This window comes from Macaca thibetana, chromosome 15 (assembly GCF_024542745.1).
Source record: "Macaca thibetana thibetana isolate TM-01 chromosome 15, ASM2454274v1, whole genome shotgun sequence".
NCBI classification, from domain to species: domain Eukaryota; kingdom Metazoa; phylum Chordata; class Mammalia; order Primates; family Cercopithecidae; genus Macaca; species Macaca thibetana.
Genome location: NC_065592.1, coordinates 41,082,979 through 41,204,718, shown reverse-complemented (window position 1 = coordinate 41,204,718; position 121,740 = coordinate 41,082,979). Strand labels below are relative to the sequence as shown.

The window sequence follows — 121,740 nt, the reverse complement described above, 5'->3', positions numbered from 1 at the left end:
AAGTGCGGTGCCAGGCAGGAGAGCCGAGGACAATGAACTGGGCTTTGTGCTCGAGCTCACTACCTGTGATTCTGTGTGGATTTCCCTTCTGTCATTCCCAAGCTTTGGCAACAAATGTTATTTTTGGGACTGGATTCTCCGCTGGGGGGCTGAAATTAAGGCAGGGACTAAATCCACTCAGGCTACATGTTAAGGAGGAGCAGAGCGCCCTGAGGCCAGAGGATCCACCTCACTCAGGGAGATTCCTTCTGCAGGCCAGGCCTGCAAAATTTGGTATCAGCTTTATTAGGGAAAATATCAGGTCTCTTTACACGTTGAACAGGAACTGCTGGTTAACAAGACACGATTAACTTGCTAGGAATGGACAAGGACAGCGACAGGAGAGTGCTTCACAGCACCTGCTGCTGATGGCACCTTCATTCTGGCTGCAGAATTCTCCCAGGAAGGGTCCCGGGCTCTTCAGGAGGCATTTACTTGGAAGCACAGCTCAGAGTATCTGTCCAAAGTTGTCCAGCCTCCAGCCTGGCCCATGTCTTCAGGCAGCTCCGAGGCAAGAGCAAAAGAGACGGGTTCCCTGCCCCCTTTTTACCCGCTGGATCAGCTTCTACGACTTGGCCAAACTACCTTTCTGTCTGCTGTGCTGGGAATCCCACTAGCAAGACCCAGAGTCAGGCACATTTGGGGGACAGGTCCATCGGCCACTCCTCACTTCTGTGGGCTCCGATGCCAGCAGAGCCACGTCAGCAGCTGCTACCTCTTGCCGGAGGGAGTTTCTTCTGGCCTCACCCACCCAGCCATGGCTACGTCAGGGCAGAAGGGAGAGAAGAAAGAAGAGAGATGAGATGAAAGGATTTAAAATGTGCAACCATCTTTGAGGTTTCCCACATCTGCACTGCTCCACAGTGTGAAAAGGGCTTTCACTTTTACCTGATCCGTGGGGGCTGCTATCCCCTTGTAACCAAAAGGGAAACTGAGACTCAAAGGGAGTAAGAAACATGCTCAACATCACGCAGCGCTAGGTCTGACTATGTCCAGAGCTCTTTCCAGGGTAACAGGTTGCTTCTACTCATTTCAAAGGACCAAAACCAGAAAAACACGCACCCAACTGACGCCTCCTCCCTGACAATCTAGAACTTACACATTACGTGCTGCCTTTGCACATGCCCCGGTTGGGATGCCCTTTCTCTTTCCTGCCTAAACCTGCCCTTCGAGGCCCCACTCCAGCTCTCTCCTCTGGGGTCTGCCCAGGCAGAGTCTGAGCCATCATCGATGACTTTCCCTGAGCCATATACCCAACACGCTTCATCACCACACCATCTCACAGACGTGCTTGTCTCCTCTAAGATACTATGGGGTTCCCTTGAGGGCAGAGAAGTCCTTTTTCATCTTTGGAGGCAAAGCATACGAGTGGGGCTGGTACAGGGTAGATGCTCAGTAAATGTTTGGTAACCAAAAGAATTAAAAAGTAAACATTCTCCTCACAAAACCAGCTGGCCTCCATACAATTTTGCGGCGCTGAACTAGAGGCAGGAGCCCTCTGTGGCCAGCGGGAACTTGGACATCCAGTACCCAGGACACGCCAGCAAGACACTGCCTGGGTGCTGGGAAACAATGCCCTCCACCCTACAGGAGAGCTCAGGGTGGAGCCTGAGCTCAATGCCCTCAAGGCTGGAGAGCTTTTGGAACAGGGACCCTGCCATCTCAAAGCAGGCCCCGTCCCGACATCCCACTGCCAAGCAGACCACCTCTGCAGAGAGCTGCTGGGGACAAAAAGGTGACCACCAACGGCCCTGACCCACTCCCAGGGATGCGAGGCCTCTTGCCTGCCACTGTTCCAGTCAAAGCGGGGCTTCCCCAATGGTGTCCAAGGAATTCCAGTCTTGCAAAAGCACCTTGGAGAAGTGATGAGAGTAATGTGGGAGACGCTACGAGCTTCTTGGTCCTGTGAAGAGGCCTGACATGTGTGGGCATGCTGAAGGTTATGAGAGGCCTGCAGCAAAGATGATCACGTAGCTCGCTTTAACTTGGTGTCTGCCAAACCTACTTGACAGGGAACCTCACCCCACTTTCACATACGCACCCTACTTTTCTTTATGGAAAACCTATTAACATCCTGTGGAACTAGGGTTCCAAGGAGCACACTTTTGGGAAATGCTGGTGAAGGTCACCGAGCAAGGGAGGTGCTTCTTGTTGGGGGGGGGGGCGCAGCCTCCTGGAGGCAGGCTGGGGACACATGTGGGAAGGGAAGGGGGTGATCAAGGACCAAAAATCACAAAAATAAGCACCCAAACGACCCCTCCTCCCTGACGATCTATAACCTGCACGCTCTGTGCTGCCTGTGCACATGTCCCCACTGGGGTGCCCTTTCTCTTCCCTATCATCCGCATCCAAACATGCCCAGAAAGGGTGCCAGGGACCTCTTGTGAACCAGCACACAAACTTCCTAGGAGGAAAAGCCTTGGACACCTGAGTCCAGTGAAAAAGAAAAGAGAAGCATTGTCTGGAGCCTCTGCTGTCCTGTCTGCAAAACGGGAATAGCCCCGCTCCATCCAGGGTCATCCACTGAGTTCATGGAGGTCTACATTTGTGGGAAGGTGACCCCCCGGCACAGCTGTGTATCATTGGTGTTCAATCAGACTTACTGAGTGGAAGCTATACCAGTATATGGTTATGAAAAAAACAGCACCACAGCAAAAAGCAGGCACAAAACCTCAAAGTACATAACGTCAGGGGCCATGAATTTCAGAAGCAAACAATTCTAGGCCTACTGTTAACCCCTGAAGCCATCAGTAAATTAAAACAAGAATCTGAAGTGCTTCTAGCTCCGAGAGTCTATAGGAGTTAGTGGAAAAGGCACAGGCTTGCAAGCCCACCAGGTCCAGTTCTGAGCCCAGATCTGCTCCTTCTGGGCTGTTTAACTGGCAAGCAGCTTCCCTCTCCCTAAGCATCCAGTTCCCAATGTGCGAGATGAGGTTACACGATGCCCCCTCCAGGGTGGCCATGAGGATGGAATGACAAAGATAAAGCTGCAGCACACAGTAGGGGACGAATGAGTTGTCTCCTTAAAAAGGCTGGAACATGAGACACCTTTGTATAGGTGTCTGTCAGTAACAGCTAAATGAAATACTTTGTCTTCAGTCCTGTGGAAAGTTGGCTTCTGTGGGTGGAAGGCTGAGAGGATTTAGAGGAAAAACACCCACTATCAGGGCAGGGGAAGAAAACGATGAGGCTCTGGGCAGTAAGATAACGGCATCCTCTGAAAGCCAGCATAGGGGAGTGGGCTTTCATGGCTGGGGGAGAGACAGATGAGAGATGGCACCTCCCAAGGAGACCAACTTGTGGCTCAGCACTGCTCAGAGTAGAGATTAGAATTCTGTGCAGACCCAGCACTTTGGGCACACTGGTTCTAAGCTCCAAATAAGAGGCCATTGAGCTGCATCTGAACTTTGAACCTGAGTCCAGAGCACAAGGTCTGCCCACTCTACCATGCTGCTTCTCAATGTCGGGACCATCTATTTACAGGTGTTCTCTTGCCCGTCGAGAGCCTGAAGGCTCTGGATGGTGTCTGCACACTCGGCACCTGGTATCTAACATAAATGCAACAAGCACTGGCTGAATTAGTCACTCACTGGAAAATATTTCAGAAAGCCACCAGGTTTTAAAAGTCAGGGCCCCTCTAATTTAGTATAATATGATATGGTAGGAAACAACACAAGACAATTCCCTTTTGAGGAACACAGCATTGACAGGATGTAGAAAAAATTCCAAATTTTCACTTCTTTGCCTAGAACCTTTGAGCACCAGAGGACTTTCACGATATGACCCATTAGTCTTCTGCTTCCACTTTCAGTGCAGAAAGCCCTGCAGTGATACGGGTGAGCACTGTGGAGTACCAGAGCATCATCTGGTCTGACCCTCCACTTTGCAGATAAGGAAACTGAAAGTTAGGAAGAAGAAGGGATCCACACAGCAGGCCTCCACTTCTTTCCTTCTATAATAGACTGTCTTTGCAATAAAGAAAAACGCGTTTGACATACACATCTTGAACGCATGCTGTAAGCTGTACGCAGCAGGGGCAGTGGAATGCTAGAGCAGTCACACACATAGCACTGAGGGACCCAGCGGCTGAAAGGGGGTCAAAAAAGACTCTATCTGACAGGTGACTTGGACCAGGAGGGACAAGTTAGAAGTTTTAAGGGACGATGTGGCAAGAGGCCTAACCTCTCACCATAATACATACCCCCCATCTAAGTCAAAAGTTGTTGCTGGGAAGCCACTATGTGGAGACTGCACATCCCGGCCTCCTCTGCATCCAGGTGGGGTCACATGACTAACAGCAGCCAAGGGGACGTGAGCAGGAGTGATGTGTGTCGGTTAAGAGCAAAGCAGGTAAGAAGCAGCCATGCCTTCTCCATCGTCCCTTTCCCTTGCTGCCAGCCAGAAGCAAACTCTGAGGCTCCCAGGGAGGGCGGAGCACAGGATGAAAGGAGTTGAGTGCCTGCATCACTGAGTGAACCAACCTGCCAACCAGAAGCACCCCCACTGGACTGCTACATGGGAATCTGTCTCTGTGTGTTGAAGTTCGTTGCAGCAACAAGTACTACCAACGAATGCAGTGGATGTGGAGCAGGCATCCCGAACAAAGGGAACAACGTGACTAAGGAACAGCAGTGTGACGGGGGCAGGGCTGGGGCCATGGCCATGTGAAGGGGTCCCGGGATTCAGAGAGCTCACGCTGGTGGCTGCGGGAAGGAAGATCACGCACAGGGGCTGTTGCCAGGGGCCCTGGTGTTGCTGGCGCTGCTCTCAAAGGAAGAGTGAAAGTTGTGAATGGTTTCCTGTAAAATTTGTCTCTCGCGTCCCTGCGGAGGAAATTGAAAACAGACACAGAAAGTCTTATTAAACCTTTTAACCATTAATTCAATTGACACAGTGTTGTTAATGTTCAACTCATACTTGAAAAACCCATGGGCGTCTCGGGGAAAATAAATTACCTAATTGAAAGAGTACCGAGTTCAATAAAAACATACTGAGTCAGAATCTCCCCAGCACCCAACATCATAGCCTGTCAATGCTGCAGAGGCCCTGGGATGCAGGACCCCAAACCCCTGGACAGAGCGGGAGGCTGAGCCCGAGGCAGGACTGACTCTTCCCGAGTCGCATGGTCCAGATTCGAGGTCTCCTTTCCTGCGCCTCTGTGCATCTTTCCTGTCCTCAGATTTTCAGAAAATTCAACGGGAGCCCAGTTTCCTTCTGCTACAGGATAAGAGTTTAAACTGCCTTTGCTTCCCTTTGCCCAAAAGCTGCCAGATTTGTCTTCACAGAGATTCACTTCTCACTCTATTCCTACAACGCCCCCTGCCCCCTATACACACATTTTCAGATGAGAAAAGAGGGTGGATGTGAATGTTCCGTTAAGCCCAGAAAACATCATCACTGCATACCAGGCTCAGAGGCATCAATACTCAGAGATTAAGAACAGAGACTGGGTCCTAGCCAGAGCAACCAGACAGGAAGTCAAACTGTCGCTGTTTGCTGATGACATGATTGTTTACCTAGAAAACCCTAAAGACAGCTCCAGAAAGCTCCTAGAACTGATAAAAGAATTCAGCAAAGTTTCCGGACACAAAATTAATATACACAAATCAGTAGCTCCTCTATACAACACCGACCAAGCTGAGAATCGAATCAAGAACTCAACCCCTTTTAGAATAGCTGCAAATAAATAAATAAATAAATAAATAAAATACTTAGGAATATACCTAACCAAGGAGGTGAAAAACCTCTACAAGGAAAACTAGAAAACACTGCTGCAATAAATCATAGATGACACAAACAAGTGGAAACACATCCCATGCTCATGGATGGAAAGAATCAATACTGTGAAAATGCCCATACTGCCAAAAGCAATCTACAAATTCAATGCAATTCCCATCAAAATATCACCATCATTCTTCACAAAATTAGAAAAAACAATTCTAAAATTCATATGGAACTGAAAAAGAGCCCACATAGCCAAAGCAAGACTAAGCAAAAAGAACAAATCTGGAGGCATCACATTACCTGATTTCAAACTATACTATAAGGCCACAGTCACCAAAACAGCATGGTACTGGTATAAAAACAGGCACGTAGACCAAAAGAACAGAATAGAGAACCCAGAAATAAACCCAAATACTTACAGCCAACTGACGTTTGACAAAGAAAACAAAAACATGAAGTGGGGAAAGGACACCCTTTTCAACCAATGGTGCTAGGATAACTTGGCTAGCCACATGTAGGAGAATGAAACTAGATACTCAGCTCTCACCTTATTCAAAAATCAACTCAAGATGGATTAAGGATTTAAATCTAAGACCTGAAACTATAAAAATTCTAGAAGGTAACATTGGAAAAACCCTTCTACATGAAACCCTTAGGCAAGGATTTCATGACCAAGAACCCAAAAGCAAATGCAATAAAAACAAAGGTAAATTGCTGGGACTTAAACTAAAGAGCTTTTGCATGGCAAAAGGAACAGTCAGCAGAGTAAACAGAAAACCCACAGAGTGGGAAAAAAATCTTCACAATCTATACATCTGACAAAGGACTAATATCCGTAATCTACAATGAACTCAACCAAATCAACAAGAAAAAAACAAACAATCCCATCAAAAAGTGGGCTAAGGATATGAATAGACAATTTTCAAAAGAAGATATGCAAATGGCCAACAAACATGAAAAAATGCTCAACATCATTAATGATCAGGGAAATGTAAATCAGAACCACAATGTGATACCACCTTACTTCTGCAAGAATGGCCATAACAAAAAAAATTAAAAAACAGTAGATGCTGGAGGTGGTGAAAAGGGAACACTTTTACATTGCTGGTGGGAATATAAACTAGTACCACCACTATGGAAAACAGTATGGAGATTCCTTATAGAACTAAAAGTAGAACTACCATTTAATCCAGCAATCCCACCACTGGGTATCTACCCAGAGGAAAAGAAGCCATTATATGAAAAAGATACTTGCATACACATGTCTATAGCAGCACAATTCACAATTGCAAAATCATGGAACCAACCCAAATGCCCATCAATCATTGAGTGGATAAAGAAACTGTGGGGGGGGTGTGTGTGTGTGTGTGTGTGTGTGTGTGTATACATATATATATATATATATATATATATGGTGGAATACTACGCAGCCATAAAAAGGGATTAATTAATGGCATTTGCAGTGACCTGGATGAGACTGGAGACTATTATTCTAAGTGAAGTAACTCAGGACTGAAGTAAACAAACATCGTATGTTCTCACGTGTAAGTAGGAGCTAAGCTAGGAGAACGCAAAGGCATTAAGAATGATACAATGGACTTTGGGGGATAGAGGGGGAAAGGATGGGAAGGGGGTGAGGGATAAAACACTACATATAGGGTGCAGTGTACACTGCTTGGGTGATGGGTGCACCAAAATCTCACAAACCACCACTAAAGAACTTACTCATGTAACTAAACACCATCTGTTCCCCAATAATCTATGGAAATAAAAAATTAAAAACAACAACAACAACAAAGAACAGAGACTGGGCTGGGCATGGTGGCATGCACCTGTAGTCCCAGCTACTTGGAGACTGAGGTGGGAGGATTGCTTGAGCCCAGGAGGTCAAGGCCAGCCTGGGCAATAGAGCGAGACCCTGTCACAGTCTAGGTTTAGAGCCCATTTCTCCCATTTGCTAGCAGGGTCACCCTGAGCAAGATACTTAATCTCCCTGGGCCTTGGTTTCCTCATCTACAAAACAGGGATGATAACAGTCCCTCAGGTGATGGCTACGGGATTGTCAGAAGGCCTCAGACACAAAGCTGTCCATTGCAGCACCATTTATACAAAGTTTGAAAATCTGTATAAGCAACAGGTAGGAAATTTTTAAAAATTAATTTTAGCACATTTCCCCATCAGACCTTGTGTGGGTAGCTGGAGGCAGACAGGTCCTATCCTCAGAGGGCAGCAGCAGATTAAACATATTTTTAAAAATTAATAAATATGGTCAAAATGTAAATTAAATTAAAAATGTATCATCTCTGGCAGACTGTTCTCTACTAAGAGTGAAAAGGGGGGAAAATCCACTGAATGAGCCCAGACTTCAAACTTTCTTTCATTTCATGGGCTCCCTATAGGCCAGAGGGGCCCCTCTCCAGACCCCCACACAGACACGTCTTGTGCTGATGAGGCCTCCTAGACTCAAGAGGACAGTAAGATTCTCCCTTCATCCCAACCCATCCAAACAATTTTAAATAAGCTGGAAAAATGCCCTCCAGATTCCATCAACACAATCCAAAGGCTGGAGGGTATGACAGAGCATTGGATGCCAGGTCAGAGCATCTGGAATCCCTACTCTATCACTGATTAGCGCCAGCATCCCAGGCCCGCCCCTTTTCCGCTAAGTATCTGTAAAATGGGGATAATGTGACCTGCCAGGGCTGCACTGAAGCTCACCCTGAGATAATGAATGGGGTGGCACTGTGCAAACTGCAGAGGGCTAAAGTGTAAATGGAAGGGTTGACAACAATTTTATTATTAAACACCACCTTAGCCTTAATTGCCTGAGAAATGAGGTCAGGGCAAGACAGGGTTCCGGCCCTCGCTGCCTGCTAACCTTAGGAGGGAGCTGCAGATGATTAAAACCGTAATTGTTTCCTGCATCTACAACTGATTGAAGATGATAATGATAATTGCCTTTAAAAACTCCCGAGTTTCAAAGGACCTGCCTGATAACTCTCAAAAGGGAAAAAAAACCAGCCATTAAATGTAGAAAAAAGGTTCACCTATCTAGTATTTCAAAAAACGCAAATTAAAACAAGGTACCTTTTTTTGCCTATCAAATTAATAAAGATTAAAAAACAAACTGATGTAATACTGGCAAAGCTGCAGTGAAACGAACAACAAACTCTCACACACTCACAGCCAGTGGAACTGTTCACTGGCTCTTTCCAGAAAGTTATTCAGATGTACATATACCTTGATTCCGCCTCTTTGATTCAGTAATTCCACTTTCAGACATCTACTGTGAGGAGATGATTAGAAGGCCTTAGACACAAAGCTGTCCATTGCAGCACCATTTATACAAAGTTTGAAAATCTACATAACAGGTAGGAATTTTTTAAAAATTAATTTTAGCACATCTATGCAAATTTATATGAAAAAGAGTTCTTAATGACATGAGTAGCTGCATATATTTCATATTAAAGAAAGCAGGAGATAAAATTACAGACCCAAATTTATCTCAGTCATATTTTTAAAAAAATTTAAGGGTGTGGTGATGCGTGCTCATAATCCAAGCTACTGAAGAGACTGAGGTGGGATGATCCTTTGAGGCCAGGAGTTTGAGGCCAGCCTGGGCAACACAGGAAGACCCCATCTCTTTAAAAAAGAAAAAACAAAGAAAAAGGACACAAAACACTACAGAGTAATCTGCCCAAAGGTGAACAGTGTTGGCCTCTGAGTGATTGGATTGTGATTTCTTAAAGAAATTCTTTTCACCATTTTGGTACTGTGTAAATTTAATAAAATCATATGCACTGCACTGACAACCACAAAAAAGGGGCAACAGAAAGAAACAATGACTTAGAACCAACTAACTCCTCATTTCTGGTAAACCTCCAATATGTAACTCGTCCAAAACTAACAAACTAATGAGCAGACTCGAGCACACATTACAATTCCAGTACTGGGGTGGGTTCATCTGGAAGTGATATGGCTTGCAGGCTGGGAGTCCACAAGCTTTGCTAATATTACTATGCCTAATAAGACTTGCTGATGTTATTATATTATGAGCCAGGTGTTTGGTTAATACTCACTTAAAAAATTTTAGGCCAAAATGCTCAATCTTATTGATTATGTAAAAAATGCATTTTATATCACACCCTGTTTTCATGTAAACATATATAACTGAAACATTTTGTCCTTTCTATCTGCAAAAGCATGTTGCTATTTTCTATTCTATTTCCTAAAATGTGCTGCTCATGCCCCATTAAATGGATTCTAAAACCCATCAGTGTGCTGTGGGCCACAGCTAGAAAGACACTGCAGGGAAGGAAAGCTGGGTCTCCCCATCTCATGTGTCCTGGTCTAGGCTCTCCAATGTGTACAGAGCACGAGAGCCATAATGGGTACTCTCTCTTGGTTGGCCAAGCTTGCACTGCAAAAGAAAAAGTATGAATGTTACAAAGGGAAGTTCATGCCCTATAGCAAAACCAAAGAGGCAGGAACCCTTGATGTCAGGGTCAGGCAAGTCCAGTCTAGAAGAGCCAAGGCCCAGAGCATCTGAAGGCTGTAAGCGCAGTGAACTGGCTCTTGGAAGCCACCTTTGGCCTGAGGAGCTCTTTGCACATCTGAGAACCAGCACACAGTTGCAGTGCTAACTTAGAATAATGCAGCAGAAGTTAAATTTGCTTTTGTACTATTACATTTCTCCTAAACACGCCTTTTCTCAATGACTCATGATGATACACGGTCCTCACTTTCAGAGGACTTTATCTGGTACTATATTTACTCTTGAATAACAGGGTCTTTCTCCAGGGAGGTGGTTCAGATCGGCTCCTTCTCCTTGTACCTATTACTGTGTGGAACTGCCTGACTGCAGGGTGGATGCTGCCTGCTGGAGGGACATGGGTGGGATTGAGTGGTGCTCTTGGCCTGGCATGTCACAGGCACCTGGGCCTCTTGGTTGGGAGCTGGTGAGCTGGGCCCCTAAGTAGGACCACTAACAGCTGTCCCTTCTGCTTCTCCTGATGGGGCCTGTTTAGTATAGGATGCAGACTGTCATAGAATAGGGAATGAGGGGAAGGGGGGATGAATTTGAGAGGAAACTGAAAAAAGGCTCTAGTCTGTATAAACTTTAAGAACAATGTCCTCTATCAGGATGGGCTCAAGATGTCACATCATTCACTCTGATGATGTCAGTTAAGTTTCCTAAGGTTTGCAAACTAGCCCAGTCTGTCTGCTTTTTGTGATCCTGGGCCAAGGAGGACACAGTCACAGAGGGCAGAGGGGAGGTTCTGGAAGCATTAGCAGTTGCTATCTGGTGGCTCAGCTCCCGGCCTGTCCTCTCACTGGCCCTGCCTCCAGAGCCTTTTCTGTCCTTCTTCCTTAACTGGCTTAAGCTTGGATTTTCCCCACTCCATTCTTTCCTTGGTTCACACATCTGCCCTCTGGAGGCCAGGAGGAGAAAGGTTCCTCTAACGCCTGGGCCACAGCCCTTCACCGCCCCACCATCCCTCAGCCACCTCTCCTCCCCAAAGGCCTTTCCCTTACTTGATGGCGTCATCCTTTACCACCTTGGGTGCCTTGCTCTGTCCCTTGGGCTTCCCCACATCTCATGTCTCTTGTTCTGTGCTCCAGTCATTCCTTTATTCTTCAAACACACTGTACACCTCACCACAGGGCCTTTGCACGTGTGCCTACCTCTGCCTGCTCTGCACTTTTCTACTGGTTTCCACTCTTGCTTCAGGTCTCAGCTGCCTTGCCACTCCCTCAGGGGTATCTTCTCAGCCCTGACTCCAAGCCAGGAGCTCTCACAGCACCACCTGCCTCTCCTTTATGTGCTGTGGGTTAGTTACACCGAGGCAGCTGGAGTCCTTGGGTGAGTTCCTCAACTTCTCTGAGCCTTGGTTTCCTCATCTATAAACTGAAACTGACTTCAGCAGCTTTCATAAGGATTAAATGAATGACTATAATGTATGACATGCTCAGAGCACAACGCGAGGCACAGAGTGATTCTGAATGGTCAATACCCACACGGTGCCTGAGACATAAAGGCTCTTTTTCATGACTAAATCGATGCCCCAGTCTTTAGAGATTGTTCTGGTTGATTCGCCTTCTGTGAGCCACCCTCAGGCTTCAGTTTCTTGGATGATGCCCTTCCTAACAGCCGAGATCTGCCTGCCTCTGACAACCTCCATACCTGCCTTACCCCTCTGCCCTCCCCGCTGACATCTAACAGCAGAGCAGAAGCGGTGCTGGTCCGGAAGTCAGGCATCACTGCCCAACTCTGAGCCTGGGCTTCCCTATATGTAAAGTGAGGTGGTCCAGGCCCATGCAACAACCAAGAAATGTTTAGAATCCGGCCATTTACAGAGGAGAAGTAACTAGTAAAGACTGGAGGAAAACTACTTGGCCTTGGGATGCCCAAAGCAATGCTAAGGGCATCCCTTTGAAGGATCACCTCGTAGCCTTCAGGCAGGAAATAGGAATGACGACAGTGACAACAAAAACCACCGCCTCCAATCCTGGCAGGGCTGAGAGGAGCCGCCTCTGCACAGCACAGTGCTGCAGAGAGGTGAAGAGAAAGAGGCCAGGAAGCCTGGGTTTAGAGTCTCCCTCCACTGCCCACCACCGTGTGACCTGGGCACCATGCTCCCCTCCCTAGACTGTGCACCCTTGCCAGCCAGACAAAGTAAGTGTAAGGACACCAGCCTCCTTGGGCTGTCTCCAGGACTGATGAGGAAACATATGTAGTGATTTGTAGATGATAAAGTACCATGTAAATATTTATTTGCTGCTGGTGCTATGTGTCTGTTCAATATTTCTGTGCATAGTCCAGCAACATAAAGAACCATAAAAGTGGCCATGCTCTCTGGTATCTCTGCATACTGTGGAACACAGAGGGAGGGAGGGAGGGAGGGAGGGAGGGAGGGAGGAAGGAAGGAAGGAAGGAAGGAAGGAAGGAAGGAAGGAAGGAAAGGTAAAAAGGCAAAGATGTCCATTATGGCAATATTCATAATAACAAAATTCCAGGCATGAGACTATTGTCCAGCAAGTGGAAAGCTGTTAGGCAAAGTGTGAAAAAGCAGCAGGTAAACAGCTACTGCACATTGTTGCTGGAAAAAAAAAAAAGCCACCCTATATTAAGAAAAAAAGCAGACAGCAAAGGAGTTCCAAAAACCCAACAGCAATTACAATGAAGCTTGCAAAGTGAGTGGTGATTTGTCTTTTTTATTTTTGTGGTTCTTTTTGTTTTTGGTGTGTGTGTGGCTCTGGGTGGGCGCAGGGTGGGAGCATTGATATTTTTAGCTTTAAAGCTGATGAGAAATTTAACATGAGACAAAAATGTGGGAAGCCGACAATAGTGACTGACGGCTGTCTGTGTGCCAGGAGCTCTGCTGAGCATTTTAGTCCTTGACACAACACCATCATCCCCACCCTACAGATGGGGACAGCGAGGCTCAGAGAGGTGTTCGCCTCACCCCACACAGTGAATAAGTGAAGGAGCTGGGATTCAAACCCAGGCCAGCCTGACCCCAGGGCCTGTCTGTGTCAAAGGCTCGAAGGCTCTGCTTTCACAGCGCTCCCGAGGGCCACACCTAGCCCTGTGCATTGAATTAGCTAAATGAAGATTTCAGCTCAATCTGGGGAGAAACTTTATGGGGGAAGAGGCCATGCTGGGAGGCAGTGAGTGCTTGCTCACTGTCAGATATGACAGAGGAGAGGAAGTAAGACCTTCTCCAGATCCCAGGACCCTGGTGAAGCTCTCAGATGTCTGAAACATGGAAATACAAGAAACGGAGAACAGTACCTTGCCTGCATTCAGTTCAGAAATCGCTGCCAGAATCTGCTGCCTGGACCCATCTGTCTTAATTCCCAGCTCCTTCAAGTCACCGTCAGTCAGTGTGAGGAACGCTTCCATGTCCACCTGGGGAGAGAGAGGGGATTTGCCACCATCTGCTGGATGCCACAGATTCTTCCCAGCCACAACAGCAATCTCATGATTATGAGCTATGAGTGCTTATTAGTAGTAAACTGATGATGATTTACTACTTCTAAGTCCTGACTTTATCTTTAAAGCATTGTTGAAAACATTTAAAAAAAAAAACGAACTCTCCTCAGATCTGGCTCTTGGATTTTCTGAACAGATGCATTTTAGGAAGACCCTTAAAATGAGCCAAGTAAGGAAAGTCTCTGAGATAGTCATCTGGGTGGCTAGAACAGGAGAAATCCAAGACCTGCTATTAGAAAAGTTAACTGCAATGTTGCTGTACTTTTAACAACGTCGGATACTGTGCAAACGTATGGCAGTACTCACCTCGTCTCCCCCACCATGCACGAGACAGAGACAGACTGTGGAAAGACAGAGTGAAGAAATAAGCAGAAGCAATAAAGGAGAGAGGGCCATGGAGAATGAGAGCAGAGCTCAGAATAAGGGCATCTCAAAACTGCAAGCCTTGGTTTCTATGGGTGAGATCCTGATAGCTCTGTCAGCCCTGCCTGGCCCCTGGACAGGAAATCAAGCCCTCTGCTCCACTGGCTTCTGTTCCTCTACGGCAAGGTGGAGGGAAGGTCGGAAGGGGCTCCAATGAAGCAAGCACATCCATCACCCTGCATGTCGGACAACAACGGCCTCTGGCATAGGGGTCCACACCTGGCAGGATCCAATCCAGGTCCACTGGGAAGCCAGTCTCAGTGTTAGACCAGAGGAGGGCAGTGAGCACTATGTGTGCAAAGCACCTTCTGAGGATTTCAGATAGACTGAGTCATTTAACCCTCATGACATCAGCGGGGTAGATCACTATCCCCATTTTGGAGACAGGGAAACTGACACACAGAGTTTTTTTTTTTTTAGCATTCAATGTAACATGGCCAGTAAGTGGCAGGGCCTGGCTTTGAACCCTGGCAGAGGGCTCCAGCATCTTCGCCCTTCTCCACAATGCCACATCATTCAGCCGCAGATTCCCTGGCCTCCCTCATGGGCTTTTCCTGAGGGCAGTAGCCCTCTTGCTAACATGACTTCACTTCCCTAAGCATTAAGGCATCGGGTCCCCGGTCTGGGCCCCTCCCCCTGGGGAGATGCTGTTGCAGACAATGCTACAGCTTCACAAATCAGACTCCAACAACAGCGCTCATCTGGGAGACGGGACAGAGAACTGGCTGCCCACACCCACGTCTTCAGCCAGAGCTAAGCAGAAGGAGGCTGTGTTGCCCTGGAGACAGATAGGGTGCCAATTCCCACTCACTGCCGGGGGACCTGGGCAGGTGCCTTACCTCAGTTTCCCCACCGAAAAATTATAGTCCCACCATATAAATTACAGGGTGGATGCAAGATCTACAAAGAGTTTACAAACAGCTTTATGATCTACATTTACAAACTACAAGATACTATCACACTTTAGAGATATGCTAGTGCCATTTAAAATGAAACTTGCATAACTTCTTGAAAATCCTCAGTCTTTCACTTTATAAGCAGGTTTTATTTTACATTCCCTCATACCTAACAAGATTAAAATTTTTTTTCTTTAAAACATTTGATTTATGTAGGGATAGAGATTTTCTTTCTGAAATTTTCCCTGCTCCCCATCTTTCCTTTTCTCTGTTAACAGTCATTTTACTTTTCTGGATTAAAAACAAACAAAAACCTCGAACCAGGTTTGAGTCACTGGGGAAGAATCTGCTCCTTTAACCCATCCTTAGCCCTCCCTGAGATGCAGGCACCCCCACCCCTCTGGCAACAGTAAGCTCCTGGCATCTCTTGGGTGTTTTATAGCTCACGGAGTGCTAAGGGGCTGAATGGATGGGTGATGCCATTTTAATGGAAACCACCTGCCCCAGTCCTGCTGGACACGAGTCTCTCCCCACAATCCCAACCCCTAGCAGGGACCCCACATCCAGCCTGGCACCATGGCCAGTCCTCAGCGATTCTGACGTCCTCAGCACCTGCCCTCTTGGTGAGGGGCCCTCCACCTCCTAACTGGTCTTTCCCTCCCAGTTATTCTTCCCCTTCTGCCCTTCCAACCCCTGTCCACCTCCATACCAGAGGCTACAGACCTGTCCAGCCTGCATCTACCTCAAGCCCGTGGTGTACAGAAGCAAGTCCACGCTGTCCAGGCCCTGCCTGGTCAAGCTCCATTCCCTCCTCCTGATGGGCTGGCCTTGGCCCAGCCCCAGCCAAGCCAGAGTACCACAGGCCCCCTCAATGAATCCTGCTCCCTCTTCCCAGATGCCCTTCCAGGTCCGTTCCCCCTCTTTCTCCAAAGTTCAGCTTAGTTCTCAACCCAGGTCTTCTCTGGCCCTCATTTCATAGACCCCTTCTCTGGGTTCCAGAGTATTCTGGGCACCTGCATTTCCCAGCACCCGGCTCTGGCAGAGGGTCTGGCAGGGGCAGGGTCTCAAGTACTTAGTGTGTGTTTGTTGACTGAATGAATGAATGACTGCATCAATCAATCAATCTTCTGCCTCTCCATCTGCACTGACCTTCCCAATTCTGACCTCCGTCAACCCTGGGAGATGCCAAACTCTCAGGGCTTATTCTAGGTGGAGAGCACCAAAGACGGAATTCCTCTCCTATGACTACTTGTGAAGGGGTAGCAGGAATGAGGCAGAAATATCCCAGTATCCTTTCAATATTCATGCCCTATTTTTTAAGCAACAGAATCCCAATTTTTAGCTGGGCATATTTCCACACAGTTAAAACATATTTCTGAGTTTCTTTTGCAGATCAGTATTGTCAGGTGATAAACTTCTGGTAAATGAGATATAATAAAGACTGTGTGGGACTTTGGGGAAGTCTCTTTAAAAAGGAGGGAATGCGTCCTTTTTCAGTCTCCTTCCATCCTGCTGCCTGGAATGTGGATGTGATAGCTGGAGCTCCAGTAGCTATATTGGACTTTGAGGATACAAGCCACATATACTAGTGGGGGTGGAGCAGAGAGCTAAAAGGGGCCAGATGACTCATCTCCAGACTTTCTGTGGGAAAAATCACCTTATTTTTTGTTTAAGGTACCACTATTTTGGTATTTTTCAATACACATAGTCAAATCCACCTTAATACAGGTAGAAAGATGAAAATTATTAGTCTGTCTTTAGCTTCAATGTGGTAAGATAAGAACATGAATTAACTTCATTCCTCTTCCAAATTCTCACTGATTGACTGTAAAGTGCATATTAATGGAGAGAATTGTTTACTGTTGGAAACTAGGGGAAAGTGCTATCTACATGCCAGATACTTCCAGGAGTTTCTGCAAGGGACTGAGAAGTACCCATGAAGCTGTGGTGATTGGGTCTGGTGGCAATCAGCAGGGTTAAAACCTCAGTCCTACTAAAGCCTCCAAGGAAAACACTGGGTTGTGGGTCCATATAGAGAGTGCACCCCTACAGTATAACCAGCTCATATGTTGCCAGAGAGAAACTAAGTAAAATGAAGAGACACTGAGCTTGGCCCCCAGCAAGCACAGGCACCTGTGTCAAATAGAGATGAGGGCACTGCCTCAGCTAACCTCACATGAACCTACCACACACAGAGGTCCTCAGCCAGTGGCTGCCAGCCCTCCCCATGGCACCGCCTCAGGCCTCAGCTCCCTCCCTGACCCCAGAGGCTGCAGAAACTTCTAGGTGAGTGAGTTATTAAAATCAGAGCGGTGCGGTGGCTCACGCCTGTAATCCCAGCACTCTGGGAGGCCGAGGTGGGCGGATCACGAGGTCAGGAGATCGAGACTATCCTGGCTAACACAGTGAAACCCCATCTCTACTAAAAAATACAAAAAATTAGCCAGGCATAGTGGTGGGCGCCAGTCCCAGCTATTCAGGAGGCTGAGGCAGGAGAATGGCATGAACTCGGGAGACGGAGCTTGCAGTGAGCCGAGATCGTGCCACTGCACTCCAGCCTGGGCGACAGAGCAAGACTCTGTCTCAAAAAAAAAAAAAAAAAAAAAAAATCAGAGCAAATCTGCACAGCCTGCCTTCCTCTCCCCGTGAACATTCTCGAAGCTCTGTACGTCAGCTGAAACACCCCCGTTCCCTACGCTGGACAACCACAACAACCTCTGAATGAAGGAGAGGTGAACTCGCAGACATGCCAGGTCAGAAAAAGGGGTAAGGCCAAGAAATCAGAACAAATGTCACCCTGTGAGCCAGAGACACGATACCTCAGGAAGCAGAAGTGTACTTTAAGATGTGTTCTCCTTATATTCCAAGAAGGCATAAACATATCAGCAAAAGCAGGCAGCGATCAGCAATAGGGAAAGATTTCTTGGAGAAAGTCATTGCTAAGGTTTAAAACACCAGGGAGGCAGGAATGGTAGACTGCATATGGCAGAAAAGCAAATAGGAGGAGAAAAGCTACTGTACCCTCTGTTTGTTTCTTGAACTAAAATACAAGCTCCTCAACTGCATCTCAAGTCTGGTGGGGACAATGAGTGATTCTCATGATTGCTCTGCAATTGTGACAGTTTTCACCTACTAAGCGGCTCACTAGAATGTTCTAAACCAGTGACTATACCCTGGTGGCTGGTGGGCCTGTGGAGGAGTTTTACTTGGCTAAAACAGTAAATTTTTTAACAGCTTACTGAGATATAGTCCATCCACCATACAATTCACCTATTTATACAATTCAATGATTTTTAGTATATTCACAGAGTTGTGTAACCATCACCACACACTCAGTTTTAGAACATTTTCATCACCCCCAAAAGAAACCGTGTATCCATTCCAGTCACTCCCCCTACTCTGCCCATTCCACCCGCCCACCCCTCCACCCAACTCTCTGGCAACCACGAATCTACTTTTCGTGTCTATAGATTTGCCTAGTCTGGACATTTCATATAAAAGGCACACCCTATGTGCCTTTTGTGACTGGTTTCTTCCACTTAGCAAGATGTGTTCTGGTTCATCCATGTTGTAGCATGTGCCAGTATTTCACTCTTTTCAAGGCCAAATGATATTCCACGGCACAGGCATATTTTATTTATCCATTCATTAGTCAATGGACATTCGGGTTGTATCCACAGTTCGGCTTTCATGAATAATGCTGCTACAAGCATTTGTGTACAAGTTTCTGTGTGGACGTATGTCTTCATTTCTCATATACCTGGGGGTAGGACTGCTGGGTCATGTGGTAACTCAATGTTTAATATTTTGAGGAAGTGCCAAACTCCAGAACAGTATTTTTTAATGTGAATCTGAATGCTTTTAAACACATAGCAACTCTCTCAGACCACCACAGACCCTAGATCCAGACACATAACACAGGTTCCTCAGGGTTTACTATCAGCCCACTTTTAAGCCTATAAGTCTGCCAGTCAATCACACACAACAAAAAAATGTTTTCAGGACAGAAATAAACTTTTCTAGAGAAAGTAGTGCTCAAAATTACAAAATTCTATCATAACAAAGCTAGCCATAAGTCCTCAGGATTTCACAGTAACAAACTGAACTAAACCCGCTGAGCATGAATTCTATTTCCTCAGCTGTCTCAGTGCAAGAGATCAATTTAGGCTTGCAAAATGAAAACCTACACATTTAGACAAAGTTTTCTTTTACAGTAAGATTTAAATTGACATTCAAAAAGAGCATTCTTACCTCTTGTTCCTCAAAAATGGGCTGATATTTCTCAAGTGATAATTTCTTAAGGATTCCGGTCAGTTCATCTTCAAGAGGGAAAGGTGAAAAAAAAAAATTTTAGAATTTGGTAAAATGTTATCAAAAAAGTGGTCTTCAAACTTCTATAAAGTAGCGGTAATCTTATTTCAAATGAAATTCTATAAGAAACACCAACACAGAAAGCTGATCTCAGCTGGGCTCCTGCAGATGAGGCTGGAGGTGGGTCCTGAGCCACCTGCACCCTCTTCCCCTCAAGGTAGGTCCTCAGCAATTGACAAAACCCCACGTCAGGCTGCAAAGACACAGAGAGTCTGGGCCAGGACTGACTGATTCCCTCCAGAATGCGACCCTCAAGTTCTGGGAGTTGCAGCTGCCAGAACTAAAACTCTGCCTTCTGTGCGAGAAGGCACCGTAAATGCCAATGCCTGCAGTAAATGCCAATGCCAGCAAGTCCTCAGCTAGTGTGAGGAAGAACTTAAGAAAGAAGGTGGTGGGCTTCAGAGCAGAGCCAGGGTTTGGCTCAAGTGTGCAGAGGCTGTGGCCTTCCTGAAGGAAAAAGGCATCTATGTGGAACAGCAGAGCCAGAAGGGCAAAAGAGGATGATTTGGGGTGTCAGAACAGGGAGAATAAAGAAAAGGAGACAAAACCAGCACCTGAGGGGCTTGGAGAAATAATTCACTCACACATTCAAACGTGATTTGCCAAACTAGGCACTGGGGACTCAACAGATACCAAAACAGACAATAAGAAGGCTGATAGGGGCCGGGCAGGTGGTGCGTGCCTGTAATCCCAGGGCTTTGGGAGGCCGAGGGTGAAGGATCACTTGAGCTCAGAAGTTCAGAACCAGGCCTGGCACTACAATGAGATTTCATCTCTACAAAAAATTTAAAAGTCATTAGCTGGGTGGTGTGATGTGTGTGCCTGTAGTCCCAGTGACTCAGGAGGCTGAAGCAGGAGGATCACTTGTGCCCAGGACTTTGAGGCCACAGTGAGCCTCAATTATGCCACTATGCCATTGCACTCTAGCCTGGGCTACGAAGCAAGACCCTGTCTCAAATAAACAAACAAAGGCTGATAGGCAAGACAGCAAGGAAGAAGAGAGCAGCATTAAGGTAGATGACAGCATTTCCAGTTTTACAAACGCTGTTTTACAGAGGATGGTCACAGAAAGACTCTCTTATAAGGTGACCTATGAGCAGTAAATGAAGGAGTGAGTTATGCAGATATCTGGAGTAAGAGCATTAGGCAGCATCCAGACAGGGAAGAGCAGGTGCAAAGGTCCTGAGGCAGTGGATGCAGCTTAAATAAGTGATCAGGAGGCTTGGGTTCCTTCTTTTCTTAACTCACCCTCCCTCCCTCCCCTCCTCCCCTACTTCCTCCCTCCCTCCATCCCTCCCTCCCTCCCTCCCCTACTTCCCTTCCTTCCTTCCAGCAGTGACTACCACTGTGCCCAATGGACACTGGGTAGCAAGGATGGAGAGGTCCCTGTTGTGAAGCTCAGTGTGGCTGGGAGGATAGGATGAGGAGGGTGAAAGCTAATACACAGTGCTATCAGTCAGCCTGTACATGGATGAACCACTTGCTCTTTACAACACCAATGAGGTAGATCCTATTACTGTCCCCATTCACAGATGAGGAACTGAGGCACAGAAAGGCTCGATACCACATCTTGGGTGAGGTCATCTTGCTAGACTGTGGCAGAGCAGGGAATCAAGCCCAGTGGTCTAGCTACTAGGCCTGTGCTACGCACCTGCTCTCCACTTTTCTCATGGGTGGTGCATGCTACGGTGAAGAGCAAGAATAGGGTGAGGTGGGGACAGAGAGGACAGCTGACCCAGCCCAAGGGACTAGGGAAAGCTTCACAGTAGAAAGGCTACTAAGCGAGGACGTATGAGACAAATCAAATCTCAATCCACACATAATCTGTTGTATTTCATGACACCAAACCTTTGCTCTTGCCGTTCCCTACACATGCAGCCTTGGTCCACAGTGGTGTGCTGGTAAATGCTTAACAACTGGTTCTCGGGGGGAAGATGTATGCATGTATACAGGCACATAAATCTATTGCAGATTTACTAATATAAATGATTTATGGCACACGATTTACAAATAATAAAACACATAATATTCTTTCTTATAAATTCCATATGGCCAATTGATTCTCACCAAATGCTTTCATTTGTTTTTGCCCTACTCTTGTACCCACAGCCAAGGAATATGGCTGGCTGAGAGTTTTGTTTACATGAACAAGAAAGATAAAAAGAAAGAAACAACAAAGACTTAACGTTGGAACTTCAGGTGAGCAACTTGGCTGAATCAGATAACGATTTTCAAATACTGGAAGAATATTTTCTCAATTTTTTGTGCGATTCACAAGATGACAGTTACAGACACAACATACTTTTAAGTTTAACCCTCACTGTTAACATTTTTCCATCACTGCCTAGATTACAAGTAGACAATATCTATAAGACAACAAACCAAGCCCTGGATTGCTTGCGACCAGGGAGGTTGAGGCTGCAGTCAGCTGTGATCGTGCCACTGTACCCCAGCCTGGGTGACAGAGTAAGACCCTGTCGCAAAAAAAAAAGCAAGCCCTGATTGATGGCATTTGCCAATTTCCATGGTGTGAATACCCCCATCATAGCCAATTTCAACCTACCAATCTAATATCCCTGAGAGTGAAGCTGAGCAGAGATGCGCAGTAGGAACACATCATTATGGGGTATTCACATTGCAGATATGAGATATACACAACCTCAAGAGCACAGATAATAAAATATACAAAAATGAGTAAAAAATACATTTTAAGTACAATATACTGTTATATTTCTATAATTTAGTTAATTCTAAGTTCATGTGATTTGTAAATAATGGTTGTGTTTAACAACTAGCTTGGGCATTTCCTACAAACTGAACAGTCAGCTCTGGCACCCCACTGCCTGTCTCTTCCCAGCGTCGTGGTCCAGCTGGAGTGCCCGTTTGCCAGGGGAGCCTTCCACGGCACATGGTGCTGATAGCAGGTATGACCTCACCTTGTGTTATACTCTAATGTCATTATGTTGAATGTGTCTGTCTCCCTGTGAGTTCCCCTGGGTGCACAGGTTAGGGCACCCAGGGGACTGCCCAATAAAACCTCCTGGAACTAATGTGAGGCTGAGAAGGTGATGCTGTCACAAGCCTTGCTGCTTCTAACAGGTGGAGTCCAGAGAGGAGGAATGCAGATGGAGAGATGAGGTGGGGCAAAGCTCACATGTGTCCTCGACTGGGACCACATATTTCCCAGAATATCATAAAAACAGAGGATGGATTGCAGCCCCTGGCCTATAACAATCATATACCACAGGACAAACAGCTTGTGGCCTCAAGACCCAGGAACTCTCAATGGGAAAACTAAGCTTTCTGAACCAGAGAAATTATTCTACAAGTAAAGTGCTATTGGCCCTCTTCTTTCTTCATCCCAATTAGAACTTTGCAAACCATTTTTAATAATGAACAAGAGGGAAAGAGAGTGGGTATGGGCAGTCCATACAGACATCCACTGTCTCCACTGTTTTTGGAAAACAATGGGGCATAAATACCTAACTGAATCTCCAGGGGCTTCAATTCCTGAAAACCTCAGAGGTGGGAGAATTCACGAGTGTGGAACTCAAGACTCCACATAGAAAATACAGTTGGGGAGGAATGAGTTTGCTGGTGAACCTCTGAGGCCTTGATAAATGATCACACTGGATATCACAAAACAATAAAAGTAGCCCCCAAATAAGTAGGATACCAGTGGCAGCACGCATTTATCAACTTAGTACAGACTAGAGCCTGTGCAGGTGATTCCAACTTATCTTGCTCAGCAGAACCTGCTCAGCACCCTCCTCCTCAGCAGCTGCAGTGAGCTGCCCACAAATGCATTTGTGAGGGCCACATACACAATCAGATTTTCCTCCCTGCTGATTTATATTCCTCGATTTGCACCTGCCTGGGCCCCAGGTGTCACCAAAGCTCCCTTCCTCTTTCCCCTCTCCCAGCTCCTAGGGGCCACTAGACAGCAGTTTAAAAGGATGAGATTCCTTTCTTCATCTGCCTTTATCTTTCCTGGGGCCTGACTGCAAAGCCTCTGCTCCTGCCCTACCACCCACTCCATCTTCCCTCATCATCCTGCATGGGGGCTGCAGAGGCTGTAATTCACAAGGCAGGTTCCGAGGCTCTCCTGGCTGCAGCAGACATCAACTGCTTTTGCTTGCCCTCACCCATCCCCCTCCTCCTGGAAACAGTATTTCCAAATTTTCCTTTGAGGAACTCTTTCTCTCCCACTTCCAATACACAAATGTCAGCAGGCTGGACCCCAACTCCGCTCCAAAGCAGACAACTGACCCAAGGGGCATGGCCAATCAACATGTTCCACCCCTGTGGACACAGAGATAGTCAAGGATGGGCAACTGACCCAGGTCATTATAAATACAGCCAAGCCAATGGCCTTACTTGGGATTTTGCTGGACCTACTGAGAAAGTAGCACTCTTTCTGCTGGGGTTGAAAAATTAGTACGAAGACAAAACTATGCCTGAAGCTGCTTGCCACCACTTGGAGAGAGCCTACATGAGACCTGGAAACATTCCCAAAGCACCTGGATTCACGCACGGCTGAAGCACACCCTAGACACTCCCATCATATGAGCCAATGAAATGTCAGGTTTCATTTTTTTTCCTTGAACCAGTGTGAATGGAGTTTCTCTCACTTGCAACTGAAAGAATCCTGACTGGTACAGGGTCCAGGGAAAGTAAGTTCATGTTGGAGAAGCATTTCCACGGGTGTATGTTTGTGCATATAAACAAAACTCACCTATACTCAAAAACTCTGAGGGAGCGTACCATACCTTTGCACAGCGAAGACAAAAATACAAGGCAGAATCAGAGAAAAGGAGGGACACGTTTGTTGTAAATTTTCTTAAAACCTGACCTAGGATGGTTATAACAATTAAGGTCACCTTGTAGTTCCTTGCTGCCAGGTCATCATGGTGAGGACTAGGTGGGGTTTCAAGCCCTCAGGGGACTCACCCTCATCTGTGATGGTGCCACTGCTGGAGCCCCCACTGCTCTTGGACTGCCGATGGGATGAGGAGGAAGACACTGAGGACTCTGCAGTGTGCCCTTTGGGTGAGGGGGAGGGCGTGAGGGTTGGAGAGGTGCTCTTGGAGGTAGTGGAAGTTCCAGATGGAGGCCTTTTGCTGGTCTCCAATTTCTGCTGAACAGAGTAAGACAAATCCATAAGCCATCGCCTGTAGGGTAGAAATGATGAAAACAGACACCCACAACAGGGAACATGGGCGGTATCTGACTCAACACAATGTTTAACCGGGGCTATGAAATCTACTTTTAAAAACATGCAAAGCAGAAACAGTATTATCAGAACAATTAAGAGGAAAATCCAACCCTGGAGCAGAGACAGGATGAGATCAAATAGCTGCACGTTATAAGTCAGGAAACCCCGTCCCAGTCCTGCCCTCCGGCTACTTGCATTGTGTCTTTGGCCAAGTCCTCCAAGCTCTCTGAGCCTCAGTTAACCAGTTGTAAAATCAAAGTGTGGTTTACGGAGGCATAAAGTCTCTTTCTGTTCTTGATGCTCCTTCATCTACACCAGTCACTTCCAAGCTTTTCACCAAAGAACACGTATTCTTCCCTTTTTCTCATTGGTTAGCTTTACAACAAAGGCTTTTTACATTAAAATAATTCTAGACATATAGAAGAGCTGCACAGATAGAATAGAGTTCCCATATACCCCTCACACAGCTTCCTGATATTAACATGTACATCATCACAGTATAATGATCAAAACTAAGCAGCTGACATTGACACAACACTATTAACTAAACTACAGACTTCACTGTGTTTCACTGGCTGTTCTTCTCATGTCCTTATGCTGGTCTGAGATCCGATCCAGGACCCCACGCTGCATGGAGCTGTGCTGTATCTCCGTAGGCTCCTCTGACCTGTGACAGCACTGTCTTTCCTTGTCTTTCATGACCCTGACATTTTTGAAGTCTTGGTCAGGTACTTTGAAGAATGCACATCATTTTGGGATTGTCTTATGTTTTCCCATAATTAGATGTGCTTGTGAATGTAGGGGGCAATGACCACAGAGGTGATACGCCCATTCAGTGCATCGTTATGCAGAGAGGACATAGTATCTGATTACTGGCGATGGTAACCTTCATCACTTACATGAGGGGATGTCTGCCAGATTTCTCCATTATAAAGTCACTGTTTTTCTTTTTAATATTATTTGGGCCGGGCGCGGTGGCTCACGCCTGTAATCCCAGCACTTTGGGAAGCCGAGGCAGGCAGATCACAACATCAGGAGTTCAAGGCCAGCCTAGCCAATATGGTGAAACCCCATCCCTACTAAAAAATACAAAAATTAGACAGGCGTAGTGGTGGGCGCCTGTAGTCCCAGCTACTTGGGAGGCTGAGGCAGGAGAACCACTTGAACCTGGGAGGCAGAGGTTGCAGTGAGCTGAGATCGTACCACTGCACTCCAGCCTGGGTGACAAAGTGAGACTCTGCCTTAAAAAATAAATAAATAAATAAAAATAAAAAATAAAATATTATTTGGGAGAAGATTTTTTGGGTAACTATTTATTAAGGTTCTGTCCATTAATTTTGCATTCATTGGCGAGTCTCACTGAGGCAAGTGTTAGTGGTGTTCCCACGGTGATTTTCTATTGCCCTCGTTCCTTCCACATTTATTATCTGTAATACTTCTATAAGGAAGAGTTGTTCTTTCTCTCCCATTTATTTGCTCAATCATTTATTCCTATCAGTATGGGCTCATGGGTATTTTTTATGCTCTGGGCCATAATCCAATATTACTGTTATTTTGTAGCTCATTATTACAGCTTTGGCCATTGGGAGATCTTTTGGGTTGGCTCCTGTATCCTTCTGACGTGCCATCTTTCTTTCTTTTTAAAAGTATTTCCCTACTTTCTGACACCACAAAATACTTTAAGCTCATCTTATATTTCTGTTGACCCAGTACTAGAATAAACCACTTCTCCAAAGCTTTCCAAGGTCCCTTTTATTAGAGAATGGTATTTAGAAACCAAAATCTGGGCACTAGGTTGCTCACTGGTACTGGGACATCACTGCTTCTAGGTCCTGAAAGTGGACAAAGACACATATACACTAACCCTTGTATACACACATAGCCTATCTACTTTTATATCTACTAACTTTGTGTGTGTGCAACTCTCTGTGTATTTAAAAGCATGCACTCATACTGATTCATACCAATATCTCTGACTTCAATCCAACATCCATAGGTTTTGTTCTAGCATTCCTCCTTTGATTCTGTCTCTGAAAGTAAAAACTTTGCTACTTATTTATTCAATCCTGGTATACATGTTAAGTGTACATGTATGCAAAAAAAATTTTTAGCCCATATCCTGGTAAGGATAGCAGAACTGTTAGCCCATATGCTAGTAAGAAAAAAAATATCAACTAGAGTACAGTACTTGTATACAGTATTTTTTGTCTTTAGCCTAATATCCACTCAACACATGATTTTCTCCTCCACCTCCTACAATGTGGTTAGGTCATTCATTTGTAATACACTTAGACCTTTTGTCATAGTTTGCATTATATCTTTGGTTCCTGGTTGATTTTGTTTTTTTTTTAAATTTGCATACAGTAAAAAAAAATAGCTCTGCTGCATACAATTCCATGGGATCTGACAAACACAGTGTTATGCATCCACCAAGAGAGTACAATACAGAAGAGTTCCATCATCCTCTGAGTGTCCTTAAGCGGTCCTTTTCTAGCTAATCCCTCCTCCTAACCCCAAGCCATAAAAACAAACACTCTATGTTCCATCCTGTGACTAGAGAGGAAAAAAATAAACTATTTTTCCTCTGTTCTTACCCCACAACAATCAACACAGAATGTGTCTGTGACCAAACGTATGGAGCTTTCTTCCCCTACACACCAACCAAGCAATCAGTTCTGCAGTGGATACCAGCTGAGTATCCTCCAATTCAAGTTTGACACGATCTATCCGAATACAGCATCAAATCCCACAGGTTGAGGGCTCAGTCCCAGGAGACTGCCCCCACTTCAGATGCCAACTGCAAGCCCCAGATTGCTTTACCTGTGCTTTTGACTGGCTATAAATAAGAGTTCCCACAACTCCCTCTTTGGGTTTGAATAACTGGCTAGTGGCTCACAGAACTCAGGGCAACACTTACTTACATTTACAGGTTTATATGGAATATTATTCAGCCATGAAAAGGATGAAATCCTGTCATTCAAAGTGCTTTTGACTGGCTATAAATCAGAGTTCCCACAACTCCCTCCTTGGGTTTGACTAAGTGGCTAGTGGCTCACAGAAATCAGGGAAACACTTACTTACATTTACTGGTTTATATGGAATATTAGTCAGCCATAAAAAGGATGAAATCCTGTCATTCAAAGCAACATGGATGGAACTGGAGGACATTATGTTAAGTGAAATAAGCCAAGAATGGAAAGTGAAACACCACATACTCTAACTCATATGTGGAAGCTTAAAAAGATGATCAATGAAAGTAAAAAGTAGAACAGCAGATACTAGAAGGTGGGAAGGGAGGGACAGGAAGAGATTTGTTAAAAGAATACAAAATTATAGCTAGATAGAAGGAATAAGTTCTAGTGCTCTATACCACTGTAGGATGACTACCGTTAACAATAATATACAGTTTCAAAAAGCTAGAAAGAGGATATTGAATGTTCCCAACACAAATAATAAGTGTCTGAGATGATGGATATATAATTACCCAGATCTGATCACTATATATTATATGTATCTAAATATCACTATGCACTCTGTAAATATGTACAATTATTATGTGTCAATGAAAAAAATAAAAATTTAAAGATATTTCCAGGATATAAATAAATAAATGTATAGGGCAAGGCATGGAGGAAAGCACAAGGAGCTCCCACGCTCTTCCTGGGCATACTACCCTCCAGTAGTCTCCAGGTGTTCAGCTGCTTGGCTCTCTGAACCCAGTCCTTTTCAGGTTTTCACGAGAGCCTCATTATGGAGGCACAACTAATTAAATCATTGGCCACTGATTATCAACTAAACCTTCAAACCCTCTCCCTCTCCCCAGAGGTTGTGGGGTAGAGTGAAAGGCTCAACGCTCTAATCCTGCCTTGGTCTTTCCTGTGACTGGTTGCCATCCTGAAGCTACTTAGGGGCTGCCAGCCATCAGTAAATTCATTAGCACACAAAATGACATCACTTTGGAGATTCTAAGGATTCAGGAATTGTATGACAGGAAACTGGATGAAGACCAAATACACATTTCACAGTTATCACACATCCCTACAGTGTTGCTGTTTCCAGAATGTCATATAAATGGAATCACACAATTTGTAGACTTTTGGGTCTGTCTTCTTTCACTCAGCATAATGCCTTTAGGATTCACTCAAGCAATCGCATGTATCAACAGTGTGTCCCTTTGTGATGCTGTGTTGTGTTCTATTGAATGAATATACTACAATGAGTTTATCTATTCACCTGTTGAAGAACATTTGGGACATTTCCAGTTTGGGGTGATTACTTTGTAAAACGAATACAAAGATTCACAGATTTTTGCATGAGGAGAAATTTTTTAAAAATCTACCTAGTAGTCAGCAGTTAGCTGGGTCACATCACAAGTGAATGTTTAGTTTTATAAGAAACTGCCTATCTTTTTCAAGATGGCTGTACCATTCTGCATTCCTATTAGCAATTAATGGGAGTTCCAGTAGTTCCACATTTGTCATCAGCAACTGTACCTTTTTAAATCTTGGCCAGTCTAATAGGTATGTAGTTCTATCTTAATTATGGTTTTAATTTGCATTATCCTAGTAACTAATGATGGTTAAACATCTTTTCATATGCTTATTTTCCATCTTTATATTTTCTTTGATGAAGTATATGTTCAAGTATTTTGCCCATTTTTACATTTATGTTTTATTGTTGAATTGAGGGTTCTTTATTTAGTCTGGAAAAAAAGACTTGTTTGTTTTTTATACAGATAGGGCCTCACTCTGTAGCCCAGGCTGGAATGCAGTGGCAACATCATAGCTCACTGCAGCCTTGAACTCTTGGGCTTAAGTAATATTCCCACCTCCACTTCCTGAGTAGTTGGGACCACAGGCATGAGCCACTGCACCTGGTTCCTGGATAAAAAACTTTTTCCAGATCTATGATTTGAAAATACTCTCTCCTAGTCTGTGGCATGACTTTTCATTTTCTTAATGGTATCTTTTGCAAGGCAAAAGATTTAAGTTCCGATTAAGTCCAAATTTGCCAATTTTTTCTTTTATGTAACATGCTTTTGGCACTGTGAGATCTATACGGAGGTTCGTTTTCTTGCAATATGAACATCCAATTGTTCCAGCACTCTTCGTTGAAAAGACTACCCTTTCTCCACTGAATTGCCTTTGTACCTTTGAAAAAAGAATTTAGTTGGCTTGTCTTGTGTGGGTCTATTTTTGGGTTCTCTCTTTTGTTCCACTGATCTATTTGTCTGCCCTTTCGCTAATGCCACACTGGAGCTTTATGGTAAGTCTTGAAATTAGGTAGTGTGAGCCTGCTAACTTTATTCTTTTTCATACGACTATTATAATTTTTTGTACCTCAATATAAAATTTATAATCAGTTTCTAGATCTCTATAAAAAGAGCTTGCTGGGATTTTGATTGGGATTACATTTAATCTGTAAATCAAATTGCAGAGAATTGGCATCTTCATAATCGCAAGCCTTCCATCTCTTCATTTATTTAAGCTTCTTTGATTTATCAGTATTTTGTAGTTTTTGACCTATTGATTCTATACATATTTTATTAGATTTATACCTAAGTATATTATATTATTACATTCCATATAATACATTTTCACATAACTTCAATTTCATACACGTTAAATGTATTAAAAATATTTTTAAAATTTCAAATTAAAAAAATTCTGAATGTCCTAATGCTAAATGTCTATTACTACTGTAGAGAAACACAGCTGACTTCTGGATATTGACCTGTATTGTATCCTGAGACCTTGCTGGACTCACTTATTCATCCTAAGAGCTTTTGTGTAGATTCTTTGGAGTTTTCTATGTGAACAGTCATGTCATCTAAGAACAGAGATAGTTTTGTTTCTTCCTTTCCCGTCTGTATGCCTTTTATTTTTCTTGCCTTATTGTACTACCAATATTTTTGGTACAAAGTTGACAGTTGGAGGTAAGAGACAACAACCTTGTTCCCAGTCTTAGGGGGAAAATAATATTTTACCATCAAGTATAATCCTGGCTATATGCATTTTATGTCAGATTCAGGAAGTTTCCCTCAATTCCTAGTTTGCTGAGAGTTTTAATGATGAATGGATTTTAAATTTTGTTAAGTGCTTTTTCTGCATATTCTTTTTTAGTCTGTTCATATGGTGAAAGCTAATGATTGATTTTATAATGGTGAACCAGATTTGCCTTCCGGGGATGAACCCCACTTGGTCAGAAGGCATTATAATTTCTATTTAATCATGGGATTAGATTTGCTCATATTTTGTGAAGGATTTTTATATTTATATTCATGAGGGCTATTGGTCTGTCATTTTTCTTTTCATGTTAGTCATAAAAATACATCCTTGTTCCCAATCTTAGGAGAAAAGAAAATCTTAGGGATTTCATATAATAATATAGGGGTCAATTCTCCAAGACATGCAATCTTAAATGTGTACACAGCTCGTGAGGCAAAAACCAACATAACTGAAAGGAGAATAGACCAAACTGCAGTTACAGTTGGACACTTTAAAACTCCTCTCTCAGAGATTAATAGAACAAGTAGACAGAAAATCAGTAAGAATATAGAAGACATGAACAACACTATCAACCAACTAGACTTAATTAGACATTTATGGACATTTATAGAACTCCTCTCCCTCAAACATAACAATAGAATGCACTTTTTTTCCAATTGCCTATGAGAAATTCACCGAAATAGATTACATTCTAGGGCACAAAACAGACCTCAAAACATTTAAAGGGACAGAACTAGAAACAGAACTATAATCAAATTAAACTAAAATCCCCAATAACAGAAAGATTTCTGGAAAACAAATAATTGAAAAATAAACAATATGTTTCTAAATAATCCATGGGCCAAAGAGGAAATCTCAAGAGAAGGGGAAAATATTTTGAACTGAATTACAATTAAAATGTATCAAATTTTGTGGGATGTAGAAAAAGCATCACATAGAGGTAAATTTATAGCATTAAATATCTGTATTAGAAAAAAAGAAAGATCTCTAAACTGTAATCTAAGCTTCCACCATAAGAAACTAGAGAAACAAGATAAAACCCAAAGAAAGTAGAGGGAAAGAAATTATAGATAAGAGCAGAAATCAATGAAATTGAAAACACAAAAATAGAGAAAATCAATAAAACCAAAGTTGGTTCTTTGAAAACATCAATAAAATTGATAAACTTCTAGCCAAACTAATTAAGAAAAAAAGAGAGAAGTCACAAATTACCAATAGCAGGAATGAAAAAGGAGACATTCCTACTGATCCTATGTAATAAAATGGTAATAGATACATACTATTAACAACTCTAGATCCATAAATTCAACAACTTAGATAAAAGGGAATTACTCCTTGAAAGATACAAAGTACAAAAACTTACTCAAATAGAAATAGAACACCTGAATAGTCCTATATCTATCAATGAAATTCATTCTGTAAGTTAAAACCTTCCAAAAGAGAAAATGACAGGCCCAAATGGTTTCCCTGGCAAATTTTATCAAACATCTAAGGAAAAGGTAGTAAGAACTGTACACAGAAAACTGTACTTCTAGAAAACTAGAAAAGGAGATAATACTTCCCAATTCATTTTATGAGCCAACATGACTCTAGTTTTTTCTTTCAGTACTTTAAAGATGTCACAACACTGTCTTTGATTTGCATGATTTCTGACAAAAAGTCTGCTATAATTCCTATTTTTGTTTCTCTTTATGTAATTTCCTTCAAGAAAAGGCTGCCTTCAAGATTTTCTCTTTGGCTTATTTTCAGTAGTTTAAACATAATATGGAGGGGTATATTCTTTTTGATATTTACCCCATTTAGTGTTCTGTGACCTTCCTGGATCTGTGGTTTGGCATCTGTCATCAATTTGAGAAAATTCTCAACCATTATTTGTTTTCATTTTTTAGGCATTATTTCTTTACATATTCCTTCTGCTCCACCTTTCTCTCTTCTTTCAGGGATTCCAATTATCTCTATGCTATGGCATTTGATATCATGCCATGACTTTTGACTACTGTTTGTTTTGTATGTGTTTCTTCTTTCTTCTTTTGTGTTTCAGTTGGGGTAAATTCTACTGATCTAACTTCAAGTTCACTGATTCTTTCCCTGGCTGCCTCAAGTCTACTGAGGTGCCTGTCAAAGGTATTTCTCAACTCCATTACTGTTTTTTTTTATTTCTAACATTTCCATTGGGTTTTTTCTCATAGTTTCCATCTCTCTACTAAAACAGTTACCCAAAGTTACCCATAAGATCTTGCATGTTGTTTATACTTTCTATTAGGACCTTTAACATATTAATCTTAGTTATTTAAAATTTCCTGTCAAATATTCTAACACCTTTGTCAGATCTGATTATCATGATTGCTTCATTTTTAAGGAGTGTGGTTTTTCTTGTCTTTTTGTATGTCTTGTAAATTTTGCTAGAAATTGGACATATTATAGAGTACAGACTGAGATTTCTAAGCATAAATGGATATATCTTTCTTCCTACTAAGACTTTAATGCTCCTTCTAGCTGATTATATGCCTGAGTGGAAAAAGAACACCCTTCCTGAGATTTTGAAAGACTTTACCAAAAAGCTGGCTATACCACTAATATATTCTTCTCTCTTTTCTCTGCTCTTTCCATGAAGACAGACAATCCCAAATAGAATTTCTGATTAAGCAGGAGATAATTAATATATGCCCACAGATCTATCCGAGCCAAAAGCGAGTAACATGATACTCTGGACCATATGGGCAACATACTGGGGAAGAGGTGGGGAAATATAAGATTATTTGGGATTCTGTGAAATATTTGAATTGTTCTCAATATCCCTTGAGTGGTAGGTTGATTCTGTTAAGGACACCATCTCTACCCTTCCCTCTGCACATAGTTCTGTATGCTGTCCTGCCGTAGGCATACCAACTTGCTTAAACAATCCGATTGGTTTTCAACCCATGCCTTTAGCCACTGCCATGAGAACATGTCCAGGCTTGCTGTAGACACATGTGGCTCAGTTGTCCTGGCCACGTCGGCCACCATCCAGGTGAGTGATCCCTGCAGACCAGAGAACTGCCCACATAAGTCCAGATTAAACTGCTGACCCACAAACATACAAGCAGCTAAGTAATGTTTTTGTCTGAAATGACTGAGTTTTAGGGTAGGAATAGAAAGCTGATATATCTAGCAGGCCTTCTGGCCTCCAGAGATCTGGGAAGTATTGGTGCACACTCTAACGACATCTATGCCGTGTCTCCTGGAGCTCATATCACACTGATTCATGGCCCTGCTAGATGCCATGCCCTGTGGATATTCCACCACTACAGGGAGTTATTTTAAGCAAAGTACAAAAACCAGATTCAGGAGGCTCATATTTTGAATACTAATTTCTAATTTTTACTAAGGTAATCTTTGAAAAAGCACTTCATCTCTCTATTTTGCTGCTGGGATAGAAAACCCACTTCTGTGTCCTTTGATTTAAGGCTGTGGTTTCTATGAGTCCTGGACTGGGCTGGCTGCAACAGACGCTCTGGCAGGAAAAGCATTCCCCAGACTCTCTCCTGAGAGTCTCATTCAGGTACGCTGGGGTGGAGCCCAGAAATCTGAATTTTTAGACAGCTCCCCAAGATCATAACATACTATTAACATTATGTTACAAATGTCAGGTGATTGTTGAAATGGATGGTTTCCCCAGTTTACTGCTTCCTGAATGCATCTTTTGATACAATCTCCTTTCATCAGAATATACTTATATATATGATCAATACATCAAAATAATAGTTAATACTTAATATAATAAATAATAGTTAATGTAATTTATAACTTGGAAATGTCTGCTTATTTCCAACAAAAATTAAAGGAAGCTAATATATAACACATCCAAAAAGACCATCAGAAAATAAACAAAATTTTAGACAACAAAGAAACACTGTATCAAAGCCTCAAAACAGTACACTTCATGAGTAGCTGAGTTTCCTAGTAGCAAAGGTAAAGAAAGAAATACAATAATTATAAAAATTCTTACAATCTGATAAAATATATCGAAGTATCAGTAGAGACGTTTTTCCCCACAGCCAAATTATAAAAGGAACTTAATCGTATAGGACTTTTACACAAATTATTTTGAAGATAAAAAAATGGAAAATAAGTGAATGTATACGGAGAAAGAATCTTTTTGGAGCTACACTGTAAAAGGAATCTAATTATATAGGTCCTATTGCATAAGGGATCTTGAATAACAAAAAGAGTTGTGTAACCAACAGTAGCTGGGCAGAAAATGACTATATCTCACACAGTACATGTACGTCCTGGGAGCATAAGTCTCTGGAGGTGATTCTTTGGTGGGCAAAGGTCCATGGATGAGGGAGGCTTTCTGTGTTCAGACTTTTCTCACCGAAGGAAGCTTACGACATCTAAGAACTATGAAGAGTAGGGTTATGCCTGGACATAGAGTCCCCTCAGAGGAGGAAAGGGCTATGCTGCACTAGTAGGGAGCCAGTTGGTGGAGAAGCCAGTTCACACTCACGACTAGGAACCCGCACTCTGGGCTCACACCAGAAATCAACCAAGGCGAAGAGGTTCAGGAGGCAGAGGCACAGTCTGAAGGCACTAAAAAACTTCTCGTTCCAGGAAGGCATCTATGTTTTCTTGTCTACTGCATAATCTGTAGACGCTAACAATGTGGTGACTGTTCTCTGGCTGCATTAATGGAAGCACAATGCCCAGAAGCAGGGAGACAAGGTCCCAGCTCTGTCCTGCTCACGTCCTTCCTTCAGCTCCTCCCTGTAGCCTCTGGAGTGCTACACAAGTTGTTCCCTCACCCCAGAACAGTCGCACCAATACCCCTGGCCCACCCATACCCCTTTCACCTGGCTCCAGCCTCATCCTTCAGATCCCCATCCAGATGGCCCTGATGCCATCAAACCTGGGTAGGGCCCCCCACCTGTGCCCCTACAGCATCCTTGCTGCTCCACAACAACACGTCACACTGAGCTGTGACTGCCTGTGTCCTTAGAGTGGTCACCAAATTTCCCAGTTCACAGTTGGGTCCTCACTGTTAGCTGTGCCAGGCACAGAGCAGATGCTCCCAGGATGTACACAATGGATGAATAAGGTTGAAGGACAACAAAGACCACTAAGAACACTGTCAATAGGAACAGCCAACACGGACCTGGGCTTACCCTGTGCCAGGCCCTGTTTAAATGCTGAGGTGTGGGGCTGAGAGCTGAACCCAGGCAGGTTGCTCCTCAACTCATGCTCTTAAACCATTCATCCTCATCAAGGAACAAAAGTGTGCCATGTGCTGGGTGACCTGTGGGGCTGTAGGAAGTGGGTGTGTACCCTGCCACTGTGCAGCAGCCCAGTGCCCCTCAAACCTGGAGATGTGAGGGGAGGTAAATGCCTGGTGCGGGGGACCGATTCAGCCCTTCTCATGAAGCCCAAGAGTGGCTGGCTGGAAGGGACCTGTCTTTAGTCCTGTCCCACGACTAAGGCACTGCCCATGCTCCCCGGCAAGTGGGCCACGTTAGGACAGAATCTGAGTGTAACAGGAGGAGACGCACAGAACAAGCACCTTGCCAACGGGAACGCTGCCACCTGCAGGGGAGGCTGGAAGCTCAGACGGGCTGGACCCCGGTGCTGGCCCCACAGGGCTTGACCGATGGCTGGGTTTCTGCTCCGATAATCCAGCTGCTTTTTTCCTCTGGGCAGCGATTTGGGACAAGACATTGTCTATGCTGCCACCTGAGGAAACACAAAAGGAGTGAACACCGTGGGAACAGAGGGCTTACTCCAGCACAAGGGTGGTGGACTGTCGTGTGATGACTGGGTTGGAGTCAAGTTTCCCAGACTCCCTTCCCCATGTGGCTCCAGGACAGGGCTGACAACAGGAGAACTCTGCAGGAGAACCGCGAGGTGGAAGTTTAGGCAGCAGGCTCTGTGCTGCAAAGGTGTGACGGTAAGAGGTGGCAAGCAGCGGCACAGGCAAAACCCAGTCCATCCTCGCTTTCCCCCTGCCATGGCCAGCTCATGCCAGCCCCTACCAGGCACAGATGCAACACCCTGCACCCGATACTCATAGCAGTCCCTCTGCAGTGCCAGCCAGAAGCTGCACAAACCATCTTGTCCGGCTGCACCAGGGTTTCAGGAGGGCTAGTGAGTGAGTGGTCCCTCACCCTTTCACTCTCCCTTTATGTGGCCACCCCCAAGACTGGGTCAATACATTCCCAATTCCATAATGCTCAGAGTGGTCTGCTTCCTGACTGAACCCTGACTGCCATCTCCCTCACCCTGCTTCCCCAAATCTACAGGTAACCTCGAACTATTATAAAAGAAATGTGCCGGGTGTGGTGGCTCACGCCTGTAATCCCAGCACTTTGGGAGGCTGAGGTGGGCGGATCACAAGGTCAAGAGATCGAGACCAGCCTGACCAACATGGTGAAACCCCGTCTCTACTAAAAATACAAAAAATTAGCTGGGTGTGGTGGCGGGCGCCTGTAGTCCCAGCTACTCGGGAGGCTGAGGGAGGAGAATCGCTTGAACCCAGGAGGTAGAGGCTGCAGTGAGCAAAGATTGCATCACTGCACTCCAGCCTGGCAACAGAGTGAGACTCTATCTCAAACAAAACAAAAAACAAACAAACAAAGGAAGAAAGTGATAATACTCAGGGCTGGGAGGTACTCAAGGGGGGACGCTAATGACTAACATTTATAGAGGATTTACTATGTGCCAAGCCCTGCTGTAAATATTTCACATGTTTAAAGAGAGCCATTCTGGAGGGCAAAACATCAAAAGCCTCAAAAATAGGCATACTCACAAACTCAGTCACCCTGATTCCAGCAAATCTAAGTAACAGAAATCACTGAACATATTGGTGAATATGGAAGCATGAAGGTATTACGAAGGGAGGTATTACCTACAAAAAGCAAAAATCTAGGAACAGCCTCAGTGTTCAACACAGGGAATTGGTTAAATGAACTGTGATGCCTCATATAAATGGAACACTGTTTGATTATTAAACAAGGTGCTGTAGATATATATGCATCAGCGTAAAAAGGTGCTCACAATCTAGCAATGTGAGGAAAAAGAAAAAAGTAACTTACAGAGCAGTTTATAGTTTAGAAAGGCACGTGGTTCCAAGAACAGGCTCTGAAGTCAGGCTGCCTGGGTTTGGATCCTGGCTCTGCCTACTAATAGCTATGTGACCCCGGACGAGTTATCTAACTGTCCTTAGCCCCAATCCCCCATCTGTAAAACAGAGGTGGTAACTTCATTGGCTGCTGGGGCACTGAAGGAGATTATTCATTCAAAGGGCTTGGCATGCAACTTGACAAATATTAAGTGCTCCATAAATTATTGTGTCTTTTTATAAATATTCACAATCTAGACAAAAACACTTTCCAGATATATATATATATGAAAATGATGATGATGATCTGTAGCGGGTGAGATTATACTTTGTTTCAGTCTCTTGGCTCATCTGGTCTTAAAGCTTTTTCCACTAGAAGCAGGGTGGCTGATATGGTTTGGCTGTGTCCCCACCCAAATCTCATCTTGAATTGCATTTTCCCACAATTCCCACATGTAATGGGAGGGACCTGATCGAGGTAATTGAATCATGGGGGCGGGTCTCTCCTGTGCTGTTCCCATGGTAGTGAATAAGTGTCATGAGATCTGATGGTTTTATAACAAGGAGTTTCCCTGCACAAGCTCTCTCTTGCCCTGCCGCCATGTAAGTTGTGCCTTTCAGCTTCTGCCATGATTGTGAGGCCTCCTCAGCCATGTGGAATTGTGACTCCATTAATCCTTTTTCTTTATAAATTACCCAATCTTGAGTATGTCTTTAATAGCAGCGCAAGAACAGACTAATACAGTGGCCTTCCTGCAAAGCTGGTTTGGTTAATCCTGGATGACCTTAGGGAGGACTAGAAAGTATGCTGCAAGCCCACCATAACTTTGGGGCACTCTGCTTTGAGACCTAATTGCCACCAACTTGCTGTGTGACCCTAAGCAAATCTCTTGCCCATTGTGAGCTTCATTTTCCTCATCTGTTCAATGAAGGGGCAGAATGAGAAGGTCCAAGCTCTAACTTTCAGGGATTTTAAACACTGTGAAAATACCACACATTTCTTTTAATCCAAGAAGAAAAAAAAAAGAGCATTCTGGACTTTATTTTCCTTCATCTCCATCCACCCGCATCCCCAAGAAACTGTATAAAATGTGAATTGTGAATTCACTGAAAAATCTCTTAGCCACATCAAGGAGAAAGTCCCTCTTGTGCGGTCATTTCTGCCACTGTCTGCAGCCTGAATATCCGGGCAGCGCACACCCTCAGTCCCAAGGGATTATCCCACCTCCCTGAGTGGCCCTGCCCAGCTACTCACCTGAGCGGTTAAGCAGCTCCCCACCATGCCGGCTCACACCTCCTACCCCACTGGAGCCGCCCGATGAATGAGGCGAGTGGTTGAAGTTTCCAGAATTGGCAGGAGAGGCTGGGCTTCTGGAGAGGCTTGGAAATTTAACAGGCCTGACGGGTGTCTGCAAGAATAAGGCACGTACAGCACTTAGGGAGGCTGCTCCTCCCTCCAGCCGTGCAGATCAGTGTGAGGGTTCCTGCGCTCAGGTGGTGCACACCCCACCAGAGCTCACTGTGCCCAGCACGGCCCTGCCAGGGCCCATCAGGGGAGTCCCTGAGGGATAGAGCTTGCTTCTATGTGCTGACAACTCACCCATCAGATCAGTGAACCCATGTGATGTCATTTCCCATGAGCCACCTTGCTTTCAGTCTCATTCAACTCCAGGGCCTTCCAAGAAAAAACCTGACCATGTTATTCACTGACAACCCATGGAGGCCTCAGCACATCCAGGACAAAATCTAGCCCCCTCAGCACCACCTGGCACAGTAACCAGCTCCCCACCTCCAAGCCTGCTTCCGTGATGCTGTCCCTATTGGTCCCTCAGCCTGGAATGGGTCTTCTCCTCCCCACATCCTTCATGGTGCCTTTCCTGGCCCCATTGTCTCTGGTGCCAGGGCTCCCGGTCACATCCTCTCCACCCTGAACTCACTCCACCCCCTGCTTCATTTGCTCTGCTCCAGGCACACCAACCTCCTTTCGGTTTCCTGCTGATCCTTTTTGTGCCTTGGGGCCTTTGCCCAGGCAACCTGTTCTACATGGACCTGGCGGCTCCTCCCACAGCGGCTCCTCCCTGTCCTTGGGTCTCAGGTCTCGGAGGCCTTCACTGCCTAAGCGGTGTAATGTGGGCTCTGGTCTAAGATGGGCTCCCGTGTAGGGCTGGCTCCCCGACACATGGCTGTGCTCCCTTCCAGCACCCTCTCTGCTTACACTGTGACTCTTACCACGGCTTGTGAGTGTATGTTTACTGCGGCTGCCTGTGTGTCTGATGCCCCAGTGGACTGTCAGCTCCATGGGGACTTGGTTCTCTGCTGTATGCCTGGTACCCAGCTCTGGCCTCGGCACAAAGGCGGCACTCAGTAGATATGATTAAAGTTGCAGTAGGCTGAATCGCCGCCCCCAAAAAGATACACACTGTCCTAATTCCCAGAACCTTTGACTGTTACCTTATGAGGCACGAGACTGAGGATGAGCTTATATGTGCTTACCTAAGATGTGCTCAAGTCAAGAATTTTGAGAGGAGGAGCTTATCCTGGAATTTCCAGGTGGGCTTTAAATGCAATCACATGTATCTTCATAAGAGAAAAGGCAGAGGGAATTTTGACAAACGAGCAAGCAATGTGACCATGGAGGCTGAGACTGGAGTGACGCAGCCACAAGCCAAGTGAAGCCTAGAGTCAAGAGAAGCTGTCAGAGGAAAGAACGGATCTCCCTGGAGCCTCCGGAGGGAGCGGGGCCCTGCTGACACCTTGAGTTCAGGGTTTCTGCCTCCAGGACCGTGACAGAATACATTTCTGTTGTTTTAAGCCATGCAGTTTGAGGTGACTTGTTACAGCAGCCATAGGACACCAAAACAAAAGTCCTCTTGTAGGTCCTCTGCTGTGGGCACTTCTAAGGGAGAGACAGTGACAGATCCCAGGGCCCTGGCCCCACACTGTGGGCACTCCTAAGGGAAGGACAGTGACAAGATCCCCAGGGCCCAGAATGAGGCCCATCTGCTGAGTAAGCAAAACAGAACACACTTACAAAGGCTATAGCTCATGTTCTCTCTCCCTCTACCTGGGATGCTGCTGCCTGCACTCCACTGGGGAGAAAACTCTTCCACAGCTTGCAAATCCCAGCTCAGCTGTTGCCTCTGCCTGGAGGCCTCCTGAGTGTCCTACCACACACAGTCACCTCTCTGGTGCTCGCACACTCCTCACACTGCTCCCTGCCTCATGTTCTGCGCCTGTGTCTTTGCCACCCAGACCACCGCCTCTTCTAGGGCAGAATGGGGCTGACTGGGCTACATGGCAGAGGGATTCAGTGAATGTTCACTGAGCAAATGAAGCAAGTCAATGTTCTGTCCCTCTAAGGTTAAATTATCAAGGAAACACAGCCATAGAAGAGGTCTCAGGGATGGGTTCTACAACTCCCCCATGTTCCTACCTGATCAAGAATAGGGGACTAAACGCAAACCTGTCCTGCCTGTTTTGAGAGTATCTCCAGGCGCCAGGCTCTTGGTCTCCTGCTGGTGATCTGATACTACCATAGCCCTAGGAGGCAGCAGTGAGTGCTGGGGCCAGCCCCATCTTATAGAGATAGAGGCTGTAAGTTTCTCCAATCACCCAGCACACGGCGACAGGGTCAGTCCTGAATCCCTTCGTCTTGCCTGTTTGCTGCATCTACCATCTAGATACAGGCTATACACAGAGAGACCCTCCACATTGACAGGGCTGTCAATTTCAGAAACAGACCAACAGCCACCAAGTTAGAAACCAATACAGTCAAAAGGACAGAAGTCACACTCTTGGGTACAAGAAAACACCGGTAGCACACACAGTTGCCACTGAGTGTTTGCTCTTGATCGTGGTTTACCAGCACTTGGCTGGTGATCTTCAGCTATTACTCCCACTCCCTGGGTCCCAGTTTCCTCATCTACTAAAAGGAAGGTTGGATTAGATACATCAGGTCTTCAAACTGTGCTCCTTGGAGCTCTAGGGTTCCAGTAAGGGGACAGATGTTCCCTGCTACCTCAACATTTTAATCTATTTTCCATATTGAGTTGCTCTATAGGGCTTCATTAGACAAAAGGATATCATCCACTCAAAAGAAAAAAAAAACGTTGCGATCCTTCTGGATTTGTCGGTTTGAGGTCCCTCTGCCTGGAACACACCATGATTTCAGCGAGCAGTGAGTGATGTGTAAAAGTGTGTCAGAAGACAACTTACGGTGTCTGTGCCCCCGCCACCCACAGGGTGGCCCCTGCTGGCTCTCTGGGGCAGCACGGTCTTCATGGGGTCTACCTTCCCGTTGTGACGCGTCCGGGACCGATCAGAGCTCCACAGCTCAAAATTAGAAGGAGGTAGGAATGGGGGGATGACTGCTTTCAGCTTGTCACTCGGCAGTCTGGTGAGGGGAGCTCCATTTCGAAGCTAAAAAAGACAGGCTGAGGGTTAGACAAGACCCCAGCAGGGCTCCCAACTCTGTGGGAAAGACTCCATGTTTTTCCTGCTTCTTGGGGCATGGCGCCACCATCCGCCCCTCCACCTAAGCCAGGAGCTATGTGGCATCTGCAGCTTTCCTCCCAGTAACCGCACAACACCCATGTCTGCTCTGTGCCAATGCCAGGCTTCTCCTGGATCTCTCCCCACAGCAGCAAGATCAGAATGGGGCAGAGGAGACAGAGCGCCACGGAGAAGCAGATGATGTTGGTGTGCTATGGGGGACGCAGGGGAACTGGGAGAACACAGAGGAAGGGCGCCACTGCTGTGCAGTGAGGGCGCCTTTGTGGGGGGTGAGTTGAGCTTGAATGACAGTTTAAGCTGGGCCAGTGAAGACCAGAAGGGGCATTCCAGACCAAGTGAGGGGCCAGAATACGGAAAGGCCTGGAGCCTAGAGGAGCAGGACATGGATGCAGTGCTGCAAAGAGACCAGCCTGAGCAGCCGTTGGGGCTGAAGGAGGAAAGGGGAGGGGATAAGGGCTAGGGCCCAGCACCAACCACTTTCTTCCCCAGCCCCCCACAAACCAGCCTGCTCCAGCCACGCCTCCTGCTGCTAACATTTAATTCTAATTTAATTTTAAATTTTGAAAATGTGATTTGGGGGTCAATATAAAATCTACACAGTAATGACTGTTAGATCATCAAGGAAAGTGTTCACAGATCACGCTCACCTTAATTAAGAAAAAACAGTGAACTTTTTGCCAGATGGTGCTTTGCAGCAACGGGCATCCCACAGCTAAACCTGCCTCAGAAGCCGAGAAAGGCGGGCATCTCCACACCGACGGCTGCACATGCCCATCAGCGGAGCAGCCAGGCCACCCCACCCATTATGGGTGGGCAGGCACACTGGCGCCCTCTACAGGGCATGAGGGGTCACGGAAGGAGTACACCTCCCGGGTTCCCAGGCTGGCTCTGTCCTGCTTTTCTGACAGTCTGTAAACAAGTGCTGTCCCCTCTTTCCCTCTAGACCACAACAAGCTCATCTAGCAAACAGGGTTGAGTTGGACACTCAGCGACAAACCCACCACCACAAAAGGGTCTTTTCCCTCCCTGGGGTAACAGTCTAAATTGTTGCTATCATTCTGGAAGCCAATGACATTCACAACCTTTGACCCAGGAATTCCATTTCTAGGTATTCATCCTGAGCAAATATCAGGCAAGTGGGGGAAATGAAGGTATAGGGACATGCATCTGAGCTGTTAAAATAACAAAAAACTAGAAATCCCAGAGTCTGACAGTTCAGTCTTAGATAAAGAGACACGTTCCTACGCTGGAATGTTCTAACGTAGCCATTAAATATGATGTGGCTACATGGTGTTTGATGACATGGAAAAGATGGTCACAACATACAAATCACAAATAAATTGGATTCAACACAATATGGGAAAGATACTAACAGTGCCAACCTCACGAATATTAAATGAGCTAATATATGCAAAGTGCGGTGAATAGTAGCTGGTACTTAGTAAGAGCTATGGTATTTGCTATTATTACATATAATATCACATTTATTCATGCTAAAAAACTGCTTACAAAAAATACTCAAAAGACATATACCATAAAAATGCCAACCACGGTTATAGCTGGGTGTGTGATCGGGGCGAATTTATTTTCCTTCTTTATGTTTTACTGCTTCTTCCAAAATTTCTAAAACAGCATTTCTGTCTTCACACCAAAAATAATTATTGCTATTTAATAACATGATCAAATGTAAGGCAGCACAAGCTCCCACAGTCAGTGTTAGAATCATCAATTTACACCTGTTGGGGTGGCAGGGAGCCGCGGGCAGATTGGGTCAGGACTCCTCGCTGGGCTCTGCAGTTCCTGACGCTGCTGAAGCCTTTCTGGGAGCCCCCGCTGCTCCCTTGTCCTCTGCAACACTGCCCTCTGCTGGCTAGTATTAGGGTCTTAACACTAAAGGGACTCAAGTCCAACTTTAACCATTAAGCTCTCATGTCAGAGGAAAGGAATGTGAAACTCAGAGAGGGGAGGTAACACATCCAAGTTCATACCACGGAGCTTATTCTGGGCCAGACCCTAGGCTAAGAACTTCCTGGGAGTGATCTTGTTTAAAAACCATAACCATGAGGAATCCCCAAAGTCAGAGACTACAAACTGTCCCCCAGTATCTATTTTTCACATCTTAGAAATGACACACTTGATGTTTATTTAGATGGGCACAGGACCACTTGGAACAAAGACTTCATTTCCCAGCTTCCCCGCTGTGATTTAAGCAAAGTTGTTTCCAAGAAACCTTTTTTTTTTTTTTTTTTTAAGACAGAATCTTGCTCTGTCACCCAGGCTGGAGTGCAATGGCACGAGCTTGGCTCGCTGCAACCTCTGCTTCCTGGGTTCAACCAATTCTCCTACCTCAGCCTCCCGAGTATCTGGTATTACAGGCGCCTGCAACCACGCCCAGCTAATTTTTGTATTTTTACTAGAGACTAAAAATACACCATGTTGGCCAGGCTGGTCTCAAACTCCTGACCTCAGGTGATCCACCCGCCTCTGCCTCCCAAAGTGCTGGGATTACAGGCGTGAGCCACTGCTCGTGGCCCCAAGAAACTTCTTTAAAGACAGCTGGCATGTGCCCATGGCTACCTCTTTTCCACTCCTCTCTCCTGCTGGCTGGAATGAGGCCGTGATGCCAGAGCTCTGGCAGCCATCTTGAACCAAGAGGTGACCTTAGAAATAGAAACCACACATGGGGGACCAACAGGCAAAAAGGACTCAAGTCCCTAACTCCAAGGAGTCATATACTAGTTCTGAACTTTGTTTACTTGAATGAAGTAGGCTGCTATCTTATTTATACCACTGTTATTTGGGGACTTTTTGTTACTCACAGTTGACCCTAATCCTAATACATCTCTAATTTACAGATGAGGAAACTGAGGCCTCCCCAGCTGGACACATACCCTCCTCTTTGACTCCTCTCTCCCCGGTTCTCCACAGCCCAAATGGTGAGTCTTCATTTCTCATGCTGCCCATCAATTCCTACCCTCAATCCCCTGCCTCCCTGAGAACAGGGCCAGGGCTGACACCCATCGGCTGAGCACCAGCACAGCCCTCTCCAGTTTAGAGCTGGCATCTGTTCTGACTCCTCAGTGCCAGAGCTAAGCCTATTGTTACACATTCTGATCACCAACTCTATCTGTGACCACCACAAAGACAGACAAACGCCCATATCCCTCCTTGTAAATCAATCAACTGATGATTGCCAGAGACCTAAAATGCTTTTAGAAAAGCCCCACGCTCACCATGGTTGTCAATAACGTGTCTTCCTTTTCTCCTCTTGTGCTCCCAGGACCTGAGAGACAAATGGAAATTTCCTGAAATGACCCTTCCACGTGTCCACAGCATGAGGATGAGTGACTGGGGCTGGCTTCATCCTGGAAAACCAACTCTCCTGGGTGCTTAAATATTTAATAATAATTGGTATTCGATATTTTAATAGAAGGCAGGCATTTAAAAGGTATATTGGAGAATGTTTTCAGCTTTTCCATAAACCATTGCCGTGCTGGGTCAGACAGTGGTGCCCCCAGCTCAATAGTCTGTCTCAGACAGTAGTGCCAGAGGAGCTAATCCAGTTATGGGGAATCTGACTGTTGGAAGGGATCTTATCCATGTTCCAGTCAGTATGGGAATCTCCTTCAGCAAACTGACAAAGTTATCCAAGCTGTTGAATACCTCCAGTGATGGGGAGCTCACTACTCACACCCTCCCAGTAACTCATTTTATTTCAAGATGCTTTCAGTGTGATAGACCAATCACATTTCATAGTGGGGAAAACCACCTACCAAAAGCAAGAGAGAGGATGATTCCCTGTCGTCCTTCAGCAGGGAGTGTGGGACAGGAACCTGGGCCTCTTGCCACTGGGCAGCACCTTCTCATTCTATCACACTCCTGGTGGGTGTGTCCCTGCCTAAGTCTCTTTTCTACCAGACCAGCCTCTGTGCTCCAGTGTCACATTCCAACATCACCTCACCCCTGACAGCAGCCCAGGAGGTAGGATGAAGGGCAGAGGGTGCAGGCTCAGACCATTCCAAAAATTCTACTGCATGGGCAGGCTTTTCTCACCATTGTCTTTGGTCACAGGGGCTGCATCAGGCAGTGCAGAGCGGCTTGTCCTGTCCTGGGGGGCAGCCCTCATTGTGGAATCCAGAGCTGGCTCAGGCTCGTCAGAGAAAGGCAAAGGCTGGTTGCTGGACAGCCCGCGGGGCAACGTCTGCATCAGTTTGAGCTTTCGGAACCGATTGGACATTCGGTTCCACCAGGACTGCCAAAGGAACGCAGGGCAGAAGTCATGCTCCAGGAAGGGCAAGGAGAGCAGGCCCAGGACCCACCCAGCCCAGAGACAGTGACTACATTCACAGGTGCCTGCCCTCCCCTCTCCTGGGGCCTGGACAGACATTACTGATCAACAATAGCACCCATTCCCAATAAGCCATGGTTACTCACTAAATCTTTCCTGATCCATACCTTAGGCAGTCATTTCCAATAGCCTGGAGGTGGCAGTGAACCCTATTTGCCATCCCTCATCTAATCAATCTCCTCATTGCACGTGAGAAATGGAGACCCAGACAGGACTGCTGACTTACTTGAGGTCTTACAGTGAAACAGGGACAGATGGACACAGAGGCAGCTCCAGATTCCTAAGCGTCTATCATTGCATAATCTCCCTCCTCCTGCTCTGGTGATAACATGAGAGGCATCAGGATCTCTATATCAGGGCCTGGGCCAGTCGCTCCTACAGCTGATCCTCACCTATAGAGGACAGGCACTACCTCCCGGGAACACTTGTAACCCATGACCACTCAGAGGTTAATGAACAGCCACGAACGGCGTCTGTGAGGGCCTAGCCTATGGAAATGGCAGTAAAAGCAGGAACGAAGGGAGCTATGAGAACACCAGTCAGGAAGGATGCAGAGCTTGAGCCAGCGCCGAGTCTGCAGCCCTCAGAAGGCGCTGCCGCTCCATGCAGAGTGGGGAGGTGGGCAGACAAAACCAGTGTGTTGTTTTATTTTCTCAGGCATAAAGTAAGTTTGACTTCAAACAAGTAGAGCAGGACGTGGAAGATGAGAAATCCAAAGAGGAAGTCTCAGCTTGCAGTTACAAGCAGCCACTAGAGTTTGTTTCTGGTGTTTCCAGGAAGCTGGCAGGGCCTGTGGACTGCAGGGAGACCCTAGAGTGGCACGATCAGCAAATATCCTGCACAGTAAAGCAGAGGCTGCAAATGGATTCCTTGGGAAGAGAAGTGTTTGCTTTGGCCAGCTCAGTACTAAATCATGCAGAATTTTCTAAAATTCCCTATACTTATGCATTAAGATTCCATATCAAAATCTGGATTTCTATTTTTTCCTTAAAAAAAAAAAAAAAGAGATCTAGTAATATGGACCCACAGTCCTTTCTGAGACAAGCTCGTGCGCTGTCGCACAGGCTGGAGTGCAGTGACGTGATCTCGGCTCACTGCAACCACCGCCTCCCAGGCTCAAGCATTTCTCCTGTCTGAGCCTCTGGAGTAGCTGGGATTACAGGCGTGGACCCACATTCTTACAAAGCAGCCACTGTTGCCACAACATGGTCACAGTCACCCCAGTTTTTCCTGGTCCCCCTTGTTTCCTATTGCTCAACACCAGCTCACCTGCCACCCCTGCTGGGACTCCCCAGCAAAAACCAGCCTGGGTGCATAGGAGGCAGCAGGATCCCCGCCAGCCCCCATCTCCCTGGCCCCCTAAGCCCCTTTAAGACAGGAAAAGACAAACCTTCAGCCCACCCTTGTCATCAGGCAGCACTGGGATGCTCCAGGGCTGTCGGACCTTCGAGTGGGGCAGGGGCAGCTGGTGGCTCGGACGGCCTTTGTCTTTATTCACCTGCATGCACACAGATGCCAGCAGTCGAACAAGTTCCGTGTCTATGGACACAAAAGGCAGCATTTTACCTGCAAATATGTCTGTTGGGCCATGAGGAGAAGACTCAAGATGACCCCTATCAGACTTAGAACTCAGTCCTGCAGCTCCAGGGCCTGTGTAATTCCAGAATCAAGGCACCTGCCTCTCCATCTGATCTTCAAAAGGTGGCAAACAAAGCCAGCAGGGCTTAACCTACTTAACCAGAAAGAAAAACCGGAAGTCCTCTCTCATGAGGAACGCAGGGCGGACAGTGTGTTTAAAAGCGCAGGCTTCACAGCCAGGCTGCAGAGGTTCAGATTCTGCCTCTGTCCCTCCCTGGCTATGTAACTGCACGTAAATTACAAAGCCTCTCTGTGCCTCTGTACAAGTCAGCGACATTAATACCCACCACACAAAGGTATCTTGACGATTCATGGGAATTCCTTTAGAGCAATACAAGTGCCTTAAAAATATTAAGTATTATGAAGTTATTATGAACCCAACTCAGTTATATAAAAAAAGCACTGCAAAAAAGATTGAGAAGAAACTACTCCAAATTATTAACAATGCTTTTTCTTGATGACTATTTCTTTTTTTTTTTTTTTTTTTGAGACAAGAGTCTTGCTCTGTCACCCAGGCTGGAGTGCAGTGGCACATTCTTGGCTCACTGAACCTCCACCTCCTAGGTTCAAGCGATTCTTTGCCTCAGCCTCCCATGTAGCTGGGGCTACAGGGCCCGCCACCATGCCTGGCTACTTTTTGTACTTTTAGTAGAGATGGGGTTTCGCCATGTTGGCCAGGCTGGTCTCGAACTCCTGGCCTCAAGTGATCCACCCAACTCAGCCTCCCAAAGTGCTGGGATTATGGGCGTGAGCCATCCACGCAGGGCTATTTCTTTTTTCTCTCCAAGTACTCAATAATAGGCATGAGTTTTTTCAAAAGTTTTGTGTAAACACCTTATTAAAAAACCCACTAGGAAAAATATTCCTAGGAACAGGCTGTTTTATTTGGGAAAGGGAATAAATGGCAGTGGAGGCTAGGGAGAAGAGGAACACTGAAAAGATAAGTTTGTCAGAAAAAGTGTGTATGAGATCCAGCGAGAGTGGCTGGGGACTGATGCCAAATAAACAAGTCTTGGCACGTGAAGAAGGTCTCCAATTAGGTGGAGTAGGATCACTAGACTTGGGGCACAGGACTCCAACTCTCTGGCTGGGACAGATCACTTCCCGAGTCTTGGCGACCTCATCTCTTCAAGAGGATGTGAACCTCTGCTTCCCCTCTCAGACCTCTTCGAGGGTCAAACAGAACCAAGTGTGCATCTGTGAAGTGCAGGGGCCTGCAGCAGGGAAGGGGTGGCAAGGGTGGTGGTGCTGTGATGAGGAAGGGCACACCTGCTGGCTTCCTCTCTAGTTAAGAGGGCCAGCAGGTGACTTGTGACTACAGACGTCAAAGTCTTCTCTCCCCACAGCCAACAGCTAGAATCCCAGCACAGGGTTCAAGCCTAGTAGGTCAGAAGGGCCTCGGAGCTTCTCTCTCTCTGGGTTCAAACTCCAGGGTAATAAGATGACAGATCAGAGACCTTTCCCCTTGAGCTGGCTAACTAGAAGCCCAGGTCCCAAAAGAGGGCCTGTCACAGCAGGGGAGGGTCAAAGAGGAGTAGCAGGTACCAGCTGAGGACCAAGAGGGGTGGAACTAATGGCAACATTCCCAGCACAGGACCCTTGACCCTGCAGCCTCTATCTACACAATTAAGCTGAGGGGGCCATCGCTCTATCTCCCATTCTGCTTATCAAAGGGGCCTTTATGTTTCCACCTGCGTGACTCAGGATTTCTGGCTGTGAAGCACAGATGCCATTCTAGAGTGTGTGTGGACTGCGAAGTCAGACATGTCTTATTTTCCTTCCCTCTCTGGAGACTCCTAGGAGGTTGGTGCTGGAAGAAGCCCCCAGGGCCACCTGGTCCAAGTCCAGTGCTCCACTGGGGAGGGAAGGGACTTGCCTAAGGATCATGTGGTAAGCTCCTGACACTTGAGAATGACTTTCCCCCACGAATAAGCAAGTGCATAAAATACAAGTCACAGAGGAGGTGGTTGTCTTGACTCCCAGCCGGAGAAATGCTGGGTAGATTTACAACCCTTTTCTTGAAATTACCCACCGGGATCATTCAGCAGCATCACCAGGTCAAAGGCTGTGTATCCATTTTTTGCACGAAGAGTGACATCAGCCCCTTGGTTTAGCAGATATTTGACAATTTCCTTATTCCTGGGAAGAAAATGCTAGAGTTACATTCACTGAAAGCAAAAGTATGGCTTTGCTCCTGGGCAACAAAACCAACAACATTAACTACAAGGCTCAGTCTCTGAGCATTTAAGAAGGGCATGGAAGGGCAAACAGTCTCATTCTCTCATTCCCTAGCACGTGGGCAGGTCAAGCGGGAACATGATTTAAATCAAAGTCTAAGTGTTCCTTCCAGGAACAAAATGAAAACCGAGGCTAGATGTGGTGGCTCACACTTGTAATCCCACCACTTTGGGAAGCAAAGGCGGGAGGATGGCTTGAGCCCAGGAGTTTGAGACCAGCCTGGGCAACATGGGGGGCCTTGTCTCTACCAAAAATTTTGTTTAAAAATCAGCTGGGTGTGGTGGTGCAAGCCTGTAGTCCCAGCTACTTGAGAGACTGAGGCAGGAGGATTGCTTGAGTCTGGGAGGTCAAGGCTGTAGTGAGCCATGATCACGCTACTGCACTCCGGCCTGGCAACAAAGTGAGATACTGTCGGAAACAGAAGGGAAGGGGAAGGGAAGGGGAAGGGGAAGGGGAAGGGGAAGGGAAAGGGAAAGGGGAAGGGGAAGAGGACCAAACCAAGGGCTCTGCCCAAAAATCACTGACCCCATGGGAGACCCCACTTCTTCCACCCTAAACCAGGACATCTCCATTGGGTAAGTCTCCTACAGACCAAGGTGTCTGAAATAAAATTTCATCTTGGCATTCAATGCTCATCAAAGAAGAAAACAAACTGCTTTCAGATGACACAGGAAAGTGATCTAATCACCTAAAAGAGGGTAAGGAAAGAACCTCTAATTGGGAATCAGATAACTTAGCAGCTACAAGATGCCCACCCCAAAGAGGAGGCCTCCAGGAGGATGACAGCCCACCCTGCTGGGATGATCACATAAGAAGGGGTTCATAAGCACCCTGTAAACACTGAAGCTTATTCAAAAGGAGAGAGGTAGGACACATCTCACCATCAATCATCACAAGATGACAATGGTATGAATCACCAATGTTTACTTCATACAGGGGCTACTTAAGGAGGTCACTATATCTCAGTGTGAAAACTCCAATGAACCAGTCACTGTGTTCAACTGAAACCAACCTAGAGAACCTTATCTCTCTGCATAAAATGCTTCTGCTGCATGGTTTTTCATGGCCACTGGTGAAATTCTGTGATGGGAGAACAGGAAATCTGGACACAGAAGGGTGGAAATAAAATGAACCTGTGCCGCTTTCATTTTTTTCTTTTTTTTTTTTTTTTTTTTTTTGCATGCCTCAATGTCGTCACAGTCCTGGGGTTTGTATGCAGCATCTCAGGACCAGAAGAGCCCACTGGAAACCCCCATCTCAGGCCAGAACATATGTCTGGCCTTGTTGCTGAGGGCGTGGAGCTGGCACTGACCCATGGTAGGTCGCCTGCATGAGGGCTGTCCAGCCATGCACGCTGTCCTGCTTGTCAACATCCGCGTGCCTCTCCACCAGTAGCTGCACCAGAGCCAGCTGCCCTGTAACAGCTGCTAGCATCAGGGGCGTCGCCCCGTCCCCATTGACCAAGTTCACGTGGCTGGGGTCTTCATCGGCAATCTCTTTGACCAGCTGGAAGTTTCCTACAAACACAAGCAAGAGTCTGGGTGATCTGTGGGCCTGGGACCATAAGCTGATTTATCCTGTGGTTCACGTAACCAACACTTGCTGGCCCTGCCTCTGCAGTGGGCTGCTGGGCACCATAGGGGATACTAAGAGGGGGTCAGAGATCGCGCTGACTCTCAAATGCCTCAGTCTAGGCGGGACAGAGACAAGCACACGAATGGGGAGAAGTGTTACTAAAAGACAGAAGTATTGTTAGTGTCTTCAGAGAACAGATGAAGGACACAGAAGAAGGCAGAAGGAGAATTCAGGTCTTGCTGTGGGGTGAGGATCGGGAAAGGCTTCCTGGAGGAAGGGTCTATATCAAGAGAGAAAATTTTAGGCTAAATGTCTCTTTGTCACAAAGAGACTGGAATGGGTATGCAGAGAGGCATTTCAGAGGCAGGAAGAGCTGGGGCATATAGCTAGCCAGTGTTCGGCTGGAGTGGGGCTGGAGGCCCTCTGGAGTCTATGTGCAGAGCTCCATAATAAATACTGGCCTCCAGGATCTGAACTTCCAAACACCAAACACCAAAATGCCTGTTTCTTTCTCAAATAACCTGGGTGGCCCTGCAAAGGACTACAAATATTAGGTTGGGAGAATGTAGTTCTGTATTCTTAAATATCCAAAAAGATCTTCTAAAGCGCTTACCCATTTTCAATGCATGGAAAATATCAGGTCGCCTTTTCTCTTCATCTGGGTAAACAAAGATTTTAAAAGTTAACCACGGAAAGGTTTAATATAACAGAAAAGTCACAAGGGTGTAACAACACAGCCTGGCTTTAAAAAGCATCTAATTCTCAAAAGCAATCTAATTGGAGACCTACGTAATGGACAAATCCAGCAGCCCTTCTGGAAGGTTTATTACCAAAGAACATCTGAAAACACTTCAGAGACAGATCTTGCCAACAAAACACAAAAGAGCAGCAGATCACGGCCCTGATCTCATGCAAATAAAGCAATCATTTTTAGGCAAAACAAATGTTGGCATATCCTTTCCTAGATATACTGAAAAGTCTTGGGGTCTTGGAAAATCTTGGATTCCTATGGACATTGTTTAAAAAAATTTTTTTTCTTCTAAAAACTAAACATACAATCATAATTCCAAATCTGCTGCTGACATACCGAGCAGCTGAGCTCTACGGAAGTTCACAGACACAGCCAACAGAAGGGCCAATGCTCATGTTTTCTTTCTCTCCCATGTAAGAAGCAATCAGAACATGCTCCCTGCCCCAAACCTGCAGACACAGCTGCCCAAAGGCCACTGCCCAACTGGGCATCTTCATGCTGTACCCTGAAGCCCGGCTGCTAGGTTGGGGCCAGACCCCCATGCCTACCTGCACAGCTGAGCCTTGCTGCAGCTGCCAGATGCTAGCCCCTCTCTCACATGCTCATCCCACACCTTCCTCCAAGCCTGGGCCAGCAGGTACCCTGCTCCTGTCAGAGGAGGCATCCTCATGGCCAGTCTGCTTGCTAGGGGGCTGAAGGCAGGCCTTCTGCAGTCTTTAACTGATCCCAGGGGACGGAGCAGCTGCCAGAGGGAACTTGTGAATCTGGGCTGACTCTGGTCCAGATAAGCCCTCTTGAGCAGCTGGGAGGAAGCTGCAGCCCGGGGCAAGGAGCACTGAGTGTGGAGTCAGTACATAAGAATTTCAGTGCGCATTTTTAGAGTAAGCTGCCTCTTCATCACAAATGTGGGGATAACATCCCTTTCATCTGGCTGTTGCAGGGATCAAATGATAATGTTAAAGCCCCATTCAAAGAACAATTATTTCTTTACTAGCAACCAGCAAGGTGGACCCCAGAATTCTTTTTATGAGATGGAGTCTCACTCTGTTGCCCAGGCTGGAGTGCAGTGGTGTGATCTCGGCTCACTGCAACCTCTGCCTCCTGGGTTCAAGTGATTCTTGTGCCTCAGCCTCCCGAGTAGCTGGGATTACAGGCACATGCCACTATACCTGGCTAATGTTTGTAAGAGACAGTGTTTCGCCATGTTGGCCAGGCTGGTCTTTAACTCCTGACCTTGAGTGATCTGCCCGCCTTGGCCTCCCAAACTGTTGGGATTGCAGGCGTGAGCCACCGCTCCAGGCCAGAACCCCAGAATTCCTTTTTTTTTTTTTTTTTTTTTTTTGAGACAGAGTCTTGCCCTGTCTCCCAGGTTAGAGGGCAGTGGCAAGATCTCGGCTCACTGCAATCTCCACCTCCCGGGTTCAAGCGATTCTCCTGCCTCAGCTTCCAGAGTAGCTGGGATTACAGGCACCTGCCACCACACCTGGCTAATTTTTGCATTTTTAGTAGAGACGGGGTTTCACCATCTAGGGCAGGTTGGTCTCGAACTCCTGACCTCATGATCTACCCATCTCCGCCTCCCAAAGTGCTGGGATTACAGGCATGAGCCACCACACCTGGCCAGAATCCCAGAATTCTTCATGAGAAGTACAGACACTGCCACAGGACACAGTACATCAATTTTGCCTGTGAAATACTATCAAGAAACAATTTTGCACCTGACTTTTAAAAAATATGTCATGTTCCTCCAAGTATTCACGAACCATCTTTGCTGTGGGGGGGGGGTCTTCTCATGCCAAGACCTTTTCACAGAAGAGTGTCACCTGGTCTTAGTGTTTGCTGCTAAGCAACCATCTGACACAAGTTAATCACTGACAGCGGAGCCTGGCCCCAGGAGGCAGGTGCAGTTGTGTCCTGACACCCAGTGACTCTGGGCACGTCTCCTCCTCACTTGGGGCCTCAGTTTTTTCAACTATATCCAAGCAGTCCCAGGGACCCTGTCCCATCCCAAGGAAAAGAAATCTGCTCCAACCTCCACACCACAACCTCAATGGGGAGTCAGGGGCGTCACAATGACGGCTACTGCATCAAAGGTACCCTGTCCTGCTGCTAATGAAAGGCAGAGACCAGGGGACCTCCAAGGCCTTGGTGGGGGCTGGATTTCCAGGCATGGCACAGTAAGAGCTGGGGCTCCTATTATTTATCTCATAATCTGTCATTATCAATAGCACAGCCTGCACCCTACCTGGGGCTCTTCCCAGGGATCCCCCATGGCCAACACACTCCCTCAGGTCCTGCATGTCTGCTGCAGTCCCACCTTCTCAAGGTTGCCTAACCACTCCATTTGACACAGCAGCCTGCATTGTCCCAGCTCTGCCACACCCAACCTCTTTACATTGCCCTCTTTTTTTTTTTATTTTAACCTCATGGCACTTACCACCTACCTTACTATATATTTAATATGCATATTTCCTATTGACTGCCTATCTCCCCTTATCGAGGCCAAGGTCCTCAAGGGCAGAGATTTGAATCTCATTTGTTAACCGATGTATCCAAAGTGCCTAGAAAGGTGTCTGATACATAGCAGGCCTCAGTACATATTTGTGAAGTATCAGAATGAATGTATGATCAATCAAAACATAAGTTTCCATTTATTGGATGTTGTGTATGTGCCAGGGCACTGCGATAAAAATTTTACAGGCATGATCTTACTATTCCTCACAAAAATCTCCCAAGAAAAGTGTCTTTATTGTGACTATTTTATGAAAAAAGACACTGAAGTCCTGCAGGGCTAATTAACATCACCAAGACCACCCAGGTACAGAGTGGGAGAACTGAGCCTCAGGCTGGGTCTGCTTGATGGGAACATGACCCGATCCTGCTGGAAGACCCGAGGTTCGCTCCTGTCAAATACGCCGACAACACTGTGGAGTAACGCCAGTTCTCATGTGCTCCCTCTGGGCCAGGGAGGATCTCACGTGACCCCCACAGCAGTCCTGAGGCGGGTGTCACTCCTACCACCCATTTGTGGAGAAGGAAATGGGAGCTTGGTGAACTCAGGCAACCAGTTCAAGGTCCCTTGGCCAGCAGGGGCATAGCCAGGGTCGAACCAAGTAGACAGTGACCTTGGCCACATCCACCAATGTGTCTCAGCCTCTGCGTCTTGGTGAAACGAGGGCATCACCATCCCATGATGCCAGGACAATCCCTAAAGTGAGGCCTGTGAGAAGCTAAGCCCGAGGGCACTCCATGAAGATTCAAGATGCAGAGGCTGAGGAAACCTGGGAAGGAAAACACACACACAGCAGAAGAGGCACAGCTCGGCACGCACGGGCAGGTGCAAGTTCTGGAGTGTCCACTTCTGAGCCTGAGTTCCCTCCCCTGCAAAATGGGGGAACACCCTCCTCAGAGGGTCCCTGCGAGGGCGAGGGGAGATTCAGCATGGCAGGTGTGCTGGGCACGACAGGGCCTGGGAAAGGCAGATCCTTTCCCCATCCCCGCCACAAACAACCCAAACCTTTAAAGGAGAGCAATGGCCTGTGTCAAAAACAAAAACAAAACAAAACCCTGTCCTAGGAGACTGGGGCCCTAAGTTCTAATTGCAAGCCTTTATGAGTCCCTAACACTCTACTGTGCTGAGTATCTCACACACCAGAGGATAACCTGCCTTCTGCTCACCACCACCCTGTAGTAGTTGTCATTGTGTCCGTTTCACACATGAGGCAAAGGCTCAGAAGAGTCACGCGTTAAACCAGCTTCTAGAGCCCATGCAGAAGGTGCAGGTGGGAGAATCACTTCTAGGTGCTCTTCCCATGGAATCCTCACCTCCTGAGTGCCATTCACTCAGCTTCCAATGGGTGTGTGACCTTTGACCAGCTTTCTTCCCTCTCTGGGCCTCAGTTTCCCACCTGGACAAAGTAAGAGTTCTCTTGGCTTCAGATAGGCCTTCCTAAACTTCACTTCTTTTTCCTTCTCATTTGAGCGTCCTCTTCATTTTTGCCACCTCTCTGTCATTACAGGCTTTTAAAACATGTTTATTTCAGACTTGTTCTGATTGGATGGTATATTTCTTTTTTTTTTTTTTTGGAGAGTATATTTCTAATAAGCATTTACCAAATTTTCAGCATCTCTTAATTGATGGGGCCACTGTATATTCTTTCAATGGTAACAAACTTAACACTTTCAGGTCTTTTTAGCCAACGTGCCTGAAGCTACTTTCTTCAGTTCTTGACCTCTCAGAGCTAGATGCTTATATACACTGCAGCCCACCTACTGTTACTCCCTGGCTGTCAATCCTGCCATCGAAGTCAGGCCTTTTACATAGACAGAGGGTACCAAGGCTGTGTGTCGCGATCTTATTGCAAATGGTGCATTAGAGGTTTTGAAACGTGGTATGTCCTGTGGCAGATTTGCTAAGGATTGTTTAGACAACTCTTTACATGCCAGAGAGATGGCAAGAAGTTAAAAAAAAAAAAAAAAAAAAGACACACTGCTAGATGTTTTTAAAAAAACTAATTTTCACCAATTTTACATGAATTAGGGTTTGAGAAATGATCAGGGCAGAGGAGGTCAGGCACACTATGGTACAGCAGGGGCTAGCAAACTATAGCCCATGGCTCAAATATGCCCCACTGCCTGTTTTCGTAATTGTAATTTATTGGAACCTAGCCACAACTGACTCATTTACATATTATATGCATAGCCACACCCATTCATTTACTCATTACATATGTAAGGCTGCTTTTACTCTAGCAGAAGTGACTACTGTAGTTTTAACAGAGACCGTATGGTCCATACAGTCTATTTGGCCTTTTACAGAAAAAGTTTGCCAAACCTTGTTCTAGAAGGACCCCAGAACCAACTGCATCAGAATGATGTGGCTGGGGAAAGCAGCCTTGTTATGGAGGCTTCTAGACTCTTGCCCAGGGCTACCAAATCAGACTCTGCAGAGAGTGGGCCCAGAACCTGCATGTCACAGGCAACCCCCTGACACTTAAGCACACCACTTCCTCAGTCTCACTGGTCTGCAGGGCTGGACTCTGAGTTCTGTGTGTCCTTCCAGTAGAGCAATCCTCAGCTTAAGCCACATAAACACAATTTGGGGTCCTCTGTGAAGTCACGGAGGGGCATGCAGCCTGACCTGTTTTGGGCCTGACGGTGGTCATCGGGTCCAGGTAGTCTACAAGGTCCCTGTGCTTGCAGTCCAGTGCAACCTCGAAGGCGGTCTTCTCCAGCACGCTGAGGTGGTCAGGGTTGGCGCCCTTCTCCACCAGTTGCTGGGCCACTCCAAGCCGCCCAGTGAGTGCGGCCAGCATCAGTGGGCTCCAGCCCACGGTCCGGGCTGCGCGGTTGGGGTCCGCACCCCACTCCATCAGTAGACGCACCACGGCCTCGTGCCCGTGCTGGATGGCAGCCATCAGGGCCGTGATGTCCAGGGGCTCATCCCTGTTGCCGCCCAACCCCAGTTGCTCGCCCGAAGGGTGGTGATGGTCCACAAAGGCACCGGCTTCCAGGAGCAGCTTCACCACACCCAGGTGGCCGCCCCGAGAAGCCACAGTGAGCACACTGGCCCCTAGCCGGTTCTGGGCATTGACATCAGCCCCGTGATCCAACAGGAGGTGTGCCACACTCACATGCCCAAATCTGCCAGGAAGATGGAGAATTAGTGACACTAAACACACAGCACTCCGGAGACAGCTTTTGTTGTCCTGAATTGTCATGAATTATTAGTCCTGACAGCTAATAATAAGAGTCTTATTCTGGTGCCAAGCACTGTGCCAGTCCCACAGATACGAATGCACCATTATGAAGGTGAGCAGCTGCCCTGCCTGGGTTCAAATCCAGCTCTCCCCACCACCAGCTGCATGACCTTTAGGAAGAACTTTGATTTCTTTGTGCCTTCATTTCCTGATCTGTAAAATGGGGATATAACTGTGCCTACCTCAAGGGTTGTTGCGGATTAAATGAGTTGTATGTAAAGCACCTGGCTCTGTGCCTGGCCACAGGAAGCATTACATCAATGTTAGCAATTGTTAGCTATTACAATTGTTCATGTTACATTACTCAACATGCCAAGGGTTACCCAGCTGGTAAGGGGCGGCATCGGGGTCAGGACAGGTCTGTGTGAATCCCACTGCCCTTGCTTTTTCCCCTACACCATGCTGTCTCTTACATTTCAGACAGTCCATTTTATTCTGTTTTATAGCCTGGGAATCTGTCTCTCTGCCTGTGCTCTAATTTCCACACAGGCAGGGCCCATGTCTGATTCATTTCTACCCACCCCCTCATCCCCAAAAGCACACACCCCATGCCAAGAGGTGTGGCAAGGTTGTGGTCAGCAGATGGGCTAGGCATTGCAGCCTGGAGGCCTGCTGCCACCTGCTGGCAGGAATGTTTGCTGCAGGCGGCTGAGGATCCAGCCTAGGCCAGATGTTCCTCAATGAAGTCACTGCTGGGCCCCTGAAGAGACAAATCTGCACCCACCAACTTCCTAATAAGAGGAGAAGGAAAACAGGTGCCTCTTCCCAGCAATATCTCTTCCTTCTTTTAACACCAGAGGGCAGAAAAGTTATGTTTTTGGTGTCTCTGGTGGGCTCGGAGCTGTGTATCTCCAAGCTAGAAGCAGCCCCGGACTAACGAGAAAACAATGACGAGACGGGGGCTGTCTACTCCAGGTTTTCGAGACCACAAAGCCACTGTCATGTCTGCACCTGTGAGACAGCTTTCTGGGTTTCTCGATGCTCAGCCCTCTTTCCCGGGCGCCAGTTTTGCACCTCATCTAAACCCAGGACCTCCCTCCTCCTGGCAGCTAGCGGCCGGGCCAGGGCTGAACTCTGTCCGAGGCTCCAGCTGAATACCTTCTGGGATGTGAACCTGAACAGCATGAGGCTCCTCAGCCGCGGAGCAAGAGCCTGGTGACACAGCTCCATCAGCTGCAGGGGGCTGGGCCTCTTGACCTCCACTCCCAGAGCAGAAAGGGACAAGGCAAACTAAAACCAACTCAATGCAGAAAGCTGCACCCCAATGTCTCCCCGCCTCCAGTCATGTTCCCTCCTGCCCATCCTCCATGTGACCCCCAAATGATATTCTCCAAACCCAAATCTGTCACTCGCCAGCTTCTGACTGCCGAAGACCTGACTGCTTTGCCAACCTCACTTCCTCCCGCTGCCTCCCCCACACCTTCACCATCAGAGGACTCTCCTGTCCTTATCTACTCAGCACACCCCCAACCGTGTCCTGCTTCAGGAGTCGGCTCAGATCTCACCCACTCCAAGCAGCTTCCAGACCACCCCTCACCAGGCTAGGTCAGTGCCCCTCTTCTAAGCACCTAATTCCACGGGCTTGCCGCTGGCTGCAAGTGAGCCCTCTTTCTCTAATTCTCTCTCTGCACCCACCAACTTCCTAATACAAGTGGCGGGCTCTCCAAGGACAGGACAGGGTTCCAGGCATGTTGTTTCCCCAGCCCCTACCATAGTAGCTGATCCACATCAGGGCTCAGTAAATTTTGTCAAACTAGCTGAGTAAATGAATGCATAAATGGCATAACCACATAGGGGAAGGTCCAGAGGTGAGCAGTGGAAATCACTGAAGAACTGGTGTATCCTCTACTGTAGCAGAGATTTCTAAAAGATTACACTATTTAGTTATCGAACATGAGATAAAATCTAGCATAATCCCTAACAGCAGATTACAAGGTGCTGTCACATTTTTATCTCATTTGATCTTAATAAACCCCGAGATAAACTCACAGATTAGGAAACTGAAGATTACAGTGGAAAGCAATTAATCTAAAGCCTCTCAGTTTGAACGTGATAAAGTCAAAAGTTGAACCTGGACTCAAAATCGAAGCTCCAGTATAACCAATTTTTAAGGAGGAAAAAAGGGCCAAATTAGAGCAGAAATAGTGAAATTTGGAATGTTTTCTGAATTAGTGAGTAGCCCAAGAGAGCACTCAACTATGCGGAAAATAAAAAAGGATTCAAGCAAGGCTGAGATAATGTTGTGGAGGCTAAGTTTCTAATAGGTAACTGCTGGAGATGGGCATGCCAGAGGCTTTCTGAACAGGTGCTGTGATTACTGAAGAATTTCAGCAATTAACACCTGTGTTTAAAGAGCTGGCACACATTTTCCCCTCTCAAAGCACCGGGCTGAGAGTCCAGCTCTGCCCCACTGGCAGGCAGGAAACGAAGGGTAGGGAAGGAACGTAAACACTATGCAACCCTGTCCCTAGGAGAGAAGTCTCGGGCAAATTTGGCAAGCCGCTTCCTCGCCACCAACATCAAGAGGGAAACTATCAGTTACAGGATTCATGGCTGGGAGCACAGGCTCTGGAGCCACCTCCCTAAGTGTGCATCTGTCTGGCGACTTGGTAGCTATGTGACTTAGGCAAGTTATTTAACTTCTCTGTTCCTCAATTCCTCATCTATGAAATGAGGATGACAAGAGTACCTCCTTCCTAAGGTTTTGTATAGATCGAATGAGTTAATTCATTTAAAGCACTTAGCACAGTGCTTGACTGAAAGTAGGTGCTCCATAAAGGTTACTTTTTTTTTTTTTTGAGATGGAGTCTTGCTGTTGCCAGGCTGGAGTGCAGTCACAGGATCTCAGCTCACTGCAACCTCCGCCTCCTGGGTTCAAGCGATTCTCCTGCCTCAGCCTCCCGAGTAGCTGGGACTACAGGCGCATGCCACCATGCCCACGCCACCACGCCCAGCTAATATTTGTATTTTTAGTAGAGACAGGGTTTCACTGTGTTGGCCAGGCTGGTCTTGAGCTCCTGACCTCGTGATCTGCCCGCCTCGGCCTCCCAAAGTGCTGGGATTACAGGCGTGAGACACCGCACCCAGCCAAAGGTTACCTGTTATTTTAAGAACAGGAAAAAACACGGCGGAGCACGGTGACTCACACCTGTAATCGCAGCACTTTGGGAGGCTGAGGCAGGTGGATCACGAAATCAAGAGATCGAGACCAGCCTGGCCAACATGGTGAAACTCTGTCTCTACTAAAAATACAAAAATTAGCTGGGCAGGGTGGCACGGGCGTGGTGGCACGTGCCTCCCAGCTACTTGGGAGGCTGAGGCAGGAGAATCGCTTGAACCCAGGAGGTGGAGGTTGCAGTGAGTCGAGATCGCGCCGCTGTACTCCAGCCTGGTGACAGCGAGACTCTGTCTCAAAAAAAAAAAAAAAAGAAAAAAAGAAAAAACACTAACGTCACCATTTCTAATACTAAAACACCCACAAGAGTCCAAAGGCACAGGGTGTCTGACAGTCTGGCCTGATGCACACAGAGAGCTGGGATGATAAATAGATGCTCGCTTAGACCCAGTGTGGTGGCTGCCAGGGGTGCGGTTTTGAGCAGGATTCTGGGGCATATCCAGATCCAAGGAAGAAGAGCACAAGGCTTGGAAAGTGTCAGCACATGGGCCATGCATTTGCTGACCCTGATATGAGGGACAGACACACTATACATCCTTCTGGAAGTCTTCCATACATACTACTCCTCAACTTGACCTTTTGGTATGAATTACGCAGCAGAAAGCCGGAGCACAACTCAACACAGGCAGAGATGCTACCTGAATATATAGTCGGTGTCACACCAACTGAGGAACAGCACATTTTAAAATACCCAGGCTCAGACTATCCTGCAGAACTTGGTTAAAACTGGTGATCAGGGGTCTCCGAGACACTCCGAGGCACGTTAGTGCTGCAGTCACAAACCTCACTCAGTAAATTCCTCAGCTCCCCCCTCCCCCCATTCCCTGGCAACCGCCTTCTCTCCAGGGGGGACTAGTACATCATTCTACTCATACATAATTCTACTAGTCCTACCAGCTCGTGCACCCAAGCCTTTGCATGGGCCTCCCATCATGCCCTTCCCACATCCCACTTGCTCTGTCCTGGCTAATTCTCAGGCATCCACGTGGAGGTTATCTCCACGTGGATATAAACATCATTTCTACCAGAAACCTTCCCCAACGTCTCCAAAATGGGTCAACTGCCCCCAGAGCTACTCAAACCTTTCCGGTCAAGCTCGTTCCTTTGCCTGGCCTGTCCACCACTGCCCTGGTGGTGACTCTGCCTGGTCTCGGAACATCCTCAACGCCAAGCCAGGAAGGGAAAGCAGGTTCTGAGGAAACCCTTACTGCAATAAGAAATGAATTAAATCAGGCTGGGCGCGGTGGCTCACGCCTGTAATCCCAGCACTTTGGGAGGCTGAGGCAGGCGGATCACAACGTCAGGAGATCAAGACCATCCTGACTAACACGGTGAAACCCCGCCTCTACTAAAATAATAATAATAATAATAAATAGCCGGGCGTGGTGGCGGGCGCCTGTAGTCCCAGCTACTCGGGAGGCTGAGGCAGAAGAATGGCATGGACCCGGGAGGAGGACCTTGTAGTGAGCTGAGATCGCGCCACTGCACTCCAGTCTGGGCGACAGAGCCAGACTCCATCTCAAAAAAAAGAAAAAAAAAGAAATGAATTAAATCTCTAAGGTTCTAAGTCTCTACGATTCTGTTCGTTGTCTCCAGATTCTATTCTGAAAGGCCAAAGTTTCTAAGAATCTGATTTTATGTTAATACAAAAGTATTTCCATTTCTATGCTCAAAGTTTACCAAAGACTACTCAAAGTTTACCATCCCAACTCTAAGGAGTCCTTAACTCTTTACCTCCCGGGACATCTGGCCGCCGGGGAGATCCGGCCGCCCGGGGCCGCGTCCAGGGCCCCCGAGCCCCGCCGCCTCACCTGGCCGCCTGCATGAGCGCGCTCCAGCCGTAGTGGTTGCGGCTGTTGACCGAGGCGCCGCGGCGCAGCAGGAAGCGCACCAGCGGTTCGTGGCCCCCGGCCGCGGCGAACTGCAGTGCGGTGTTGCCCGCCTCGTCCGAGCAGTCCACGGGCACCGGAGCCCCGACTGCCGCCGCTGCTGCGGCCCCGGGCCCGGCCGCCTCGGCCCCCACCGGCTCCGCGCCCGCTTCCGGCTCCGCGCCGCGCTCGGCTGGCTCCGCTGCCCCCGGCTCCAGCAGCCGCCGCGCGGTCTCCGTGTCGCCCTGGTCACACGCGCGCAGCAGCAGCTGGAAGGCCGGGGGCAGCCCGCCCTCGCCCATCGCCGTAGCCACGCGCGGCCCGCGCCCGTCCGCCCTGCCGGCCGCGTCGGCTCCGCCCCCGGATACCGCCCGCCGGCGCCCCCTTCCGGCCGCCCGCCCGCGCCGCGCGCCTACTGTGTGCTGGGAGCTCGCCGGGGCCGGGGCCGCGCGCCTACTGTGTGCCGGGAGCGCGCTGGAGCCGGGGCCGCGCGCCTACTTTGTGCCGGGAGCGCGCCAAGGCCAGGACTGCGCACCTCCAGTGCCCGCACTTGGGAGTCCAGGGAAGCTCAGAGGAGACCCCGCTGCAGGCCCGCGTGTCCCCTTCTGCCTCTTCGGCGCCCGCTCGCTGCCCTGTCCCGGAGCTCCAGAGACTTCCTGCCAGGGCAGAGGTGGGAGCGGCGACCCCATCCCCTCTTCAGGCTGCGGCCAGGGCCCTGGGCCCGAGTCTGAGTCCGCAGCTGCATGGGCCTTGACTTTACTAGCGGGCTCCGCTGACCCCACCCCAGCCTCTGGCACTGAACCTGCGCTTCCAGAATAAGGAAGCGGCTGAATTAAGGAACGAGCGGGTTTATTGTTTCCTCACAGTGTCCTGCAGTGCCCTTAATGCCCCTCCTTCATCTGGGCCGGGCTGCTGGGGCTACAAGCGCCTCCTGTACCTTTTCTCTCTCTTTTATTTCAACTTTTATTATAGATTAAAGGGTACACGTGCAGGTTTGTTACATGGGTACACTGCGCGACGCTGAGGCTTGGAGTCCCAACGATCCCGTCACCCAGGCAGTAAGCATAATACCCACCAAGAGGTTCTTCAGCCTAGAGTTCCCTCTATCCCTCCCTGGTTAGCGATCCCCAGCGTTTATTGTTCCCATCTTTGTGTCCATGTGTACTCAATGTTTAGCTCCCACTTATAAGTGAGAACATGCAGTATTTGGTTTTCTGTTCTTGTTAGGTCGCTTAGGATAATGGCCTCCAGCTCCATCCATGTTGCTGCAAAGGACATGATTTCGTTCATTCTTATGGCTTCATAGTATTCCGTAGTATTCCGTCTTATTCCATCGTGTATATGCACCACATTTCTTTCCTTCCTTCCCTCTCTTACCTCCCTCCCTCCCTACCTATCCCGCTTCCTCCCTATCACCCTTCCTCCCTCCCTCTCTTTCTCTCTCTCTCTGTCTTGCTCTGTCACCCAGGCTGGAGTGCAATCGTGCAATCTCTACTCACTGCAACCTCTGCCTCCAAGGCTTAAGCAATCCTCCCACCTCAGTCTCCCGAGTAGCTAGGACTACAGGCGAGTGCCACCACACCCAGCTAATTTTTTGTATTTTTGGTCGAGACAGGGTTTCACCATGTTGCCCGGCTGGTCTCAAACTCCTGAGCTCAAGTGATTCGCCCGCTGTGGCCTCCCAAAGTGCCAGGATTACAGGTGTGAGCCATTACATATGACTCTGTACCACATGTTCTTTATCCAATCTACTGTTGATGGGCACTTAGGTTGATTCCATATCCCTGCTACTGTAAACCGCACTGCAATGAACATACAGGTGTCTTTTTGATAGAATGAATTATTTTCCTTTCGGTATATACCTGGTAGTAGGAGTGCTGGGTCAAATAGTAGTTCTATTTTAAGTTCTTTGAGAAATCTCCAAACTGCTTTTCACAGTGGCTGAACTAGTTTGCATTCCCACCAACAGTCTGTTTTCTTCACAGCCTTACCAGCACCTATTGTTTTTTGACTTTTAAATAATTGACATTCTGACTGGTGTAGATGATGTCTCATTATGGTTTTGATTTGCATTTCTCTGATGATGACTGATGTTGACTATTTTTTCATACGTTTGTTGGCTGCTTGTATGTCTTCTTTTAAGAAGTGTCTGTTCATGTCCTTTGCAGAGACACAACGAAAAAAGAAAACTTCAGGCCAATATTCCTGATAAACATAGCTGCAAAAATCCTCAATGAAATACTACAAACAGAATCCAGCAGCACATCAAAAAGTCAGTTCACCATGATCAAGGAGGCTTTATTTCTGGGATGCAAGGTTGGCGCAACATGCGCAAATCAATACATGTGATTCACCATATAAACAGAATCAAAAATGAAAACCATATAATCATCTCAATAGATGCAGAAAAGACCTTCAATAAAATCCAACATCCCTTTATAATAAAAACCCTCAAAACAGATTGAAGGAACATACCTCAAAATAATAACAGCCATCTATGACAAACCCATAGCCAACATCATATTAAATAGGCAAAAGCTGGAACCATTCCCCTTGAGAACTGTTAGAAGACTCTCACCACTCCTATTCAACATAGTACTGGACGTCCTAGCCAGACAACCAGGTAAGAGAAAAAAATAAAAGGCATTCAAATAGGAAAAGAAAAAGTCGAACTCTCTCTCTTTGCCAGTAGTATTAATCTATACATAGAAAACCCTAAAGACTTTGCCAAAAGGCTCCTGGAAACGATAAACAAATTCAGTAAAGTTTCAGGACAGAAAATCAATGTATAAAAAGCAATAGCATTTCAATACACCAATAACATTCTAGCTGAGAACAAAATTAAGAACACAACCTCATTTACAATGGTCACAAAATGAAATACCTTCTCTCTCTTTATCAGTGGTCCTTGAAGTGTGTCCCACACAGCAGCAGCACCAGCACCAGCTGCAACACTGTTACAAATGCAGATTTTTCTGGCCCTACCCCAGATCTACTGAATCAGAAATTCTGGGTGTGGGTTCAGCAACCTATATTTTAACAAGCCCTCTGGGTGATTCTGATGCACTCTAAAGCTGGAGACCCACATTTGATCTTCATTGCAGGCCTGCCAGCCACCGGGGAGGGCCCAGATGATCATCCCTAGGTTACAGAGGAGGCAACTGAGGCACAAAGAGGTTGTGTCTTGCTAAAGACTCCACGACTATTCTGCAGGAGAACTGTAAGTAGGACTCCGGTCTTCCATTCTCAACAAATATGTGTTGAGTGCCTGCTATGTCCAGACACTGTTCAAGGTTCTTCTGTAGCTCACAGATCCATGAGAGCCTGAGAACCAGTTCTGGAGGCCCCAAAGCCAGGAACAATGACCCAAATCTCATGCCACAGGTGCACCCTGTAGGAAGATGGGGTTGGTTCAGGCCCTTTTTGGTGTTACTGGCTTCAGATTCAGAGGCTGAGGTGGGAGTGCCTGATTGGCCCAACTTCGGTCATGTGCTCATATAATAGTGGGAAGTAGTTTCTGCCTCAGAAGGTAGGGGACTCCCAAATCTAGGAAGGGGGTTCAGATGCTGGGCAGTCAAAAGGATAACAAATGTCTGCTATGAAATATTCTCTCCGGACACCCTTTTTCTTTTGGGAAGCCTTTCTCCCGTACTCACAGTCTGTGTGCTTCAGTGGTTAGCACATATCCTGATTGACTTCAGCACAGGACTTTTTTTTTTTTTTTGAGATGGAGTCTCACTCTCTCTCCCAGGCTGGGGTTCAGCGGTGCAATCCCCACAAACTGCAACCTCTGTCTCCTGGGTTCAAGTGGTTCTCTGCCTTGGCCTCCCGAGTAGCTGGGATTACAGGCACCTGCCACCATGCTCGGCTATTTTTTGTATTTTTAGTAGAGACGGGGTTTCACCATGTTGTCCAGGCTGGCCTCAAACTCCTGACCTCAAGTGATCTTCCTCCCTCAGCCTCCCAAAGTGCTGGGATTACAGGCATGAGCCACCGTGCCCAGCCCAGCCCAGCCCAGGATTTTTGCTAAAGCAATTGAGAATGAGGCCCTCTCTGCTGAGGTTGCCAGCTATCAGGATGTCAGGATATTGTAAGCCAAACTGGTGCTCACTCCGCCACCACCTGAAGACAGCCTGCCTGAGTGAAGTCACCACAAAAGAAAGCAGAACCAAGTGATAGAAAGAGACTAAGTTAGAAAATCCCTCCCCACATTCTTTCTGGTGAGGTTTATTTTGAGGAGCATTGTAGTCATTTGCATTCCAAGCCTTAACAAATGGATAATTTACTATTTTTGTAAATGAATGGGTTCATACTACGCATGCTATTCTGAATCTTGCTTTTTTTTTTTTTTTCTTTTTTCTTTTTCCATTAACAAATGTCTTGGGCACCTTTCCATGTAGGTAAATACAGACTGCTACATTTTAAAAAAATGGTTGCAGCCCGGTGATGTGGCTCATGCCTGTAACAATCCTAGCACTTTGGGAGGCTGAGGCAGTCAGATTGCCTGAGCTCAGGCGTTCGAAACCAGCCTGGGCAACACGGTGAAACCCTGTCTCTACTAAAAATACAAAAAAAATTAGCCAGGCGTGGTGGCGTGTGCCTATAATCCCAGCTACTCGGGAGCATGAGGCAGAAGAATTGCTTGAACCTGGGAGATGGAGGTTGCAGTGAGCCGAGATTGCATCACTGCACTCCATCCTGAGCAACAGAGTGAGACTCCATCTCCAAAAAAAATTAATAATAAAAATAAAGAAATGATTGCACGAAACACCATTCGGCAGATATACTATATTTAATCATTTTTATTTATTTCTATTTTATTTTTTGAAATGGAGTCTCACTCTGTCATCCAGGTAGGGTGCAGTGGTGTGATCTTGGCTCACTGCAACCTTTGCCTCCTGAGTTCAAGCGATTCTCCTGCCTCAGTCTCCCTAGTAGCTGGGATCACAGACATCCGCCACCACGCCAAGCTAATTTTTGCATTTTTAGTAGAGACGGGGTTTCGCCATGTTGGCCAGGCTGGTCTTGAACTCCTGACCTCAAGTGACCCACCTGCCTCAGCCTCCCAAAGTGCTGGGATTACAGGTGTGAACCAGTGCGCCCAGCCCATTTAATCATTTTAGAATAAGGCACAGTTGAGTCCAGGTGTGGTGGTTCATGCCTGTAATCCCAGCACTTTGGGAGGTTAAGGCAGGTGGACTGCTTGAGGCCAGGAGTTCGAGACCAGCCTGGCCAACATGGCGAAATCCCATCTCTAATACAAAAAAAAAAAGAAAGAAAAAAAACAGCCAGATGTGGTGGCACATGCCTGTAATCCCAGCTACCTAGGTGGCTGAGGCATGAGAATCACTTGAACCTGAGAGGCAGAGGTTATAGTAAGCTGAGATTGTGCCACTGCACTCCAGCCTGAATGACAGAGCAAGACTCTCAAACAAACAAACAAACAGAAACAAGGCACAGTTAGCTTGTTTCCAGTTTTCTGCTCTTATAGAAATACTGCATTGGACAGCGCTTGTAGCAATCAGGGTCCCACCAGGAAACAGATGGCACACTTGGCTGAGGAGCTGGGGAATGCTTACTAAAGGACCATTTACAGAAGTATAGGCAGGATTTACTAAGAGCCATGAGCGATGGTGCAGTACTCCAGGGCTGATAATAGTAGAGAGCTGTTACCACCCCAGGCCTGAAGGGGATAAGGGGAGAGCAGATACTGGAATTCTGCAAGAGAGAAAACTGCAGAGACCTACCTGATAGGAGCTACAGCCTTTGGTAGAGGGACAGAGTCAACCCACAGCAACTCAGTAGGGAGCTGTCTTCAGATGAATAAAAACCTCTGACCTCACTCCGCTCCTGCCCTCTGATCTCCTGCCAGTGCTCCTCATTAGTAAACCCTACTGGAAGCTAGAGGCTTGGAGCCTGCTGATACAGTTCATGCAGTCTGCCTCCCAGGGCACAGAACAGGGTGAAAAGAAACAGCAGGGACCAATGGATGATGTCTGGTACCTTGCTGCTCAATCTGGGGTTCTTGGGCCAGCAGCACTGGTATCACCAGGGAGCTTGTTAGAAATGTGACATCTTGGGCCCACATCAGACCTACTTAACCAGATTTGGCATTTCAACAGGATCCCCAGGTGACTCACCATACCATACATTAACGTTTGTGAAGCACAGATCCAGCACATCTTTCTATGCAAGTATAGCTATAGCCTTATTGTTTATGAATTCTCTTCCAGCCTTTTTAAATTTTTTCATTGGTTCCTGTGTTGGTTTGGATCCTCTAAGAATCAGATGCCTAGATGTTTGTTTGTTTATTTGTTTGTTTCTGGGAAAAATACCTACAAAAGATAAAGAGGTAAAGTGGGTGGATCACTTGAGGTCAGGAGTTCGAGACCAGCCTGGCCAACACGGTGAAACCCCATTTCTACTACAATACAAAAAAAATTAGCCAGGTGTGGTGGTGCGCGCCTGTAATCCCAGCTACTTGGTAGGCTGGGGCATGAGAATCGCTGGAACCTGGGAGGCGGAGGTTGCAGTGAGCAGAGATCATGCTTCTGCACTCCAGCCTGGACGACAGAGTGAGATGCCGTCTCAAAAAGAGGGAAAGGGGAAGGTGGGGGAAAAGGGATGGGGAGCCCTCAAACCATGATGCAGGTCTGATACTTGAGAAAGGAGAGTGGGAAGTGAGGAGGGAAAGTCTCAGCCAGGCAGATGGGGGATTCCCAAGCACGGGTTGTGTCCTATATCATGCAGATGTGGCCACGTTCTGGTACCACACCATGCTCAGTCATTGACTGGGAGTAGCCAGAGGATACCACAAAGGATCCAAAGGCATAGCCACTCGCAGCTCACAGTCAACCATGTTTCCCCTAAAAGGTTCCCCTGAAGGGTGATCTGAGCAATGCACCTCATTGCCAACACAATTCCATTCAACCAATTTTTTTTTTTTTTTGAGACGGTGTCTCGCTCTGTCCCCCAGGCTGGAGTACAGTGGCCAGATCTCAGCTCACTGCAAGCTCCGCCTCCCAGGTTTAAGCCATTCTCCTGCCTCAGCCTCCTGAGTAGCTGGGACTACAGGCGCCCGCCACCTCACCCAGCTAGTTTTTTGTATTTTTTAGTAGAGACGGGGTTTCACCAGGTTAGCCAGGATGGTCTCGATCTCCTGACCTCGTGACCCACCCGTCTCGGCCTCCCAAAGTGCTGGGATTACAGGCTTGAGCCACCGCGCTCGGCCTCAACCAACTTTTTTAAATTAAAATTTTTTCTTAATTTTGAATTGTTTAGATATGATGTCTTGCTTTATTGCCCAGGCTGGAGTGTAGAGGCTATTCACAGACACCATCATAGTGCACTGCAGCTTCAAATTCCTGGGCTCCAGTGATCTTTCTGCCTTAGCTTCCTGAGTAGCTGGGACTATAGGTGTGTGCCACGGTACCAGGCTCAGCCAGCATTTACTAAGTACCTTCTGTGTGCTAGGCATTATGTGTGTTGAATGATAGAAACATGGTCTCATGGCTCCCAGGGTATCCCACATGACTGCAGAACAGTGGGGTCTATGAGTTTTGATATCACAGTTTGGAGGATGCCACTGACAGCTTCATGGGAGAGCTTGGCTACAAGTTGGGCAGAAATGATGGGTGGGGTCTAGGTCGTTGCAGGAAAAAGGAGGAAACATGTTGGAAGGAGAGAGCAGGGGGAAAGGAGGACCAGAGACTGATAGAGTGGATTAGGCAGGAGATAAGAAAGGCTTAGAAGTCAAATAATCTCGAAAGAGTACAATATTTACTCTAAATGTGTTTTTTCCCCTAATAAGGTAATGATTGTTTTAAAGAATTCTGATGTTGTAGAAATATAGAATGTAAACTCCTTGAGATCAATGACTTTGGACATTGTTTACCTCAAATCCCCAGATTCTAGCATACTGGCTCCCAGATGGTAGGTGATCAATAAATATTTGTTGAAAAAAACAAATAAATGGAACAAAAGTAAAAGGACCACAGAATCTCACCCATCAGAAGTAAATATAATATAGTTAATGGTTTGGTAAATATTCCTTTAGATTTTTTCCCCTTTTATATGTTAATATATATTATTTTACAAAAATAGGATCATACTATTCATATAGCTCCATGACTTGCTTCTCTTTTCTTTACAATGCATCTTGAACACATGTGTATGTGAAATGCCTACAACTAACTCATGCTTGTAAATAGCACTGTGGTATATTATGGTATCGTATGGATGTGCAATATTTTATTTTATAATCTCTTGATGGAAATTTGGGTTGTTTCCAACTTTTTGCTTTTGTGTACAATACTGCCATAAGCTTCCTTGTATGCATATCTTTTTAGCACTTATGAGTCTATGTTTGTTGGACAGATTCCTAGATGTGGAATTGCAAAATCAAAAAGATGTTAATATTAACATTTCTAATAAATGTGGCCTAATTGCTTTCCAAAAGATTATATACTAGTTTGCATTCCTACCAACAGTGGATGAGAGTGTGTTTTTTCACATCCTTACCAACACTGGAATTAATAACCTTTTTCATTTTTGCCAGTCTGATAGGTGAAAAAATATTTCAGGGTAGGTTTATTTTGTATGTATTTTAGAGAGATTGAGCATATGTTTATACATGTATAAACCATATATCCTTTTGGGTGGGAACTGTCTATTCAAATCCTTTGCCCGTTCTTATTTCTGTTTGTTCTCTTCATTTCCCTGTTGATTCACATACTGGGTAAAAGGTATCTGCAAATATCTTTTTCTGACTTGCCTTTTGTTCCTGGACTTTCTGTTATACTGGAAGCCTTACAGAATTCAAAAATTTTTTATATAGTCACATTTAGAAATATTTTCCGTTTGGTCTCTGGTTTTTCTCTTTTAATACTTTTATCATTAAATTCCTTTCTTCCTTCTTTCCTTTCTTCCTTCCTTCCTTCCTTCCTTCCCTTTTTTTTCTTATTTACTGTGGCATCTTTAGATCATTTGGAATTTATTTTGATGTAAAGTGTGATGTTGGGACTTGGTTTGAATTTTTTCCAGTGGGACTTCATTTGAATTTTTTCCAAATGGTTATCAAGTTGTCCCAATTATTACTTGAATTAGGCACATGTTCCTCACTAATATTTGAAATACCACATCTACCATAGATCATATTAAACTCTAAAAGGAATGTAATAACTCCTATGAAGAGAGCTAATATGACAAGTTAAAAGTGCCTTCTAGAGAAATCTACTTGTTGATGAGCAGCCGATGACATAACATGGTACAATTAGTGAACAGATAAGCCCCCTGAAAATAGCAACAAACCCAAGGGCTTTACCTCTGTTGAAAAGATGCTAGATTTCCAGCAAGCTCCCAGGTGGTGTTTCTGTTCTAAATATCACGCTTCACGCAGTAAGGTGCTGGACATCTTCCATTTGCCCTGCTGACACTCTCTCCACTCTGTTTTGTGCCCCAGGAGGCTGACTGTGTAGACTGTATCACTCAATCTTCCCAACAACCCTGTTCAGGTGGTGCTATCGTTATATCACCAATTAATACATGAGCAAATTGAGCCGAGATAAGTAAAGTAACTTGCCTGAGGTCACACTGCAATTGGTGATGGGGCCGGGTTGAGCTCTGGCAAGTGGGCTTCAAGGTTGTGTTCCGACCCCCTAAGCTAAGCTGCCTTTGGATCTCATTGCAGCCTGCCCAACAGCGAGTGGTGTGGTGGGAAATCCTCGCCTGGGAGTCAGGAGACCCAGATACAAATCCTCCCTCTGCCGCTTGCATGTTCTGTAACCTTGGGTAAGTCGCTTCCCTTCTCTTGAGCCTAGACGTTTTCTCATCTGTCAACCTTGCAAGGTTGTCATAGGGTGAAATGAGAAAGTACACAAAAAAGAAAGTCCAGCAGTTTACAGCACACAGTGGGTGCTCAGTAAACAACAGCTTTTATCTATTACCTGGGGCTTGAGCCCATGTCTTGTAAGGCCTGATTGCATTGCTCTTTTCTCTGCATCTGAATCTCTATTGAGAAGCATTCCAATAGCGGATCCAAGACATTATGAATTGTAATCCTTGTCTGTTTTCTAATCTGACCGCAGATCTTAAATGTGTTGGGTGTCTGAACAGAGGCCAAAGGGCTCAGGTCCAGGCCAACCTATCACATCCACCTTCTGGCATTAACTAGCAGACTCTATTATGCGTGGGAAGCAGGTGGGGCCCTGAGCACTGTGGGCAGAGCCACTTCCCTCTAGTCTAATATTAGCAGCAGGTTGTCCTGAGTGGGAGTTGCTTTGCAGGGTTCACCCCAAAACCCATCCCCCTCCTGGAACCTGAGGGAGATTTCCTCTGGGGATACCAGTAGCCAGAGGTTGTGTGAAAACAACAGCAAGTTAGATTCTACTTCTACCTAAGCCGCCAAGTTCAAGGTCCTCTCCCCACCCTGTATCTCAGACCCCGCATTTGTCAAATGAGAGAATTGGACCAGATTTGTGCTTTTTAAACTTTCTGGGCTTCTGGTCTCCTTGAGAATATTTGATAAAAAGCTTTGGACCAACTTCCCATGGTAAAACAAACAACAACAAAAGTACAGCTTATACTTTATCCTTCTACAGGTGATGTAGAACAATTCTTTTCCCTGAGCTAGACACCAGCAGAGGAAGTTCCAGATTAATTTAAGATATGATTTGAAATCTCTGCTATCACTTTTGCATTCAGATATCTGTGTAAACACTACTTCATCAGAGAAGCTTTCCAAACCCCCCAAACTAGATCAAGTTCTACTATTCTAAGCCCTTTTACTGCCCTGTAATTCTTCTTCAAAACACTTAACACAGTTCTAATTATCTTTTTAATATTTGTCTACTCCATTAGACTTACTTCGCCCCTGGCAGCTCAAGGTTCCCACAGCAGTGATCTCATGAACAAGGCAGCAGCTTCATGGCCTTTTTTGGTTGTTGTTTAATAGAAACAGGATCTCGCTCTGTCACCCAGGCTGCAGCGCAGGGCGCATAGTTCACGGTAACCTCCAATTCCTGGGCTCACACAATCCTCCTGCTTTAGCCTCCTGAAGTAGCTGGCACTATAGGCACATGCCACCATGCCTGGCTAATTATGAAATTTTTCTGTAGAGATGGGAGTCTTGCTGTGTTGACCAGTCTAGTTTCAAGCTCCTGGCTTCAAGTGATCCTCTTACCTCGGCCTGGGATTACAGGTGTGAACTATCATGTACAGCCTTCATGGCCTTTTGCACCTAGCCTCAGAAGTCACAGAGCTATCACGAGGCGAGCCAGGCGAGGGTTTGCTATTCAGGGACTCCAGAATATGGCAGAAGCTGGGCCTGCAGGAGTCAGTGGGGCAGCGTGGTGTCTATTGATCTCATCGCACCTCCATCTCCTCATTTGTAAAAGGGAGCTCATAATCTTAGTTCATGGTTGTTTTATTGGACTGTGTAAAGATCAGATGAGATAATGGCAGTAGAATTCATAGCACCCTGCAGGGTGCATTCAGCCAACATTTACTGAGCGCCTACAATATGCCAGGCGCTAAGGGTTTTACCACCACTGTCTCCTTAATAATGCACCATAGCCCAAGAAGGAAGATGCAAGTCTCAGCCAGCCCACGTGAGGACCCAGCTGAAATGAGCCACTCCGGGGGCTGCGCTCGGGCTGGCGGGCGCCGGGACGGAAAGGGGGCGGCGCGCAGGTGGGGCGGGCCGGGGGCGGGGCGGCGCGGCGGTTCCGGGATCCGGGTCCCGGCCTCCGCCGCCGCCTTGGGGCGCGCTGAGCGCTGGCCGCTATAGGCGGGCGCATGTCGGGGCGCACGGCGCGGCGGCGCTGCCCGCGGGGACTGCGGCGCGGTCGCGACGCGCTATTGGTGCTGCTGGCGCTGCTGGCATTGGCCGGGCTGGGCTCGGTGCTGCGGGCGCGGCGCGGGGCCAGGGCCAGGGCTGCGGATCCGGGACCCCCGCGCACCCCTCGCCTCGGGCGGCGAGAACCGGTCCTCCCGCGGCCGCCGGTGCCCGCGAACGCGCTGGGCGCGCGGGGCGAGGCGGTGCGGCTGCAGCTGCAGGGCGAGGAGCTGCGGCTGCAGGAGGAGAGCGTGCGGCTGCACCAGATTAACATCTACCTCAGCGACCGCATCTCACTGCACCGCCGCCTGCCCGAGCGCTGGAACCCGCTGTGAGTGCACATCTCGGGGGAGGAAGCCCGCCCTCAGAGCCCCGGGCCTCAGTTTCTCCATCAGAGCATTGGCAGGGCGGGGAGCTGGGGTCTCCAGGATGGCGCGTCTTCCTGAGTCTCTCCGAAGAAGATAGTGTAAGAGCTCATATGGGGGCGGGGAGGCAAGAAAGTAAAAAAGACGAAAGCAGAAAAAAAAAAAAAAATCCCAGAAATTGGCAAGTCTGTTACTAAGTGATCTCTTAGCTCCCTTCTCCTTAAGAAGTTATCATTTCCCTGAAAAGGTGGGGGTCAGGGCTAAGCAGACAGGTTTAAGGCGAGGACCCCCCAGCACCCACACAGGACAACCCCGCTCTACCCGGCTCACAGTGCCTCCGCGAAACTGACAACTCCGGGCGGGGACCGGCTCCATTCATTCATCTGTGTGTCCCAGGGCCTAAGGGACAAACAGGATGCAAGGGAGCCCCGGACAGGTGAGGCGAAAGGTGGCTAGAAGGCCCCTCAGCACTAGAAAGCCTCCTTGCGCTCTCCCTGGGCATTGGCTTTCTGAGCTTTGGGTGGAGGAAGGCGGGAAAGGGCACGGGGTGGGAAGGGCTCCTTCTGGCCATAATCCACCCCAGCTCACTCATGTGGGTGGTGCTGGACTGGAGCCAGCATGGTAAGAGGCCTAGTTCCTGTTGGAGCTACTGGCTGGGCAGGTTGTGCCCCTGCCTAGGTGAGGATCCAGGGCACACGCTGGCAGCAGGAGGAAGGACTGGCGGCTGCTTCCACCTTTGCCCCTGAGCCTCCTGGGCTCTCACTTTTTCTTCGAGGTGTCAGGGATCTTCCAAGTCCTTTTTTGAGCCCCCTCTTTACAGACTTTGAGGAAAAGAGGGCTCAAAGAGGGGGTTCCCATCGGAGCTGGTGGGGGCAGCCTGCTGTGTGCACCAGGCACCTGCCACTCCTCTCCCCTCCAAGACATTCGTGCTTTCAAGTGTGGAAATAGGTTCAGAAAGGATAGGTGACCCACCCAAGGCCCCTCAGTTGGAATGTGGTAGGACTGGTCTGGAGGGACTATGGCCCTCCTGGCCCACTTGGCACCATGCTGATCTCAGGATTTTGGGGGCCTGCTCCATGGTACCTTGGCCAGAGAGACCATGAATGATGGAATGAGGATGCCCCACCTCTGCCCCACTGTTTCCACTGTCCTCCCTGTTTTGGGGATCTCCTCATGCCTAGCCTCATGCTTCTGCCTGAGGCATTTTTCACTGTTAGTCTTTTTGAGTAAAACTTAGGATTGATAGTAGTTCCTGCACTCACCAGCCTAACGCATGCTTAGCTCCTCAAAACCCCAAGGGTGCCCGCTGAGGCAAGGTGGAGGGGAAGCTTTCAGGTTATACCCAGCTTCAGGTTAAATCCAGCCCAGGGGAGATAAAATCCTGGTTCTTTTGCTTGTCACTTCTGTGATCTCCGGCAAGCTACTTAGCCTCTCAGAGCCTTGGTTTCCCCCCATTTGCAAACTAGGAAACTCATAAAAGTGAGTCTCCATGCATTCTACATAAAAGTGAGTGGAAAGAACACAACTTAGGAATTAATAAAGCACCAGTACCTGGGAGCACACTGTGTGCTTAAATCTTAGTTTTTTTCACCTTTCCCTGTTGCCAAGAATGTACTCAGGAGGTTGCTTTTGAGAGTCATTCAGGGATTGGTTGTAGTTTTTCTTTCCCGGATCCAACTTCCTTTATTGTCCCAGGTTGTGAATATCTCTTTGAAACACTGCAGACAACCTGTGGGGCTTATGGTAACCTGTCTCCATGGTGACGCAGCTGCCCTGTGTCCTCCCAGGATTTGCTTGTAGATCCTGCTGTTGCATTGACCCTGGAAGTTAAGCCAAACCCAGCATGATAAGGAGTGTGAATGCCTCCTGCTTCTAATTCCTGCAGCAAGGCCTGTTGGGTTATTCTTACCCGGCCAGAGAGAAAGGTGAGCCTGAGCTGTGTGGGTCTCCGTTGGGCCAGGCTTTGAGAGGTAGTGTAACTTCAGAGTGGTTAGTAGGGTCAGGGTCTTTTGTGGCATCTCACTTTTATTACAGTTCATCCAGGAGCTAATCAGGGTCTTGAGATTTTGCCTGAGAAACCTGAATGACAGATCATGAGTTCACAGTGTGGGTATGGGGTTCCCTGTGAGTCTAATAAACAGAGGGATAATGAAGGTCCCTGAATGTTGCAGGAAGGAGGGCCCTGAGGGAGCATCTAGTCTAACTAGAGAGGAAAAGCCACACACCCAGGTCACACAGAGCCACAGTCCAGATCTTTTACTCATTCCCCCCTTTTTGGGTGGGTACGATTATTTCTATGTTTATTTTAATTATAAAAGCAATGCATATTCACTCTAGAAATGTTGGCATACACAGAGAAACAGAAAAGGAAAAAAATAAAAATCAATAAACCTACCACTCAGGGGGAACCATTGTTAACATTTTGCTGTGCTTCCTAGACTTTTTAATGAAAGTCTTTACTCTGCAGTGCCTTTTACCAAAGGAAAGGAGTGGGGAATGACTAAGGGACCATTTGGTTTGGCTCTTCCTGGTGTCAGAAGGGTGTGGCACTGTGTCTGCCTTCTTGTAGAAGGCCAGACCACTAAAAAGACGTTTCAGAGTGCTGGTCCTAGTTCTGTGAGACCCAGTATAGACCTTGGCCCTCTATGACTCTAATAATTTACATGTCAGTGGATTCGAGTATGGTTTTGTTAGTTACAGCACTGAATTGAGGAGAAAGGAGGCTCATGATGACTAGGAATCCTTCCTTGCATGGTAACATAGTAAGTATTAATATTAATATAAATAAGTATAGTAAGTATAGGTAGTATAGTAAGTAAGCACAGTAGTATAGTATGACTAGCATCTCAGCAAAGAAGGGGAATTTTTACTCTGAGATGATAGCAGATCAAAGTGGGGAGAAGATAGCTGGGTGTGTGGCCCTGGGGAACTTTAAAAAATATATTGATGCCGGGAATCTTCCCCAGAACAATGAAATCAGAATTTCTGTGGCTAGGACCTAGGCTGAATCTGATACGCAACCACAGGCGAAAGCTACTGGCCGAGAGCCTGTGGATTTCTGAGTCAGAAGATTTAGGGTGAGTGCTTTCGAGGGCGTGGAGAATACCAGAACTAGACAAAGTAAGGATTAATAACAGGTCAAATATAGTTCAAGCCAGTGATGACATCATAGTCAGTTGAGTGGTGTGTCACAAGAAAATGGTTGTTAATAATGTACTGAAATTTGCAAAAAGTTTTAGTTTTCATAGAATATGGGGAACTCGAGATGATCACTGTAATATCATTCTCATTTGCATTCTGATATTTAGCAGAAGAGAAAGAGTGGAGTAACAGACAGTGTCCTCAGGGCTGGACATTTCTCCAGGTATATCTATGGGGATACCATACATGTGAACACCAGCCATTCTCTACCAGGGCAGAAGAACTATGAACCATTTGGTCAAGGAAAGCATGGTGTTTGCATTTCTTGACTTGCTCTGATTTTAGACTTGTTAATACTATAATTGCAGATGTGTGTCTGAGTTCAGGGGTCAGAATTTGGGTGCTGGGATGGCAAAGTAATTCTTTTTTTTTTTTTTTTTTTTTTTTTTTGAGTTGGAGTCTTGCTGTGTTGCCCAGGCTGGAGTACAATGGTGCAATCTTGGCTCACTGCAACCTCCCTGTCCTGGGTTCAAGACATTCTCCTGCCTGAGCCTTCTAAGTAGCTGGGATTATAGGCAAGTGCCACCACACCTGGCTAATTTTTGTATTTTTAGTAGAGACGGGATTTCACCATGTTGGCCAGGCTGGTCTCAAACTCCTGACCTCAGGTGATCTGCCCGTGTTGGCCTCCCAAAGTGCTGGGATTACAGGCGTGAGCCACCATGCCCAGCCTCGTAGTGGTTCTAAACAGGTAATTCAGCAAAAGTATGTCTTGGTGGGGTTGCAGGAGGGAGTAGGACATTAGACTGATGTTTCTTTTGTTTCTCCAACAAAGTTGTGGAAATTTTATGGATTCTTATTAGATCGATCTTGAGAACATCAGAGTGGCATTCTTTCTTGAGTCAGTACTTCAGTACTTCAAATCCACAGAACATGTTCAATTTTGGTTAGTATTTTCCTGATACCTTTTTCTTTCACTCATTCTGTGTCCAGATGTTTTTGGTGTGTCTTTGAATAGTATATTGCTCAATTTTGTGTTGTCATTAAAAAAAAATCCAGGCCAGGCGCGGTAGCTCACACCTATAATCTCAGCACTTTGGAAGGCCAAGGTGGGTGGATCACTTGAGGTCAGGAGTTCAAGATTAGCCTGGCCAACATGGTGAAGACCTGTCTGTACTAAAAATACAAAAATTAGCTAGGCATGGTGGTGGGTGTCTGTAATCCCAGCTACTCGGGAGGCTAAGGCAGGAGAATTGCTTGAACCCAGGAGGCTGGAGGTTGCAGTGAGCCAAGATTGTACCACTGTACTCCAGACTGGGCAACAGAAAAAGACTCCATTTAAAAAGAAAAATCCAGACTGACAATCATTGACTTTTAGCTAGATAGTTATATCCACTTACATTTATTGTGCTTACTGATACTTTTAGATTTGATAGTGCCATCTTATTTTATGTTTTCATTTGTTACGCTTTTTTTGGTGTTTTCTTCCTCTTTCTTCCTACTGCTTTTTGAGTTGATAGAGGCTTTCCCCCTCCTTCTCATTCCATTTTTTTCCTCTCTACTAATTTAGCAGTTATATTATCTATTTCTAACCCTAGTGGTAAATTTTAAAGTATGTGTTTAACTCAACAAAGTCTAAAATTAATCATTAACTATGGACCATAGAATGCTTTAGTATTGATCATCTTCTCTCCTAATTTGTATGCCATTTTGCTCCAATATTTTAATTCTGTCTTGCTTTTAAACTGACAAATTAGGATAGCTAAAAATGCAGTATTTATTTGTTCAGATTTATCCACAAGTTTACCATTTTCTTTGCTCACTATTCTTTCCTGAGTCAGAGACCTTTCTGGGATTCTTCTTCTTGAAATACATCATGTATTAACTGCTGTAGAGAGGTCTATTGTGATTCCTCAGTTTTCTTTATCTGAAACTGTTTTTATTTTGCTCTTGTTCGTGAAAGTTTTGCTGGATATATAATTCTGTGTTGGTAGTTTGACATTTGAAGGTATTATTACCTTGTCATCTGGTTTGCACCATTGCTATGAGATGCCTACAGTAACCCAGATCTCTCTGTCATCCTTCTTTCTTTGTCGTTCATTTGAGGCCTTCTTTTATTTAAGCATATTAGGCATACTTATTTTATACTCTATGTCTGGTAATTATGTTATCTAGATTAGTATTTTCTTGTTGTTCCTGCATGATGAAGACTTCTTTTACTTTCCTGTCAGCTAAGCCATGCATTTAAAAGATTTTTTTTCTTTTTTTTTTTTTTTTTTTTTTTTGAGATAGAGTTTTGCTCTTGTTGCCCAGGCTGGAGTGCAATGGTACAATCTCAGCTCACTGCAACCTCCACCTCCTGGGTTCAAGTGATTCTCCTGCCTCAGCCTCCCTAGTAGCTGGGATTACAGGCGCCTGCCACCACGCTCTGCTAATTTTTGTGTTTTTAGTAGAAATGGGGTTTCACCATGTTGGCCAGGCTGGTCTTGAACTCCTGACCTTAGGTGATCTCCCGCCTTGGCCTCTCAAAGTGCTGGGATTACAGGTGTGAGCCACAGCACCTGGCCAAAAGATTTTTTAAAAACTTTTTATCAAGACTTTTTTGGGTGTATACACCAGGAGGGTTTCCCTAGACATCTTAGTCTTCCATGTTGCCGAAAGTAGAAGTCCTATATTCACTTTTTAGAAATAATTATTTTCTATACTAGTCAGGATTCTTTTGGTTGAAAGTGACTGAAAACCCAATGCAAACTGACTTAAATATAAAAGAAAATATATTGGGTTCTATTACAGAAAAGTCTGGGATGACAACTCAGTTCAGGTTATTGTTGGCCCTGGATTTAGGGACTCAAATGATGTCATCAGGAGATTATTAATTGGTCAGGCCTGAGGCATGTAACCTTTCCAGGGTTAGGGGTGTGTGTCTGTTTGTGTATATGCACGTGCTTATGTATGTTCAGCCCTCCACAAACCACATAGACTGACAGTTGGAAAATTGGCTCTTAAAAGAGAAATCAAAGTGCAGAACAGTGAAGAAAGGAGAAAGGATTCTAGGCAGGTAAGACACAAAAATGTATATTATGATCTCCTTGGCCTGTTATACAGAGGATATGAGTTGTTTTTTTTAAAAAGACATTTATGTGATAGCCTTAATATAAAGATAAAAGAAGATCAGGAGGGGCCAGGCACATTTGGTTACACCTGTAATCCCAGAACTTTGGGAGGCCAAGGAGGGCAGATCACTTGAGGTCAGGAGTTCGAGACCAGCCTGGCCAACATGGTGAAAGCCTGTCTCTCCTAAAAATACAAAAATTAGCCTAGCATGATGGTGGGCGCCTGTAATCCCAGCTACTTGGGAGGCTAAGGCAGGAGAATTGCTTGAACCCGGGAGGCAGAGGTGGCAGTGAGCCAAGATCCCCCCACTGCACTCCAGCCTGGGCAAAAAAAATAAATAAATAAAATAAAGTTCAAGAGGCATTAACTGCATCCATTAATTCATTCATATCCATATAATACATAAATAAATATTCTACTAGCAGAGATTGTTGTAGTCCCTACCCAGTAGAGTTGTTATAAAGGCTACATGAAGTAATGTGTGTAAAATGCTTATATGGTGCCTCTCCTGTAGTAAGCACTCAACAAATGGTACTGTTATTACCAGGTAAAGAACAAGGCGTGCTGAAAATACAGAGACAGACACAACTCAGTCTCTACCCTTACAACGCACATGTAATATACCAGAAACGAAGGGAAATGATTGTGTGCTGTGATGTGGCATTAAATCCAGTTCTGAGCTTCCTTTTGTCCTCAAGGCAGAAGTGGAACCCTAAAGTGATCCTTAGCTGTCTTTGTATGATCAAAGGATGCACAGCTTTTATCAGTCAGGAAAAGGAGAAAGTGTTTTTTTCTGGAAGGAAACTTAGAGACATTTCAAAAAGATATACAGACAATCTCCGATTTAAGATGGTTTGACTTAAAATTTTTCAACTCTATCATAGTACCCATGCAACCATTCTGGTTTTCACTTTTGATACATATTTGATAAATTCTATGAGATGTCCAATACTTTATTATACAGTAGGTTTGTGTTAGATGATTTTGCCCAACTGTAGACTAATGGAAGTGTTCTGAGCACATTTAAGATAGGCTAGGCTAAGCTGTGATGTTTAGTAGGTTAGGTGTATTAAATGCATTTTCTACTTGGAATGTTTTCAACTTATGATGAGTTTATTGGGATGTAACCCCACTGTAAGTCAAGGAACATTGGGTATTGAACCTCGTAAAACAGAATGCCTTTAGGAGATGTTTTCAAAAAAGAAACAAACTATACCAGGACAAGAAAATAAGAAAGGGTAGAGTATTAAATTATTGATCAATGAAGGCATTTGCTATGAGGAGCTAAAGAAACATGATCTAATCTTTAATCTTTAAAAAATGATGTTTCTTTGTGATTATGAAAATTGTAGTTGTTCACTTTAGGACAATGTTAGAATGCACAAAAATATAAAAAATTAAATAAGAATCAGTATTAATCTCAATTCTTAGAGATCACCATTGATATCATTTTGGCATATTTCTATTGTTTATTGTTTATGTGTGAACGCACTCACATACACGTGGTTGTTTCTCGAACTGGCTATTTGTAGATTTCTACCCTGCCTTTTTGATTTAACATTATAGTGTGACCATTTTCCTTTATCATTAAATATTCTCTAAAAAAGTTATTTTGTTGTTTTACATGGTGCCTCTCATGTAGTAAGAACTCAACAAAGGGTGCAGTTATTACCAGGTAAAGTACAAGGCGTGCTGAAAATACATGGCCATGATTTCCTCATGCAGCCATACTATACTATATTTTCTTCTTGTTGGACGTTGAAATTGTTTACAACTTTTTGCTATTATAAATAATGTTACAAAGAAAAAGTTTTAGAACAAGCCTCCTTCAGGGTATTCTGATTATTTACTTTGGCAAGAAATGTTTATGTATAGTGATATGAGATCAAATAAAAGAGGAACATTTTAAAGCTCTGAATGTTAATTGAAAAATTGCTACCCAGCCTTCTTGTGATTTAGATGACACAAATAAAGAGCCCACCTAGACATTCCAGAATGGTGGCCGTAGGCCATTGGTTTTAGTGGAAACACATAAAAAACAAAAAACAAAAAAAAAAGCAGGGCTGACATATAGTTCCAACTCTGTTTTGTCAAGCAGAGAAGAAATAAATTTTCATCCAAAATAGTAGGGATGTGATTTCAGACTAAAGGATAGTTCTTTACACTGAATGCACTTCACTTTGAAAACCTCACTTCACCGTCCTTATTGTCACTTATTTCTCTTGAACTTGTGCATATTTGAAACAAAGTTTTAGCAGCATCTTAAGAAAAAAAATCTTTATTTTAGGTTTCACAAAAACACTTTTGTTTTTCATGTAGTGTGAGCAATTAATTTTTCTTTTTGTCTTTTCAGTTTTTTTTTTTTTTGAGACAGGATCTGACTGTGTTGCCCAGGCTGGAGCACAATGGCGCCGTCTCAGCTCACTGCCACCCCGCCTCCCTGGCTCAAACCATCCTTCCACCTCAGCCTCCTGAGTAGCTGGGACTACAGGTGTGTGCCACCATGTCCAGCTAATTTTTGTATTTTTGGTAGAGACCTGTTTTTGACATGTTGCCCAGGCTGATTTCCAACTCCTGGGCTCAAGCTATCCTCCTGCCTTGGCCTCTCAAAATGCTGGGATTACAAGTGTGAGCCACCGTGCCCGGCCTCACAGTTAATTCTTTCTGAGGCTCCTGGTGGGCTACAACTCAACACAATCTAGCTTTTCTATGCATCCTGTCTAGTACTCAGGGGCTTAATAATCAAGACATAGTTATTAATATTTTTATAACACACACATATGTTTACCATTTGCTATAACATGTGTTTGTTGGAGGGAGGATGTTTCTTTTTGTTTTTGTTTTTTGTTTTTTGTTTTGTGTTTTTTTTGAGACGCAGTTTTGCTCTTGTTGCCCAAGCTGGAGTGCAATGGCACAATCTCGGCTCACTGCAACCTCCGCCTCCCAGGTTCAAGCAATTCTCCTGCCTCAGCCTCCCTAGTAGCTGGGACTATAGGCGCCCACCACCACATTTGGCCAATTTTTGTATTTTTAGTAGAGACAGGGTTTCACTATGTTGGCCAGGCTGGTCTTGAACTCCTGACCTCGTGATCCACCCACCTCCGCCTCCCAAAGTGCTGGGATTACAGGCATGAGCCACCGCACCCGGCCCAGAGTGGGGATGTTTTGGTAGATATGAGAAATAATGAGATTGAGGAGGGCATTTGTAAGGGCTACTAAAATTGAGATACATAGCTATAGATCAGAATGGACTTGGTGTTTGGGTGTATCCTTCACAACATTAGACCTTTTTTCCCTCTTTTTATATTTAAGTTTTAATTTGGAAAAATTTAAACCTGGAGAAAATTTATGAGACTAGCATAACAAACTTCTATAAATCCTCCGCCTAGATCCACCCATTATTGTTTTGGCCCATTTACTTACTTTTTCTCTTTCTGTATGTCTACTCTAATATTATACACATTTGAGAGTAAGTTACAGAAATAACAGTTCTTTACCTGTCTCTACTTCAGCATGTATTTTCAAAGAACAAGGACATTCTCTCATGATACCGTGATGTAATATCAAGTTCAGGATATTTATCCAATATTGGATGTCTATAGCTGTCCCAACTTTTTTCTTTTTTTTTTTTTTAAGACGAAGTCTCGCTCTGTTGCCCAGTCTGGAGTGCAATGGAGTGATCTTGGCTCACTGCAACCCTCCTGGGTTCAAGCGATTCTCCTGCCTCAGCCTCCTGAGTAGCTGGGATTACAGGCAGGCACCTCCATGCCCAGCTAATTTTTTTGTACTTTTAGTAGAGATGGGGTTTCACCATGTTGGTCAGGCTTATCTCAAACTCCTGACCTCAGGTGATCCGCCCGCCTTGGCCTCCCAAAGTGCTGGGATTACAGGTGTGAGCCACTGTGCCCGGCCAGCTGTCCCAACTTTTGTAGCAAGATTTTTCCTTCCTAATCCAGTAACCCCATTGGTTTATAAAATGTCTCAGTTTAGGTCTGTCAGATACTTTCCTTGTGATTTATTTTATGGTGTGTATTACCGCAAAATTTAGTGGCTTAAAATAGCAATAAACACTTGTTATTTCACACAGTTTCTATGGACTAGGAATTTAGGAATAGCTTAACTGGGTGGTTCTGGCTTGGAATCTCTCTTGAGATTATAGCCAAGATGTCACTTGGGATTTTGATCCCCTGAAGGCATAATTGGGTGGGGCTGGAGGTTCTGATTCCAAAATGGCTCATTCACGTGGCTGGATAGATTGTACTGGCTGTTGGCAGGAAACCTCGGTTGCTTGCCACATAGACTTCTCCATAGGGCTGCTTGAGTATCCTCACAGCATGGCAGCCGGCTTTCTCCAGAATGGATGATACATTCCATTGAGGAAACAAAGAGGAATCATCAGTGTTTTATGATGTAGTCTTGGAAGTCATACACTGTTTCTCCTGCTTTTCATGTGTGGTAGTTTTAAAATATGTCCACGAATTCTCTGATAGCCTCTGTCCAAGAGATGGAGCCACTTTCTCCTCCCTTTGAATGTGGACCAGACTCTCTTCTCTGGAGCACAAAGCCTTCCACAGGGTCAGTGCTAAGTTAACTACTTGCATGAGTTGAAAGCCTATGGTGTCTGGGGATTCGACTCCTGGCTGGCTAGGTGCTGGTGGGGATGCCCAGTGTCTTCACCACACCACAGCTTTCATGCTTCCAGCCTGGGCTGACCTTTTCTCAAGCACCCAGAGCAGGGCCTCCAGATGCAGCAGGGGTGAGTATATAAAGCTGGCAAGAACAGCCCCAGCCCCTATCAGAGATTCTCAGATAAGCCTGTTCACAGCTGAAGGGAAATCATCCCAGTGACAGCAGAGCAACGCCACTGCCAGGGAGCCTTGGAACTTGCTGTAGAGGCTGTCCTGGCATTAGCAAGAGGGACCTGGAACTCATTCCAGGGAAGAGGACCCTGGACTCTGAGAAGGAGAAGAGAAATTGTCCTTATCTTGGTGGGAGGGAAGGCCAGGTGGGGAGATGTGATACAGGGATCTTTAGATTCAGATGGCCCACCTGAGCCTCCTGTTGGGTAGAAGGAACAAGCCAGAACCCTGCAACAAGGTCCCTCGACACAAAGATCTCAGCCCGGTACACACTAGCATGTGCTCTGTGAACCGACCAAGTCACTCCACCTTTCTTAGCCTTTAACATGGGAACAATAAATGCTAACATAGGAAGTCATTTTGAAGGTAAAATGAAGTACTACATGTCATCAATTCAGAGGCGCATTTTTTCCCACATTTCAACATTTCTAAAATTAGCATGTGTCTTAAAAATCAATGCATCTTACCATTATGCTAGGCAGCACTTGTCTTTTTTCCCCCCACTTTTAAGTTTATAGGTACCTGTGCAGGATGTACAGGTTTGTTACATAGGTAAACGTGTGCCATGGTGGTTTGCTGTACAGACCATCTTATCACCTAGGTATTAAGCCCAGCATGCATTAGCTATTCTTCCTGATGCTCTCCCTCCTCCCACCCCCCACAACAGTTCCCAGTGTGTGTTGTTCCCCTCCATGTATCCATGTGTTCTCATAATTCAGCTCTCACTTTTAAGTGAGAACATGTGGTATTTGGTTTTCTGTTCCTGCATTAGTTTGCTGAGGATGATGGCTTCCAGCTCCATCCATGTCCCTGCAAAAGACATAATCTCATTCCTTTTTATGGCTGTGTAGCATTCCATGGTATATATATACCACATTTTCTTTCATCGATGGGCATTTAGATTGATTCCATGTCTTTGCTATTGTGCATAATACTGCAATGAACGTATGCGTGCATATATCTTTATAGTAGAATGATTTATATTCCACTGGGTGTGTACCCAGTAATGGAATTGCTGGGTCAAATGGCATTCCTGCCTCTAAGTCTTTGAGGAATCGCCACACTCTCTTCCCCAATAGTTGAACTAATTTATACTCCCACCAGCAGTGTAAAAGCTTTCCTCTTTCTCCACAACTTCGCCAGCATCTGTTGTTTTTTGACTTTTTAATAATGGTCATTTTGACGAGTGTGGGGTGGTATCTCTTCTTATTGGTTCATTAAAGAATGTCGTGTCTTCCAACCCAGGGCTGCTCCACTTTGTTGAAATACTGTAGACTGGAGCACAAAAGTAATTTTCTAAGGTATGACAAAGTTACTATGTGTATTTAAAAGGAGTCCTTACCTGTTAGAGACACATATTGAACTATTTTTAGATGCTACAATATGCTGGATTTTCTTTACAAATAATCTGGGGCAGAGGGAGTGGTGTTGACATAGATGAATCGAGAGTACAGTGGCACAATCTTGGCTCACTGCCACCCCCATCTCCTGGGGTTCAAGTGATGCTCATGCCTCAGCTCCCCAAGTAGCTGGGATTACAGGCATGTGCCACCATGCCTGGCTCATTTTTGTATTTTTAGTAGAGATGGGGTTTCGCCATGTTGGTCAGGCTGGTCTCGAACTCCTGGCCTCAAGTGATCTGCTGGCCTCAGGCTCTGAAAGTGCTGGGATTACAGGCGTGAGCCATTGTGCCCGGCCCTGTTCTGCTTTTTTAATGTTGAAATTTCTGGCCAGGCGCAGTGGCTCACGCCTGTAATCCCAGCACTTTGGGAGGCCGAGGTGGGCAGATCACGAAGTCAGGAGATCAAGACCATCCTGGCTAACACAGTGAAACCCCGTCTCTACTAACGATACAAAAACAAAATTAGCCGGGCGTGGTGGTGGGCACTTGTAGTCCCAGCTACTCGGGAGGCTGAGGTGGGATAATAATGTGAACCCGGGAGGCAGAGCTTGCAGTGAGCCGAGATCGTGCCACTGTGCTCCAGCCTGGGCGACAGAGCGAGACTCAGTCTCAAAAACAAACAAAACAAAACAAAATTCTAATAGTTAAGTAAAAGAGGAAAAAACAAATACTTTTGTATGCTAAGGGCTCTTCCTTAACTTTTCATGGGGCTCATCATTCCGGTCTCATCCTAAATGTCACCTCCTCCAAGTGCTGCTCCCAGATTACCTGTCCTATAGTTGCTCTCCTTCCCCCTCTGCACTCCTCTGTTTCTCACTTCCATAGTTTCAAAGTTGTTCTCTTTCATCACTCTCCTTTCCATTTTCCATAGCACTACCACTTTCTGAATTCCTGATTTGTTTGTTTAGTTGATTACTGTCCCCTGAATATGAGCTCCATGGGAGCAGGGGCCTGGCCTATCTGGCACACAGTAGGTGCTCAGGAAGTTTTTGGTGACTGACTGATAAAGGGCCCAGTAACACAATGCTGGCATGTGGTAGACAGCAGATGTCAGTTTCCCTCCTCCTCCTGCCTAGTTTGGCATCTTTGCTCCTGTCCTCTTTGATCTGTCACTTAACTTATCTGGGAAGGCCTTGCCTTAGCAATCCAGGGAGCCTGGCTGGTCTCCAGCATTTCACGCCCTTCTTGAATATCTAACTGATCTCTTGGTCTAACCTTTGGCCAGCCCCTAGCATTCAAACTCTGCCCCTTCTGATATCCCCATGGTGTTGCTCTCCCACCTTGCCATCAGCTACTTCCCACTGATGGTCTCCAGGTACTGCCCCTTAGTCAGTCCCATGACACTGGGAATTTGTCATCAGTCACTCAGGATAGAATTCTGTGTCAACCAGGGAAACTTCAGTTCAAAGTGACAGCAAATTGCTAAACAAAGAGGGAGCTTATTGGTTCTAATCACTGCCAGTCAGGCCCACTGCTGGCGTTGAGTGGGCTCAGCCTCACCCCACCACATGACTACCACATCTTGGGGGGTGGGTGGCAGTGGGGATTTTGGGGAGGTAACCAGTGTCCTCTGCAGAGTCCTTCCTGGAGTGTTCATAGGTCCTAGCCCCAATTCTAGTTTATGCATTTGGGATACTACCTTTGCTAAGCCTAGACAGTATTGGATGCTGGAAGAAGGTAGGGAGTGGTACAGTGGTACATGAGGACTCAGAATACTGCGAGTGGTGCATGCTGAGGTGGAGGTGGGCCGGGTGCTGGAGGAGCATTGAGGAGATAACAACTGCCTGAGATAGGTGGTCCCGGGTAGTTCACAAAGGAGAACAGGCCTGAGCTGGGAGCTTGCCAACTAGAGAAGGGAGGAAGGGGCATTCCAGGCAGAGGGAACAGTCTGAGCAAAGGTCTGGGAGTGAGATTGGGGCAGAGTAGACAGAGAGGAGGGCGATGGGGAAGAAAGAAGTGCCAATTCCCTTCCTTCTGATTCTGCCTGGTTTGTATGTTACTCAAATCCAAAAGTTGCTTGACAGCTTAGAACAATATTCCACAGTAAAAGCTAGGTGGGTATCATGGTTAGGACCTTTCTTGGAGTCTGCTGGGGCCCCTACTGCCAAAAGGGGAGCTCCGGAAGATCTTTCAGCAGATTATGTCCCCTTCCCCAGGGGACCATGAACTGATGTCCCCTTTGTCACTCCATCCCCAGTGCCAGCCTGGGCTAGATCCTCAGTTCCTGAAGTTGCGCTGTATTTGCAGGTGCAAAGAGAAGAAATATGATTATGATAATTTGCCCAGGACATCTGTTATCATAGCATTTTATAATGAAGCCTGGTCAACTCTCCTTCGGACAGTTTACAGTGTCCTTGAGACATCCCCGGATATCCTGCTAGAAGAAGTGATCCTTGTAGATGACTACAGTGATAGAGGTGAGTCCTGGCCAGGGCTCTGGGAAGAGCCTGTTCTTCTGTGGCAGTGTCTGGGAGGTAAGACTGGGATGCAGGAGGGCTAGAGTAGACCCAGTAAGGATGGGCTTCCTGTGTCCCCCGCACCCAAAGAAGACCTCGGGATAGCAGCCCAGAAACAGCAGGCACGGAAACTGGAAGGAGCGGGGCATTCAAGTAGGCCCAGCAAGGATGGGCTTCCTGTGTCCCCCTGCACCCAAAGAAGACATCAGAGATAGTGGCCCAGAGACAGCAGGTGTGGGAAACTGGAAGGAGCAGGGCATTCTCTGGGCAGTTTCTGGGACAACCATTGGCCAGTGGAGGTGATTTAGGAGGTGAGGTTGCAGGATGGGCAGGCCCAGATCTGGTAGGGCCTTGGAGGCCGCCATAAGGGTTGAGGCTTAAGTGTGAGCTTGATGGGGAGCTTTGGGGACAGTAAGGTCTAGGTCCATCTGAGGAGCTCGCTGAGCCAGCTGTGTGGGGAATGGTCGATGGCAGGGGAGGGGCTGGGTGAGGATGGAGGCAAAGAAGGGTGGAGGGGCCTCTGTGGCACCCACATGTAGCAGAGTCTTGGCTTGGCCGGAACTGGCAGTGCCAATGGAGTAGCATCAGCCCGTGAATCCTTGGGCTAGCTGAAGTGAGAGCAGCTAAGCTTAACCAAGGGCAAGTGTCAAGGCTGTAACAGCAGGTAGAGCTGTGGGCTTAGTCTCTACAGCCTGTCTCAAAGGGAAGCAATCCCTGCTGATGGGGCATCTGCTGCCTCAGACACTGCACTTGCTCTGACTTCAAAACTGGCCTCTGTGTGTTCTAATAGGCATGTGCATTGGGCTGTTTTCACAGACTCAATAGTGACTCACACAAGATAAAAATAGACTTCTCACATCACAAATCTGGTGTGCTAGTCTAGAATGGATGTGGTGGCTCCTTGGTGAATGGGGCCTCAGCTGCTTCTGCACCTGTTCCCACCTTCTCTAGGGTGCCCTGCTGCCTTGGTCCTTGTGGACCGGGCTGGCTTTTCACCTCCTGCTCACTCTGTTCAACCAGAAGGCTTAAAGGGGAAGGAGAGCCACACCCTTCCTCCTGAGGGCACTGCTTGGAAGTTCTCCACACATCCCATTGAGCAGAGCGTGGTTGCCTGGCCACGTGTAGCTGCAAGGGAGGCTGGGAGCTGTGACCTTTATCCTGCTGGCTGTGTGCTCAGTTACAGGTCACAGGGAGAATGGGTTTAAGGCACAAGGAGCAGTGTCTGTGACAGTGTGTAAGCCAGGCTGGGGTAAGCCAGGCTGGGGTTTGGTGCTGACTGTAGCCTAGAAGGTGTTAGGTTCTGGGGTTAGGGCACCTGGGTCTGAGGTGAGCTTTCCCGTGATCCAGTTATAGTGCCTTGGGTGAGTTGCTTGTCTTTTCTGAGCCTTGGTTTCTCACCTGTGAATGAGTCTGTCTGCACCTATCTCAAGAGAATTATAGTGGGGAATAAATGGGATCATGTATAGGACAGAACCTCATGTAGCAGCTGGCACATAGTAGGTGCTCATCTACATTTCCTTTTTCCATTTTCCTCCAGGGTTATTTTAAATCTCTCTGTGTAGACACTGGTTCTGGGCCACACTGCATGAGATTGAATCCCCCTCTAACCCCTAGCGACTATACAACTTTGAGCAATGACCCTAACCAGTTTCAAACTTGGCTTCAGCCTCTATAAAATGGGAATAATAATAGCTTCTACCTTGTAGGATCATCACGAGTGTTGAATGAGATGAACAGGGTAATGTGCTGGGTAGGTGCTTGGCATTTAGTGAGCTCTTGTTAGATGATAATTTCTATTTTTATAATGTTTAAAAAGTTGCAAAATAAACAGCATTTCACAAATATATTAATCTAAAAGCAAAGAGCAGATTATTTATTTTATCATAATGGGATTAAATAGCGCCTCAGCAGGCAGGAATACAGTATGAATTCCTCTGACACATCTCAATTCTCTCATAAAAATGTGAGGCAATGTGGACCAAGCTTCCCTTCCTGTCATTGTGGGAACTTGGGACAACAGGCGTGATGTCCCGCTTTAACCTGTAGTGAGTTAGGAGGTCCTGCCCTGCCTCCCCTCCCCACCATTTCTGCAGTGTCAGTGTGAGCTTGATGAAAGGGTGTCAGGCCCTCTCAGATGCAGGGAGACAGTTCAGGCAAACATAAAATTAACACTGACAAGATCCATCATGAGTGCAGGGCAGCCACGCTGCACTCATGGGTTCACTGGGTACTGTAGCTAATTAGCTTTGCTTGCAAAGTTACCTGCCTTATTCCTGCCATCAACTCATTTGTGGTTATAATTTGGATTTTTTTAAAAATTGGCTGTGTGCGGTGGCTCATGCCTGTAATCCCAGCACTTTGGGAGGCCAAGGTGGGAGGATTGCTTGAGCCCAGGAATTTGAGACCAGCCTGGGAAGCATAGGAAGACCCTACCTCTACAAAAAATTTAAAAAGTAGCTAGGTGTGGTGGCGCACGCCTGTAGTCCCAGCTACTTGGGAGGCTGAGGTGGGAAGATCACTTGAGCCCAAGAGGTTGAGGCTGCTGTGTTGAGGTTGAGCTGTGATTGCACCACTGCACTCTAGCCTGGCTGACACAGTGAGACCCTGTCTCAAAAAAAAAAAAAAAAAAAAAATCAACCAATGAATGCTTTTATTTATTTATTTATTTATAGACAGGCTGTCACTCTGGTGGCTGCTCTGGGCAGTAGCGTTAGCTTGTAGAATTTGGAGCCGGGTTGCCCTCATGGCTCTTCAACTTACTTACTCTATGACCTTGGGCAAGTTACTTAGCCTTCCCAGCCTCAGTGCCCTCATCTGTGAAATGGGGATAATACTAGTACCTGCCTCAGAGGATTGTTATGAGGATCAGATGGGTTATCTAGAAATCGCCTCGGTAGTACTTGGCATAGCAAGTCCTCTTTAGTTTTAGCTGCTATTATTATTGTGACTACTACTGAAACTGTAAAGTATTCTTGAGAAAATTTCTATTAGCATAACTACTGTTTTTATAAAAATTGCAATTAGATGGTTCATGTGTTTTTTGGTTTTTAAATGCTCATGAGTCAAAACTGTAAAGCATTTTTTGTAACAGCTTTATTGAAATATATTCACACACCATTCAATTCACCCATTTGAAGTGCACAATTCAACGTGCATGTGTTTTGATGGGGAGCAAATGGTGGTTCTGGAATTCCTCCCCCAACCTCCTCCTGGCCTTCAGAGCACCTCCAACCTTGGTTCTGGGTGAGGTGAGGATGTTCCAGGTGGCAGAGCAAAGGAGGCACCTGTCTGTTTCATCTTCTGTTTGGGACACAGAGGTCCAGAAGGCCCCGGCTTGGGATGAGGCACTCCTCCAAGATTGTCACGGTGACCTCTGTTGCTTTGTTTGCCTCCCTAGAGCACCTGAAGGAGCGCTTGGCCAATGAGCTTTCGGGACTGCCCAAGGTACGCCTGATCCGCGCCAACAAGAGAGAGGGCCTGGTGCGAGCCCGGCTGCTGGGGGCGTCTGCGGCGAGGGGCGATGTCCTGACCTTCCTAGACTGTCACTGTGAGTGCCACGAGGGGTGGCTGGAGCCGCTGCTGCAGAGGTGCGTGAGCCGCCCACCACGGGAGAGACAGCATGTTACCTGGTGTAGGTAGCATGAGGAACAGACTCATCATGTCACTTGAGGGTTAACGGGTTGCCTGGGCTCAGCTGCTCCTCTGTCACTGGGCAGGAGAGCAGTCCCTGCTTCGTTAGGCTGTTGAGGCTATTAAATGATTTAGTGCGTGGCAGCTGCTTGCGAGTGCCAGCTGGAGGAGGCCCTGTGTCACTGTTTGCTTTTATTATTTCTTCTTTTTTATTTTTATTTTTTTGAGACAGTTTCACTCTTGTTGCCCAGGCTGGAGTGCAATGGCTGATCTCGGCTTACTGCAACCTCCGCCTCGGGTTCAAGTGATTCTCCTGCCTCAGCCTCCAGAGTAGCTGAGATTACAGGCATGCACCACCACACCCGGCTAATTTTGTATTTTTGGTAGAGATGGGGTTTCACCACTTTGGTCAGGCTGGTCTCAAACTCCTGACCTCAAGCGTGAGCCACCACACCCGGCCTTATTATTCCTTCTTATCTGAGCTTGTTGCAGAAAACTGAGGAAGTATCATCAACCAAGACAGTTTTAAAAATCCTCAATCAAGTAGAATGGCACTCCTAGAGAATATACATTTCGATGTATTTCTTTCAAGCAGGGCTGGCTTATCCCTCACACCCAGGAGGAACAATGCCTAGGGCCCATGAAACTGGAAGGAACCCACATAAATGTTACGTATTTCTTTTAAAATCAGAAGGGAAAAATGAATATCATAATAATGAGTATGTAATAATGAATCTAGCATGGATTGTATTTGTCTTTATTATTTTTTTTGTTGTTTTTTTTTTTTTTTTTTTTTTTTGTGGAGAACGGGGTCTCGCTATATTACCCAGGCAGGTCTCGAACTCCTGGGCTCAAGCTATCCTCCCACCTCTGCCTCCCTGAAAGCTGGGATTACAGGCGTGAGCCACCGCGCCCGGCCTGTATTTGTCTTTATACCAGTATAGTCATAAAATATGCTTTTTAATCTGTCTGCTTGTTCTAGAGGAAGAGACCCTGAAAGTTATAATGTGGCCCTGTTCTCAAGGCCATTGTCCTGGCTGTTCCACGGCATCTCACTCTCACCCTCCTACCTTCCCCCATCAAGAAACCACCATCTACTGGGGCCCAATTTTCGTTTCCTTCTGTCTCTTTCCTCCCCATGCTCTGCCTCGTCTCTCTGCCCTTTCTGTTTCTGTGTCATGGAAGTCAGGAGCTGGGCGGGCCAACCAGGAGCTCCCCAGGTGGGAGAGGAAGGAAGGGATCTTTGCTTGGCTTCCCCTCTGTGGAGCAGGCAAAGGGTTGGAGGGGCAGGGTCTCTGCAGCTGGGAAACTGCTTCCCCACAAACACCAACATTGTGGTTGGTAGGGTTGTCTGGAAGAGCTGGGGACCCACTTGCCTTTCTGGGTGTGACCCAGCTGCCCCCTGCCCTGCCACTTCCTACTGTCCTGGCTTCTTGTCAGCTGCGGGTGCTATAGCTATCTCTTTCTCCTCCTCAGCTCTGATGAACTTCCCCAGCAGCAGATTTGAGGCTCCTCTGGCCTGTGATAGAGCTGGAGACTATTTAGAGCACAGTTATGGCCGAGTGCTCCCTCTGTAACCTGGACCAGTGGGCTCCCCCTCCTCTGTTCCCCCACTGCACTCGTAGATGACCACCTCTACGCAGGTCTGAAGTCATGGGGAGAGGACATTTCTTTCTCTTCAACTGATGGATTAATGCTTTTAGAATTCCTCTTCATCCCACCCTTTGGACACGGGCCAGCCCCCTCCTTGCTGCATGCCTGTAGATGAGGGGATTTTCCACTTCGGTCGTCTATTAGAAATACCTGGGGAACTTTAAAAATATATATATTTTAATTTTTAATTTTTGTGGGTAAATAGTAGGTGTATATATTTATGGGGTACATGAGATATTTTGATACAGGCATGCAATGCATAATACTCACATCAGAGTAAATGGGATATGCATCCCCTCAAGTATTTATTTTTATGTTACTAATAATCCACTCATACTCTTTTTTTAAAATTTTTATTATTATTATTTTTTAGACAGAGTCTTACTCTGTCACCCAGGCTGGAGGGCAGTGGCATGATACTGGCTTACTGCGACCTCTGCCTCCCAAGTTCAAGCAATTCTCCTGCCTTAGTTTCCTGAGTAGCTGGGACTACAGGCACGTGCCACCATGCCCAGCTAATTTTTGTATTTTTAGTAGGGACAGAATTTCACCATGTTGGCCAGGCTGGTCTCAAACTCTTAACCTCAGTGATCCACCCGCCTCAGCCTCCCAAAGTGCTGGGATTATAGGCATGAGCCACTGCACCTGGCCCAGTCATACTCTTAGTATTTTTTTATCTCTCTCTCTCTCTCTCTCTGTCTGTCTCTCTCTCTCTCTCTCTCTATCTATCTCTCTATCCATCTATCTATGACAGAGTCTCGCTCTGTTGCCCAGGGTAGAGTACAGTAGGGTGATCTCGGCTCACTGCAGCCTCTGCCTCCCAGGTTCAAATGGTTCTCCTGACTCAGCCTCCCGAGTAGCTGGGATTACAGGCGTGCACCACCATGCCAGGCTAATTTTTACATTTTTAGTAGAGATGAGGTTTCACCATGTTGGCCAGGCTGGTCTCAAACTCCTGACCTCAAGTGATTTGCCCATCTCAGCCTCCCAAAGTGCTGGGATTACAGGCATGAACCACCATGCCCACCCAGTTATTTTTAACTGTACAATTAAATTATTTTTTTTTACTATAGTTACTTTGTTGTGCTAGCAACTAGTACGTCTTATTCTTTCTATTTTTTTGTACCCATTAACCATCCCTACTCCCCCAGCCGACTACCCTTCCCAACCTCTGGTAACCATCCTTCTGCTCTCTGTCTACATGAGTTCAATTGTTTTACATTTTAGCTCCCACAAATAAGTGAAAACATGCAAAGTTTGTCTTTCTGTGCCTGGCTTATTTCACCTAACATAATGACCTCCAGTTCCATCCATGTTGTTGCAAATGACAGCACCTCATTCTTTTTTACGGATGAATAGTACTCTATTGTGAGTATATGCACCACATATCCTTTATCCATTCATCTGTTGATGGACACTGAGGTTGCTTCCCAATCTTGGTTATTGTGAATAGTGCTGCAATGAACATGAGAGTGCAGATATCTTTTCGATACACTGATTTCCTTTCTTTGGGATATACGTACTTAGGAGTAGAATTGCAGGATCATATGGTAGCTCTATTTTTAGTTTTTTGAGGGACCTCCAAACTGTTGTCCATAGAGGTTGTACTAATTTACATTCCCACCAACGGTGTATACCGGTTCAACCTGGGGAGCTTTTTAAACACACCAATGTCTGGTCCCATTTGGATCTGACTCTTGGGGCTGGGGCCTCAGCTTCTGCATGTTTCAAAAGCTCCCCAGGGGACTTTGGTGTGCACCAGCATTGGGACATATCAGACTATGGACTGTCCCTAAGGTGGCCCCAGACAGGAGTGGTAACCCTTTCCATCCAGGGGCTTTTGGAAATGTGGGAGGGCATTCTTGGTTGTCATGTCAACCAGGTAGGGTTCCTGGCATTTTGTGTATCAGGGAGGCCAAGTATCCTGCAGATTAGCCCTGTGCAGTGGAGAATGGTTCTGGCCCAGATGCCAATAGCATCCCTGTGGGTCTTGCACATTCTCCAGCCAGGACTGGGAGTCCTATGCTCCAATGCTGGTGCAGCATTCCCCAGTTTTCCCCTTCTTGTAAAAATTAGGCTGTCTGTGGTTCCAGCCAGCTTGATCACAAGCCATCAGTTCCTGGGGGAGCTGGCCTTTGCCAGGGGCCAGCTGGAACTTGCCCAGCAGGTCTGATATTGGCCCTTTCAACCTTTTAAATAATGCCCTCAATGTCTAAATAAGCAGATGTTGGTGGATACCTAGTATGCAAGTTCCTCAATTTGGGGAACTCACAGATCTGAGACTCTGTCTCATGCAACCTGTCCTGAAGAGTGCAGTTTCCCCGATAGTTGTCATTCTTACCCCACAGTGGTATTTCTAATGTCCCCTCTGACTTTCTGGTGTCATTCTAAGGACAGTGAAAGCTCGAGTCTGGTTGATCTCTGTTTCATTGTCCTGTGTGGCGTGACTCACACCATTCTAAGGACACTGAAAGCTTGACTCTGGTTGATCTCTGTTTCATTGTCCTGTGTGGTGTGACTCTTAGGTCTCAAATTCCAGACAACATTCCTCAAAATGTACTCAAGGAAATCTCGTGTTCACACGTGGTCTAGTCTCAGTCCATCTTTCCTGGTGTGGTGTCAAATGCAAAGAAACACGGCCTGGAAGCATGCTGAGGGATGGCCAGATTTGTAATAACGTTGTGGAGAGAACAGTTGAAACCAACACACAGGCTGATACCTGCAAAAGGAAATTATAGCATTTTTCACTATGTGTAATATTTCACAATAACAAAAATTTAAAAAAAATAACAATAGTTTCAGGTTCTCTGCCAGCCATCTTAGAAACATTTTCCCAGGAAATCCTCACATTAACCCTCTGAATGGATATTATAATTCCAGTGTTACCACTGAGGCCATAGGCTCTGTGTTAGGTGACCATAGGCCATAGTTAGGTGACTTGGCTAATGTCACACAGCAAATAAATAGCAGGATTAGAATTTATATTCTAATTCCAAAGCTGACCCTTTGGTCTGGGTGCACCTTTGTTCTTAGGAGTTAAGTATTTCTTGATGTTAAGATGTTTCATTGTGATTAAACCTCTTGCACTCCTGAGAAATTGAAATCATAGAGTGTTTGGTCAGAAAGTCCGTGGATAGAATCAGAGCATATTAAAGTCATGGCACTTTTTGTTTTAAAGCCCTCCCTGGCCCCCAGATCCCCCCCATGGTGGTCACCTGCCAGGGCTCTGACACGGCTACAGACACCTGGAATAAGAGAAGCAGGCCTTTCTCAGGTGTTCCTCCCTCTTTTTGGAAGGAAGACAAGAATTCACCCTTGAATTTCCCAATTGTCTTCCTGCTGCCCGTCTGCATAGGAGAAACAGATGGATGTCTTGGGTGCTTTCAGGATCCATGAAGAGGAGTCGGCAGTTGTGTGCCCAGTGATTGATGTGATCGACTGGAACACCTTCGAATACCTGGGGAACTCCGGGGAGCCCCAGATCGGCGGTTTCGACTGGAGGCTGGTGTTCACGTGGCACACGGTTCCCGAGCGGGAGAGGATACGGATGCGATCCCCCGTCGATGTCATCAGGTCAGGAGCTGACCTCTGGGTGACTTGTTTTTTAAGCATGCCTCGTTGCATCTGGCTGACCTGTCAGCAGAGGCCCTCGGGTGGAATGATTAGCTGTCAGCTTAACTACCTCTCCTCTTCCCACTTTTTTGCCTAGAATATTTGTTTATTTTTATTAAACATGTCTGCTACACAAGTCAATTTTATGTCAGTATATTTTATTTATTTAATTTTTAAATTGTAGTAAAATATGCTTCATAGAGAATTTACCATTTTAACCATTTTGAAGTATGTAATTTTAGGCTGAGCATGGTGGCTCATGCCTATAATCCCAGTACTTTGGGAAGCCAAGGTGGGAGGATTGCTTGAGTCCAGGAGTTTGAGACCAGCCTGGGCAACATAGCAAGAACCTATCTCTACAAAAAAATAAAGATTAGCCGAGCATGGTGGTGTGTATCTGTAGGCCTAGCTAGCTGGAAGGCTGAGATAGGAGGATGGCTTGAGTCGAGGAGTTCAAGGCTTTGGTGAGCTACGATCACGCAATTGCACTCCAGCCAGGGTGATAGAGCGAGACCCTGTCTCTATAAAAAATAAATTAATTAAATAAAGCATGCAATTTTAGTGGTGTCGAGCACATTCACAGTATTGTGCAAACATAATCTTTACCTGTTTCCAGGGCTTTTTCATCATCCACACAGAAAATATCCCCAACTAAGCAATAACTTCCCTTTCTCCCCTTCGCAGCCCCTGGGAACCTCTGTTCTTTCAGGCGACCCATGTAAGAGGAATCATACGATATTTGTCCTTTTGTAATTGGCTTCTTTCACTTAACATCATGTTTTCAAGCTTCCTTCCTTGCGATGGCTGAGTGATATTCCTTTGTACATATATGCCACATTTTGTTTATTCTTTTGTTGGTGGACACTTAGGTTGTCTTTTGGTTATTGTTAAATAATGCTGCCGTGAACATCGGTGTACTTCTATCTGCTTGAGTCTCTGTTTTCTGTTCTTTCGGGTATATGCCTAGGAGGGGGATTGCTGGTCATATGTTCATTCTTGAGGAAACATTGTTAGGCCCCTTTGACCTGGGGTGTGGGTGGATCCATGGCAGGTGGAAGAGCCCGCTCTGGCCAGTGGGTGAGTCAAGGTCTGAGTAGAGTGGGCCCAAGGGAGGCTCAGCAGCTCTCATTCTGGAGGTGTTGAAGTGATAGCCTTGCTTCTTCCTCCCCTTCCAAGTTCAGAAGCAAGTGGGAGACAGATGTGGGAGTTGGGCAGAAGGAGGTCAGGACTTCAGCCTCACCACTGGTGTGTTGAACCGGAAGGAGGCTCTTAGTTCTGCATCCACATTTGGCAGTTGGGCTTCTGAATCCTTTCACCAGAGTCCTGACCTTAAGATGACCTGCTGCTGGCTGGAGTGGAGCAAGCGAGGAGAGTGTCCAGAGATAAGGCTGGAGAGATGGGTGGGGCCAAGGGAAGGGGTTTGGACCTGACTCTGAGCAGATAGAAGCCACTGAAGGGATCCGAGCAGGAAGTGACCTGACCATGTGCTGCATGCCATGTGGTGAGGGCCCTGGAGGGACCATTTTGGGCAGGGATACCATTAGGAGGCTCTGCAGTCCTCCAGGTCGGAAACAATGGTTCAGGAGATGGTGGGCACTGTGGATTCCAGAGATGTTAAGATGGAAGAATTGGGAGAAATTGAGTAGGAATTGGGGAAGGAAGGAATTGAGAATGGCACCCAGGCTTCTGTAGGAGCCCTTAGTGAGAACATCCTGCTCAATCCCTCACTGAACAGGTTTGGAAACTGAGACACAGAGTAGGAGGCTCTAATCCAGGCTACTTAGGCAGCCTGTCATGAATTCATGGGGAGCCATGAATTCTGATTGCCCCCCTTACCCCACATGCTCAGAGCACCTATCCTCCCCATCCCATAATATCCCTGTGCCTCAGTTATCTCATCTGTGTAATAGGTACCAGCATATCCACCCTGCCTATTTCCTAGATTTTTAGGATAAACACACATGAAGGTGCTTTGTATTCTAGAACCTTCCCTCCCACTGGGGATGTTGCTGTTGTCTTCTCAGTTGACGCCACGCTTGGAGTCCAGGGCAGGCCCCGATGCTGGAGGATGTTAACATTTTCAGTGGTTGTGCTCTCAATGTTTTCTTTCCCTATTTCTTTTTTTTTGAGTTGGAGTCTTGCTCTGTCGCCCAGGCTGGAGTGCAGTGGCACGATCTTGCCTCACTGCAGCCTCTTCCTCCTGGATTCAAGTGATTCTCCTGCCTTAGCCTCCTGAGTAGCTGGGAGCACAGGTGCCCACCACCACACCTGGCTAATTTTTGTATTTTTTTAGTAGAGACAGGGTTTCGCCATATTGGCCAGGCTGGCCTCGAACTCCTGACCTCAGGAGATCCGCCCGCCTCAGCCTCCCAAAGTGCTGGGATTACAGGTATGAGCCACCACACCTGGCCTTTTCCCTATTTCTGCATTCATCCTTTTGCCTGTGCAACTCCAGGGCGTGCTGACCTTAGTGTTCTGCCGTGTAGGCTGGAAGCCGTGGGCCGTTTCTGAAGTCAGTGCTGGCTTCCAGATAAACCTGGTGGCGGGTGGCAGGTGGGGGGAAACAAGGCTGGCTAGCTGGGTCCTGGTGGGGGAAACCACTCGAGCAGGAGAGGACCTGGCCCTCCCGGTGCTTTCAGATGCCAGAGTCGCCTTTAGGGTCTTCTGCGTACTGGCCTCTCAGTGGTATCTGTGAGTTCTTGCCTTGTGAGATCACACCTCCTCAGATGACCATGGCCTGGAGCCTCCCTTCCTCTTGGAATGTGGTCTCTTGCTTCTCTCTTCTCCTTGTACTCTGTGCTTCTAAATGTCCCTGGATTTCTCCCACCCTTAAGCCTTTGCTCATGCTGGAGAACCATTCCATTTCCCTTCTTCTTGGCTAACTGTCCTTTGTCCTGCAGACCTCGCCTCCTCCAGGGAACCTAGTCCTACCCTTTTGCGCCTGCCCTCCTCAGTGTTCCCCCAGGGCCCCGGCTGACTTTAGTTAACATATTTAGCACACACAGAGTACTGTGTGCTAATACTGTTGAGCAGTACTCAGCAGTGCCTGCTGAGAAGCCTGGGAGCCCCCTCAAGGCAGGGACTGTAGGGTACATCAGTGCTTCCAGGCCCAGCCTAGTGTGGGGCACGGAGGTGAAGGCAGGGTATGCTTAGAGATGATGGATGAACAGATGAAAGGGCTCGTGGTGGGAAGGTAGTTGGGTAACTGTGATGGTTTCCTGCTGCCTACAGTGAAATATGGATGTAACACTTTTTTAGGTCTCCAACAATGGCCGGTGGGCTGTTTGCTGTGAGTAAGAAATATTTTGAATATCTGGGGTCTTATGATACAGGAATGGAAGTTTGGGGAGGAGAAAACCTCGAATTCTCCTTTAGGGTAAGTATTCCAGTCTTCTCTTTGGACATGTTCTTAACTGATTCTCTCTTTGGGAACGATGGGATTTGCTGTGAGAGCCTGGTGGACCCTGAAAGATGATGACATGCATATCCTATAAACATGCTTGCCTTCTTGTTTCAGCTCTTTAAAAAGTGTACTTTTACTAGATTTGGGGCCAGAAAGGGCCTTGCAAGTCACATAGTTCTCTCTCACTCTATGGAGAGGAGGAAGTGAAACCAGGAGAGAGGTGACTTGCTCAGGGTTAGGTTCCTCCTGATCCTGTCTTCTGGAGCCTTTATTTGATTAATTCCTTATGAAGTGGACTCTTTATTTAGCACAGTGGCTTTCAAACCTTGACAGATGTGAAAATTTCTTTTTTTTTTTTTTGAGACAGTCTCGCTCTGTCGCCCAGGCTGGAACGCAGTGGCACGATCTCAGTTCACTGCCATCTCGGCCTGTTGTGTTGAAGTGATTCTCCTGCCTCAGCCTCCTGAGTAGCTGGGTTTACAGGCATGCGCCATCACGCTTGGCTAATTTTTGTATTTTTAGTAGAGACGGGGTTTCACCCTGTCAGCCAGGATGATCTTGAACTCCTGACCTCAGGTGATCCACCCGCCTCGGCCTCCCAAAGTGCTGGGATTGTAGGCGTGAGCCACTGCACCCAGCCAACACATACAAGAATTGCTGGGTAAACTTGTTAGAAAGACAGATTGACAAGCACAATCTAGAAAGCCAGATTTGATAGCTTTAGGGTGGGACCAAGATTCTGCTTTTTGTAACAAGCCTATCTACCGATGCTACTCTACATGGCCCATGGAAACCATATTGGACAACTCCTAGCATTTCAGTAGATTTTCCAGTTAATGAAGTCTTACATTTTAAATATCAAGACTTTGTGTGAATGTTGGTGCTTTTCAGTGGAAAATTAAGATTTTTAATAATATTTTATATGGTGTTCTGCCCTCATAACAACTGTGAATAAACAAGAATTTGGCCTTCTACTGAGGACTCACACCCTCCATAATAAGTACCAGATGCTAGGCTTGGTTGTCCCATCTTTGGGAAAATGAGATGTTCATGGCCATCGGTCCCAGTGTGAGATGGGCTCAGATGCCTCCGCCTGTTCAGTCTTTGGGTGTGCTTTTAATGGTCTCTCTGCCTCTTCCCTAGGTGTCAGGCTGCTCTACCTGTTTCTAGAAGCTCTTCCTTTCCCCCTTCCAAACCTCTCTTCTTCCTTGCTGCTTTCCTATCTTCTGTGGCTAGGAGATCAGGTAATCAAGCCTGTGTTTTCTGTAATGAGTAAGTGGGTTGCCAGTGAGGTCTCTGTGGATGCTCCTGTGAGTCAAGTGCATGAGCTTTAGTGCATGGACTTTGGGGTCTTGGTTTCCACAGCTTGTTTGTTTTGGGGGCTGCTTTCTTGCTCTTTACCCACATCCTGTGTCATGAGTGTGCTGGGTAGGTGGCCTCCTGCCCGATGGAGGCTGAGCATCTTGGCAGCGCCCATCATGCCTTGTGTGTGCCTGGCGTCCTCGCTGCAGATACTATGGACCTGCAGGTCATCCCCTGCTCACCACCTGACCTCTCCTTTTCTCTGTGTGCAGATCTGGCAGTGTGGTGGGGTTCTGGAAACACACCCGTGTTCCCATGTTGGCCATGTTTTCCCCAAGCAAGCTCCCTACTCCCGCAACAAGGCTCTGGCCAACAGTGTGCGTGCAGCTGAAGTGTGGATGGATGAATTTAAAGAGCTCTACTACCATCGCAACCCCCATGCCCGCTTGGTGAGTTCCTCAGCCCACCTGCACTCCATCTGGCTTCATCTGAACAACAGCAGCTAATTGTGGCTTCCCCAACATAGTCAATCTGGTTCCAGAAATAGAGCATAATTTGAGTGCTCAGATACGAGTATGGGGAGAATTTATTCCTCCATTTATAATAATTATATGCAGTCAAATCTTGTTATTTACAGCTGTTATATTCCATAAAGCCACCACAAATACTGAATTCGTGAAAATAGAGCCATTGCTCTTAGGGGAAATACAGGGTTAGGTTCCTGCCAGACTTGGGGCACAGTTTTGTCAGCAGATCAATACAGAACCTTGTTTTCTGTGTGTTTCTGTTCAAAGACACCTATTTAACATATATCGTTGCGTCATTAACATTGCACTCATGGCTAACAGCACGATAACTCATGCCAGAATGAAGCTTACCTAGCACATGTTATTTTCTCTTCATCACAACCTTCTTGCATTTAGGAACACTAGATGGCACTTCAGCACTATGATTGGGGGACACTCTAGAATAGCTGGTGCAGTCACCAATACAAAGCAGAAAAAAATGTGGTGCCCAACAGATGGTGAAAAGGACAGTGGTTTACAGGATGAGAGCTGAAACAGGAAGGCGGTGTGTGCCCTTGTTCTGTATCACCTGAGAATGGGAATGTTGGGCAACTCAAATTTTTTGTCCATGAATGTGTGTGAAAATTAGAAAACACCACAAGTATTGATTTGGAGGTTACAAGTCAATTTTATTACAGCATGTAGGGAAATTCACAGTTACAGAACCAGTAAATAATGAGGCTGGACTGTACCAACATAGACAGTTGGGGATACCTGGTGTCACAGGCCAGGCATTGTCCATGTGTTGTGGTTTTCCTCTTTGTAGCCAGTAGGGGTGAGTCCACGAACACTGGGTACAAGTTAAGGCACAGTTCTTTACCTTAAAGCTATTGCTCAGGGACACACCCACCTTATTAGTTAGGGGTCTGTTACCTCCCTCTAGAGACTTCTTCTTAGCACCCTGGAAGCTTCCCTTTCTAAAACAGGGAGTCTGTTCTGCTTCCATTTCCAGATGGAAGGACTACTGGAGAGTGGCCCAGGCGCCCGCTGCTACTATTTCTCACCATATGTCATGGTCATGGAAACGCCCCCATCGCCAGCATAACAGATGCCCATCTTCCTCCTCACTCAGAGGCCTTGCTGGGCCCATCTCTCTGAACGACAGTGAAGGTGTGCCTGTAGTTGCTGAAGTCTCAGCTCTGTTGGCTTGCTCCTCTGGGTCCCAAGCTCTGTTGGCTTGCTCCTCTGGGTCCCATTGCAGTGACACTGGCCCAACCACCCACTGCACTGAGCCTGTCGGAGGCTGAGGCTCAGCCCAGACTGTGTCCTTCCTCAGAGCAATTTATCTCAGGGACTTGTTGCCTGGTCCAGATCCTTGCTGTGCCTCCACCTCAGGGACCACTGTGGATGAGGGATCTGCCTCTTATTTCCCAGATCTTGGGCTTCACATGCAACACAGTCCACTGCGTCTGCCCTAGCCAGCTCTGCATGACCCATGGCAGGGTGCCTGCTTGCCCTGCATTTGCGTAGCTAGTAGGGCTTTTTGGCAACACAAGAAGGTCTTGCTCTAAGGCTTCTCATCAGGCCACTTCATGGAAGTCTCTTTTGAGTCCTTCCAGCAACCTTGCAGGGTAGCAATAAAATTCTCATTTTATAGATGAGAAAACTGAAGCTCAGAGAGAAGCTGTTGGAAGGAACTTGTCCAGGCCCCATAACTGGTAGGAGGTAGAACTGGGCTTGGGGCCTGTACTCTGCAGCACACCTCTTGCTCTGCTCTGCAGAGCCCATGGGTTCTCAGACTCCCACTCAGCCCCTCTCTGGCTCTGGGCTCCATGGTCATTGCTTCTGCCTCCTCCGTCTTGCCCAGCACCATACAGTAGAAACACCCACTGTTTCCTCATGCACAGTCTGGAACCCATAGTTCCCTTTTCCTGAGGGTCCCCAGAGACTATTTTAGGGAGGCACTGAATGCACCCTTAGGCTGCATGCCCAAGGGCTGGGTGCTAAATGGATACTTGGCTGAAGCTGGGGGCACAGTGACTCATCAGTGACAGACCTCTGGAAAATAGCAGAAATCTGAAATCTTATTCAAACATTTACTTATTATTACCATTTTGCTCAATATTTAACTTGTCAGCTTTTAATTGTTTAACATGACAGTGCAGGTACGGTAACATTTTTGCACTCAGCATTTTTCTTGTGGCTGCACGTTTGCCATACTAAATAGAGGCTTGCTATATTTAAATATGCAAAAGCTCTCAGTCATTAGTTTTGTCCATAAAACCAAACTTGCACAAGTATTTCTTATTGCTTATTTCATATTAATAACATGATTACATCTAGAATATTTACCTGTGTTTGAAAGTGGATATTCAGATATTAGTAGTAAACCGGAAAGTCACGGCATATGTCTCGGTGAAACTGACATTTCCCTGGTTGGGTTTCAGGATGACCTCTGATCACAAGCATGGGTCACAGGTCCAGGATCCATAGATGCCAGTGCAGCCCCAAGGCTTGGCTCCTTCACTCCATCAGCAGGTGGGCTCGTGCATCTGGTCACACCCCCCTCCCAACAGAGCACCTAGGAATGGAATTGTCTCTGTGACAGCCTCTCATACTAGAAACTGGAATTAGGTGCAAGGCTGTTTTCTATCCTCTGTGCTCCTCACAGGGCCTGGCATGCAACGAATGCTCTGTCAAAGGTGGCTGGTGGTTACTAAGTGAGCATCAGTGAACACAGGGGCTTTGAAAGGAAGCACTAGGACCCGTGGGGTCTCACTGTTTTGTTGTTTTCTCAGGAACCTTTTGGGGATGTGACAGAGAGGAAGCAGCTCCGGGCCAAGCTCCAGTGTAAGGACTTCAAGTGGTTCTTGGAGACTGTGTATCCAGAATTGCATGTGCCTGAGGACAGGCCTGGCTTCTTCGGGATGGTGAGTGAGGGTGGTGGGCCCATGGTAGGCAGGGAGTTCCCTGGCCTCTGGGTCTGATCTACAAATCCTGGGGAAGAAGGGCCCCATCATAGGGGTCACTGGCTCCCTCCACTCCCACCCACCTGCCCACCCCCCACCACCTTTTTATCCACTGCTCTTCTTTCTCCCTGTGAGTGTCTGGGCCTTAGGTGCAGAATGTCAGAGCTGGAAGCCATCTCAAAATTGACAACTATTTTGTAGATAAGGAAACTGAGGCTTATCTGGTGTTTCCATGTCCTAGTTTTTACTAACACCTTATCATATTACTTCTAGTCTCAATGACTGGACTAGTTAATAATTCCAAGTTTGGAAGTCTACAGAGGCAATAGTGGGTATAGGGGAGTCATTTCCAGTATTTCAAAAAACCTAAAACATGTTTTTGGGATGAGACCAGATAAAATGTCCAGTGTCTTTTGTTTTTGGTAGGAATGACACCAGCTTTGTGAGGTCTCCTCTGCTGTGATGTGTTGATCAGAAGTGCTCATGTTCCATTCTGGAAGTCTTTGATAAATACAAAGCAGGATATTCATGTGACATTCTATTTTCATTATGAAAATATTCAAACATATGGAAATGCAGAGAGAATGGCATAATGAATACCATCCCCGAGATTCTAGAATTTTCAAGATCCTGCCTCTCTTGCTTTCTCTCTCCTCTGCTTCACCTCCACATTTTCCTCTTTTTAAGCCAATCCCAGGCATTGTGTCATTTATCTCCTCTGCATTTTATGCATTTTCATAACATTTGGACATTATCTTACAAAACTGTAGAAATGAACAAGAATTTCTTGGATCATTTAATGTCTAGTTCTAATTCATATTCCCCCAACTTTTCCAGTTTCTCTTTGAGTAGCTGGCTAATTCAAATTGGGATCCAGACAAGGTACACACATTGCATGTGGCGGTTGTGTCTTGGCTCCTAAATCTCTTTTAATCTAAGGCAGTCTTCCTTTTTCTTGTTAATATCTTCAACTTGTTGAAAAAACAAGGTCAGTTACCTGTGGAGTGTCTCACTCTTGCAATTACTGTTTTTTTCTTTGTGGTGTCTTTAAGTTGTGCCTCTCTCCCCTATATTTCTTTAAGATAGAAGTGAATTCTAAAGGTTTGATTAGAGTCAGGATCCACCTTTTTGGCAAGAACACTTTGTGGGTGATGTTATGTATTCACGTTGTGTCCTGTCAGGAGCATACGAAGTATGGTCATCTTTAGTGATAAGGTTGACCAGTGGGTTCATGGAGTATCCCTCGTCTGGACCAGTCATTATAAGACCCCCCATCAGCCTCTGTCTCATGTTTTTAGTAGCCACTGATAACCATTGCCTAGACCCATTATTTCAAGTGGAGTTGCGAAATGGTGATTTTTCTCTTTCATTTCTTCCACATTAGCTGAAATTTTTCTGTAAAGAACACTCCCTCATTAACTAAAGCAATTTGGTATATGTGAGTTTTAGAATTCATACAGAAAAGGCACGACAAATTTTTTTTTTTTTTTTTTTTTTTTTTTTTTTTTTTTTTTTTTTTTTTGAGACCAAATCTTGCTCTTGTCCCCCAGGCTGGAGTGCAATGGTGCGATCTCAGCTCACTGCAACCTCCGCCTCCTGGGTTCAAGCGATTCTTCTGCCTCAGCCTCCTGAGTAGCTGGGATTATAGGCACCTGCCACCACGCCAGGCTAATTTTTTTTTTTTTTGTATTTTTAGCAGAGACAGGGTTTCACTATGTTGGCCAGGCTGGTCTTGAACTACTGACCTCAGGTGATCCGCCAGCCTCGGCTTCCCAAACTGTTGGGATTACAGGCATGAGCCACCGTGCCCGGCCAAGGCATGACAAATTCTTAAGTCTTTTCTTTATTTGCTTATTTTCAGAGTAAGAGTTGGTATTTTAGTTTCCTCCAGTTGTATCTAGTGGGTTTTTTTTTGTTGTTGGCTCATTGTTTTTTTGGCTTTTTCTCTTCTTGAGTGTCGTTGTAAACTAATGGGTGTTTAAATAGCCAGTGTGCTTCAATGAATTCATCTTTTTTTCTTTGTATTGTTTTTTGAGACAGGCTTCTATTCTGTCACCCAGGCTAGAGCACAGTGGCACCATTGTAGCTCACTGTAGCCTGGATCACTGCACTCAAGTGATCCTCACACCTCAGCTTCTCAAGTAGCTGGGACTACAGGTGGGCACCACCACATCTGGCGAATTTTTTATTTTTATTTTTAGTAAAGACAAGGTCTTGCTATGTTGCCCAGGCTGGTCTTGAACTCCTGAGCTCAAGCATTTCTCCTGCCAAGCCTCCCAAAGTGCTGGTATTACAGGTGTGAGCCACTGTGCCCAGCCCAATTCATCTTTTAAAAAAAATATTTTAAAATTGTTTTTGGCCAGTGGCAGACCCTTTATTTTGGCTTCTGTGGTCTTTGACACCTTATAGTGGCGTTGATAGCCTCCTTGATTCTGGCCAAGTTGTCCCATTTGATTTTAAACATTTCCTGCCATTCCTCCCAGAAGCCCTGCTCCTTTGTTGGGTAACGGTATTGGGAGTCAGTCTGAATGCTGGTGGTGCCCGTTGCTATGCATTGTAATTGCCTCCAGACCATGCAGTTTAACAGAAATATAATGAGAGCCACAGTTGTAACTTAATTTTTTTTAGTAAACATATTTTAAAAAAGTAAAGTTAATGAAATGTTTAACTCAGTATATCCCAAATAATATCACTTCAATATATAATGAATATAAGTGTTTATTCATTGAGGCATTTTACATTCTTTTTTCATACTAAGCCTTGAAATCTGATGTGAATTTTGTACTTATAGCATATCTCAATTTGGATTAGTCACATTTCAAGTGTCCAGTAGCCACAGTGGCCAGTGGCCGCCACATGGAATAGCACAGCTCTAAATTTTTTTCACTGGGCAGAGAAAGGAAACTTGTATTTTTGAGAAACAGATCATGAGCTTATATTAATATCTGAAAATCCAATGTAGTCTTAAAAAATTTTCTTTGATAGCATACTCATATTTCTTTGTTCTTACCCTGAAAGTCTTGGTTTTAAACAATATTAACATAATTACTTATTTTCTTTATCCTAAAATATATTTAAAATAGTTTCAAGATAATTAATACAGTACTACAGCTTAAGAGTATTACACTGAATGAGGTTTGTAATTTCTTTGCAGCTCAATTTGTTTATAGAATATATTTCATAGGTAGTATTTTCAAACATACCATGCTCTAAATGATTTAAATTAATTGTTTTTTTTTTTTGTTTGTTTGTTTGTTTTGGAGAGGGGGAACAGAGTCTTGCCTTGTTGCCCAGGCTGGAGTGCAGTGGTATCATCTCAGCTCACTGCAACCTCCGCCTTCTGGGTCCAAGTGATTCTCCCGCTTCGGCCTCCCAAGTAACTGGGACTACAGGCGCACGGCACCACACCTGGCTAATTTTTGTATTTTTAGTAGAGACGCGGTTTTGCCATATTGGCCAGGCTGGTCTGGAACTCCTGGCCTCAAGTGATCCACTTGCCTTTGCCTCCCAAAGTGCTAGGATCACAGGTGTGAGCCACTGAACCCAGCCTAAAATAATTGTTTCTCTGTGTCTATCACCTGCTTGATTTAGTTAGCTTAATTAATCTAGTTCGAGGTAACAGCCCAGGTATATTTGAACTTGTGCAGCAGTAAGGCTGCCACTAATGAGAAAGGAAGAGAGAGGAGCTTTCAGGCCATGAAGAGCTTATCTCTCTGGTCCTCAGGCTTATCGACTTAAAATAGGGGTAAGGATTCTTGCCTACAGAACAAGGAAGCACTCTTTTTTTTTTTTTTTTTTTTTAAGAAACGGAGTCTCACTCTGTCACCCAGCCTGGAGTGCAGTGGCACGATCTCGGCTCACTGCAGGCTCCGCCTCCCGGGCTTACACCATTCTCCTGCCTCAGCCTCCTGAGTAGCTGGGACTACAGGCACCCGCCACCATGCCTGGCTAATTTTTTGTATTTTTAGTGGAGACGGGGTTTCACTGTGTTAGCCAGGATGGTCTTGATCTCCTGACCTTGTGATCCGCCCGCCTCGGCCTCCCAAAGTGCTGGGATTACAGGCATGAGCCACCGTGCCCAGCCAAGGAAGCACTTTTAAAGCTAGAAGGTGCTGTGCAGAAAAGACTCTTACCTTTGCATCTAGCTCTTGAAGCAGGCTCTCCTTTCATGCCAGGTAGCCTCCCCAAGCCTTGTGTGGCGTCTGTTAGTGTGTAAAAATCTGGACCGAAATGCCACATTTTTGTTTTATTTAGCTCCAGAACCAAGGGCTGAAAGATTACTGCTTTGACTATAACCCTCCTGATGAAAACCAGATCGTGGGACACCAGGTCATTCTGTACGTCTGTCATGGGATGGGCCATAATCAGGTAGGTATGAGCCTCAAAAGAGGAGAAAGCTGTGTGTTTTGTTAAAAAAATTAAATATTTGACTCTTTTTCTTGTAAAAATAATATTTGGGAAATATAAAAAGTAGAAGCCTGGGGTGAATGGCCAGACTCAGAGAGACCACTGTTAAAATTAAAATGTGTTTTCTTCCCATCATTTTTTATACATGACACATAGAGATTATGTGTTGTAAATAGTTGTCATAATGTCTGTATGTTTTATATTCCATCATTTCCATTCCCTTCATCATACTTTTCTTATGTTATTAGATATCCTTTGAGAATATCATTCCTAGTGGCCTCTTGATATTTCATTTTGTACCTGTATTGCTGTTTAGTTAACTGGTTCTCTGCCTTCCTGTCTTTGCAATTATAAATAACTCTGCCTCTAACACCTTGGGTCAGATAGAAGGAAAGATAAAGTAACAGATCTGTGTTTCAGATGATTTCCTTATAATTAATTGTTAAGTGGAACGATAGGTTTAATACATAGGGCCACCTTGCAAGGTGGTGTTTAGTGACATTGCCTGAACTGGGGGCCCAGGTGTATCTGTCTGGTGAAGGGCTGTACTTCAGGCTGGGCAGGGGAGGTTCAGTCCTGGGGGAGTCTGAAGACCAGAAAAGGACCCCCAGTGCTGGAAAGCAGTTGACAGGACCCTTGGAGGATGCAGGAATGGAGAGAGGTGTTGGTTATGGGCCTCTGAAGCTTTACCGTACTAAGGAGTTATCAGACACTATGAAATGAAAGGATGGAGATGCAAATGTTTTTCCCCAATCTGGATTCACCCCAGTGCCACTTGAATGTGAAGCCTTCTTATGGTCAACAGTAAACTTTCTTAATTCCAACCCCTGCAACCTTAAATTACTTAGGTTTTCAACACTGTTTAGAACAGCCTTCCTCAAAGCTGATGGTACCTGAGTGCTACCATCAGCATCATCTGGGAGCTTGGAAATGCACCTTTTCAGACTGATCCCAACCCTTCCGAATCCCAGACTCTTGTTTTAAGCAGCTTTTCAGGAGATAATGCTGTGAGCAGCCCTGCTCTGTGCACCTTAAGAACACCCACCTGTGTCAGAATTTTTGGAAGGGGCTGGTGGGGTAGGTGGGTGTCTTGTCAAAGATGCAGAACATGCAGCTTCCTAGGCCCCACCTCACACACAAGGAATCCTTATTCCATCTCTGGGATGGGGCCAGCAATCAGCATTTTTAACAGGCACTGTAGGTAGTTCCTAGTACACTCAGGTAGGAAAACCGTTGTCTGGGAAGAACCAAGTTTTCCTGTTAGCGGTCACATTACCTACTTGTGCACAACATTTTACATTTTCTAAGAACTGTCAAATTGGGGGTTTGGGAGGAGAGACTGAGGAAAAGGAGAGGAAGTAGCTAGTCAAGGTCACAGAGAGCCCTGAAGAGCTAGTGCTGGGATGGGTCCATTTCCCTTCCTCCCATCCCACACCAACACAGCATTCAGCACTGCAGGCAGGGGGTGACATGCGTGAGCCCTGTCTCACTGTCTAGCAAGCTGGGCAGGCATGGGAAGGGCCATTTCCTCCACGCTCCTGAAGCACTGCAGTAGCGGTCCACTGAGGGCTGTGGGATGCGGAGAAACCCATCACACAGGCTCGTGTTGGTGGTGACGCGGATACATGACCCCAGCCACGCTCTCATGATCCCAGGTTCTTGTCCAGTGATCTTTCCTCTTCCCATGTCAGTGGAATGTGTTGTGTTACATGTTGGCTACCCCATTTTTAGTTTTTCGAGTACACGTCCCAGAAAGAAATACGCTATAACACCCACCAGCCAGAGGGCTGCATTGCTGTGGAAGCAGGAATGGATATCCTTATCATGCATCTCTGCGAAGAAACTGCCCCAGAAAATCAGAAGTTCATCTTGCAGGAGGTAGGTGAACTCTCTCCTTCCTTCGTGCTGATGGTCCCTGGGCTAAAAGGGAGACTGTGAGAGTCAGACATTCTGTCTGGCATAGTCCTGGTGAGGATCAGGGATGTGGTCACACATGGACAGGAGCTCTGCTCTGGAAGACCTGGAACCTCAGTCCCAGTGAGCTTGGGGGGCGGTAATGGCAGGAGATTGGAGTCCCCTGGCACTGGGTGTCATAAGCACTGCCTTCCTTCCTCATTGTCCAGTCCCTTTCAGTCTTTTCCATTTCCCTTGCACCCCCATGAGCTGCAGGCACTGGCATGGAAACAGCTCTTACAAATGCATTCAGAGATGAAAGGGCTTTAAACGAGTGAGCCAAATAGCCCAAGTGTAAGGACGTTAGCCAAAGTGTTAGATCCAGTTATAAGCCACCCCATCTCTCTAAGCCTTGTTTTTCCCGGGTCTAAAATAGGTACAATAGGCCAGGCACGGTGGCTCATGCCTGTAATCCCAGCACTTTGGGAGGCCAAGGCAGGTGGATCGTCTGAAGCCAGGAGTTCGAGACCAGCCTGGCCAATGTGGCAAAACCTCATCTCTACTAAAAAACAAAAACAAAAAAATTAGCCAGGTGTGGTGGTACACCCCTATAGTCCCATCTACTTGGGAGGCTGAAGCAGGAGAATCACTTGAACCCGGAAGGCGGAGGTTACAGTGAGCTGAAATCATGCCACTGCACTGTAGCCTGGGACACAGAGCAAGACTCCATCTCAAAAAAAAAAAAAAAAAAAAAAAAAAGTGCAATAATAGCAGCCTTACTTTAGTGAGGATTAGATGCATAGCCAGAAATATTCTTTGGAAACTCTACAGCTCGATAGAGATTAGTTGTTACTTGTGGTATTATCACCAAGAAAACCCCTCTGATGGAGTAGGCCCCCCGGATAGTCACAGTTGATGTGAAGCTGAGGGTTGCCTCAGACCTGAGGGTGCCAGCCCCGTCACACTTGCAGTCAGCTTGCATCAGGACCTGTAAATCGATCATACCCTTTGACTCACTAAAAAGCACATGAGGGAATAAATCCAAAGAAAATCATTGAAAAGAAAAAAATTCATTGTTTTTTCAATCTCCCTGGGCAGCTTTCACTCCCAATATACTGCTTATAAATGGGTTTATTCTAAAGATGATTAACAGCTGGAATATGTTTTCCTGCAGAAAAATGTCACTAGCAATGACATTTGCAGGCTGCCCAGAAAAGCCACACACCATAGTGTTATCTATTGGATATAGAAAAATAAGAAGGAAAAATACTTCTGCACACCCCGGAAGTCTCTGATCTTCTTGAATGTCTTCCTCTTCCCATCTTTCTCCCAACCATAGGCCATTATAAGCCCTCGAGGAATGGTAGTGGACATGAGAAACAATAAAATTAGTTTGACATATCACAAATTTTATCTTAAATTTCAGTGACCATTTAAGGAAAAGGGAGTTTGTTTAGGAGGTTGGGAAGAAGGATACTTAATTGGATTATTTACCTTTCTTCAGGACACTTAATACTTTGATTCATATGTGAAAAGGATACAGCTTGATTTATTATATTTCATCAGTCATGCCCTAAATATATATATATAAAACAAATATATATTGAACAGAAACATTGGAATTCTGAAGGAAATGTCCCCACTTACATTCACTAGACCATAATAGAAAGCTTGTTTTTAGTTCTTAGGGCTGGATCTTTTTTATTTTTATTTTTGAGATGGAGCCTTGCCCCACCAAGGCTGGAGTGCAGGGGTGCAATCTCGGCTCACTGCAACCTCCGCCTCCTGGGTTCAAGCGATTTTCCTGCCTCGGCCTCCCGGGTAGCTGGAACTACAGGCGCGTGCCACCACGCCCAGCTAATTTTTTGTGTTTTTAGCAGAGATGGAGTTTCGCCATGTTGGCCAGGCTAGTCTTGAACTCCTAGCCTCAAGTGATGCACCCACCTCAGCCTCCCAAAGTGCTGCAATTACATGCATGAGTCACCGTGCCCAGCTTTGTATTTTCTTATGTAGGCCTAAAAACCTCTGAAATGGCCGGGCGCGGTGGCTCACGCCTGTAATCCCAGCACTTTGGGAGGCCGAGGCGGGCGGATCACAAGGTCAGGAGATCGAGACCACGGTGAAACCCCGTCTCTACTAAAAATACAAAAAAATTAGCCGGGCGCGGTTGTGGGCGCCTGTAGTCCCAGCTACTCGGGAGGCTGAGGCAGGAGAATGGCGTGAACCCGGGAGGCGGAGCTTGCAGTGAGCCGAGATCGCGCCACTGCACTCCAGCCTGGGCGACAGAGCGAGACTCCGTCTCAAAAAAAAAAAAAAAAAAAAAAAACCTCTGAAATGTAATTTCTTGGATTCTACAAAACATGAGTCTGGATTTTTTTGAATGAAAACCCAAGTTCCATGTAGTGATATAAAACAGCACATCACAAAGGTTTTTCACCGATGTTGTTATTCACTCTGCCCGTTTGCTGCTCAGCCATGATTAAGTGCGTTGCATACTGCTTATAACAGAGAGGCAGAGGGAAAAGATAAACCCCAGGCCTGAGAGACAGACTTGCTGAGATAACTGAGCAAGGGCTGGCAGAAAGGAGAGGAGCAGGCGGTCATTAAAGAAAACCATCGTCTTTGGGGTTTGGGGATTGGCATGGGGCATATAACCCACTACTCACCCTGATGTGTGACAGGTGAGGAGTTCAGGCAATGTGGCCAAGTGACTGGCTTCCTTATCCAGCTGGTCTGTGGCTGAGCTGGGACTACAGCCAAGTTTCCACACTCTCTGTTTAAATACCTAAGAGAAAGAGATCACGCTGCACGGAATGAGTTGACCTAAGAGGAGCGAAAGAGATAAACAAAGGATCTTTGTTCCTGATTTCCCTGAAGGAAGCCAAGTGCAATAGGGAGATGTAGGGTCTGACACATGCCCAGAGTAGCCAGCAGGTGGCACCATCGGTCCTGTGAGAGGCAAGCGGGACGCAGCCCGTGCAAGCCTGGTGCTCTGGTGCTCCCCTTCCCGGGGACAGTCCTGAGTTGCTGCGTTACACGGAAGACACCCCTCAATAAAAATATTTCTAAAATGGTAAAAATCAGACCCTGATCTCTTTAGAACATGTTTTTAGGAAAAAGAGACTTTTCTGATGAACTTGCCTGTCATTCTGTTATCTTTTGTAGGATGGTTCTTTATTTCACGAACAGTCCAAGAAATGTGTCCAGGCTGCGAGGAAGGAGTCAAGTGACAGTTTTGTTCCACTCTTACGAGACTGCACCAACTCGGATCATCAGAAATGGTTCTTCAAGGAGCGCATGTTATGAAGCCTTGTGTATCAAGGAGCCCATCGTAGGAGACTGTGGAGCCAGGACTCTGCCCAACAGAGACTTAGCTAAGCAGTGACCAGAGCCCTCCAAAAACTAGGCTGCTCTGCTTTGAGGAGGGAATCATTTTGCCGTTTGTAAAAGTTGTGTTCCATTTAGTAAAAATGTGAATAAGCTTTGTACTTACTTTGAAAACTTTTTAAATGTTCCAAAATACCCTATTTTCAAAGGGTAATCATAAGATGTTAACCCTTGGTATTTAGAAAATTAAAACCTTATAATATTTTTCTATCAAGATGTATATTTTACAGTCAAGCCTTTTACTTTCATTAGCAAAAGGTAAAGATTTTATTTTGATATTTACAAGAATTCCCAGGTAAGAAGATATCTGCATGGGTGGAAACTGGGTTCAAACAACGTACTTTGCATTAACTGATAATATCTCAGCTGTGGGGTTAAAGTTTTCCCGGTATAGAGAGACTGACACTAGGAACACTGTATTGGTTTATTCAGGTCATTGAGATCTTCTAGATGTATTTTTAAAAGAATGCTTTTTGGTTATGTGTTGCTACCACAGTTAACACTCCATAATGTTCATGTCAGCCAAAGAGGACTAATCAAAGCTGAAATCTCAAAGAACAATTTGCTTTACTAAGCTAAGTAAACTTGAGAGCGGAACTTCTAACAATGCCTCACTATAGTGTGGTTGGTTGCCTTTAGCAACTACCACTATGACTTTAAAACATGTTTATACCATTTTTAATTTTTATCAGACAGTAGTGTCAGTGAGAAATGTAATGTTCCATATGAAATTCCTTTTACGAGTTTGTTCATTAATAACATTTAGTAATTTAAATCAGCGTTTGAGTTTGTGCTGCCGCAACTGCTGTGAAAATTTCTCTGAGTAATTCTGATTTGTGAATGATCCCAGATCAACCCTGAGATTTTGTAAACCTGATTAAGTCAATATGAATGATTAAAAAGATGTGAGAACACTGCAGATCTTTGTTTTTGTACTGTAAACCAAAAATAAAATTCTAGGGCCGGGTACGGTGGCTCACGCCTATAATCCCAGCACTTTGGGAGGCGAAGGAGGACAGATCACTTGAGGTCAGGAGTTTGAGACCAGCCTGGTCAACGTGGCGAAACCCTGTCTCTACTAAAAATACAAAAATTAGCTGGACGTGGTGGTGGGCGCCTGTAATCCCAGCTACTCAGGAGGCTGAGGCAGGAGAATCGCCTGAATCCAGGAGGCAGAGGTTGCAGTGAGCCAAGATCACACCAGTGTACTCCAGCCTGGGCGACAGAGCTAGACTTTGTCTCAAAAAATAAAAAATAAAATTCTAGGGTCCCCCATCTGATTGAATGGACTCCTCTCTTGGCCAAGAAGATCCCCTAAAACCTTGAAAAACTAGTTCAGGCCATGATGAGAAGGGGGCAGTATCCAGACAAGCCTCATTACCCTCTCCTCCCTTTGGAGTTTAAAGACAGCTGACTGGCATTCACGTTAAAACACAGCTCTTAAGATGGACCAGACTCTTTGTAGCAATACATACCAAATTCCAACCTGACTCTGGTATAACATCCTACGACCCTGAAGGAAATCCAAGTATTTTACCCCAAAATAGATTTCTTTAACACATTCTGAAATGGCCCTGCAAAGCTGCCTCTTGCCAGCGGGAGTGGGACGGGGCTGGGGGGGAGGTTGCGTGCGGGAGGGGGGGTCGAGGGGGGAAATTTACATTCTGTAGAGAATCTCCTTCCCTAACTAGGTCTTTTCAGGAGAGTCTGACACTTTTTAAGGTCTGATAAGAGACCTTCACATCTATTCTCTCTGAAGCCTGCTACCTGGAGCTTCATCTACATAAGAACCTTGGCTTCCACAACCACCCGACACTTAGCTTAGCTCAAAGCTGATTTGGACTCTTCAGGCAGAGCTTAACTGTTTCAACCAATTGCCAATCAGGAAATCTTTGAATTCACCTGTGACCTGGAAGCCGCCCCCCCTCCTCACCCCCCCGCCACCACGCTTCTTTAAGCTGTCCTGCCTTTCCAGCCAAACAAGTTATGTCTGCTTATAACTTCTGTTTCCCTAAAATGTGTAAAATCAAGCTGTAACCAACCACCTTGGGCACATATTCTCAGGATCTCCTGAGGTCGTGTCACAGGCCATGATTCTTAACCTTGGTTAAAAAAAAAAACCTCTAAACTGAGACCTGTCTCAGATAGTTTTTGGTTTACAGGACCAATCAGATGGGAGCGATGAAGACACACGTGGAATTGATTAAAAGGTATCAATTTGTGTCTCAGGCTCTTTTTGATATACATTCTCCACTCAGATCCTGGCAAGGACCAGTTTAACAATTACCCAGAAACAACTTGGCTTGGGCTGGCTCGAATCCATCTGATGCATCTTAACTTCCCTGTACTTCAGTTTCTTCTTTGGAAAAACAAGGATAATGAAATCAAGATATGGGATAGCTGTGAGGATTAAATAGCACAGAGCAGGTCAGGGCTTAGGCCCTGGTGTTACCAGAAAGGGATCTGGATCTTGGATCGCGCACAAGAAAGAATTCAGGGTGAGTCCACAGAGTAAAGTGAAAGCAAGTTTATTAGAGAAGTAAAGAGGCAAGAATGGCTATTCCATAGACAGAGCACCCCCGAGGACTACTGGTTGGCTATTTCTGTGGTTATTTCTTGATTATATGCTAAACAAGGGGTGAATGATTCATGAGTTTTCTGGGAAAGGAGAAAGGATTTCCCAGAACTGAGGGCTCCTTCTCATAGACCATATAGAGTAACTTCTTAGCATTGCCATGGCATTTGTAAACTGTCATGATGCTGGTAGGAGTGTCTTTAGCAAGTGAATGCATTATAATTATAATTAATGTATAATGAGCAGTGAGGACCACCAGAGGTTGCTTTCATCCCATCTTGGTTTTGGTGGGTTTTGGCTGACTTCTTTACTGCATCCTGTCTTATCAGCGGGTTCTTTGTGACCTGTATCTTCTGCTGACCTTCTATCTCATCCTGTGACTAAGAATGCCTAACCTCCTGGGAATGCAGCCCAGCAGGTCTCAGCCTCATTTTACCCAGTCCCTGTTCAAGATGCAGTCACTGTGGTTTGAACATCCCTGACACTGGCCCGCAGTATGGGCTTATGAAATATCAGCTTCTATTTTCAGAAATGTACTTTAATATTTATTCAAAAATAAACACTAAGTAGTTTAGCTTTTTAAATCTTTATGGGATTAAGCAGCTCCTTAGCAGGCAGGAATAGCTTTCAGCACAGCTCAGTTCTCATCAATGTGAGGCAGCGTGGGCCAAGCTTCCCTTCCTACCGCTGTGGGAACTTGTGAAAACAGACGCAATGCCCTACTCAACCCATGAGTTAGGAAGTCCTGCCCTGCCTCCCCTCCCCACTGTTTCTGCCGTGTCAGTGTGAGTTTGACGAAGGGGTGTTGGGTCCTCCCAGATACAGGGAGACAATTCAGGCAGACATAAAATTAATGCTGACAAAATCCACCAAGAGTGCAGGGAGGCTGCAGAGGTTGCATTTCTAGAGCGTCTGCTGAGCATGGCAGCTAATTAGCTTTGCTTGAGAAGTCACCCCTCTAACTCCTGCATCTGCTCACATTCAGTCATTTTTAGGCTCGAAAAAAGTCAATATAAAATAAAAAACATATTTTGGGAGGTGTCAAGGGAAATCTTTACACAGACTGGGAGGGAATTTATAATATCTCGAGAAAACGTTCCCTTCACCGATGGGTGAAGAGTCTGAGAAAAAGCCCATAGGGATGTGAGGGAATTCTCACATCTATTCATTGTACCTGCATGGGTTCCCACCTGCCCCATCTGCCCCCCTGGCAGGTGTGAATCCAGGGCTGATGTGTGGAGTTGGAGTCCCGGGGGCCAGCCCCAGCTGTGGCAGATTGTTTCGCCTTCTGGGACTCTGTTGTAGTTTCCTCTAATTTGGTCTTGAGGTCTCTCTCAGGAGATGGGTAAAAACCCATGCCCTGCCCTGCCAGGGCTCCAGGGGTTTGGTCATGAATGTTTATAGTGTGTCTTTCATGGGACACTTCTTTATCCCAGCAGACAGCCTAATGCCTGGGTGTCCAACCCATGACAGGGTGTTCCTCTCACAGAAAACTTGTTTATACTAGAAGATGCCCTTGTGGCTCTTGTCTGACCTGTGCCCAGTTTATTCCTACCAAGACAGCCCCTCTCTAGGAGAGCCCTGATGGGGAAAGAAGGTAGGTTTGG

General features: G+C 46.1%; 2 protein-coding genes across 7 annotated transcripts; one reads left to right on the top strand and one right to left on the bottom strand.

Annotated features, from left to right (window-relative positions):
- Positions 1–260: 260 nt before the first annotated feature.
- On the bottom strand, positions 261–63,928 carry ANKS6 (ankyrin repeat and sterile alpha motif domain containing 6). 5 transcript variants are annotated; one of them, XM_050762098.1, is made up of 15 exons: positions 57,965–61,798; positions 52,687–52,731; positions 51,811–52,015; positions 50,293–50,399; positions 48,013–48,161; positions 46,328–46,526; positions 45,508–45,557; positions 41,978–42,181; positions 39,018–39,171; positions 36,209–36,378; positions 24,400–24,586; positions 19,330–19,397; positions 13,559–13,675; positions 4,766–4,862; positions 261–800 (listed from the first exon to the last, which is right to left on the bottom strand). In XM_050762098.1, exons 1-15 carry the CDS (start codon positions 58,542–58,544, stop codon positions 751–753), a joined length of 2,382 nt encoding a protein of 793 aa, XP_050618055.1. In that variant the 5' UTR covers positions 58,545–61,798; the 3' UTR covers positions 261–750. The 5 variants fall into 5 exon arrangements, 4 of the variants coding, with proteins under 4 accessions (XP_050618055.1, XP_050618056.1, XP_050618054.1 ...); XM_050762099.1 differs by having other exon boundaries at positions 24,400–24,583; positions 57,965–61,797; XM_050762097.1 differs by lacking the exon at positions 261–800 and adding an exon at positions 63,570–63,928 and having other exon boundaries at positions 3,655–4,862; positions 24,400–24,583; positions 57,965–58,467.
- A 2,745-nt stretch (positions 63,929–66,673) lies between these two features.
- Positions 66,674–118,475, top strand: GALNT12 (polypeptide N-acetylgalactosaminyltransferase 12). Of its 2 annotated transcripts, XM_050762127.1 has the most exons (12): positions 66,674–66,846; positions 73,315–73,415; positions 84,454–84,570; positions 90,588–90,757; positions 94,194–94,383; positions 99,467–99,652; positions 102,950–103,067; positions 104,669–104,845; positions 107,701–107,832; positions 112,126–112,239; positions 114,010–114,156; positions 117,337–118,475. In XM_050762127.1, exons 3-12 carry the CDS (start codon positions 84,485–84,487, stop codon positions 117,475–117,477), a joined length of 1,461 nt encoding a protein of 486 aa, XP_050618084.1. In that variant the 5' UTR covers positions 66,674–66,846; positions 73,315–73,415; positions 84,454–84,484; the 3' UTR covers positions 117,478–118,475. The 2 variants fall into 2 exon arrangements, with proteins under 2 accessions (XP_050618084.1, XP_050618083.1); XM_050762126.1 differs by lacking the exons at positions 66,674–66,846; positions 73,315–73,415; positions 84,454–84,570 and adding an exon at positions 75,391–75,790.
- Positions 118,476–121,740: the final 3,265 nt, after the last annotated feature.

Bases quoted from the DNA above. Each gene is read 5' to 3' on its own strand.
- ANKS6 (XM_050762097.1), bottom strand. From the start codon at position 63,928: ATGGGCGAGGGCGGGCTGCCCCCGGCCTTCCAGCTGCTGCTGCGCGCG. The intron at 52,732-57,964 runs GTCAGGCTGCAT...TTGTTTACCCAG, and splicing joins CACCGTCAGGCCCAAAACAG to ATGAAGAGAAAAGGCGACCT. The intron at 45,558-46,327 runs GTGAGAAAAGCC...TTTGTCTCTCAG, and splicing joins CCCTGTGACCAAAGACAATG to GTCCTGGGAGCACAAGAGGA.
- GALNT12 (XM_050762126.1), top strand. From the start codon at position 75,420: ATGTCGGGGCGCACGGCGCGGCGGCGCTGCCCGCGGGGACTGCGGCGC. The intron at 99,653-102,949 runs GTCAGGAGCTGA...ACACTTTTTTAG, and splicing joins TCCCCCGTCGATGTCATCAG to GTCTCCAACAATGGCCGGTG. The intron at 104,846-107,700 runs GTGAGTTCCTCA...TTGTTTTCTCAG, and splicing joins GCAACCCCCATGCCCGCTTG to GAACCTTTTGGGGATGTGAC.